The sequence below is a fragment of the Balaenoptera ricei genome, chromosome X, assembly GCF_028023285.1.
Source record: "Balaenoptera ricei isolate mBalRic1 chromosome X, mBalRic1.hap2, whole genome shotgun sequence".
Taxonomy (NCBI): domain Eukaryota; kingdom Metazoa; phylum Chordata; class Mammalia; order Artiodactyla; family Balaenopteridae; genus Balaenoptera; species Balaenoptera ricei.
The window spans coordinates 104,572,969-104,717,147 of record NC_082660.1 but is presented as its reverse complement, the minus strand read 5'-3'; the positions used below and the strand labels follow the sequence as shown (position 1 = coordinate 104,717,147).

The following is a 144,179-nucleotide window of genomic DNA, read 5'->3' as shown; positions in this document are numbered from 1 at the left end:
TTTTTTTTGGTTGAACCGCACAGCTGCGCGTGCAGGATCTTAATTCCCTGACCAGGGATGGAACCCTCGCCCCCTGCAGTGGAAGTGCGAAGTCTTAAACACTGGACCACCAGGGAAGTCCCTCCGCCTTTTCCTAGTCAGGTGATTAAAAGCAAGCTATTTAACCTCTCTAGCTTCAAGCATTCTGTAAAAAGATAATACTATTACCTACCTATGAGATTTTTATGAGGATTGTAGCATAGTATGGCATAACATATATGAAGTTTCTCATAAGACAGTAAGTATAAAATATTATTATTAAAGGTCTATCTAGAGCTTCCTTGAGGCTCAATTCTATTTTCAAAGAAGCACTGTTTGAGAGTTCAGTAACTCCTCTCTGTTTCTTAACAGAGTCTAAGACTAGAAATATCTGAAGAGCAAAGATATAATTTATAGGATGTGCTTTTCAACTCCTTGAATATCTAACTCTCATTGCTGGCAATCTATGTGTAAGAAATTTGTACATATTCAGGGATGTGATAGACAGGAGTAAGCACTAGTAAGAGTAAATGTACCTATTGGTTAAGAGTATTAGTTACTCATCGTTACTGTTTCAACAAATATTTATTCAGCACCTACTATATGCCAATGGGTTTAAAGCCCTGGGAGATCAACATTGTAAGAAACAGGCTAAAAAGTTGGTCAACAATGGGGATTGTAAATGAGTTCCTTTTTCCATGGAATTTTATGCTGCGAAGTGCGAATGATAAATGAACCTTATAAGAGGTGAAGTTTTAAGGATAATAAGAAAAGCAAGGGTTGCAGAACCAGAAAAACCTGTTTGAAATCTGCCTCCATTCACTACCTAGGCGACTTTGGGCAAGTTAGTTAATCCTTCTAAGTTAGTTAATCCTTCTAAGTTAGTTAGGTGATTTTTTTAAGCATCAATTTCCTTATATGTCAATTAGAAGTGATAATAAACTACTTTGGAAGGTTATTGTGAGCATGTAATGAGACAACATATGCAAAGTTAGTAGTACAAGGACATGATACGCATCTATCTTATCCTTTCCTTATGAGCATAGAAGAGGCATCCACACTTTTGTCCTTTTGGCACCAGGCATGCTTTCCTATCATCTTTAACTATTCTGAATTGGCAACATCTTTTATTTTGCTAAACTCATTGTAATTGTGTTTTTAGGACTCTAAATTCAGTTCGGTTCAAGAGGTACTTATTGATCATCTACTGTCTCCCAGAAAATATGCTAAATTCCGGAAATACAAACATGAATAACTAATTTCTTCCTTCAGGTTTCTCACAGTCTAGTGGGAGAAACAGGCAAAAAACTCAATTCCATGCAATATGGTAACTGCCATGAGACATATAAAAACAGTGCTCTGATAGGACACAGGAGGGGCATCTAAGCAAGACTGGAGAAAAGGAGGTTCAGCAATGACTTCCTGAAGCAGGTGACACAAAGAATAACCAAGAATTTTCTACAAAATATGGAGATTCAGGAAGCCAGAATTCCTTTAATCTTAAGCAAATGGCTGGTCACTTAAGTGTCTGGGATAGCACCCCAACAATTTTTTGTAATGATGCCATTTGTGTAGTAACTCCTCCAACATACTTAATCAAGAGAAGGTCTTATTAAACTCGTTATGGAGAACAGGCATCTCCATCATAGCCTCAGACAGTGATTTATGTTTATAGTTTTAGAAAGACACCATGATATAGTTTGGTAGTTCTTATTCTTTGCTGTATGGTAGAATACCCTGGTGGGGTGAGCTTAAAAAATACAGATTTCTTAAAACTACAATGAGGTACTGCCTCACACCAGTCAGAATGACCATGATTAAAAAGTCTACAAATAAATGCTGGAGAGGGTGTGGAGAAAAGGGAACCCTCCTACACTGTTGGTGGGAATGTAAGTTGGTGCAGCCACTGTGCAAAACAATATGGAGGTTCCTCAGAAAACTACAAATAGAATTACTATATGATTCAGCAATCCCAGTCCTTAACATATATCCAAAAAAGACGAAAGCTCTAATTCGAAAAGATACATGCACCTCAGTGTTAATAGCAGCACTATTCACAATAGCCAAGACATGGAAACAACCTAAATGTCCATTGACAGATGAATGGATAAAGAAGATGTGGTACATATACACAATGGAATACTACTCAGCCATTAAAAAGAAGGAAATAATGCCATTCGCAGCAACATGGATGCAACTAGAGATTATCATACTAAGTAAAGTAAGTCAGAAAGAGAAAGACAAATACCATATGATATCACTTATATGTGGAATCTAATTTTAAAAGTGATACAAATGAACTTATTTACAGAACAGAAACAGACTGACAGACATAGAGAACAGACTTGTTGTTACCAGCAGGGTGGGGGATTGAGAAGGATGGACTGGGAGTTTGGGGTTAGCAGATGCAAACTGATATGTGTAGAATGGATAAACAACAAGGTCCTACTGTATAGCACAGGGAACTATATCCAATATCCTGAGATAAACCATAATGGAAAAGAATATAAAAAAGAATGTCTATATATATATATATATATATATGTGTGTGTGTGTGTGTGTGTGTGTGTGTGTGTGTGTATGTATGTATAATGGAGTCACTTTGCTGTACAGCAGAAATTAACACAGCATTGTAAATAAACTATACTTCACCTAAAAAAATACAGATTTCTTGTTCTCACTCCAGACAACTTGAATCAGTGTCTTTGGGAATGAAGCCCAGACATCTGTATTTTTAAGAGCTCCTCAAGCAATTCAAATGCACAGTGAGTGTTAAAAATAAGTGATATAGTAGAATAAACAGTTTTCACAGGACATGTGTTCTCTTCATGGCTCAATAATGAACTTACCTTGTGATTTGAGTGAGTCATGTCATCTTTCTTGTCCTTAATTTCCTTGTCTGCGAGATGAGATGATCTCCGAGGTCTAACATCCTCATAACATGGCTCTTTTACTTTATTTCTGGACAATATTTCTTCTGTTCATCTACCAAAGTACAAACTTTGGTATTTTGATTGCTGTACTATTTACTTTATTCAAGCACATGGTGATTCTCAAATTGATTTATACTGTGGAAGAAAATTAACATTCTCAAGGAAAAGATTTGGTCAGAGGAAAATTTTCAAAGACTTATGTAATGAAATCAAATATAATAACACTTGAGAGAACATTTTTTCATATACATAGAGAATCTAGACTGTGATGTATTAGAAGGGAGTTACTCTCCACAGGGCAGCACAATGATAGATGGGAGAAGAGTTAGACGTTAGAGCAGCCAGACTTACTACCTATTTAGAACATAGCCTAAAGGAAAACTGAACTTCTCAGGTGCTACACATGTTTTATGTTTATATTGCAGGAAAGGTGAACTGACTGACCCTGAGAGGACTTGCTGGTTAGAATCAATTTCAGGTTTTCTTCTCACAAAAATATACCTAAAATACAAGCATACAGAACGCATCACATATAGGTCAATGTACTTATAATTTTGTAAAATAAATTAGAATTATTGTAAGACGAGACACTCCATGGCCTATAAGGTGCTGCCAGTGTTAGGAATATCATCACCTGTGTTAAAAGTTTTGAAAAAAACCAAATGCCCTGAAAGAGCTGGATTATCTCTAATGTATGCTCCAGGAAAGAACACGGTTGGTGAATCAGAATGCTAGTCAGTTGTTCCAGTGCTTGAGGTCAAGAGTCAATGTTGTTTGTAGCACTACATCCAATGATGGTGGGAGGAAATCATTGATGGGAAATACCGCATGATTGGAAAGAAAGCAAAAACGTTCATCCTCCTAATGTGATTTGGTCTCCTCATTCAAGGTTATTCAAACTGGAAATAGTAGAAAAAACATAATAATAAAGGACCTGAAATCCAAGGTAAGTGAGGAGATAGGGAGTACCTGACTTCTTGAAGGGAACTCAAATTTCCAGGTCCAGATAAATTGGTCCAGCCTGGGAGAATGGCTCATGGACTATGAAAAACAGGTTTAGACACTTAAGGTCATGGAGAAGTTTAAAGAACTGAGAAATAGCGAATACATTTTGTCATTTTCTCCTGCCAAGGAAAAAGTATTCAAAGCTATATACACTTTGGACAAGGTTACACAGTAGAATAAGAATGGACTTTGGAATGACATGTACATGGCTTCAAATCTCAGCTATACCACTGAGGCTTAGAGGAAATCACATTCCTTTCTGAGTCTCGGTTTTCTCAATTGTAAGTAAAATAAAATAAAATCTCAGTCTTGCAGTTTTGTTGTAAAGATAGAAAATATACGAAAATGCCCAGCAGAACGCTTGGTACATCATAAGCATTCAACAAATGGCAGCTCCTCTATTATTAAAATAGTCTGGGGGAGACTTTCAAGATGTTGGAGGAGTAAGACGTGGAGATCACCTTCCTCCCCACAAATACATCAAAAATACATCTACATGTGGAATGAATCCTACAGAACACCTACTGAACGCTGGCAGAAGACCACAGACTTCCCAAAAGGCAAGACAATCCCAAAGTACCTGGGTAGGCAAAAGAAAAAAGAAAAAACAGAGACAAAAGGATAGGGACGGGACCCGCACCTCGGGTAGGGAGCTGTGAAGGAGGAAAAGTTTCCACACACTAGGAAGCCCCCTCACTGGCAGAGACCAGGGTGGCAGAGGGGAAGCTTTGGAGCCGCGGAGGAGAGCGCAGCAACAGGGCTGCATAGGGCAAAGCGGAGAGATTCCCGCACAGAGGATCGGTGCCGACCAGCACTCACCAACCTGAGAGGCTTGTCTGCTCACCCGCCGGGGCGGGCGGGGCTGGGAGCTGAGGCTTCAGCTTCGGAAGTCAGATCCCTGGGAGAGGACTGGGGTTGGCTGCGTGAACACAGCCTGAAGGGAGCTAGTGCACCACAGCTGGCCGGGAGAGAGTCCGGAACTGCCTCAGAGGCAAGAGACTTTTTCTAGCCTCTTTGTTTCTTGGTGTGCGAGGAGAGGGGATTAAGAGCACTGCTTAAAGGAGCTCCAGAGATGGGCGCGAGCCACGGCTATCAGTGCGGACCCCTTCGTGGGCGGAGACTGCAGGTGGTGAGGGGTGAAGCTTCGGAACCACAGAGGAGAGCGCAGCAACAGGGGTGCAGAGGGCAAAGTGGACAGATCACCGCACAGCAGATCGGTGCCGACCAACACTCACCAGACTGAGACGCTTGTCTGCTCACCCGCTGGGGTGGGCGGGGGCTGGGAGCTGAGGCTCGGGCTTCAGAGGTCAGACCCCAGGGAGAAGACTGGGTTTGGCTGCATAAAGACAGCCTGAAGGGGGCTGGTGCGCCACAGTTAGCCGGGAGGGAGTCCGGGAAAAAGTCCAGACCTGCCAGAGAGGCAAAAGACCATTGTCTTGAGTGTGCAAAGAGAGGGACTTCCTGCTCTGTGTGCCCACAGACGACAGAGCACCACCTCAGGGAGCTCCAGAGACGGGCATGAGCCGCAGCTATCATCTCGGACCCCAGAGACAGGCATGGACCACTACAGCGCCGCTGCTGCCACCAAGGATCCTGTGTGCAAGTGCAGGTCACTACCCACAACCTCCCAGGAGCCTGTGCAGCCTGCCACTGCCAGGGTCCCCTGATCCAGGGACAACTTCCCTGGGAGAACACACTGCACACCTCAGGCTGCTGCAACGTCACGTGGCCTCTGCCACCACAGGCACACCCCGCATTCCAATTGTGACTAGCGTACCCCTCCCTCTCCCCAGCTTGAGTGAGCAAGAGAGTCCTAATCAACTGCTGCTTTAACCCCCTCCTGTCTGGGCAGGGAACAGATGCCTGAGGGTGGCCTACATGCAGAGGTGGGGCCAAAATGAAAGCTGAACCCCAGGAGCTGTGTGAACAAAGAAAAGAAAGTGAAATTTCTCCATGCAGCCTCAGTAGCAGCGGACTAAATCCCCGCAATTGGCTTGGCAAACCCTGCATGTGTGGAATACCTGAATAGACAATGAGTGTTCCCAAAATTGAGGTGGTGGACTTTGGGGACAACTGTGGACTTGGGGTTTGCTTTCTGTGTTTGGTTTGTTTTGGGTTTTATGTTTATCTTAGTTTAGTTTTTAATGGTTGTTTTTATTTGTGGATTTCTTTATTGGTTTGGTTGCTCTCTTTTTTTTCCTCTCTCTTTTTGTGAGTGTGTGTGTGTATATGTTTCTTTGTGTGATTTTCTGTTTAGTTTTGCTTTTACCATTTGTCTTGGGGTTCTGTCTGTTCTTTTTTTTTTTTCTTCCTTTTCTTCTTAGCCATGTGGATGGCAGGCTCTAGGTGCTCTGGCCGGTGTCAGGCCTGAGCCTCCAAGGTGGGAGAGCCAAGTCCAGGACGTTGGACCAACAGAGACCTCAAAGCCCCATGTAATATTAATTGGTGAGAGCTCTCCCAGAGATCTCCATCTCAACACTAAGACCCAGCTCCACCCAATGGCCAGCAAGCTCCAGTGCTGCAGGCCCCATGCCAAACAACTAGGAAGACAGGAACACAACCTCACCCATTAGCAGAGAGGCTGCCTAAAGTCATACTACGTTCACAGACACCCCAAAACACACCACAGGATGCAGCCCTGCCCACCAGAAGGAAAAGATCCAGCACCCCCAACCAGAACACAGGCACCAATCCCCCCTCCAACAGTAAGCCTACACAAGCCACTGAACCAACCTTACCCACCACTGGGGACAGACACCAAAAACAATGGGAACTACGAACCTGCAGCCTATGAAAAGGAGATACTAAACACAGTAAGTTTAAAAAAATGAGAAGACAGAAATATGCAGATGAAGGAGCAAGGTAAAAACCCACCAGACCAAACAAATGAAGAGGAAATAGGCAGTCTACCTGAAAAAGAATTCAGAGTAATGATAGTAAAGATGATCCAAAATCTTGGAAATAGAATGGAGAAAATACAAGAAACATTTAACAAGGACCTGGAAGAACTAAAGAGCAAATAAACAATGATGAACAACAAAATAAATGAAATTAAAAATACTCTAGAAGGAATCAATAGCAGAAGAACTGAGGCAGAAGAACGGATAAGTGACCTGGAAGATAGAATAGTGGAAATAACTGCCACAGAGCAGAATAAAGAAAAAAGAATGAAAAGACTTGAGGACAGCCTCAGAGATCTCTGGGACAACATTAAACACACCAACATTCGAATTATAGGGGTCCCAGAAGAAGAAGAGAAAAAGAAAGGGTCTGAGAAAATATCTGAAGAGATTATAGTCAAAAATTTCGCTAACATGGGAACAGAAATAGTCAATCAAGTCCAGGAAACACAGAGAGTCCCATATAGGATAAACCCAAGGAGAAACAAGAGACATATTAATCAAACTATCAAAAATTGAATATAAAGAAAAAACATTAAAAGCAGCAAGGGAAAGCAACAAATAACATGCAAGGGAATCCCCACAAGGTTAATAGCTGATCTTTCAGTGGAAACTCTGCAAGCCAGAAGGGAGTGGCAGGACATATTTTAAGTGATAAAAGGGAAAAACCTACAACTAAGATTACTCTACCCAGCAAGGATCTCATTCAGATTCAATGGAAAAATTAAAACCTCTACATGAAAGCAAAAGTTAAGAGAATTCAGTACTACCAAAGCTTTATAACAAATGCTAAAGGAACTTCTCTAGGCAGGAAACACAAGAGAAGGAAAAGACCTACAAAAACAAACCCAAAACAATTAAGAAAATGGTAATAGGAACATACATATCCATAATTACCTTAAATGTAAATGGATTAAATGCTCCCACCAAAAGACACAGACTGGCTGAATGTATACAAAAACAAGACCCATATATATGCTGTCTACAAGAGACCCACTTCAGACCTAAGGACACATACAGACTGAAAGGGAGGGGATGGAAAAAGATATTCCATGCAAATGGAAATCAAAAGAAAGCTGGAGTAGCAATACTCATATCAGACAAAATAGACTTCAAAATAAAGACTATTCCAAGAAACAAAGAAGGACACTACATAATGATCAAGGGATCAATCCAAGAAGAAGATATAACAATTATAAATATTTATGCACCGAACATAGGAGCACCTGAAAATATAAGGCAAAAGCTAAAAGCCATAAAACGGGAAATTGACAGTAACACAATAATAGTAGGGAACTTTAACACCTCACGTTCACCAGTGGACAGATCATCCAAAATGAAAATAAATAAGGAAACACAAGCTTTAAATGACACATTAGACCAGATGGCCTTAATTGATATTTATAGGACATTCCATCCAAAAACAACAAAATACACTTTCTTTTCAAGTGCACGTGGAACATTCTCCAGGATAGATCATATCTTGGGTCACAAATCAAGCCTTGGTAAATTTAAGAAAATTGAAATTGTATCAAGTATCTTTTCCGACCACAACGCTATGAAACTAGATATCAATTACAGGAAAAAAACTGTAAAAAATACAAACACATGGAGGCTAAAATATATGCTACTAAATAACCAAGAGGTCACTGAAGAAATCAAAGAGTAAATCAAAAATTACCTAGAAACAAATGACACTGAAAACACGATGACCCAAAACCTATGGGATGCAGCAAAAGCAGTTCTAAGAGGGTAGTTTATAGTAATACACTCCTACCTCAAGAAACAAGAAACATCTCAAATAAACAACCTAACCTTACACCTAAAGCAATTAGAGAAAGAAGAACAAAAACCCCCTAAAGTTAGCAGAAGGAAAGAAATCATAAAGATCAGATCAGAAATAAATGAAAAAGAAATGAAGCAAACAATAGCAAAGATCAATAAAACTAAAAGCTGGTTCTTTGAGAAGATAAACAAAATTGATAAACCATTAGCCAGAGTCATCAAGAAAAGAAGGGAGAACACTCAAATCAACAGAATTAGAAAAGAAAAAGGAGAAGTAACAACTGACACTGCAGAAATACAAAGGACCATGAGAGACTACTACAAGCAATTATATGTCAATAAAATGGACAACCTTGAAGAATGGACAAATTTTTAGAAAAGCACAACCTTCCAAGGCTGAACCAAGAAGAAACAGAAAATATGAACAGACCATTCACAAGCACTGAAATTGAAACTGTGATTAAAAATATTCCAACAAACAAAAGCCAAGGACCACATGGATTCACATGCGAATTCTATCAAACATTTAGAGAAGAGTTAACACCTATCCTTCTCAAACTCTTCCAAAATATGACAGAGGGAGGAACACTCCCAAACTCATTCTATGAGGCCACCATCACCCGAATACCAAAACCAGACAAAGATGTCACAAAGAAAGAAAACTACAGGCCAATATCACTGATGAACATAGATGCAAAAATACTAGCAAACAGAATCCAACAGCACATTAAAAGGATCATCCACCATGATCAAGTGGGGTTTACCCCAGGAATGCAAGGATTCTTCAATATATGCAAATCAATCAAGGTGATACACAGTATTAACAAATTGAAGGATAAAAACCATATGATCATCTCAATAGATGCAGAAAAAGCTTTTGACAAAATTCAACATTCATTTATGATAAAAACTCTCCAGAAAGTGGGCATAGAGGGACCCTACCCCAACATAATAAAGGCAATATATGACGAACCCACAGCCAACATCATTCTCAATGGTGAAAAACTGAAAGCATTTCTGCTAAGATCAGGAACAAGACAAGGGTGCCCACTCTCACCACTATTATTCAACATAGTTTTGGAAGTTTTACCCACAGCAATCAGAGAAGAAAAAGAAATAAAAGGAATCCAAATTGGAAAAGAAGAAGTAAAGCTGTCACTGTTTGCAGATGACATGATACTATACATAGAGAATCCTAAAGGTGCTACCAGAAAACTACTAGAGCTAATCAATGAATTTGGTAAAGTAGCAGGATACAAAATTAATGCACAGAAATCTCTTGCATTCCTATACACTAATGATGAAAAATCTGAAAGAGAAATTAAGAAAACACTCCCATTTACCATTGCAACAAAAAGAATAAAATATCTAGGAATAAACCTACCTAAGGAGACAAAAGACCTGTATGCAGAAAATTATAAGACACTGATGAAAGAAATTAAAGATGATACAAATAGATGGAGAGATATACCATCTTCTTGGATTGGAAGAATCAACATTGTGAAAATGACTCTACTACCCAAAGCAATCTACAGATTCAATGCAATCCCTATCAAACTACCACTGGCATTTTTCACAGAACTAGAACAAAAAATTTCACAATTTGTATGGAAACACAAAAGACCCCGAATAGCCAAAGCAATCTTGAGAAAGAAAAACAGAGTTGGAGGAATCAGGCTCCCTAACTTCAGACTTTAGTACAAAGCTACAGTAATCAAGACAGTATGGTATTGGCACAAAAACAGAAATATAGATCAATGGAACAGGTTAGAAAGCCCAGAGATAAACCCATGCACATATGGTCACCTTATATTTGACACAGGAGCCAAGAATATACAATGGAGAAAAGACAGCCTCTTCAATAAGTGGTGCTGGGAAAACTGGACAGCTACATGGAAAAGAATGAAATTAGAACACTCCCTAACACCATACACAAAAATAAACTCTAAATGGATTAAAGACCTAAATGTAAGGCCAGACACTATCAAACTCTTAGAGGAAAACATAGGCAGAACACTTTATGACATAAATCACAGCAAGATTCTTTATGACCCACCTCCTAGAGAAATGGAGATTAAAAAAAATAAACAAATGGGATCTAATGAAATTTAAAAGCTTTTGCACATTAAGGGAAACCATAAACAAGACGAAAAGACAACCCTCAGAATGGGAGAAAGTATTTGCCAAAGAAGCAACTGACAAAGGATTAATCTCCAAAATATACAAGCAGCTCATGCAGCTCAATATCAAAAAAACAAACAACCCAATCCAAAAATGGGCAGAAGACCTAAATAGGCATTTTTCCAAAGAAGATATACAGATTGTCAGTAAACACATGAAAGAATGCTTATCACTAATCATTAGAGAAGTGCATATCAAAACCGCAGTGAGGTATCACCTCACACCAGTCAGAATGGCCATATCAAAAACTCTACGAACAATAAATGCTGGAGAAGGTGTGGAAAAAAGGGGAACCCTCTTGCACTGTTGGTGCAAATGTAAATTGATACAGCCACTATGGAGAGCAGTATGGAGGTTCCTCAATAAACTAAAAATAGAACTACCATATGACCCAGCAATCCCACTACTGGGCATATACCCTGAGAAAACCATAATTCAAAAAGAGTCATGTACCACAATGTTCATTGCAGCTCTATTTACAACAGCCAGGACATGGAAGCAACCTAAGTGTCCATCATCGGATGAATGGATAAAGAAGATGTGGCACATATATACAATGGAATATTACTCAGCCATAAAAAGAAATGAAATGGAGGTATTTGTAATGAGGTGGATGGAGTTAGAGTCTGTCATACAGAGTGAAGTAAGTCAGAAAGAGAAAAACAAATACCGTATGCTAACACATATATACGGAATCTAAGGAAAAAAAAAAAAAAAAAAGGCCATGAAGAACCTAGTGGCAAGACGGGAATAAAGACACAGACCTACTAGAGAATGGACTTGAGGATATGGGGAGGGGGTGGGGTGAGATGTGACAGGGTGAGAGAGTGTCATGGACATATATACACTACCAAATGTAAAATAGATAGCTAGTGGGAAGCAGCTGCATAGCACAGGGAGATCAGCTCGGTGCTTTGTGACCACCTAGAGGGGTGGGATGGGGAGGGTGGGAGGGAGGGAGATGCAAGAGGGAAGAGATATGGGAACATATTGTATATGTATAGCTGATTCACTTTGTTATAAAGCAGAAGCTAACACACCATTGTAAGGCAATTATACTTCAATAAAGATGTTTAAAAAAAAAAAAAAAAAAGGTTCTGATGAACCTAGGGGCAAGACAGGAATAAAGATGCAGATGTAGAAAATGGACTTGAGGACATGGGGGGTGCGGGGGGAAGGGTAATCTGGCATGAAGTGAGAGAGTGGCATGGACATATATACACTACCAAATGTAAAATAGATAGCTAGTGGGAAGAGATCAGCTCGGTGCTTTGTGACCACCTAGAGGGGTGGGATAGGGAGGGTGGGGGGGAGGCTCAAGAGGGAGGGGATATGGGGATATATGTATACATATAGCTGATTCACTTTGTTGTAAAGCAGAACTAACACACCATTGTAAAGCAATTCTACTCCAATAAAGATGTAAAAATAAATAAATAAATAAATAAAATAGTCTGTGCCTCAGGCTTGATTACTTTTGTACTCATTCTTGAGTTTCTCCGAGCCCTGAAGAAAAACTTATTGGGAAGATACATTGTAAAATCAGCAATGTGGATACACCTTGTGATTCAGGCGAGTAATTGCTTCTGAAGTTCCTTGGTAATGTGGAGTCAGGCTAGCTTTTACCCTCCTTAGGGACAGCCATTTTGAAAGAGGTTTTTTTTTTTTAAAGTAGTGCCAAACTATTTAATGTTGTGGATTCTCTCTGTAGCTAGAAAAACACCCAGAGTGCTTTGTTTAAAAGAGAACAAGAGTTAGTTTTGTTTCATCTTGTTTCATTTTCTAGATGACCTCACGACCTCTTTTGCCATCCTTTTTTGGTGTTGGGCAAGAAGCATTACACATGTGTGTCCTCTATCCCATGGGATGGTGCCCAACAGTGATGATATATGTGTGTATTTTGGAAGGTGATTTGGGAGGAAATGTAAAATAAAGATGTAAAATATTGCTTGCAATAAGCTCCTTTTGAAGTTATAAGGCCTAAGGTCTTAATGACATAGTACAAGATGAAGCATGTTCATAGCATAAAAATAGATGTGATTGGAAACATACTATGTTTTTTTTTCTCTAAAGTTTAGCTCTAGAATTTGGGGCTCAGTGCTGGAAATTTCCTTGCTTCTGAAATGTAGTTACTTTTTATTGTACAAAATAGGCACTCAAAATAAATGAGCACTTGATGCATACATGAATAAATGAAGAATATATTTTATAATCTGGAGCAAAAATATGCAGTGTACACAGTTGTCTGGTAGATCACTGCTGCCTCAATTTGAAGCACTATTTAGTGACCAAAGCTAGCAAACTGTCAACATACCTTGAAATAAGCATATTGGCAATGTAGGTAAGTTGGCCCTGAATTAAGGTAAGCAAAACAAACTATTTGAAACATTTCTTAGAATACTCTCAAATTCAAGCCATGAGGACCTGACATTCATGTCTTGAAAAAGACAAACTAGTCCTGCTTGCCAATAACTGGTTTTGTAGAAATTCACTTAGTATCTCTGAGCCTCAGATTCCTTATCTATAAAATTGGAAAGGTCTACTATATCATCCTTAAATTCCCTTCTAGCACTCTTTACAATTCTACATTCTACATATAAAATTAAAAATATATAATTTATGTTTTTATACATTTATATATATATATATATATATATAACACTCCCAAAGCAATAAAGATGTCAGCTGACTTTTCTAAAAAATATATGTATATATACCCACCAAAGTTAAAGGTTCTGGTGGCTCTGAACGGCTACAAGCAACGCTGCTTCTATAAAAGCATTCTCTTTGCTGAATCAATATTGATATAAGTTGGAAAATGGTTTGGGGCCCCTTTTGTGTGGTCTCTCACAGCAGTACTGGGATCACAATAACAATGGTATCTTAAGAAAACACTGGACATATGCATTAGTTATATAATGTTTGTCTTAAAGAAAAATACCGAGTAAAGAATCATATACTTCTTAAACATGAAAGTAGATTAAGGAAATATGTTTCAAATTCTCCATTTTACAAAGGAGGAAGCTGAGGTCGAGAACACTTTAGTATTATATATGAGATCATATGGGAAAATACTTCTTATCTATGGAAATTTTGAAAGAAAAAATTATGCATGTAATGGGTATAGCTTTCATTCAAGGAAACATGTCAGAAGTTATCATATGGGGATTATAAATCCTTTAGAGGTCTGTACATTTTAATTTAACATGCAAAGGGCATTAACCATACTTACGTTCCAAAATCTTTCCTTTTTTGATGTTCTAATATATTTATTATATACAATTATCCCATGGTACATGAATTGATAATTGTTACAAAAATTCAAGCTCACAGCTTACCAAAGTCATATTTCTCCCTATGATGAGATCAGAGTGGTAGGCTACGGGGTAAAAATTTCAAATTCTTGACTCTATCTAAAAATATGTAATCAGAAACATAATGGTTTAATTAGTCTCTTGGATGCTCTGAAAATGTGTAAGTATAGTATTACCTATAAAGTAATTGTGAAGACATGATTTATATGTTTATTTTTTTATTTTTTATTTTTATGTTTATTTTTATTTATACCTTTATCTTTCACTATCCACCATTTCATATTTTTCCACATTAACAAGCCAACAATAAAAACTGATATTTTGAAAATGTTTTCCTATCTTATTTACATTATTTATTTTTAATTAAAATTTCTCTTTTTATTGACACATGCATTCATCTTACCTGTTAGCCGATAACAGAACTATGCCCATTGAGATGGTTCATAAGAGAGGGCTTTTCCCCTGAAATATAGCTATGAAATATTCAGCCCTCTCTTATTTTTCTTTTAGAATCATATCAAAAATAGTCTTTTGGGAGAAGCAAATTAGCTCAGGTACAGAGAATGAGCATCGCATTAAAATGTTCCTGGGTAATAAGCATACTGAAATGCCTCAAGTGTAAGTAGATGGTGCAGATGGGTAATTTGAATATGCATACATTCCTGCCTTTATGTTGCTCTGCCCTACTTAAACTACCATTCATTTGAATTAATGCCGTAGCATATCTATCCTTCTCTACATTGCATGCAGGGTTCAGACTGAAAAGTATTCTTCTGTGCTGTATTATGGATGAAAGATTTGATTAGGATTTTTTTTTCAGTGCCAGTCTCAATAACATGCAGCTGAAGCATCCTCACTCACCATTACACCTAGGGAGTGTGGGTGTTCTCACTTAGATAATCTTACTAACACTGCCACAGTATCTCTTTTTAGCCCATAAAACATCTGGCCTGCTTGTGGATTACCATGGTTCCAAACTCACAAATAAACCTGATACATTCTCTGCATGCTAGATCATGTCAGATTTCAGTAAATTATCATCTTGTGACATGTAGTCGTTTCAGGTTACCCAACAGCAATTAAATCCCAAACTAGTGTGCAAAGGAAATTAGCTTAGCTCTTACAACATGCTGAATTCCTCAAAGTAGTACAAATAGACACAAGGTGATGACATGAGTGTACAATAAACTTAATATGAGTTTAAATCAATTTGCTTATGTAGCTCATTCCATGCCTTTTCTTAATAAGAAATAGAAAAAAAATGAGGGAGCACATAACTTATTTAACAAATTATGGGGTACTTTTTATTGGTCTTTTTCCTTCTCATAACACAAAGAGAAAATCATCCAGGCTCTCTTAATATTTGTTCTTCCTTGCAATCTCTAGAATTCCTACTGTGAACCAAAATGATGAAATAATTAGCATGCACATTTTTGTTGTACACAGTCTCACATTTTATTAAATTAGTATAAGTGTGGTATTTGGATTGCAGTATTTGTCTCTCTGGAAAATTTATTTCTTTTCTTCCTGTTTCCTTCCTTTCTTTATACTTTTCCTAATGCCAATATACATTTATATTTAGACCTCAGGTTGTAATCCAAGGTTGAACAGATGTTAGTTAAGATTTTTATTATTTTAATTCTTATGAGGAACTGTGGGGCAAGAAGTAGAGGGGAAGGTTTAGAAAGAATTGAAAAATGGAAGGCAAGAAGACTCAATTGCTGACAAGTGCTTATTGAACACCACGTCTTGCATCAGTTTGATACTGATCCATAAATGTAATTATGGCTGTTAGTATGGCATGCAGTAGAGAAGGGCCAAGGAAATCGGGCTAACAAAAGAAGCAAGGTCTATGGTTATAGAAGAAAGAAACTACTTAAACTTAGGAACAGATAAGGATAATTTTTCAGAGCTTTACATTCAAAACAATTTGACCATGTTCATCAAATACATTAATACAAAAGTTTTATATACTCTTGGAAGACATCTAAGGTCCGGAGTTTGTCTTTCCAAAATACAAGCAAATGGATTGCAGGTCAAAAGATCATCTATACTTAATAAGTTGTTTGAAACTTGAGATTCATTTCCCCATAAAAATACAGTTATAGGGACTTCCCTGGTGTCGCAGTGGTTGAGAGTCCGCCTGCCAATGCAGGGGACACGGGTTCGATCCCTGGTCCAGGAGGATTCCACATGCCGCAGAGCAACTAAGCCCATGCGCTACAACGACTGAGCCCGTGTGCTGCAACTACTGAAGCCCGCGTGCCTACAGCCCGTGCTCCGCAACAAGAGAAGCCACCGCAATGAGAGGCCCATGCACCACAATGAAGAGTAGCCCCCGCTCACCACAACTAGAGAAAGCCCGCGCACGGCAACGAAGACCCAACGCAGCCAAAAATAAATAAATAAAATATAAATAAATTTATTTAAAGAATACAGTTATAAGTAGTTAAGTTCTCACATCCAGTGTTGAAGGTTGGGTTCACTGGGAAACGGACTTTGAGACATAAATGTGCTGCTAGACGTTTATTGAGGAAAAGGATGAGCATCTGTGGGGGAGGAGTGAGGAAAGCAGGACTGGGCAGAGGGAGAAGTTGAATCGTGTGCAGTCATGACAAAGGCCTCAGCTCATCCCACGGGGAGCTCTGGAGCTGGAATGGCTTTCAGAATTATCTCAAATTGAGACAAGGGGGCAGGGCCTTTATACTTTCATACTGACCAGTCATGAGGTGCAAAATAACCTTGGGGAAAGGGGGTGATGTGCGTGAAATAATCTTTGTTCAAAGCCAGATCCCAAGGAGGGACTCAATTGGAAGCCATCAGCTAGCCAACACTGCCGGAAGCTGGGAAAATGAGTGTTTCAGTCCTGAAATGGAGAAGGAGGCAATCTGGGTGGCTGACCAGAACATCCACTATACTAACCCACGACAGCCTGTTTCATCCTTAACACACTTGAGCTATCAGCCCAATGATGCCACCCTTGATACAGGTGGGCTGTGTAATAAGAGAAGGAGCTAGCACTAAGCAAAATGTCATAGGAGACAAAAGCTGTCACTGTCATCCTTCCACTTCCTTCTATATAACCCTTCTTCATTACCACCTAGTGACTCATTCCTCAGGCAGTAGGTTCTTCATGTTGTCCTAAACTTCTACCTTTCCCCCATGCCCCCCACCACATGTACACTGCAGCATTCCATTCCTTTTTTTTCTCACACGGAGCTGTTTATTTTAGAACTCGGTAACTAAACATAGTAAATAAATGCAGAAAGAACTGACATTTCACTTAAAAACCCAGCACCATAAAAATTGGTAAAATTTAATGATTTAGTTATCTATAATTTGTAAATCAAAAGTCACATATTAACAGTATACTCATGTAAAACATGCAGCACTCCACTCTTACTGGCCCTTACTGTGCTCCAGCTCGAAAGGGACCAACGTGTTTCACAAAGTTGTCAATTCTCTCACGTAGCACAACTGAGTTCTAAGTGGATGCAACTGTATTGATGATGTCTACCAGAAGGTAAGAAAGTCTGACAGTCTGTTCCTCTCACAAGCATTTTCACTTTTTTTTTTTAAATTGAAGTATAGTTGATTTACAATATTATGTCAATTTCAGGTGTACCGCAAAGTGATTCAGCATTTTCACTTTTAAAGAGAAGCTGTGGAAAAGCTGAATGAATTCCCAACTGGTGGAATTTCAGGTAGTATAACGAAGTGAAATGAAGATAATGAATTTAGGAGCAGGACTTTATCTGCCCTTGAGCTATCTCTCCTAAACTGATTCACAGTAGAGAAGTACACTTAGAGATCTTCTAAGAAGACTTCACTCAAATCGCCACAGAAATATCTGATCTTTCTATCAAATTTTTACGAAAAGAGAATCCTTTAGTTGATAGACTTGTGGTTAAGAATCACTATAGATATTGATAGTATTTTATCCTTCATCAGAATCATCTTGATTTTTACACAAAGCTCTATGTTTTCGGTTACGAAAATATATTCCAGCAAGTTCAGTATTAGACTCCACTACCTTAGTGTTAGTAATTCATCTACAATGAGAAGTTAGATGACAATTCTCTTGTAGACTTAACTTAAAATGTTGAGGAAATTAATTTCTAAAAGCCTAACCTTTCTGCTTGCTTCTTCAATTTTCCAACACGTAAAAATATGAGATTAATTTCCAGTGTTCCATATGCGCCATTTTGTTAATAAACTTTAGTGAGAATGTGATTTAATTTCTTATAAAAGAGAATTATAAAATCAACCAAAAATAACATGCCAGTGACTTTTGATTAAAATTCATCCACAGGGTCCTTTTTACCGGCATCTTTTTGTACCATCACGCATCTTTTTGGCTTAAAAATAATTGCACAACTTTACATATTTCAGGATATGGCAAGAGTAGCAAACTCTCATAGTAAAATTCATTAATTGTTTCATGTAATACATTTATTAAGTGCTTATCTGGTCTTTGGGGACCTGCCAATACTAGAACAAACTTATTTTAGATGCAATTACATAAAGCAACAAGCTGGGTGGCTGGGCTTACTAGATAAAGATAACAGCACTTTAGAAAAAAAGAAAACAAATATTTAATAAAAACTGAGGCAATTCTCTAGGTAAACTATATACAGGCTTTTCTGGTATAGAAATAGCTAATTTCAAAGGTCTTCTATGAGTATGGTCAATAGAGTCACTTTTTCTCTAGCCATAAATGCCTAGAGTCAAAATCATAAATCTGTTTCTCTGTCACCTTCCTTTATTCTGATTTGTAAATATTTACTGAGTGCTTTGTATGCAGGATAATTTTATTTACTAGTCACTATAGGCAAGGTGCCCAGGCCCTATCAGATTTTCAAGGAACCCAAAAATCTGTTTGCGACATTAAAAATAAAAACTCTTGGCACCCAATTAAGAAGGAAAAACCGTAAAACAAGATCATTAAATGCTTAATTAAATGTCCACAAAAAGGAGCGTTAAGTCAACTTCATTGTTAAATTTAGTATTCATAAAATTTTAATTGCATTTGAAAAAACTTTATGGGTTAGATCCTCTCATTTAAAATGGAAGAATTTCCAAGTATGCGTATGATGGCACAGAAATCACTGTCAATCACAAATAAATGAATTATTTGCAGACTAATAATTTCAAAGCAAAATTACTTAAAAATTCTTTTAAAATGTAGGGTGTTTGGGCCCCACAAAGGTATTAAAATGATTATACATACATGTGCAAGCTGCCGTTCTATACTTTACATAGATTATCTAAATCGATCATAACCACTTCAATTTAATTCAATTCAAGGAAACTTTTCGAACACCTACTAGGATTGCTGAACAAGCTGTCAAAGTGTATGCATTATCTAAATTGATCTTCGTAATTTCTTTTCTATTCAACAGTAATTTATTCATTATCTACACTGTGTCTGGCACTGTGCTAGTTACTCTGGATACAGAAATAAGATGGTTATGTACCCTGCTCTCAAGGAGCTCAAAGGCCAAGAGGAAATTCAGACAAGTAAGTAAAAATATATGTGAGAATGTGATACGTGCTACTATATAAATAAGCATGGTTGGTCTATGACATTATCTAGGAAGGAAACTTCTTTCAGGTTTGGAGGAATAGAATAGGCACCATGGAGGAAGACACTTCTAAAATCAAAACCAGCAGGATAAATTGAAGGTAGTCAAGGAAATGGGGTGGAAAGGGGCTCGAAAGTTCCAGGAAGAAAGACAAAGAGCATGTGCCACTCACAAGGTAAGAGAAAAGGGCACATGGAAAAAAATCAATGAATAAGGTGTGCTTCTATGTCCTCTAAATAAGTACAAGGAGTGCTGACCATGTGACCAAAAGCAGACAGAAATCTCTGAGAACCCATCAAAAGACTTTTGCATCAAAAATTGCTTTTGATCAAGCAGAACAAAGCCTGTTAAAAGTTGTCAAAATCTGCATTAGACAAACCGATTTCTATATCAAGAAACTAACATCTCCACCCATATCTCCAAATTTATGCCTTCTCAAAATGTCAGCTGTTGTGTAAACATGACCTTTGAAAGAAGCAATTTGACTAACAATTTCAAATCATTCAGTGAAACCGTGATACAGCTGCATCATCAGAATGAAAGTGAATGGCCCATGCAGAGCCACTAATATAAGCCATTAGCCATATTGTGCCTTCAGGAGAATTATATGACCTTCCAAAGGCAATCCAAGTATTTAAATGTTCTAGGGACGCATCATGTAAAGTGTAACTGACAAACAGCTTGTCTAAGGCAACTGGGTCCCACAAACTTTAAAAAACTATATTTAGGTGGAGAGATCTATAAGAACCAAGTTATCTGTACTATAGCTTCAGGTTTTAAAATAGCAATTTGAAAAAAATACGATTAATAAAAGACTGCTGGGAGACAATTCTCCATGGATCTATTGCATTTCTGTATGTTTTACAAACAGAGGAACTGATTGCCTTTGTTCTGAACTATCCTTTCAGAGATGTTTGTGTACCAAATATCTTTGGAAGTTAGAGATAGTGGCTCCCTCCAGAGCCAAAGGCAGGTTGGTTTACTGTCCAGTATCACAAGAGATAATGTCTTCCTCTAGAGCAAGTTGAGACAGGTTTCCTTGCAGCCAATTATAGATGATTAGGGCTTCTTAAGCATGGGTTTCCTCAGGTGTGATGTAAATCCACGGTGTGGGCCACCCTGTTATTCCTGTGGTTATTGGGGGGAGGTCAAGGGGAGCTGAGATGAACATGATACTTATGCTGCTTTCTGTGCCATGATAAATAAAGTCCTTTGTCTCTGATCCAGGAGTCTCTTGTTTCTGTCAGCATTAATGGATTATGGCAGGCTAACTTGTTAGCTTGCAAGTAGGGTAAAATCTCAGACTCATCACCATTCTTAAAAATAACCTTTTCATCTTCCACGTGTTTGATAACAAATCCATATCATAAGATTTATAAACATACTGATTTATTTAAATATTTTGCTCAGTTTAAATAAGTTAAATCTTTGCCTGAGCTGAGTTTTATGACATCACAATTCGCAAATGATCCTTATCTATAAGATTAGATATTCATTATTATGAGACAAATTTATTCCTTCCTAGAGATAATTCATAATTAATAGAAATATTGTGAATTAGTGGTTTACCAAGTCGTAATATGGGAAATTGTAATATGGGAAAGGATTCTTGCTTTCTCCTGCCCTAGAAGGATTCTTATGGTCAGATATCAGAATGATACATAAAATACTTCTTGAAACTTAATTTCTACTCTTAAATGAGGTGATACCAAGACTGTAATTAACTTCTGAAATCTTATGGGATTTTTTTCTCCTGTGACAGCTGATGGGCTTCTGCAAAAAAACAAATTATCCCAGGCTCTTTGCAATTTGATTCCAAGTTTCCAGTCACTAGAGTGTGTCAACTTATTTTCAAAGTTGACTTTAATACCTTAAGTCTATGCTTTATGACCTGAAGTATTCTGTTGCATTCTGAAGCATATATGCATTCTAGAGTGAGTCCCAGTAATGGTATCAGACTCTAGTTTATGCCACAGGATGGCTGCACACTTAAACTGCTGCACTATAAGCATCATTATATCAAGACTGATGACCAGCCACAGATGAGCAGCCAATATCCTATGGTAAAATAAAGTCGTAACACAGGATGCAAAATATATGTCTTTAAGCCAACTGGCCCTGAAGATAAGTACCCCCATAACTTTGATTCTGACCTTCTTTCAAAGATTTGAGCTTAAATCTAATTTTGAAAATGACACAAAGTGGACTAAGCACACATAAATATTAAAAATACCTAAAGCCAATGAGATGTTCATTATTTCATATCTAAAAAGGTACTGATGTGAAGCACTTCAATCCAATCACTTTATGACAATACCAGAAATGTTCACCTTCCAATATTTTACTCACTAAATATGCCTACCTTCCCTTTTCATATAGCAAATGGCTTTGTTTTAATTAGTTACCTTGATAAAATCTATACAGACTAAAGCTGAAATCGTTTTTAAATAACTTTTCAATTGAGAACACAATCATGGTATTTTGAATTGAGGTGAAATTTCTCATCTCACCACCTTGATTTAAAAAAAAAACAAACAAACATTGTGGGATCCTTTGGAAAATAATTACTAAGTTTTTTGAGACAAGTAGCTTGAATTTAAAATCGGCCCAAGGGTGTGACAAACTTTGAAGTCAGGTAAACTCATCAGATTTCTTTTCTAAGCAAATGATCCAGTGTTCACATAGCATACAAAATATACAACTTTGAGACAAATAAGCTTTTACAAATAAGTATATTACAATAGTATGAATCAAAAATTTAAAAAATCAAAGTGGCTGAAGTTCATGAAGTGATACATTTTATTTGCAATATAAAATGTATTTTAAATTCATTCAACAATACTTTTTGGGCACCTGCTGTGTGCTAGAAACTATACAAAGCACTGGAGATACAGAGATGAGTAAGATACCCTCCTGTCCCCAAGGAGCTTGTAGAGTTGAGGACAGCGATAGAGTTATAATAAAACATGCTATGAAAGTGTGGAGTAGGGGCGCACAACTCAGCCTGGGGTAATCAAATGAATGGTTTCCATAGCTGAGTCTTTAAGGATGAGTAGTAGTTGTCCAGAATGCACTAGGATGCATAAAAGTGTATCTGTGCAAGGAAGAAGTTGAACCTATTTCCACTTGATGGTCTAGCTTACCTAAGTAGAGCAGGGGTGAGCTTATGTGTGGAGTAGGAGGTGGCGTGTTGTCTGGTGGGGTCCTCAGAAGAATGGTGTTAACTGGGGACTCCAAAGAGCTATTAATCCTCACTAAATGAAATAGTATCTCAGTCTGAAGACCACAATTTTAAAAAATATTTTCTTTTTGTTATAACCCTTTTAGCACTGTTTGCCTTTTTATTTTATTTATTTATTTATTTATATTTATTTTATTGAAGTATAGTTGGTTTACAATGCTGTGTTAGTTTCAGGTGTACAGCAAAGTGATTCAGTTATACATACATATATATACATATACATATTCTTTTTCATATTATTTTCCCTTATAGATTATTATAAAATATTGAGTATAGTTCCCTGTGCTATACAGTAAGTCCTTGTTGGTGATCTATCTTACATACAGTAGTGTGTATATGTTAATCCCAAACTCCTAACTTATCCTCCCTTTCCCCTTTGGTAACCATAAGTTTGTTTTCTATGTCTGTGTGTCTACTTCTGTTTTGTAAATAAATTCATTTGTATCATTTTTTTTTAGATTCCACATATAAGTGATATCATATGATATTTGCCTTTCTCTGTCTAGATGGCTTAGTTCACTTAGTATGATAATCTCTAGATGAAGACCACAATTATTTTTACACAGTGTATTTGCCAATACTTTGCCAAGACTTCTGTTATCTGGTTCTGTCTTTAAAATACAACCCATTTAAAATAAAGCTGACCCAGCTCATAGAGTTGTAGGAAATAATGCTGCAAAGAAAAGGCCTATTACAATGTTACATAATTATAATGCCTATAATGTTTCCAAGTTTTTGCTACCATCTAAACTGATGTGTGACCTTGCACAGATCATTTAACCTCTCTGCTACAGATGTCATCGGTAATTTGGGAGTAACATCACAAATGTTACAAAAATGTGAGGCTAAATAAAGTACTCTGAGAGACTCCAATGAAGGGATTATATATGCATAGAGTGCATTGTGATTATGAGAACTAATAAAAAAATTGTTTCTTGGCACTTTGCACACTAATTAGAAGTACAACCTGTTCTGGAGCATTAGAGGAGTTGAAACTAAGTTGAGGATTCTGTTTCTCAGTCCATTGTGGCTTATGGAGTGATCATATAATTTTGGGGGGCCCAAATCAGGACATTGTTGTTTGCGAAAGAACACACTAACCAGATGGGATGCTCGGACAACAGGCATAAATGAGGACAGTCCTAGGCAAATCAGGATGTAGAGTCACCCTGCTTATATACACATTTATTCCTTCATTTTTTGGATATATATAGCATCTTCTACAAAGCTCAAAGTCCTCTCTGGGAAATTCCAAGTGTGATGGTTGCCATTTGTGCAAGGCTCCTGACAGTATCAAAGCAAGTGTAAGATAGCTATGGGCATTTTAACCAGGTCACAAAGAGTGGAGGAATTTTACTGCACTCCACACCGTCAACCCAAACTTTAAAATGGAGCTCTCCTAACTATTTCCACAGTCTCTAATCATGTATTTGTCTCACCTTCATTCTCAGAAATGTCCTTTGACCTAAAGATGCATTCACCACATTAGCATAAGGTATTTGCTGTGCCTTCTGTATGTAAAAATGTGGCCTGTTTGAGCTCTGGCTTATTCTTTCACATCTCTGAGCCTCAGTTACCCCATATGAGAATTCAGATGTTCTCTAAGCTTCTTATGGCTCGGATAATGCTGGATTTTATGGCTTCTTTGTGTGTAAGAATAAGGAAAAGGTATATTCTGTCTTAGCTTGCAAATTCCTATAGGTTGATGTGATCCAGCAATCCCACTCCTGGGCATATATCCAGACAAAACTGTAATTCAAAAAGATGCATGCACCCCAATGTTCATAGCAGCACTATTCACAGTAGCCAAGACATGGAAACAACCTAAATGTCCATCGACAGATGAATGGATAAAGAAGATGTGGTATATATACACGATGGAGTATTACTCAGCCATAAAAGAATGAAATAATGCCATTTGCAGCAACATGGATGCAACTAGTGAAGTAAGTCAGAAAGAGAAAGACAAATATCATATGATATCACTTATATGTGGAATCTAAAAAATGCCACAAATGAACCTATCTATGAAACAGAAATAGACTCACGGACGTAGAGAACAGACTGGTAGTTGCCAAGGGGGAGGGGGTTGGGGGAGGGATGGCGTGGGAGGTTGGGGTTAGCAGATATAAGCTATTATATATGGAATGGATAGACAACAAGGTCCTACTGCATAGCACAGAGAACTATATTCAATATCCTATACTTTAATAAAAAATGAAAATAAAATTCCTATAGGTTGAAGACATTGTTTTTATCACTGCTTTCCCTTTTCCCCCAACATGTCCGAACACACACACACACCATTCATCATACTGAGAAGCAGCATCAAGGAGAAAAGGCACGGCAGAAGGAAGTGATATTGGGGTGGTGAAGATGCTGTATAAAATGGAAGGAGGGATGAGAAGATGCTTGGGAGGGAAGGCAAGGGAGGCAGAGCCAAGTACAGCACAGTGGGCAGCCTGCATTGTCATGCACATTCGTGATTGCTAGTCAATGGTCACGGGCTGTGAAGGCAAGGAAAAAGAAATGCCTTTTAAAAGTCATTTCCATTTTACATTTTCAATATGTAGAAAAAGTTTAATAATGTGCAATCAGTCAATAATGTGCAAGATCATTAAACTCCTTCACTAGAAGGAAAGAAGTCATTCTCACAGACCTTCTTAGTGGCAAGTCTCAAAAGAAAATGTAGTAGAAGTTGATTACGAGGTGCAGAAATCTCTGAACTCAAGTTCAGAAGACAGCTCTCACCAGTATTCTCCCAGGCTAACAAACAGGCTGGGGCAATTTGAGTCATGAACGTGTTCAAATCAGAATGATCTTATTTATGCTCCAAAAGCACAGCTTTCAAGTGATGCTAACTCAGAAGGCATAGAAAATTATATGTAATAATACAATTTGATCAAAGAGATTGTTTCATTACTTGTTTCCAGGCTAATCATTCACTGTTGTTTGAATGGAGGTGATAAATGCAGACAAATGTGCCTTGAACCGAAGACCCAAAGGTAGAGGACTGTTTTGGTTTTGAAGTATGCTCATTAAGGAGCAGCAAAATGGACGCAGGGCAGGAAAAATATATAAAATCTTAAGTCATCTGCCCTGTATAACTAGCAGGATAATAGGCAAAAAAAAGCTTTGAACTAAGTATCAGGATACCTGTACATTATACTTGGTTCCTTAATTTGGTCAAGAAATATTTATTGAACACCTAATATGTGCCAGACACTGCATCTTGTATTAGGGAAATAAAAAGTAATAGAGTTTGAGTAAAGCATAGAATGCATTGACAGGGGTGGGGAAGGGAATACAAATCTGGCAAGATAAGTAGGCTGGGATGCATCCTTGACCTTGGTTCCAAGTAATAATGTTCCTTATTTTTGCTTGCACTCGTTTGAGTTGGCTTCTGCCGCTTTTAATCTGAAGCTCCTTGCCTAAATTAAAGAATTAAAACTTTTCTGCCTGGCCTACAATGGAACAGCAACAATATGAATTAAAGTGAGAGATAACATACATACAAAGTTATCTCAAAGGTAGAACCAAAGGAGTTGGTGTCAGATTTTTCATCTCAGCAATTCCTTTCACAATATATCTGTTTATATGGTCTTATGTTTAACAGTGGTTTTCGACTGTTTCCCTTTTTGGCTTGTTGAAGGGAACAATTAAGTTTGTGGACTATTTTCTACATATAAATCCTTATCCTATGATGAGGTGTCCAGTGAAAGCCTAAACATGCTTGTTTAGTATTTTTGTTCCCACAAAGCTGGAAATTCTATTTTATGGCCATATCAGACATCCTAGAGAAGACAAGGAGCAGAAACTCCTCCCTTCTTGGCCAAGAGGACCCATAAAATCACAAAGGCAAAAGAAGATGAAGGAGGAGACGGAGGAGGAAGGGGAGGAGGGGGAAGGGGAGGAGGAGGAGGATGAGAAGAAGAAGAAGAAGAAGAAGAAGAAGAAGAAGAAGAAGAAGAAGAAGAAGAAGAAGAAGAAGAAGAAGAAGAAGAAACAGCTTCACTCATACCTATTGCCTATATCCGTGCTTAACTTTATTTATCAACCTCATCATTAAAACTGAGTTCTGACCCAGTGGCTATGTTGGCTATGTAATAAGTACTGCCCCAAATGAGGTGTCTGCCTATGTGTGAAACATAACCTGTTTATCCCTTTGGAAACAGAAGAATGATTTTCTCAAGTATAAATACTAGTGGAAGTATTTCCTCCAACTTTTTTCATTCATTTTAGATGCTGCTTTGTGACAAGTGGGCTTTCAATGAGGCTATTTATATATTGTGTCACGATGCTGATTTTCTGTCTGTATATGTTATCACCCTTCTATGTAAAACAACAAAATTAAAGAAAGAATTTTTTTTAATTCCCAAAATAAAAAATTGAGTGACAAAATAGTGAAGTTTACTATATCCCAAAGCCAAAATTCGCTTTGGACTTCCTGCCCTTCAAATCCTTTTCATGCCCATGGACTTGCACTGAATATAGAAGCCATTAATCAGACCTCAGCTCCTGGGTACCAGGGACAATTCAGTTTTGCCCCCAAGCCAGACACAATACAACGTGACCTATATTGGCTGATTGGTCTATTTGCCACTCCATGTGCTGGAAATAACGGGGTCAGCCTGACTGGTGACACAGGGGGTGACCCATTGAAACTGGCAAAAGGGGCAAAAGCAGTCACTTTCTCCTTTCCCAGAAGCCTTCAAGTGAGCACAAAGGATAAAACTGAAAGAATTCAGGGTAGCAAAAGAAAACAGAAGAGACCAGACCATGTCTGCGGGAGGTTGCCTCATTCATGTCAGTCTCTCAGGTGTTAGAAGCAAGTGTCCGAAATAATACTTCACTTCATCGTTCTATCTCCCCCTCAGTGGGAGATTATCCTATTTACCTCGTCCCCAGCCTTCATTTCCACAGCCATGTCCTGTCAGGCTGGCGTCATTCCCTGCCTATATGATTCTAGCAGCCTTCTGTTGGGTCTCCCTGTCTAGCACCTCACCTTCTGCCCCAGCCAATCTTGTTTGCTATTCCCATATTTATAACCTTACCAAATGTCATTTTCTTTTGATTTATCCCAGAAAGCTCAGAAGGCTAAATGAATATTATCCCCAATACCTGCCACCCCAGTCTTAACCAGTGGTGGAAGAACAGTCTCAGAGCTGTGTGTCTCAATTGGCCTTTTAAGTTTAATAGTAAAAGACTGGTTAATGATAACAATGCATCGTAAAACCTTCAGAAGGAAAGGAGAATGTTTTGTGGACCATTTGTTTTGTGTGTGGCAATTTTAAGTTATTAGTTTTTAAAATCAGTACTTTTTAATGGAAAAGACTTGACCAAAAATCCATCACAGAATTTGAGACCTACGACAGTTTCTTCTCATCCTAAATAACCTACAACAGTTTCTTCTCATCTGTTGACTTAAATTGAAATTCTTCCCTTTGTTTTCTTGTTTTTTTAATGCCCCTGTCCCAACCCCACCAACTTATCTCATATTTTATAATTTCACAATTAGTCTTTACAGTCAAACAGTTGCCCTGCTTGTAGTGGAAATAGCACAGGTGTGTACAATAAGCCCATAGAAGAGGCATTTCCATTATTTTTTAAATTGCTGTCTTTAAAATAGAGGTTGAGTGGAGGGAAAGTGTAAGGAGAAGGAACATAGAAGGAGGCAAAGGACCAAAGACAAAGCACCTGACCCATCTTAATCCAGGTTCCAAGCTTCCTACTGCTACCAGGAGATTGTCTCCCATCCCTCACAGTGCTGTTGTGGTCATTAAGCAAAGATGACAGTGTTTGTTAAATGCCAACTATATGCTAGGCCCTTTCAGGTGTGTCATTTTGTTGAAGACTAAGAGCCCTCGAGGCAGGTACTGGAGCCCTTATCTTACAGATGAGGAAACTAAGACTCAGAAACGGAATAAAGAGCAAGTGAGTCAGGACTAACTTCAAACCCAATTCCCTTCCATTTATTGTGCTGTCTTTCATTAAATGAGGTAACATGGAAGTGGTCTATATTGATTAGATCCCCTCCTCAATCCAGCCTTCAGGCAAACTGGGTTAAGAAGGGAAGGTCATGAATGTAGTTGTCTTCCTTTCAGTAGTGCATTTAGGGGTTCTTCCATGGATCCCAAATCAAGAAACAAATGAACTAACAAATTTTTATTAGCAGCAACTTGGACCACACACATATACCTCTGAGTAAAATCAAAATACAATGATTATTTTTAAAATCTAAAATGAATGAATTTCCATTAAATGTCATTATTTTAAATCTAAAATGCATCAATAGAAAATAAAATTTAAAAGGGCTTCTGAAGGTTATTTGATCTTTAATGGCCTTTAAAATATTCCTGCCATTTCTTACATGGTGAGTGAGAATGGCTGCTCTCTTCCACAGCAATTCCTACTTCCCTGCAATATTACTCATGTGGCATCAAGAGCAGATTGAACTTATTGGTTCCTCACTCTAGATTTTCTTCTGTTGATGCAGCTTAAGAAAGTATTACCTTCTCCAGCAGCCACATCAAACTATTGATGCATATTGAATTTAAAAATTAGCTAAAAGCACTTAAAGTGATTTTTGTGTATAGGTGTAAAGTCACACTTCCTGTAATGTCAGGAACTGACATTCCTCACACATTACTTCCTGTAATGTGTGAGGAATGTGTCCTCACACAGTTAGGTGAGGTTTGGGAATCCTAGTGCAGTATCTTATGGTTATCTCTGCTAAAAATGTATCTTATTGGATTCAGACTGTCAAGAGACTAGTCAAGGGTGATGCCCAGTTTTCTGATTTTGGTTACTGAGCAATGCAGTTCCTAGAGATAGGAAACTCAGGAAGGAGACCCGATGTAGGGGAAAGAATAGAGTTTATTTTGGAGGTGTTGAGCTTGAGCTCCCTGTGCAAACGCAAAAGAAGAGGTCTGGGACTCAGATATAGCTCTGGGAATCATTAGCTAATTGGTAGGAATTTAAATAGTGAAATCATCCAGAGGATCAAATGCTTAGGAATACTAGTATTTAGGGTATAGTTTATATAGGTTTAGGGAAAGGAGATTGTAAAGGTTGTAAGGAGCAGTCAGAGATAGAAAAAAGTTTGTAGACTTATGGAGCAACAGTTTTTCAAGAAGAAATCACACTTATATGGTCAATTAATCTACAACAAAGGAGGCAAGAATATACAATGGGGAAAAGACAACCTCTTCAATAAATGGTGTTGGGAAAACTGGACAGCTACATGCAAAAGAATCAAACTGGACTACTATCACCATATACAAAAATAAACTCAAAATGGATTAAGGAGTTAAATGTAAGGCCTGAAACCATAGAACTCCTAGAAGGAAACATAGACATTGTACTCTTCCACATTGGTCTTAGCAGTATTTTTTGGATATCTCCTCAGGCAAGGGAAACAAAAGCAAAAATTAAAAAGTGGGACTACATTAAACTAAAAAACTTTTGTACAGCAAAGGAAGCTATCAAAAAAATGATACTACTGAACATATTTACAAACGATATATCTGATAAGGAGTCGGTATCCAAAATACACAAAAACTCACACAACTCAACATCAAAAAAACAGCCTGATTTTTAAATGGGCAGAGGACCTGAATAGACATTTTTCCAAAGATGACATACACATGGCCAACAGACACACAGAAAGATGCTCAACATCACCAATCACCAGGGAAATGCAGGTCAAAAACCACAATGAGATATCACCTTACACCTGTCAGAATGGCTATCATCAAAAAGACAACAACAAAATAGTGTTGGTGAGGGTGTGGAGAAAAGGGTGGGAAAGTAAATTGGTGTAGCCACTACGGAAAACAGTATGGAGGTTTCTCAAAAATTTAAAAATAGAACTGCCATATGATGATCCAGCAATTTCACTTCTGGGTATTTACCTGGAGAAAACAAAGACACTAATTCAAAAAGATATATGCACTCCAATGTTCATTGCAGCATTATTTACAATAGCCAAGATGTGGACACAACCTAAGTGTCCATTAATTGATGAATGGATAGAGAAGATGTGGTATATATATATACAATGGAATATTACTCATCCATAAAAAATGAAATCTTGTCATTTGTGACAACATGGATGGATCTAGAGAGTATTATGCTAAATGAAATAAGTCGGACAGAGAAAGACAAATACCACATGATCTCACTTATATGTGGACTATAAAAAACAAAACAAACAAAACAAAATGAAAACAGACTCAAATACAGAAAACAAACAGGTGATTGACAGAAGGGAGGGGGCGGGTGGGTGGGTGAAATAGGGTAATGGGATTAAAAGGTACAAACCTCCAGTTATATAATAAATAAGGCACGGGGATGTAATCTACAGCATAAGGAATAGGGTCAATAATATTGTAATAATTTTGTATCTGGACAGATGGTTACTAGACTCATCGTGGTGATCATTTCATAATGTGTGCAAATATCAAATTATGTAGTACACCCAAAACTAACATATTATATATCAATATTTCAATTGATATTTCAATTTTTAAAAAATTTTAAATAAAAAGTAAAAAGTTAATAAGCCAATTCACCTAAAAGTCATATAATCATCAAACAAAAAGGTTTAATTAATCAAATAAAGAATATCAATTAAAAAAAGAAGTAATGAAAGAATAATCAATTGTGTTAAATACAACTAAAGGATAGTTGGGGGGAGAAGTGAAATTCTGTGGTCTGGGTAGTCTATGTGTATACAATTTCCCTGATCTCTTTTATCAAGGAAAGGAATGGTCTGTTATGATTTTTCTTGGTGACCTCCTAGTGGATTTGATGGATCACTGCTTTCTCTAATAAGAGCTTGCAGACTTTCATAACTCCTTCTCAATTCATGCACAAATTTGAACACATATCCATCGGTCTGTAAAGGACCCATTTTCTTTTTCTTATTGACTACTGGACTGACATTTCTCCGTTCTAATCTTTTGGTATATTTCCCCATTCTCAATAAGCAACAGACATGTTGAACAGTCTCATCTATAAAATCTCTTAGAGCCCTGGTGTGTGATGCCCCTTGATCAGGAGTCGTATATTTATTTAGAAGAAAGAAGTGGTCTTTAAATTTTTTCCCCACATACCTTGGGCTAATGTTCCCCCTTCCCAATATTCATTCTGCCATTTTTATAAAAATATTATTCCCTTCCAGTAAAGGACATAAGCAAAATAGTTTGACTTTAAAAAACACAAATGTCATCATAGTAATTTAGTCAATTTGTCAGTAGAATAATGCCATTGTGTTTCAGAATTCTAAAGGTAAGATGCATTCAAGTTCATTCCTAATAGCCTGCAAAGAACTGTTGCTACCCCTGATCTATTAGCTATAACAGGGATGCATATTTAATTCCCTTCAAATTACATTGAAACTTTACTGCATTGTATCTTCAGACAGTAGTTTTTTTTTAAATCTTTATTGGAGTACAATTGCTTTACAATGGTGTGTTAGTTTCTGCTTTATAACAAAGTGAATCAGCTATACATATACATATATCCCTATATCTCTTCCCTCTTGTGTCTCCCTCCCACCCTCCCTATCCCACCCCTCTAGGTGGTCACAAAGCACTGAGCTGATCTCCCTGTGCTATGTGGCTGCTTCCCACTAGCTATCTATTTTACATTTGGTAGTATATATAAGTCCATGCCACTCTCTCACTTCGTCCCAGCTTACCCTTCCCCCACCCCATGTCCTGAAGTCCATTCTCTATGTCTGCATCTTTATTCCCATCTTGCCCCTAGGTTCTTCAGAACCATTCTTTTTTTTCAGATTCCATATATATGTGTTAGCATACGGTATTTGTTTTTCTCTTTCTGACTTACTTCACTCTGTATGACAGACTCTAGGTCCATCCACCTCACTACAATAACTCAATTTCGTTTCTCTTTATGGCTGAGGAATATTCCATTGTATATATGTGCCACATCTTCTTTATCCATTCGTCTGTCGATGGACACTTAGGTTGCTTCCATGTCCTGGCTATTGAAATAGAGCTGCAATGAACATTTTGGTACATGACTCTTTTTGAATTATGGTTTTCTCTGGGTATATGCCCAGTAGTGGGATTGCTGGGTCGTATGGTAGTTCTGTTTTTAGTTTTTTAAGGAACCTCCATACTGTTCTCCATAGTGGCTGTATCAATTTACATTCCCACCAACAGTGCAAGAGGGTTCCCCTTTCTCCACACCCTCTCCAGCATTTATTGTTTGTAGATTTTTTGATGATGGCCATTCTTTTTTTTTTTTTTTTAACATCTTTATTGGAGTATAATTGCTTTACAATGGTGTGTTAGTTTCTGCTTTATAACAAAGTGAATCAGTTATACATATACATATGTTCCCATATCTCTTCCCTCTTGCATCTCCCTCTCTCCCACCCTCCCTATCCCACCCCTTTAGGTGGTCACAAAGCACAGAGCTGATCTCCCTGTGCTATGTGGTTGCTTCCCACTAGCTATCTATTTTACGTTTGGTAGTGTATATATGTCCATATCACTCTCTCACTTTGTCACATCTTGCCCTTCCCCCTCCCCATATCCTCAAGTCCATTCTCTAGTAGGTCTGTGTCTTTATTCCCGTCTTGCCACTAGGTTCTTCATGATCTTTTTTTTTTTTCCTTAGATTCCATATATATATGTGTTAGCATACTGTATTTGTTTTTCTCTTTCTGACTTACTTCACTCTGTATGACAGACTCTAACTCCATCCACCTCACTACAAATACCTCCATTTCATTTCTTTTTATGGCTGAGTAATATTCCATTGTATGTATGTGCCACATCTTCTTTATCCATTCATCCGATGATGGACACTTAGGTTGCTTCCATGTCCTGGCTATTGTAAATAGAGCTGCAATGAACATTTTGGTACATGACTCTTTTTGAATTATGGTTTTCTCAGGGTATATGCCCTGTAGTGGGATTGCTGGGTCATATGGTAGTTCTATTTTTAGTTTTTTAAGGAACCTCCATACTGTTCTCCATAGTGGCTGTATCAATTTACATTCCCACCAACAGTGCAAGAGTGTTTCCTTTTCTCCACACCCTCTCCAGCATTTATTGTTTCTAGATTTTTTGATGATGGCCCTTCTGACCGGTGTGAGATGATATCTCATTGTAGTTTTGATTTGCATTTCTCTAATGATTAATGATGTTGAGCATTCTTTCATGTGTTTGTTGGCAATCTGTCTATCTTCTTTGGAGAAATGTCTATTTAGGTCTTCTACCCATTTTTGGATTGGGTTGTTGGTTTTTTTGATATTGAGTTGCATGAGCTGCTTGTAAATTTTGGAGATTAATCCTTTGTCAGTTGCTTCATTTGCAAATATTTTCTCCCATTCTGAGGGTTGTCTTTTCGTCTTGTTTATGGTTTCCTTTGCTATGCAAAAGCTTTTAAGTTTCATTAGGTCCCATTTGTTTGTTTTTGTTTTTATTTCCATTTCTCTAGGAGGCAGACAGCAGATTTTTATGATCTGCTTAATGAAATTAAATCTTCCAGCATTCTCATAAATTATAAGATGGGTGACATTGCTTCTGTGGTTTAGCCAGAACTAGAACTATGAAGCATTTTAACTATAAATATGAATAGTACTTAAGTTAGAAATGCCTTAATCTTAGAATAGGAAATACAAGAGCAGATTACACCTTTACTTATAAGCCTAAAGAAACAACAATTTTATTTTAAGGCAAATTTGCGGATTAATACAGAACTCATGGATGCGAGTAAGAAAAGAAGCCAGTAGCTTTCTTGCCAGTTCCTTCTGGCTTTTAGCAGGAGATTCTAGTTGCCAGTTCTGATAACTCACTCCCTACTTCATACCCCTCTGCACGTACCAGAAAAACTGTCTCTTCTCATGCCAAAATTTTCTCCCATTTCAGGGGTTAAAGGCACATTTCTGGTTTCTCCTATTTTTAATTTTGGTTTGATAAAATCCTCAAGATCCTTCCCCTTGCTTAACCAATGTCTACTCATCACTTCCTCTCTCCCCTTTCCTCCTCCCTTACATACGGTTGTCTGGGAAAATCAGCACAAAGAGCTCCAGCTGGATGATTCATCCTTCAGCCACACAACTCTTTTCAGAGGCATAGATCTTTGGAAAGCTGATGGGAGCATCCTTCTCAACAGCAATTCAAGAGTTAATCCTCAACCACACAACCCTGTTAAATAACTCAGAAGTACAGTTTAAAAAAAAAATGTAGGGAAAATGTAGAACATAGTATCTATAGATCACTTTATAGAAAACTCCAGAGATCCCTCTGCTTTCCAAGCAGATGGAGATCCCACTCTATCAAAGGTTTTGTCTGTTGGCTCTTTTAATGAGGCTGGTGCTGCTGGCTCTTGCAGAGTAAAAAGGAGAAAGGTAAGGATTTTGCTGATTCCCAGCTTTCTGGTATTTCTGCTGCTCTGGGTCTTTTTTAGGGGCTCATATTTTGTTTAGTTTTATTTAGTTAGTCCCAAATGTAATCAAATTGATATTCTCTGAAGTTTAATGTATCACTTCAGAGGACTAATTCTTTGAAAGTCATTCTCAGGATCTTGAATGATAAAATGCCTAACTCTCATGATGGCACCAAATCCCAGAAAACATCCAAACGAGTTGAAAAAAAGTTATACATTATTACAGATTCTATGAAAGACAAAGAAAACACGGTTTTAAGTTATGCTTAGTAGGGAATGTAAATAATGTTTTAAAATTAATCACAGAAGGTCGTTTAAAGCCTTCAGACTTTTAAAGGTCAAATAAGAACTAAACGTTGCATAAGTAATAAAGGATTCATGATTTTAATTCTAACTTTTAATATTTTCAAGAAAGAAGGTCCCAGGCCAACCATTATATAAAAACATTCACCATGACTAATATTTTTGGTCATCAAAGATCGAAACTATTTTATATAAAAATGTTTTTAAAGCATTTCCGGTTTTGACCCTGGATCATTCTGTATAATAAAACTGAATTGCATTTGTATAGCATTTTTAAAAGTCCTTCTTTTTTCATTTTGCATTTACATATATACTTGTGAATAGGTACAGATGAGGAAATGAAAGCAGAAAGGTTATGTGACTTTTCTTAAAATCACACAGCAAATTCATAATACGGTAAGTTATAAATTCTGCCTGATTATTCACAGCTTTTTCTCTCCCACTACCTGTTAAAAAGAGGAATATGCCTCTTAGTCTCAAGGTCTTTGGTAAACACTACTACCAACCATTTCTCCAAAAAGATTGTGCTGATTTGAACCATTGCTTAGTGATATGTATGGTGTCTCTGTACAGTGGTCCCTGGTCAAAAAAGAAAATTACGCTTTTTTTCACATTTTGATGTCCACTTGTATTGTCATCAATTGTGTCCTTTGCCCTTTTGTTTTGGATTGGTGTACTTGTCTATTACTTATGGAATTGTAGGAGCTTACTTACTCTGTACTCATAATGTGATTTTTGTGTCATTCATGTTTGGGAATATTTTCTCTTGTTTATTTGCTTTTCAATTTGTTTATGCAGTGTTTGACTTACAGAAGTTGTGAGATTTTATTTAAACAGATCTATCAGTCTTACCCCTTATGAACTGAAGCTGTAATGTAATGCTTAGAAAGCCCATCCCATGATAATTTCAATGTCTACCAGTATTCTCTTCTAGAATTTAAAAGAAACATTTAATTCCTGTGGAATTCATGTGGTACGATTTTCCAGATGTCTCCACTGAGTTTATTGAAACATACAAACTGTCTCACTAGCTTAAAATGCCACCCTATGTCTCAGATTTACCTCTGGCCACACTAGCATTTTCTCTAATCTTTGAACATGCCAAACTCATTCCCACGTAAAGACCTTACTATTACCTGGAGAGTGAGCATGGCTCACTCCTTTACTTAGGTCAGATCGCCATTTAAACGTTACCCACTTATAAAGCCTTTCCTTGAACACTCCTTCTAAAATAAAATACCATGCTCTCCTTAGTCTGCTTTATTTTTCTTCAAAGCACTTAATTTAATTCTGCCTGAAATTTATATGTATTTATATACTTGTTTATTGTCTTGCTTATCATCATATATTTCATGTGGGCAGAGATTTTGTCTCCTTATTCAACCTCTATATCCCCAGTACCTAAAGAGTGATGGGTGAACATGAAGAGATTAATAAGTACTTGCTAAATAAAGAAATTAATACTAAATGTTCATACTGGTTTCTATCTTTATTAAATGGCTAATATGTTCCTCTGATTTATCCACCTATTTCAATACCAATTCCAAAATATGTGCCTTTATAATGTATTTTAAAATCTACAAGGATATCCTTCCTTATTTTTTCTTTTTAAAAATTTGTCCATGTCTAATCTCCTGCATATATTCTTCCAAATGAACATTTTTTCCGTTTCCAAGAAAGATGATATTTTAATTGAACTTCCATTAAATCATGAATTAATGTGGGGAAATTTGACAGCTAGTATTTCTAACGAGGAATAATTTTACATCTCTCTATTTAGTTGATTCTTTCTTTATGTCCCTCAGTAAAGTGTTATAGTGTTCTTCATGTAAGTTCTGTATATTTCTTCTTGTGCTTATTTCTAAGGATTATATAGTCTTGTTGTTATTGTAAAGGGAATCTTTCATTCTCATTATTTCCTATCTGGTTATAAAGTTAGTATAAAAATTTTAATATTTATCGGTTATATTTGTTATATAATTCAAATTTTATAACCTTAGATTAATATTCAATATACCTAACCTAGCAATGACTAGAATTTATGAAAAATATACCATACTAATGTAGTTCTGTCAGGTTATCCTTTTGTTTCTAACAAATTTTACTGTTTGTTTTTAGATGTTTTGTTTTGTTAATTGGTTACAGAAGGTTAGTTATTGGTATAATTAGAAAGTCAGTATTATTGTATTTTTGGTTTGTAACACCTCTTTTGGCTTGTTATATGATTTAAGATACAAATGCATAAAACAGTAATTATAAATCCATGTTAATGGTCAAATGATGTAACAGGATGTAATTTATGATTATAACAAGATAAAGGGGGAAGCAGAGGTGTTTAGATGCAGTTAATGAGTGATATTGAAGCTAAATTCATATCAATTCAAAATAGATTGTTGTAAATTTAGGATGTTAACTGTAATCCACTTGGAACCACTAAGAAAATAACTAAATATACAGAAAAGGAAATGAAGAGGGAATTAAAATGGCACACTAGAGAAGATCAAACATGAAAGAAGGCATTATTGGAGGAATTGAGAACAAAAACTATATAAGACATATAGAAAACAAATAGCAAAATGACAGAAGTGGGTACTTTATTACCAGTAAACACTTTAAATATAAATTGAATAAATTCACCAATTAAAGACAGAGATTGGCAAATTGGATACCCCAAAAATGATCTTTTCATTAGTTTTATTTTTCAGTTCTAGAATTTCCTTTTGGTTCCTATTTATAATTTCTCTCTTTATTGATATTATTTATTGTTCTCCTGGTGTCCCTTAGCTCTGTGTCCAAGGTTTCTTTTAATTTTTGAGCATACTTAAGACAGTTAGCTTAGTCTTTGTCTAATAAGTCCAATGTTTGGCTTTCCTTGGGGAAGTTTTGATTAATTTCTTTTTTTCTTGTGAATGTGCTATACTTTCTTGTTCCTTTGAATGCCACATAATTTTCTTATTGGAAACTGTGCACTTTGAATATTACAATGTGGTAATCCTGGATATCAGATTCTCCTCCCTCCCTCTTTATTATTGTTATTGTTTTAGTTGTTTGTTTAGTGCATTTCCAGAACTAATTCTATAAAGCATGTATTATTTTTTGAGTATGACCTCTGAAGTCTCTGCTTTGTTATCTTAATGATCAATTAATGATTAGACAGAGATTTCCTTAAATGCCTAGAACTAGTAAGTCTCCATGCTCTTGCTTAGGAGCTCTTTGTGTGTACTGAGGCATACCTTCAACACTCAGGCAGTTGACAACTCTGCCTTAGCCTTCACTTCCTCAAGATTAGCAGACGTGAGAACTTAGGGCCTTCCCTGAGCATGTGCTGCCCTGAGAATGCACACAGTCCTACACATGTGTGTGGCCTTCTAGATTTCCAGGAATTAGTCAAATATTTTTAAAGCCTCCTATGTTCATTTTTTCCTTTTTGTTTCTTGGTCAGCTTGTTGTTTGCTTCAACTATTATCACACTCTGAGACAGCTGTGATTTTAAACCATTGCTACTTCTTGTTTTAGACAAATACTCCCAGGACAAAGGCTATTGTCACTGGGATATCTATGTAACCAATCAAATAAAGGTAAACCTTTCATATGGCGTTTTCTAGGGAACTCTCAGGTCAAATAATGACAATTTTCTAAAAATGAGGACTTGAAAAAGCTTAAACTCCATTTTGACCACTCCATCAACTACTAGGTTGCTGATTTTTACCATGATTGTGGGCCATTTATTTCCAAAACTATCATGGAGCTAGGGAGAGGAGGATGGTAATAATGCACGTTAAAACACTACAAAGCTCACTATTCTTATTGAGACCCAGTCATTTTCTTTGATTAAGCACTGTTGTGATTGTTGCAAGCCTTTGGCTAATTTCCAGAGTTCCAAAAAAGTTTATTTTGACAATTTTGCCAGGATTCTTGTTATTATTTATGGAGGAGTAGATACTGAGCAGTTTCTTTTTTAAATTTATTTTTTATTGAAGTATAGTTGAATTACAATGTTGTGTAAATTACTGCTGTATAGCAAAGTGACTCAGTTATATATATATATACATTCTTTTTCATATTCTTTTCCATTATGGTTTATCACAGGACATCGAATATAATTCCCTGTGCTATACAGTAGGACCTTGTTGTTTATCCATTCTATATATACCAGTTTGCATCCTGAGCAGTCTTTTGTCCACCTTTCCCACTGATGTCACTCCTATCAATTTCCTTTTAAAAACAGCTGTGGCTGTATCTTACAAATTTTCATGTTGACATTTCTTTCTCATTCAGCTCAAAATATTTTTAATTTACAATTAGTTTTTTACCCTTTGATTATTTATAATTGTATTTCTTAATTCTAAATATATGAGTATTTCCTAGTTATCTATTTGAATTTTAATATATCCAGTCCAGTAGCACTATGATCAGATAATATGATCTTCATAATTTCCAAATTCCATTGTTTCTGCTGAGAATTCAGCCATCATCTAATATTATTCCTCTGAAGGCAATCTACCTTTATTTTCCCTTGGATGCATTTAAGGCTTGCTGTTTCTCCATCATTTTCATCAGTTTTATAACACCTAGATGTAGTTTCATTAGTATCTATCTTGCTTTGTGTTCATAGGGCTTCTTGAACATAAAAAAAAAATGGGCTAAATCTCAAAACGATGCTGGGAAAAAGATTACAGACACAAGAGTGTATAGTACATGATTCTATTTACATGAAAAGAGAAAATACATATCCACTCTATAGTTAAAGATCAGTGGTTATCTGGGGTCAAGGATGGGAATGAACTGGAAAGGGGAACAAGGGTATATTTTGGGATGTTCTCTGTCTTAAATGTGATGGAAGTCACATAAAATATTTGTTTTAAACCACTAAGTTTTAGGGTGGCTTATTACTTAGTAATAGATATACAGCAATTTGTATGTAGAAACATGGTGATGTTGTAATAAAACACTAAAAGGTGTGATATTGTCTATGGGATCAGGAAGCATGCAGAGGCTAGAAAAATAGTGAGGAATCTGTTGGCAAAGACTTGAGGAATGTTAAACAGCTAGTGAAGAATGTAAAGGCAGTGAAGAACTGCTATATGAATCTGGTAAAAAGAGAATTCATGTTGTGGAGTAGCAGAACGATCAGCAAAACAGCACTCGAGTAAACTTGGAAAATAGGAAGTATACATAAATGAACTTATAGCTCTGGCTAAGGACAAGTCTCTGTAGAATGTTGAATATGACAGTTGGCTTCTCCTAGCTATGCATGACAAAGTGCAGGAAATGAAAGATGAATTCATTGATTACTTCCAACAGTTTTTTGGTAGAGTCTATAGGGTTTTCTACATATAATGTCATGTCATCTGCAAATAGAGACGATTTCACGTCTTCCTTTCTGATTTGGATGCCTTTTATCTCTCTTTCTTGCCTAATTGCTCTGGTTAGGACTTCCCGTACTATGTTGAATGAAAGTGGCAAGAGTGAGCATCCTTGTCTTGCTCCTGATTTTAGAGGAAAGGCTTTCAGTTTTTCACCATTGAGTATGATATTAGCTGTGGGCTTGTTCTATACGGCTTTTCTTATGTTGAGGTATGTTCTTTCTATACCCACTTTGTTGAGAGTTTTTATCATGAATGGACGTTGAATTTTGTCAGATGCTTTTTCTGTATCTATCATGATGATCATATGATTTTTATCCTTCATTTTGTTAATGTGGTGTATCATATTAATTGATTTGCAGATGTTGAGCCATTCTTGCATCCCTGGAATAAATCCTACTTAATGGTGGCATATGATCGTTTTAATGTACTATCAAATTCAGTTTGCTAATATTTTGTTGAAGATTTTTGCATTTGTGTTCATCAGGGATATTGGCCTGTAATCTTCTTTTCTTGTAGCATCTTTATCTGGCTTTGGTATAAAAGTAATGCTGGCCTTATAAAATGAGTTTGGAAGTGTTCCCTCCTTTTCTATTTTGTGGAAGAATTTAGAAGGATTGGTGTTAATTCTTCTTTAAATGTTTGGTAGAATTCACCAGTGTAGCCATCTGGTCCTGTACTTTTGTTTGTTGGGAGGTTTTTGATTAGTGATTCAATCTCTTTACTAGTAATTGGTCTGCTCTGATTTTCTATTTCTTCATGATTTAGTCTCCATATAGGTCATATGTTTCTAGGAATTTATCCATTTCTTCTAGGTTGTTCAACTTTTTGGCATATAATGGTTCATAATATTCTCTTATGATCCTCTGTATCTGTGTGGTACCAGTTGTAATGTCTTTCCTCTTTTATTTATAATTTTATTTGAGTCCTCTCTCTTTTTTTCTTGGTAAGATTAGCTAAAGATTTTTCTATTTTGTTTACCTTTGGATGTCCCTTTTTTGAATGGGAGTACCCATTGTAGTAACCCTATCTTTGTCTTACCTTTGGGTATATCTGAGGAAGGTAGATAACATGTCTCTTATTTGACAGGTCTCAGAATCAAGAAGATCTGCACCTCCAGAGATGTACTTGATGAACTATATCTAATGAGTCTAATCTATATCTAGATCAGATTTAGATAATGAAATTAGGACTTTGAGCCTGAGCTAAATGTCATAATGGGATTTGAATTTGGGGAGAAAGGATAAACTATTTTATACAAGGGAGGGATATAAATAATTGTGCCTAGAAGAAAACCGTGGTAGATTGGAAAACATGGCCACAATACATTATAGCTCCTGCTATCAAGAGTTGGCATATTTTTCCCCACTCCTTGAATTTGATCTTCCCTATTATTTTGCCCAACAGAATATGATATAAGGGACGTCGTGTGCAATCCAGAGTCTAAGCCTAAAAAGAGAAGCCTTGAAAATTCTGCCTTCAATCACTTAAAATGCTGTCCTGAAATTGACATGCTGTTGAAAAAGACCAGGATTAAAGTCTCTGTGAAGAGAAAGGTCCAGCTATCCCAGATGTTCCAAATGAGTCAAGCCCCCTGACAACTTGTCAGCTGAATGCAGCCACATGAGTGAGCCCAGGCAAGAACAGCAGAATAGCCCAGTCACTTCACATTCATAAAAATAATAAATAAAACCTTGCTGTTTTAAGCCACTAAATTTGGGGGCGGGGGTTAGTTTTTACATAGTGTATTCGTTTTCTACTATTTAAAAATTACTCTAAAATTTAGAAACTTAAAACAGCAAACATTTGTTACATTACACAGTTTCTGAGAGGCTGGAGTCTTGGAGCAGCTTAGCTGAGTGTTTCTGGTTCAAGGTCTCTCATGAGGTTGGAGTCAAGCTTTTGGCCAGAGCTGGGATTGGAAAATCTGTTTCCAAATTCACTCACATGGTTGTTGGCAGGCCCCTGCTCCTTCTGGCTGTTAGCTAGAGGTTTCAGTTCCTCATTATGTGGGCCTCTCCATAGGCCAGCTCATAGCATGGCAGCTTGTTTTTCCCAGAGTGAGTGACTCTAGAGGGAGAGAGTACACAAGACGGAAGCCACAGTGTTTTTTTAACCTAATCTCAGAAGTGACATATCATCAGTTCTGCTGTATGCTATTGGTCACATAGGCTGACTTTGGTACCATGTGGGAAGGTACTATCTAAGAATATCAGAAAGTGGGGATCGTGTGGCGTCATCTCGCAGGCTGACTACCACACACAGCAGTAGAGAACTGAAACATTATCACAGAACTATTGTTGGTTTGTTCGCTGAGAATTACATTATGGTTCTCGTATAAAAAGTTCATACTTTTAGAAATGCATACTGAAGATAGGGGTATATTATGATTTGGGTCATAAGATGTATTTAAAATACTTAAGCAACAGCAATAATAACAAAAATGGATAGATAAAGCAAGTGAGGCAATACCAAAGATTGTTGAATATTGGTGATGGGCATAGGGAGTACATCATCTTATTCATGTAGGCTTGAAATTTTTCTTCTAAAATTTTATTTCTTTTATTATTTTGTAATAACTCTATTTTTAAACTAATTTTTATTGAAGTATAGTTTATTTACAATGTTGTGTTAGTTTCTGCTGTACAGCAAAGTAAATCAGTTATACATATACATATATCCACTCTTTTTTAGATTCTTTTCCTATATAGGCCATTACAGAGTACTGAGTAGAGTTCCCTGTGCTATACAGTAGGTCCCCATTAGTCATCTATTTTATATATAGTAGTGTGTATATGTCATTCCAATTTCTCAATTTATCCCTCCCCCTGCTTCCCCCTTGGTAACCATAAGTTTGTTTTCTACATCTGTGACTCTATTTCTGTTTTGTAAATAAGTTTATTTGTCCCATTATTTTAGATTCCACATATAAACTCCTAAAATTTCAAAATCAACGTTTACAATGTGCCAGAAATGGAATCCTTTCTAACTTTTTAAACTTGGGGAAATTTTTAGATATCAACTTAAAAATGTGTGGGAGTACCTACTTTTTTCAAATTTCTTTTAAGGGTTATGCAAGCAAAATATAAACAAAGACTGCCAACGTAAGAGGACATTGAGGGTGACTTTTCTTTTTGCCTTTGAATAAGTATCTGCAGCCCAAGGCTGAGAAAGAAAGGACAGTTAAACTCTCCACATTTTCAGGAGGCCCTCCAAGGCCCAGTCCGTAACTGGGGCCAGATATCTCCCTTGGTTACTATAAAGAACCTGCAGAATTGTCTCTGTGAGCCTAAAATATCTCTGCAGGCCACTGTCAAAATCTATAAGAGCAAAAGACTAATGAGAGGTAAGGTAAGTCAGCATTTAGTAAGCACCTTAATGGCAAGTTACAGCAGCTTTTCTCTCTCCTTTCCCTGAAGGTATAGGAGGATAAGTATCTCACTCCTTGGCATGATGCTGGTTATGGCCTGCCTGTGGCACTGTTGTAGGAGTGTAGTGGAGGGTGGTGAGGGAGCTTATGGGAGAGCATGGCATGCACCTCCTGGAGTGTGTGTGGTATATGTAGACATAGCTATTGTTGCCTGTCTCTCTACTAGAAATGTCTGGAGGCAAGGAGTTTGCTAGTACAGCCAGAGCAAGGAGGGGATGTCGTGTGGTGTCCTTGGTAAGAAGGGGAGAATCCTCACACAGAACACTACCCAATACTCAATAGCACTGGAGTGTACAGAAAAGGACCTCAGCGGTTCCCTTGAATCCACACGAAGGAATATATGGCACAGGAGGGGCAGCTGCTGTGGGGCTACCTAGGCAGCCAAAAAATGAGGAAACATCTCAATCAGAGAAGGGCTTGGGGTGTGACTCTATAACATATCATCAGCCAAGTAGGAGGCTCACTGAGATTACACTGTACTCTGTACACTGCCCCAATCTCCACAAAACCAAAAGAAAAAACAACAAAAACGTCTGTGGTAAGCATTACCATTATTTATCAATATTCAAAGCCTTTTTATCTCTGGACACATGGAGCAATTGCCCATTGAAGCTGCGTGGTGCGGCCATGAGGTGTGAACTGCATTGACCAATGAAATGTGGACAGAAGTAGCATGCATCACTTCTATATTGAAGGATTCAATTGCCAGTGTTTGGTGCTACAGCCTACTTTTGCCCACTGCAGTGATTGTGGAAGCATTTATTGATGAGATGTTATGTTGATTGAAGCATCCTGGAATACTGAGCCGACATATGGAGGCATATGAACTGAAGAGTCACCTAGACTCCAGAAGACTTTGTAAGATTAATGAAAAAGGGTTTTTCTTTGCAAGGCACTGAGATTTTAGAGTTGTTTATTACTGTAACAGAGCCTCAAAAATCCTGTTACTCCATCAATGACGACATATTAGCAAAAGTCACCAGCAGCTGACAGGAGACTAGTTATGTAAGATGATCCCTGCAATCTCTCTTATTCTTCCTTCTATCTCCCAATCCTATAGGAGTTTTTTTGTTTGTTTTTTTGTTTGGCTGTGTCGTGTCTTAGTTGTGGCACGTGGGATCTTTCATTGTGGCGCGCAAGCTCTTCCTTGAGGCGCGCAGGCTTAGTTGCCCCCGCGGCATGTGGGATCTTAGTTCCCCCACCAGGGATCGAATATGTGTCCCCTGCATTGGAAGGTAGATTCTTAACCCTGGACCACCAGGGAAGTCCCTCCTATAAGAGTTTTGCTTGAAGAGGAAGAGGTCGGGTTTCCTGTCAGTGGTGGAGAGATGTCTCCTGATATCACTCTGAGGAAAGCACTGAATCCAATATGAGATTCGATATTGGAGTATTTAAATTAGATAACTTATTAAAATAACTGAAATTGGCCAGTGACCAGAAAGCTATGGCATCTGGTCAAGATAGTTTTAAGGTATCTGTCACCTATTATGGAAGGGATATCAGAAGGAGCATAGTTGGGTGCAATGATGAGAGAGAACAAAAGTTCCATAATTGTAACCCGCCAAGATCAGACTGATCACGAACAGTAAACCAGTTACATCTCCTACAAAATTCGAGAATACACTATATACAGAGAGAATGAATAATAGTAGGTACCTTTCTGCTTCTACCATCTGAAGAATATGTACGATTTTTTTCCATTTCTTTTCCAAAAACAATATCCTTAGGATTCATAGCTTTCCCTTTCCTAATTTCACAAGTATTAAAACAATATATCCTCCAATGAAAACCTTTTCAGTTGAAACTCCACAGTGCCCACCACAGTGTTTTTTACATCATGTCTAAGTAAATGTCTATGACATCTTTTACTAGAGGACAGGGGAATCTCAGGATGCAGACTATCTATGGAATGAATAGTCAAATTACAGGTACAAATCTCATCATTTATGCTCAATTGACTTAGTGTAAATACTTACTCAACATTTCCTGCTTTTAATACTTGGTTCTTGTTCGAGATTTCCCTTTTAGCCTCATATGTGGGTTTACACTGTCCTCTCTTGATCATGTACTCCTATTTCTATCTGGCAGCCTAAGCTATTTATCTCATCTCCTAGGATACTTGAGGAAATGTTGTCCTTCCTGAGTATTTGCCTCTCACCACCCCGCCTCCACCCACCCCCAACCCCATCATTTCAGAAAAACTCCTCAACTCAGGGGCATGCACAGCCTCAGTATGGAATATCCTTGAACTTGCCTCTTTCCTTTAAGATGCATCTCAGCTCCCTGAACTGTCCCTTCTCTATACAAATGCGTATCTCTTGCCCCTCTTATCAATCCTTTCAACTAGGAATTCGACTCCCTCCCCCAGTGCGTACACACACACACACATGCTCTGGTCCTATCCGAGCTGAGATTACTCTCAAAATGACATGTGATTTCAAGGCAAGGTTTTATGGATCCTAACAGATAATAAAAATCTCTCATTATAGCTAATTAAAAAATTGTGTGGAACTTTTCAATTTGCTTAGTCATTTCACAGTGCAGTAGTTCTATTTATTCACAGGGACTAAAACATATTCTTGAATCTAGTGTACTCCTTGAAAAGACTCCAGCTGTAATATAAAGTAAATCTAAACTAAGTATTCACTGCCAATACCCTGCCATTTTCTTTTAACACTAAATCTCCTTCTTTCTTTTTATTTTTTATTTTTTGGCCACGCCTCACAGACCAGGAATCGAACCTGGGGTGAGAGCACCAAGTCCTAACTGCTGGACCACCGGGGAATTCCCTAAAGCTCCTTATTTCTAGTTTATAAAATAATTCTAAATAGTTTGTAAATATTAATTGTGGTCTTGCAGTTTGAGTCAACTTACTTTCAGAGTTACTTGTATAGCTTTTATAAAAAGTCATTGAGTTTAAAAATGGTAAATGTAAATTATATTTTATCTTATTTTTTCATTTGTTTTCCTTCCTTTTTAGAATTCTCTTCCTCCTCTGTTTTGGTGACCCAGGCATTTCTTCTCTACATCTTTGCTGCAATTCAAGGAGCTGCCGCCAGGTGTATGACAGCACCAACGAACGCTATTAGATGAAATTGGCTCAAGAGGTTCTATTGTCATGTGTGAGAGAGGGAAATTAATACACATGACCTAGATTATGTTTTAAAATATATTTGATACAGTAACACAAAAGTATTAATGTACCAATCATATCTAATTATCTCGCAATTGCTGAAGAAAATCAGCTGATAAGTGCTTCATAGGGTTGGAAACCCAGGAAACCAACCTCCAAGAGATAAATAAGTAAAGACAATAAGGCAAAAATATATGATTTTACAAACATGCTATAGTAGACAAGTTCACTTATATGTTAAATAATGCTCCAGAGGGAACTGCCTTATCTTTTTTTGTTCGTTCATGCTTACATATTGGTATTACCTATAATCAATGTTTTCTTAAATAAATAAATAATTTTCCATTCAAAAGTGCATAATGTAATCCATAAATGCACTAAAATGAACACATGGATTGTTACATGTGGCAATATGCCAAAAGCAACAGGGCACCACTGCCTTCCCCTCTGCATAATGAAATGTCTGCACTTCCCTAAAATAAGTCATGTACCACATGTAGTATTCGACCATCTGACATGCAGATCTAGTGAGAGTGCCTGTGTCAACCTATAAAACTAAATTTTGGTAAACTTTCATTTTTTGTTTTTTCTTAAATATACAATTTATTACTAACTTCCAGCACCCAAGTGAATCTTCTTGTACACTTGCTAGCATGAGTGTACCCACTTTTAAGACCATGGATTTAGAGCATGGATTTGCTCTGGCAGATCTGGGTTCCAAATCTCTATTCCACCACTTACTAGCTGTGTAACCTCGGGAAGACACGATCTCACTAAGTCTCATTTTTCTCATCTGTAAAATGAAGATGTTAAAATGTTTATCACATAGAGTTATGAGAATTAAATGAGATAATGTGCGTAAAATAATTGCCACCAAACCCAGCACATAATTAATACATGATATATTTTATCCATTATTAGCAAGATTACTTCTGTAGGTTTGGAATCTCCAGAAATGTGTCATTGAGAAGGGATGGGAAATATCTACTACACGTTAGCTAGAATTGTCCTCAGAGGACAGCCATTTGGGATGGGACTCTCCCAGACTGGCCATGCTTAGGGAACCGATGAGTTCACAGTGAATAAATCTATTGGTCCTTGGAGAGAATACTTTCATTACTGCTTACTTTCTGAGATATCATCTACTTCTCTGGCTTGTCTATTGCCTTGTTGATACTTCTCAGAGAGGTAAATTTATACTTACTTGCTTGTTATTCTTCATCTATACTTTTTATTTGATACAGAAATTTTAAAGATTTGGCGAGGGTTAGGACAGTAAGTAAATGAATTTCAATCGTGTTTTTCTAGAAATTGTAATGGCTCGCTCATCTTTTTTTTTTTTTTTTTTAATAAACTTTCAAGTTTTGTTGCTCAGTAACACATACCGTGAATGAAATCTGTGTTAGCCTTGCAATTTAGTTTTTAGGTGCTAATGTTTATGTTGCCTATTCATGACTTTCCCCAGCGCATCCCAGCAAAAATCACCCCATGGAGGAAAAACAACTCTGTTTCACACAAGATCTATAGTAAGTTATTCTACCATCTTACAGTTTATTATTGTCAAATGCTGTGTGTACTGTTTTTGTACTGCTGATGATTCATTGGGCTGTAGACAAGAGTGAACTGAAAACTAGTGTTTGAAAACTAGTGAATTTGATCACAAGAAGGGATACAGTCAATTTCTCCACTTTAAAACACCTATAGGGCTTCCCTGGTGGCGCAGTGGTTGAGAGTCTGCCTGCCAATGCAGGGCACACGGGTTCGAGCCCTGGTCTGGGAAGATCCCACATGCCGCGGAGCAACTGGACCCGTGAGCCACAATTGCTGAGCCTGCGCGTCTGGAGCCTGTGCTCTGCAACACGAGAGGCCGCGATAGTGAGAGGCCCGCGCACCGCGATGAAGAGTGGCCCCCGCTTGCCACAACTAGAGAAAGCCCTCGCACAGAGACGAAGACCCAACACAGCCAAAAATAAATAAATAAATAAACAAAGTAAACAATGCGTTTAAAAAAAATACATTAAAAAAAAAGACTAAAGTTTAAAAAATAATAATAATAATAAAAAAAAATAAAACACCTATAGCTCACAAATCAGGATTGCTATTCCTGTCCCTGCTTCATCTCTGCTAAAGTCCCTGATACTGAGTTATCACCAGCGCTGCCTCAGGAGTCACTATGTCACTGTAAAAAGGTTTTTTGTTGTTGTTGTTGTTAATACAAAAGTAATAAAAGAGGAAGAAGCTAAAAATCAGAAACATCTTAGAGAAAATGTCCCCTGAGAGAGAGAACCATTCAGGAATAACTAACCTGTTTGGTGGCTTCCGGCTTGGAAAAAAATTCTGCCTACACTGCTTGAATAGTTTCACCTCATGTTATTAACACAAAGGAAGTCTGTTAATTAGTGCTATTTTTGGATTAACACAAATTCTCTTTGAGCAATTTAAGCATCGATGCCAACAAAAAAGGGATTATTGATCATCCACGCATTAAAAGGGACTTAAAGCAGATTGTTTTCTTCTTAACACTAGGATATAAAATGAATTATCTGAAAGGAAAGTATGGCAGTTTTATTAGAGGCAAATAGATAATGTTGGATCCTGCAGCATTTTAAGAAGCAGGTCAGGCCTGTTTGGAATCCCACAGTAGTGGGCAGGGGGCTATGTAGGACAGCCTGAGGGCATTGAGTTTTATGTGGCTCTGAAGACACTGGTATGTGCCCCAAATCAAAGACCAAACTTGCTTGTTTTAAAATTTTACCTCGAACTGATCGATCATTCACCCTGGAAAGAGGGTAAAAAAATTTCTTATTTTTCCTCCCGTATCTCATTCCTTTATTTCATGACCCAAAACCAGGACCTCACACTTAGTTTTGCGTTACAGTCCGGGCTTGGAAGTTGACCTGTGTATTTATTCTGGAAATTGTCTTTAAAGAAAAATGTATTACAAATTCTAAGCAACCAACATACAATGAAATATTGGAGCCCACCCGTTTTCTTTAGTTGAGGACTACCTCAATTCCTATATCATGATTCTTTCTGGGAAGATATAAGTACATTCCTTGCTGGTATTCTAAAAGCAGAATATTTAAGACTATTTTGTCCATTAAGAAAAGTGTATTAAAGCCATGTTAAAGTCAAAATTATTCTCTCCTCTGCCTACTGAAACTTTCCAAGAAGTGTATGCAGAATGGTTGAATATTCTTTTTAAATGTTTGGTCCATTTGTCTCAAATTGTTAGTCGTCTTGTTCTCCCTTCTAATGAGTTGTAACCTGAGAGGCTGGGAGATTGAATCTGACCCCATTCTGGGGACAAGCTAAGGAAGCCTGCTGAGAGCTTTCAATTCTGTGTATCATTTCGATGTTTGAGGTAAAATATCAAAATAAATTGGCTCCCAAAAGAAAGATACCAAATGCATACTAAAAAACTCTTGCCGTCTGCCATTCCCATCAAACTCCAAGCAATGCTGCAATAAAAGTGACTGACTTGTATTCCCTCATATCATCTTGCTTATTCTCTCTCTCTCCTCAGACCACCTGGTGGGTTTCTGCAGACAATACCCTGCCCAGTTACTGTGAATGGAGCATTGCTTGTTGGGGAAGAAAATCAATTATCAGTTTCTTTTTCTCTTTCAGTTGGAGGCGGGATTGCTCTGTTCCATTCAAGAAACCTTCCAGTGGACTATGTTGTAGCTCCCATTATATAAAGCTTTTTATAAGACTTAAGCTCTAACGCCTCAGCTTTCCTCATTCAATGCTGTCTTCATTCCATTTGTTCCTCTTGTACACTGCTGTGCAATATTTCTTCAACATTTTAGGTGCTTTCCTTATTTCTTTTTGTCTAGAAACACTAAATCATGTGTTAACATTTTATCACAAACTTCTCTTCTCTCCTTTGAAGCAATAACTACAAAAGATTCCTCCTCACCCCTCCCACACATACCAAGTTTTGTCAGGGTTTTTATGTGCATGGGTGGTAAGGGAGGTCTTAATGACCAAAGTGCACTATCCCAACGGAGTCTTATATCATGTTCTGAATGGTATTCTCTTTGTTCACGACAAGAATGAGTGTGTAACCAACTTGGTTTATTAAATTCCTGCTGTCAGTCTATGCCTATGGACTGACCAGAGAGAATGGTTTCTCTGATGGCTGCCTTTGATCTAAGGGCTGGATTTCAAGAGATAGGTCCACCCTGAACATTGCAGCAGAGGGAAGAAACTGAATGACTGGGAAACTTGGAGATGGTCCTGATATTTTTTCAGCAGAAAGCTTGCTATTTTACAGCTAAATGCTTTTATCCCAGCCTGAACTGCTGCTCTCTAACTTGACTTTAAAAAGAAAGGAATCTATGCTTAATGGGTATGAATTTTTCTTTTAAGATGATGAAGTTCTAGAACTAGATAGTAGTGTTGGTTGTACAACATTGTGAATGTACTAAACACCATTGAATTTTACACTTTGAAATGGTGAATTTCATGTTGTATATTTCACAACAATTAAAAAAAGAAAGGAATCTGGAAAAAAGAACAGGACAAAAATTACAAAGAAGACCAAGTCATCCTTGGTGACCCACAATTGCCCTTTTCCAACTCATCTGCCAACTTCCAGTCTACTTTTCCCTAATTGTATGATGACTCTTGCTATGCTCTGTCTACCCAGAGCTACATTTTTCTGCCTCTTTTAGGTCTGGTCTTGCTGAGTCAGCGCTGCATGTCACTCAGATGACACCTACATTGTCTCCTCAACCTTGTCAATAATCACGTAAGTTCCCATTCTGCTTACAGTTGGATGAAAATGTTCCTGCTGAAATTGTTCTGTGTTTCCCAGAAAGATATCAGTATGGAACACCGTAATGGAAATCAGCAGAATTAGGACACAGCATGCTGTAAAGAAGCATGGGGTTTAGGTGACTGTATAAAGATATATATATATATGTCTTTATATTTATAGAAAGTATGTCTCATATATATGTCATATATATATATGATATATATATATATAGACAAGTACTGTGGATTCTAATAAACAAAACGAACAAAACAAAATGAAAACAGACTCACAGATACAGAGAACAAAAGGGTGGTTGTCAGAAGGGAGAGGGCTGGTGGGGTAAAATAGGTGAAGGGGATGAAGAAGTACAAACCTCCAGTTATAAAATAGATAAGCCACAGGGAGGTAATATACAGCATAAGGAATACGGTCAATAATATTGTAATAACTTTGTAGAGGGACAGATGGTTACTAGACTTATTGTGGTCATCATTTCATAATGTATGTAAATGTCAAGTCACTATATAGTACACCTGAAACTCACGTAATATTGTGCATCAACTATATTTCAGTTTTAAAAATCGCACAAATGTTAATTTTGTTAGCTTTTTGACCTTTTTCATATAACTAATTATTTCTGGCTAAGTGATTTCTGGATAAGGGAGAATACTGTAATTATAATATAAATAGAGGTAGCTTATTTTTGCCATTCTACCTGGTCTGTTGCCTTAATTTGCCAAATAATCATAATTATAAAATATTACTGGCTCTACAATGCAGTGCCTGGTTTATTTAATTCTAGTTTTGCTATTTAATTGAAAATAAAGCATTGTGGGGAAAAAAACATGGGGTTTGAAATCAAATAGATCAACACTCCACAACTTACTATATGGCACAGGAAAAGTGCATTATCCTGAGCCTCAATATTTTGTCTATAAAAATGGGATAGCGCCTATCATGTAGTGGAGTTGTGACATTTAAATAGAAATATGTTTAAAGTGTTGTCACATGCAAGACACATTCGATAAATATTATCCCTAATTGTCTAGTTCTGGCACTAACTAAATGTAGAATCTTCATCAAGTCTTTTAATCCTTTTAGCTTCCATTTCTTCTGAGTAAAATGAGGAAGAAGATCAATGGAGCATTATTATTCAAAAGTAAGACAGAAGATTGGGCAGATCTTGAACAAAAAAAGAACTTTATCTCTGTAAATTTCCTCTGGGTTATTTTTATTTTAGATCATGCAGGATGCAGTAGTGTACAGACCCAAATCCTTATGGTTTAATGAAGAGTGGGTTCATTATGTAATTTTGTTTTATTTTATAAAAAGGCAACCTGGAATTTCCAAAATTCACATAGAATCATATGCTATGACCTTGAATTATAAAAGCAAATCTATTGTGCACATACTTTTCTTACAATAACTAAACAGATAGATGGAGCTTCTAAAATGTTTGGAATTTTTCTTGTTCAAGTAAGCATACATAAACTCATCTAAAGAGTCTTTCATCAAAACTAGTTTACTCAACTTTTTGTCCCAGTAACGTGAGAGAAAATGCATAATTTTACCATTATGTATTATGAAATACTTGGAATAAAAATATGTACGGTTACCATTTAATCCTTCATATGTAAATATTTTTGTACCAGTAATATATACTACTGAACTTAATGAGTTACTGAAAAGTTCATTTTTTTTGTCTATTCAACCACTCATGTAGAAAAATTGAATCAACTAAAAATGTACTGAGTTCCTATGATTTTCCAGGTATTGTGTTTCCCTGCCCTCGTGGACTTGGTGGTCTAATAGGGCACGTAGATATTAATCAAAGTGCCATGCAAATTAATATGAAATTACACTTTAAGACATGCTACAAGGAAAGGTACAGGGTGCTATGAAACTGTATAATAGGGAGATTAACCTAAAGTCATGGGTGTCAAGAAATGCTTTTTATTAGGTTATCTCTTCATAATGACACATAAGTGACACATTAAGCATCACTTAATTTTTATATTCTGAGTTGGATAATGGTATTCCTGTTCATTCAGTCACCTAAACTTGAATTTCACAATCATCATTGATCTAACCTTCTTCCTGGGCTTCTCTTACCCCCATTCAGTCCCTATATCCTATCCTTCTTCAGAGCAATATCTCACACATCTTGGCTTTTCTTTACATTTCCATTGTTGCTGCCCAGTTATTGGCTATTGTCTTGCAGCTGGACTATTACCTCAGTGTTCAATCTTTGATCCTGCCTGTACCCTTTCCACTCTCCAATCCTTTCTAATCATTGAGGCCAGAGTAATGTTTCTTAAATTACCTCAGTGCCTACCTTTGCAATCTGTCCCTAACTCCGTGATTTCAACACAGTGGGCCTCGGATCACCTGGGAGACCTTTTCCAATAGAAAACTTTCTGGGATCCCCATCCCAGACCTCTTGAATCAAAAACTCTTAGGGTGGGGCCGAGGAATTTGATATTACCAAAAGCTCTCCAGAAGATTTTGATGTGTAGAGTTGTTTGAAAACCATCTTCTCAACACAGCTTCCCAGTCCTATCTCCCTCTGCTGCCCTACACATAAACAAGACTATAGCAATTCCTTAAATACCATCTTCCTTTCCTGTTTATTTGTATATACTGTACTGTTCTCTCTGCTTAGAATGCATTCGCCTCACACGTCTGCCAGTCCTTGTTTTTGAAGGTTTTATTCCAAGGCCACTTCCTCCACTGGGCTTTGGGACTTCTCCTAAGATGGAATTGACTTCCCACTCTCTTGAGAGCTCCAGAAACATTTTGTCTATAGCACTTATGCATTGTATTAGAATGTCTTGTCTCCCCTACTAGACCATAATCGCATAAAGTCTTTTTCTAAGACAATCTGTAACCACCATAATGCTTAGCTTAGTTCTTTGGGTAAAGCAAGTGATACAGGGTATATTTGCTGAAAAAATGAAACAAGTTTTACTATTCTGCAAAGAGTAAGATTACCTGTGAATATACTGCTATCAGAACATCTCCTCCTTAACTACAAAAGCTATTAAAATATACATTGCCAACCAATGTTTTCCATAAAAGTAAATATAGCTATAGGTATTAGACATATGGATATATGAACTCATATGGTTTCAATATACACTATTTTCATTAATAAAAAAATCCCAAGTCCTTTTTGTCATTCACTCAATTTTACCTCACAGTCTGACTTCTAATTCATCCATTTTTCAAATAGCAAACGAGATGATATGCCTTCTCCAGAAGCAATGCTGCTGATGCCATGCTGTGAATCACTGAGAAAACAGCATTGGAGAAGAAACTTCTTGGCACTTCCTTCCAGAGGTCACAGCCAAAGTTTGGTTATTTTTAACTTGTGTTCTCATCCAACGAATTAATTCACGTTGTGGACTAAAATTCAAAAAAGAAAAAATAAATGGCCCTGCTATACAATTAGTGGAATGATTATTAAAACTTCAGAAAGATTTTGATTTATACAAAGACATAGGTCTCATTGACTGGATGAAATCAAGTACCTTTTCATAAGTGGGCTCAAAGCCAATGGGTTTTCAGGAATAAGGCTTTAGAGTAGAATATGTGTTAGATTTATGTACCAGAAATTATCAGGCATTTTATGCTTTGTAGGATGAACGTGAACTAACATGTAAATTTGCTCATGGTTCCAAGGCCTCTAGGATGTTTTACTAGCCTAGAAGAAATTGTTCTTTTGAACTGATAAAGATTTAAATAAAAATGAAAATTGTCCCCGTAGCACTTGGAGCACTCTCTCTGTCATTCTCACTGTTTTTTCTTTTTCTTTCTTCAGTTTACCAATTCTCTTTGTCCTGAAGGATACATCCCTTTAGGGGTTGGGAAATAGGTTGCATGTCCCTTCTGGAACCCTCTTTCTGTCTTCTCTCGTTGGTATTTGTCTTCCTGCTATCATCTGAATGTTCACTCCCTCTACTATGGTAATCGTCTTCTTTCCTGCCCAGACTTGAACCACTTTCTCATCTCGAAAGGAATTCCATTTCTCCAGAAGTCATTCAGATAAGTGCTTCTCAAACTTTAATGTGCATATGACTCACTGGTATATTGTTATAATGCTAATTCTTATACAGTAGGGCTGGGTTGGGGCCTACATTTCTAACGAGCTCCTTGGTGAAGCCCACACCTGCTACTTTGGGGACAGCACTCTGAATACCAAGGTTTTAGGGGACAGAAAAAATTTTTCATCAACTTTTACTACCTAATAATGGCCTCAGAATTTTACCTTGTTCAGAAAAATGTACATTTTTAAATAAACCTTCAATAGCTCGTATGAATATATAATATGGAAATTTTAAATACTACACCTATATCCATGGAAGAAATATTTAGGGATAATTATCATTGAATCCCTCAAATCATGTGACAAATTAGACAGATACTTTGCTTATAAAAAGAGCCAGGCCTACCACTTTCACCACTATTATTCAACATAGTTTTGGAAGTTTTAGCCACAGCAATCAGAGAAGAAAAAGAAATAAAAGGAATCCAAATTGTAAAAGAAGAAGTAAAACGGTCACTGTTTGCAAATGACATGATGCTATACATAGAGAATCCTAAAGAGGCTACCAGAAAACTACTAGATTTAATCAGTGAATTTGGTAAAGTAGCAGGATACAAAATTAATGCACAGAAATCTCTTGCATTCCTATACACTAATGATGAAAAATCTGAAAGTGAAATTAAGAAAACACTCCCGTTTACCACTGCAACAAAAAGAATGAAATATCTAGGAATAAACCTACCTAAGGAGACAAAAGACCTGTATGCAGAAAAGTATAAGACACTGATGAAAGAAATTAAAGATGATACAAACAGATGGAGAGATATACCATGTTCTTGGATTGGAAGAATCAACATTGTGAAAATGACCCTACTACCCAAAGCAATCTACAGGTTCAATGCAATCCCTATCAAACTACCAATGGCATTTTTCACAGAACTAGAACAAAAAAATTTCACAGTTTGTATGGAAACACAAAAGACCCCGAATAGCCAAAGTAATCTTGAGAAAGACAAACAGAGCTGGAGGAATCAGGCTCCCAGACTTCAGACTATACTACAAAGCTACAGTAATCAAGACAGTATGGTACTGGCACAAAAACAGAAAAATAGATCAGTGGAACAGGATAGAAAGCCCAGAGATAAACCCACACATATATGGTCACCTTATCTTTGATAAAGGAGGCAAGAATATACAATGGAGAAAAGACAACCTCTTCAATAAGTGGTGCTAGGAAAACTGGACAGCTACATGTAAAAGAATGAAATTAGAACACTTCCTAACACCATACACAAAAATAAATCCAAGTGGATTAAAGACCTAAATGTAAGGCCAGACACTATAAAACTCTTAGAGGAAAACATAGGCAGAACACTCTATGACATAAATCACAGCAAGATCCTTTTTGACCCACCTCCTAGAGAAATGGAAATAAAAACAAAAATAAACACATGGGACCTAATGAAACTTAAAAGCTTTTGCACAGCAAAGGAAACCATAAACAAGACGAAAAGACAACCCTCAGAATGGGAGAAAATATTTGCAAACAAAGCAACTGACAAAGGATTAATCTCCAAAATATACAAGCAGCTCATGCAACTCAATATCAAAAAAACAAACAACCTAATCCAAAAATGGGCAGAAGACCAAAACAGACATTTCTCCAAAGAAGATAAACAGGTTGCCAACAAACACATGAAAGAATGCTCAACATCACTAATCATTAGAGAAATGCAAATCCAAACTACAATGAGGTATCACCTCACACCAGTCAGAATGGCTATCATCAAAAAATCTACTAACAATAAATGCTGGAGAGGGTGTGGAGAAAAGGGAACCCTCTTGTACTGTTGGTGGGAATGTGAATTGATACAGCCCCTATGGAGAACAGTATGGAGGTTCCTTTAAAAACTAAAAACAGAACTACCATATGACCCAGCAATCCCACCACTGGGCATGTACCCTGAGAAAACCATAATTCAAAAAGAGTCATGTACCACAATGTTCATTGCAGCTCTATTTACAATAGCCAGGACATGGAAACAACCTAAGTGTCCATCGACAGATGAATGGATAAAGAAGATGTGGCACATATATACAATGTTATATTACTCAGCCATAAAAAGAAACGAAACTGAGTTATTTGTAGTGAGGTGGATGGACCTAGAGACTGTCATACAGAGTGAAGTAAGTCAGAAAGGGAAAAACAAATACCGTATGCTAACACATATATATGGAATCTGCAAAAAAAAAAAAAAAAAAAAAAAATGGTTCTGAGGAACCTAGGGACAGGACAGGAATAAAGACGCAGACATAGAGAATGGACTTTAGGACACAGGGAGGGGGAAGGGTAAGCTGGGACGACATGAGAGAGTGGCATGGACACATATACACTATCAAATGTAAAATAGATAGCTAGTGGGAAGCAGCCGCATAGCACAGGGAGATCAGCTCGGTGCTTTGTGTCCACCTAGAGGGGTGGGAGGGAGATGCAAGAGGGAGGAGATATGGGGATATATGTATATGTATAGTTGATTCACTATGTTATACAGCAGAAACTAACACACCATTGTAAAGCAATTATACTCCAATAAAGATGTTAAAAAAAAAACTGGCCAGACCTAATTAGAGGACTCTGTAAGCAGATGTTAAAATTCTCCCACTTTATGGATGTGGAAATTGAGTTCTAGTGATATGAAATAACTGGCCTCAGGTTATGAAGATTATAATTGAAACAAAGAGGATTTGAATACTAATTTTCTGACTAGAAAAATCTATTCTCTTTCTACAATGTAACTGTTCCTACCTGAGAACTAGAGAAATATGTAGAGTCACAGATAGGCTGAAAAGTCCTTCAGGGAGCTTAAAATTTTTAAAATTTAACTATCAAGTCAATGCGACTAGATTCTGGGGGAAGGAGAAAGGGCATTTGTTATTTCTAATGTACACACACGTGCACATAATATTACTAAAAGCAAAAACTTAAAATTGTATATTCAAATACATCTCTAAACTTTGGTAAAGTTGATTCAAAAAAGGTAGCAATGAACAGTCAAAACTCATAGGTAAATTTAAGTAATAACCTGCTAAAAGGATAGTTTTGTTACTATCTTTGGAGGCTTATAGATTTTTGTTCAGCATTCAATCCCACCATATTTTCTTATCAATTTGTAGAATTTCATTCACTCTTTATTTCTTAAAACTTGACTACTCTTTTTTTGAGTACAATTTTAATACACTTTCTACTGAATTATTATAATATAATTTAGAGTAAAATTCAAGGAACAATAATAACAGTATGATACCAAGTCCAGTGTACTATAGACTGATATTAAAATAGAGTCCAGAATAAAAGTCCCCATTACCAGCTTTAGGACTAAAAGAGACCAGGAAATAAATATGATGTAATGGGAAAGAAAAAGTCTAGCTTATTTCAAGGTGCAATTCCTATTTCTCTGTATACAGTTGGCCACAGTCATTTCCTGAAGCTGAATAAATAAAGCAAAACATAAGAACTGGCATCTAAAAACACATATAAAATTAAGTAATAATCATAAGCAGGAATATTTTTTCAATAGAAATGACTTCAATTTAGTTGAAATAGTTTTTCGGGGCTTTCCTGGTAGTGCAGTGGTTAAGAATCTGCCTGCCAATGCACGGGACACAGGTTTGATCCCTGGTCCGGGAAGATCCCACATGCCTCAGAGCAACTAGCCCGTGCACCACAACAACTGAGCCTGTGTGCCACAACTACTGAAGCTCTCGCGCCTAGAGCCTGTGCTCCACAACAAGAGAAGCCACCGCAATGAGAAGCATGCACACCGCAAAGAAGAGTAGCCCCCCACTCACCGCAGCTAGAGAAAGCCCATGAGCAGGAACAAAGACCCAACACAGCCAAAAATAAATAAATAAATAAAGTCATTAAAAAAAAAAGAAATAGTTTTTCTCTTCAGTCAAAAACTGTTGGTAGGAATGTAAATTGATACAGCCACTATGGAGAACAGTATGGAGGTTCCTTAAAAAACTAAAAATAGAATTACCATATGACCCAGCAATCCCACTACTGGGCATGTACCCAGAGAAAACCATAATTCAAAAAGACACATGCACCCCAATGTTCATTGCAGCACTATTTACAATAGCCAGGTCATGGAAGCAGCCTAAATGCCCATCGACAGAAGAATGGATAAAGAAGGTGTGGTACATATATACAATGGAATATTACTCAGCCATAAAAAGAAATGAAATTGAATTATTTGTAGAGACGTGGATGGACCTAGAGACTGTCATACAGAGTGAAGTAAGTCAGAAAGGGAAAAACAAATATTGTATATTAACGCATATATTTGGAATCTAGAAAAATGGTACAGATGAACTAGTGTGCAAGGCAGAAATAGAGACACAGATGTAGAGAACAAACATATGGACACCAAGGGGGGAAAGTGGGGGGGTGGGGGGGGTGGTGGTGGTGGGATGAATTGGGAGATTGGGATTGACATATATGCACTAATATGTATAAAATAGATAACTAATAAGAACCTGCTGTATAAAACAAAATATTCCCCCAAAAATGGACAAAAAAACAAACAAAAAATACCCATATTTTAAACCACTTTTCACATTCAGTTTATCTTCCAATAGTTACCAGGCTAGATTAATGTGGAGACTAGAGGACAGCAGTTCCTTTCAAATTTATGTGACTTCGGTCAGGGCTTTCACCATATCTTCATTGGATCCACCTTAACCTCTTCTGTCCAGAGCAGGCTTTCATGGAAAAAATAATGAACTGTGCAAAACCTGTAGAATGTATGTGTCTAAAGCATCATCTGACATTTTGTAGAGACTGCTTTCCAGACAATAGAAACAGTGGGCTCTGATCCTCATCTTAGAACCTAACTACTACACTAAGACACCACAGAAAAAAAATGTGACCCGATCCCTACCCATGATGGCAAAGGCCAAATGGGGAACCTAGACATTTATGCTCACAAGGCTGTAATAAGGCTCTCCAACACCCCTGATTAGGAGGCTCAGAGAAAGTCAAATAGAAAACAGGGACTTTCAACACCAATCCCTGCAACGAATCCCATCCCTATGGCGTCAGTGGATACTACATGGGGGTCCTGAGCTTACTTCCCACCCACCATTAATGAGACGCTGTATTCCCTCCCTGCTGAGGTTGTGTCAAAGGAGGTCTGGTGGAGAGTCAGGACTTTTACCATTACGGAGATGCAGTGAAGTCACCCCTACCATGGTGTCAGTGGAGACCATGTGGGGAGCTGGAAGTCCACTCCTAACAGCAGAAATGAGTTCACCCTTCTTCAACACTCAGATGTCAATGGAAGCCAAGTTGGGAATCTTTACTTCTACTCAAACTGACAGTAATGAGGCAGCATCTCTTCTTTCACTGCCAGAGCATTGTCAGAGAAAAGAGAAAATCAGCAAAAAATCCTGAAGGTTTCAGTGCTACCCAGAATCTCATAATATGAAAATGTCCAAATTTCAATAGAAAGTCACTCATCATACTAAGAAGCTGGATGATCCCAAACAGAACAAGAATAGACAGTCAGTAAATGCCAAGTCCAAGAGGATAGACAGAGATGTTGAATTAACTAAAAGGAAAAAATTGGCAACCCCATAAATGTATATCCAGCAAAAATACCCTTCAGTAATAAAGGGAAAATCAAGACATTCTCAGATGAGAGAAAAACTAAGAGAATTTCTTGCCAACAAACATACTGTAAAAGAATGGCTAAAAGGATTCCTCTAAACCAAAGGGAAACGATAAAAGAAAGAACCTTGGAACATCAGGAAGTAAGAAAGAGCATGGCAAGCAAAAATATGGGTGAATACAATATGCTTTTCTTCTTCTCCTGAGTTTTCTAAATTATATTTGATGGTTTAAAAAAAAAAAGTAAAACTGTTTGATGTGGTTTTAAATGTATGTAGAAGAAATATTTAAGACAACTATATTACAAAACAGGGAGGGAAAAGGGACATAAAGGGAGGTACTATTTCAATATTTCACTCAGAATGGTAAAATAAGGACACCAGTAGAAACCGCAATTAAGGGACATTCTACAAAATACCTGAGAGCCTAGAGGAGCGTAAGGAGACATGATAGCTAAATGTATTGTATTTCCTGGATGTGATCCTAGAATAGAAAAAGAACATTAGATTAAAAAAAAAAACTGAGGAAATCTGAATAAAGTATGGAGTTTAGTTTAAAATAATGTACCAATATTAGTTCATTGATTGTGGCAGATTTACCATACTAATGTAAGATGTTAATAATAAGGGTATGGATATATGTGAACTCTTTGTACTAGCTTTGCAATTTTTCTATGAATGTATAGCTATTCTAAAGTTTAAAGTTTCCTTTAAAAAATTACTAGGCCATAAAGAAAACCTATGCTAAATGACTGATTTCATTCTCCAAACACAATACAGTAATAGAACAATAGAAAAGCAACTATAAATATCTAAAATGATTATAGAGATTATAAAAATAAATGAAAACCATGATGAAAGCACGGATTTGTAAAAAAAAAGAACATTTTTTTCTTAATCAATGGTTCAAAGAAGAAATCATAAAGGAAACGGTTATATATTTAGAATTAAATAATCACAAAAATACTACATATAAGAATTTACTATACAACTATAGTAATTAAAACAGCTTGATATTGATGGAGCCTTCAGACTAATGAAACGGAAATGAAGCCAAGTGTATATGCATACATTTGTACATATATGAAAAATTAGCATATAATAGAGATGATGTCAAAATTAGGAGAATACAAGCTTTCCAATAAATGGTGTTGGTTCAATTGAGTATATATGAAGAAAAATAAAATTGGAACCCAACATCACATAATAATAAAAATCAATTCCCAGTGGATGTAAAAACCAAATATGAAAAAAAAAACTATTGGAGAAAACGTAGAGGACTATCTGTATGATTTGTGGGTGTCAGTGGCTTTCTCATACAAGAACCCAAAGCTAAAACTATACAGTAAAATATCAAAATTTTAGTATGCAATAATTTAAATTTTTCCATATGACAAAAGACAAGGTAAAATTAGAAGATACAGCTGGGAGAAGACATTTCCAACATGTATAACCAAAACCAGGTTGGCGGGGGTCAAGAATCCACAAAGAACTCCTATATATTTGTTTTTTTAAAAAACTTGTTAAAAGATGATCAAAGAATATGGACAAGTAATTCACAGAGGAGGAATATGAATAGTCAATAAACATATGAAAGGATCATATAGTACCTCTAGTCTTAATTTTTTGAGGACCCTCCATTCTGTTTCCCATAGTGTCTGCACCAATTTACATTCTTATCAACAGTGCGTGAGGGTTCCCTTCTCTCCAATTCTCGCCAGTATTTGTTATTTGTTGTTTCTTTGATGATAGCCATTCTGACAGATATGAGGTGATATCTCATTGTGGGTTTGATTTGCAATATGCACCCCTATGTTCATTGCAGCATTATATACAATAGCCAAGATATGAAAACAACCATGAATGGAAAAAGAAGAATGAGTATCCACATTTATCATCATCGAGGATTAGTTTCTTTAAAATATTAGTCAAATATCAATATATACACCTCACTTTAACTTTTATTTCTTTGATTGCTAGACTGAGCATTATTATTATTATAATTTTTTGTCAATTGTTTTACTTCTTTTTTTATGTTCTTACCCATTTTCTACTAGAATATTCATCTTTGTTCTGAGATTTCCAGTCTCTTTCCATGTCGACACATTCCCGTTCTAACACCACATTGTTTTAAAAAGTGTTTCTTTAATGCATTTTTATATAAGCAAGTATCTTCTCCTTATTTTTGTTCTTCAAAAATTTCTTGGCTGTCTTATATTTTAAAACTTCCAGATGAATGTTAAAAGCATTTTCTCAAGTTTCAAAAATCCTCTTGAGATTTTGATCTGAATTACAGTAAAATTACATCTGAATTTTTGAAAACTTGGCATGTTTATATTGTTTAGTCTTCCTATCCAGGAACATGTTATTCTTCTACATTTATGTAAATCTTGTATCTCTCCCAGTAAAGTTTTGTAATTTTCTTCAGCCAATTTTTTTTTTCTGGGTATTTTGTGTATTATACTGTCATTGTAAGTGGTCTTGTTTTCCTACTATATTTTCTAACTAGTTATTACCAGTATATAAGAAAGCTCTTTAATCTGTTCATTTACTTTGCATCCAGGCACTTTACTAAACTCATTAGATCTAAGATTTTTTATGTAGAATCTTTTAGATTTTCTATGCAGGTATTTCTTACTGCATTCACTGGAATTTCTATACCATTATTAAATGATTATAGTGATGGAGCACAGTTGTCTTTTTCTTGATGTTGATTATAATGTCTCCAGTGTGTTGTTGTTACAGATGTTGTGGGTTATTGTTTTCATCTCAATATCATAATATTAAGGACCTATTCTTTCATGCCCAGGCTTTTAAAAAATTAATGTTTAGTTTTGTTAATCCAGAAATGGGTATTGAAATTTAGTAAATGCCTCTTTTGGACGTCTATTGAGATAGTCTTATAATATCGTCTTTTTTTTTTTTTTTTTTTTTTTTGACCTATGGAAATGATATACTAACAGATTTCCTAATGTTGTCATCCTAACATTCGGAAATAAATTATATTTGGTGATATCATTTTTTTAATATTGTCCATATTTTATTTGCTTAGTGCTTTATTTTAGATTTTTTTCATTTTAAGAGAATCGGTCTTTAAATTCTCTGTGCTATATTTGGCAAGATTTTATGTCAGGGTTATGTTAGCTTCAGAAAATGCTTTAGGGAGCTTTCCCTCTTTTGCCAAGATCTGACTTTTTAAATTACTGGCTAATTAAATATTACATGAAAATCTGAAAAAAAAACCCATAAATAATCAGTCTGGGAATTTGAATATAGCTTCCCAATAGAATATAAGCTGCAAGGAAGATTTTTGTCTGTTTTGTTCACAACTGTATCCCTACTGTTCTAGAACAGTGCCTGGTATTCAGTAAACGTTTGTTGAATAAATGGAAAGTAATGAATAGTCTCCCGGACCTTTGGTAGAGTTGTTTGGAAGGTTTCTTTTTCCTGATTTATCCCGTGTTTTGCTCTATAAAGTTCTTCTAGGGCGTCACTTACACACACACACACATACCACCCCTCAAAAAAAAACACTGGTTTATTTTAGACAACTCAACTATATGTATTACTAGAAAAATCATGTATTGTACTTAAATTTCCCACTGACATTAAGAACAATTATCATATTTTCCATTATTACAAGTTATAAAAAAGCTGCAAATTATATTTTAATACAATTTTCAGGTTGGCATTTCAAAGTTTCAGTGACAAACATAATGAATTGTTAAAGTCTCAATTTGAGATGGACATTGTACCTCATTCTCTTAGTAAAAAAGCTAAAAGCAATTTTTCTTCCAAGTCCCTTAATACTTTCCAGAACATATTACGGCTCTAAAGGTCACTTAAAATAAGCTCTAAATGTCACTTAAAGTAAAACAATGCCACTGAAAATAAAATATCAGATTTAAGCATCATCATTCAGATTATATAATCTTTTTATTTTGCCTATATTACAGCATCAGAGGTGATATGGGGGTAGAGGAACAAAAAATTTCTCAAGTTAGGGTTGATCATAACATACACAGTCTTTAGCCTTTTTCTTTTCAAATAAAAGAAATATGGTCTAGTAATTTTGACTCAAATATGATTAATTTGAAAGGGCATGTTCTCAGCAAAATTCTATGGCAATTTATATGTAGTGAAGTCTGGATTATGGTGTCACAGATCAATGATCTGTGCTATATTTAACAAATACAACATACCACTTATTTATTTGGCCCTGGATAATATGGTGCAATTCCAAATGAAAGGAAGCTGTAATTGAAAAGTACAGAGCAACCAAAAAAAATGAAATAAACCTACAATGCCCTCTGTTGATGAAATATGTGACTAGAGAATGCATGATCAGAAAGAAAAAATTCAACATATGTTTCTTAGTTCATTTTTGTTTAGTTTCTCTAAAATATGTCCTAATTGAATTTCATAAAATAAACGTTTTATGTTCTTCTGTTTTTACAGCAATCAGCACAAAATTATGTCAGTTAATAGGAAAAAGTATCAACATATAAATGGTTAGTGCAGTAGGCCCAGTCACGTGGCCTTGAATAGGTGTGATCTACTCGGAACTTGTTCTCAAAGAACAACAATTGGAAGGGAAGAACCATTTTTAGACAATTTCAATTAAAGCAAGGTGGAAGATGTAGATGGGTGGAATTCTGAACAAGCCAGATTGCTGTCCTCCCCCCTCATTTTCCCTAATCTTCAAATATCAGCCAAGCCCTTACAAATGATGGAGTTCATGTGCGTCTTATGGGTGCAAGGATGGTTGGTATCCTGAGACAAATTCTAAATCCCCTCCTTTAGAAGATGTCACAGAGATTGATAGACATCCTTCAATAATTCCTCATCCTCTCTTTCTCAGTAGCATAACCATAAATTTTGATTGGGCTTATCAGTACCCAGAATAAATACTGTATTTCTTGGCCTCCTTTGCAGCTAGATTTGGCCATGTATCTACATTCTGGCCAGTAAAATGAAAGTGATAGTATCATGTGCAACTTTGGGGAAATGTCCTTAAAAGAAAGGAGGCACGTCCTTCTCACATCTTCCACCAGCCTGGTAACAGAACAGTTCAGCAACAACTTGGACCATGAGGTGGAAGATGTATGTTGAAGATGACAAAGCAACAGAATGTAACAGACCAGGGTTCCCAATACGTTTATGAATCTCCCGTGCCCACACTGAATTGCTTGTCTTTTAATCAACTCTTTTTGTTTAAGTTATTGTTGCAGTGAAATATTATTCAGCTTTAAAAGGAAGGAAATTCTGACAAGGGCTACAACATGGATGAACCTTGAAGACATTATGCTAAGTGAAATAAACCAGTCACAACGCAACAAATATTGTGTAATACCACTTATATAAGGTACCTAGTATAGTCAAATTCATAGAGACAGAGAGTAGAATGGTGGTTTCCAGGGCATGTGTGGAGGTGAGAATAGGAAGCTAGTGTTTAATGAGTACAGATTTTCAATTGGGAAAGATGAAAAAGTTTTGGAGATGGATGGTGGTGATGGTTGCACAACAATGCGAATGTACCTACTGCCACAGAACTGTACACTTAAAATTGGTTAAAATGTTAAGTTCTATGTTTTATATACTTTATGACAATTTTAAAAATGCCCAGAAAAAGTCAATGTTAGCAACAGTCAATGTGCATGATGAGACTATTTTCCCAAATCTTTGAGGTGCTCCCTTGGATACCAGTAAGATCAAAATTCAAAATTCTATTGTTAGAGACAATGTTACTGGCCTTTACTCAATTTTATTTGATGAAATAAGAAATTAAATGTTAAGATAACCACAATTACATGCCAAAGGAAGCGTTATCACCCAACTATTAAATATTTAAATCCTTCAGTGTTCTATTCTTACTTCTCTTTCAGTTTGTACGCCCTACACTGACATGAGGGAGTTTCTTACACATCTAGAGCTTCAATTGTCATTTATATGCAGATGCCTCCCAAATGTACGTTTTCACTTATTTCCCTGAGATCAATTATTTTATGTTTCAAAGTCACCTCAAACTCAACATGTCCAACACCAAATTCACGATCAGCGTCCCCATACTTGGTTATTTCCCATCCATCCAATTGAGTAGGCCATAAAGCCAGGACCTTCACTCTCCTTTACATCTCATATCCTATTATAAGCTCCTGTGCCATCATGTACTTCTTATCACTTATCTCATTAATACTTTTACATTATTTCTGTGAGTATTTGATTGATTAATGTCTATCTCTCACACTAGAGTGCACATTCCAGGTGAGCAGAGACTTTATTTTTGCCCATAGTCATATTCCCAGAATACAGCACAGTGCCCACCCTTTATGTGGGAGTTTAATAAATACGTGTTAAATAAATCTTTAAGCTCTGAACTCATAATTGGGAAATAAGTTTGATATGAAAAATGTATACATGTAATTCCTCTCCTTCCTGTCTATATGAAGATTTGAGTTATTCCCCAAGCAGGGTTAGTGGATTACACTTTGACACTCATCTTGAGATTACCCTGGCTATTGCTTTTAGTTCTGCGTTTTAGTTCAGTGCCGTTTTGTACATTTACCTGAATTTCTTGAACGCTTCTAACTTGTCTAGTACAATGATTCCTGTATCTATCCCCTCTCATTATCTAATCCAAATATACTGTTCAATTCCTTGGGTGGAGAATAGTAAATACTTGAGGCTCACAAGTGTAGGTAGAGGTCCTGGGGATGGGGATGAGGGTAAGGGAATGGGAGAGTTTATCTCAGGACTCATACTCTGTGGGTTCAAGTCGTGCTTTTGCTACTAGTTTCAAATGAGTTTACTTAACACCTGAATCTGTTTCTGCATTTCCAAAAGTAGACACAGTATTAAAAATACGTATAGCACAAAATGATTGTGAGAACTATGTGGAGGAACGACCCTGGAATTACTTTTTAAACTGTACAGTGACACAAATGTACATTAACTATCCCAGTGTGAATAGGGTTGGAGTGAATCCTAAAATAGCAGCGGGGCTAGGGAGGAGGTATTTGGCCAAGACTCACAATTTGTAGGTAACTACTTTTACAGCCTTTCTACTTCGTTTTTGAACTTGTTTTTGAAATGAATAATGGAGTGGTTGCAGCAAAGATAAATTTATCTTAACAAAAAAAAAAAGGAAGGGGGAGCATTTTTAAAATCTAGTATTTAACCAGTCAATTTAGAGTCTGTACTTCTACCATGTTTCAGCTTCCCGAAAATCCCAAACTCTCCCCTCGTCTCTAACTCTGTAACCAGGTGGGCGGTTAGTAGGCGCTGCCTGGTTTCCTGAAAGCCGGTGTTACGTCATCAGGTTGTGAGTAGCGCCCCGCTGCGTGTGCTCAATTGTGAGGTCACAAGCCCTCTCCAGTATATAAGGCTGGACGCTGCCGCGCGTCCCAGTGGCACCAGGCGCTTAGCATACTGGTCAGCGGCTTCCGTGGTCTGAGCGGCTAGCAGCCCCCTGCTTCCCAACTACCAGCCGAGTGCTTCGCTGCCCGAGAAGAGTGAAGGGGCCATAGAGGAGCCATGAGTCTCCTGTTCCTGCTAGTGAGCTGCGTTCTGTTCGCCTTCTGGAAAATCCTGTTTCAGGTAAAGGGTACAAGAGCAATTGGAATTAGATGAAGCTCGATGAATACATGGACTGGGGAGGGGCCGTGTTTAAGAGAGTAGAAAGATAGTAAAATAAGAGTAAGGGGGAGGTCACCTCATTCCTTTTTCTTTTGAAAGAGCCCCAGATGTTGACTCTTTCCCCGCACGCTTCTCTCATATTGACCAGCGGGTCCACAGCTGAAGTATGTTATAAAAAGCCCCAAGTCACTAAGTGCTATGGTCAGCTTTTCACCCACTTGAAAAGTACAGCAGAAAGCACCCACTCCCCAGCACTACCTCCCATTTTAAGAATCTGTACTTTCTCTCTTCTTTGGCTTCTACTGCCACATGTGTTTCTGTTTGCCTCTTCCTCCCTTGTATTTGCCTTTTCAGCCATCTTTATAAGAGCTTTTGGGGGCATTCACAAGTAATTAAGGTCAAAATGTGGGTTTCCTGGTGATATTTAAAGTTCCAAGTGAAGTGCCTTTAGATAGGAATCAGACAGGATCCCAGTATAGACCTACTGGAATGCCCAAGAAATGTAAGCCAAGGGTATGGCATTTTGGCATTAAAAGGCTACTTTAATTTTTTTTTTCTCAGTCTGTGTTTGGGAAGGGCATATTTCCAAATCAGTGCATTCATTCAACAGATTTTTAATCTTGGGGGAGGACAATCAGTTCATTTTGGTAAACCAAGACTAAGGATGTTATTTGGTGGTATTTGGATATTACTAAACTCAATAAACTACATATGTATAATTTCCTTCCCTTACAGAGAAACACTGGTGAAATGTCATCAAATTCGACTTCTCCTGCACTGGTAAGATCATCCTCTTCTACTCAGTCAACTAAGAGCAATACTGATAAGTGTCTTTCAGTCAACAGTCAATGGGATATTAATCTCCAAAACTCGATAGCCATGCAGAGGAAACTATTTGTAAACCTCAGCATCATGGAATACAATCTGGCTTAATTGGAACGATTCCTAGTTACTAAGGGTTTAAATCGTGCATTAAGTTAACCGGAAATCCGCTAACAAGCCTACAGAATGTAATGACACTGGAGGCAATCATTAAAGGCACTTTGAGTGGATTCATTTGAGTATATGTGTTTATACCAAATTAATTATTATTTAAAAGGGGAGGGGATGCCAAGTCAGATACAAAATTCAGACATTTGTCAGTTTGCTCACTCACATTTAAAGAATTGATTATGTTGCTAATATATATTTCACTGGGAAGGGAATGAAAGCACAATAGAAAAAGAAACAGTTTGAGTTGTTTTCTTTTTAATAAGCTACACTAAAAAGAATATTGAGATACAGTGATTTTAATTTCACTCAAGTGTGAAAAACAGTTTTTTCTAATGGTTTACAATACAATACTGTAAATGTCTCCAAGTTTGCATTAAAGTAAGTGGGATTTGATGGAACTCTTTCCATTATGCAGAATAGTCTTTCTTACCACTGTTGAATCTGTGTAATAATAATACTAAGAGCTACCACTGAGCACCCTAAAATGTGCCAGGCACTCTGTTAAGATCTGTACTTTACACAATTGTAAAGATAGTCACAGAAACTCTTAACTACTCTTTGTAGTCAGCTCTTGAAGTGGATTTCTTTTCCAGTACCACCACTACCACCAATTAGATATTATCAGTATTTCATTAGAAGTGTGCCTAAATCTTCCCTGAACTGCAAGAGTCACCGCAGAAAATTGCATGCATTTTTTTATTTGGTGAAAAATCCACACCTCAAATAACACCAAAATATAAGGGTAGAATGCATGTAATATAATATGGATTAAAGTTAACGTCTAAGCTGTAGTTATCTATTTCAAATAGTATTTTATAAAATCCAGTATAATTGAGGAATTAACAATCTGTTGACATTCACTAACAGCATTTGAGCTACGCTCAGAGAAAACCCTCAAAATATCTAACACAAGTTCATCTTATATATGTACATAATTCACTGAGGTTGTTCAATTACAGGCCTACCTATCTACCTACCTTCATGCCCCCTCCCCCCAAAATAAGTTACCAGTTAAGAAGTTAAGCTTCAATCAAAAGGAAGAGGAAAAGGAATTTAAAATGTATAAGAAATTAAGGCTTAAAATTATTCTTTTATTCCTCATTTGACAAGAACAAAAAGCCAGCAGTAGTATATGAGGTTCTTAAACTTTTCTGAGTCACAGATCATTTTTGATATTCTAGTGAAAACTATGTACTCTCACCCTAGAAAAATGCATACACACATACACGTAGAAAAATATTACATGTAATTTCAGCTTCATACATTCTCTGAAGCCCAGGTTAAGAACCTTAAGAATAAATGAAAAGTTTCTTACATAGTTAGGTAATGTTCACCATCCTAGGCTGTGATAGTAAACCAGTTGTCAGTGATATATAATCAATGTATAAATCTATTAGTGGATGGATCTAGAGACTGTCATACAGAGTGAAGTAAGTCAGAAAGAGAAAAACAAATATCGTATATTAACACATATATGTGGAACCTAGACACAGATGTGGAGGACAAACGTATGGGCACCGAGGGGGGAAAGTGGTGGGGGTGGAGGTGGGATGAATTGGGAGACTGGGATTGACATGTATACACTAATATGTATAAAATGGATAACTAATAAGAACCTGCTGTATAAAAAATAAATAAAATAAAATTCAAAAAAAAAAGTGGATGGAGCACTTAGAACCCCCATGAGTTGTCAAAAAAAAAATCTATTAGTGATATAATATGTTTTCATTAGCTTTTGTAAGCAAACTGGGATATAGGACTTTCTAATTTGGCTGCCCTCATTCTTGACAAGTTTCACACGTTTATCTCCTGTAAGTATGTAAATAAGTTACCACCCATAAGTAGTAACTTATTCAGATAAGACAAAATCATTCTACTTGATCTATTAACTAGAAGTAATCAAAGCTTCTGGATTCCATTTTCTAGATTTATCACTTACTGGCCATAGGATCCTTAGTTTTCTGTCTTACTTCACTATTTGTAAATAAAGAATGTAACCACTAAGTTCACCTAGAAAAAGTGAGCCATGAATACATGAAGTTTTTAGACATATGAACCAAAAGTATTAAGCTACAGTCATCATATTATATACACAGTCTATTTTTTTCATATATATGGCATTTCTAATTAAGTGAGGCTTTCAATTTTAACACTGTCTTTTAAATATATTGATTTATTTTCCCCAGCTTTATGGAAAGGAAGGATTATGTACTAAGAAAACGTAAGCAAGTGATATTTAAAACCTTGTATAATAGAAAATATAACTATTTTCTAAATAACCAGTTCAAAATAAAACCTTCAATATATTAGAAAAATATTATTTTTAATATTTTATTGTGAAATAGAGGCAGCTATGTGTGTGTTAAGATAATCTTAAAAGAAATATAATAATCACATTGCTAAACATTAGTAGATTCACATTTTTATATTACATTCCTGCTTAAATGGGAAAAAAAGCTCATCATACTATTATGAACCTAGTATATACGTTTTTCTACTCAACATACAAATAAATAAAAATTTCTATTCTAAAATAATCACATTACACAACCACATATTTTTAAAAACTAGATCTCATTCTGGTTTTCTACTGCCACTAACAGTAGGTATTTCATGGTCAGTCTCTTTTTCACGATCTACCATGTTTTTATATCTTTCCCCACGATGTCTTTCCAGATATGGCCCCCAGTTAGAAGCTGGTCTGCAGCAGCTTACAATGCGCTGAAAAGCAAAGAAAAAAAAATGAAAATTTTAGAGTGTTAAGTCTCCTTGCTAACCAAAATGAAATAAGAACCATAGAAAAGTAAAAAATGATCATCTAAATTCTTAATATACTGTCTACCAAAAACAATGATACTCAAATGTAACCAATTGTTAATAGAATTGTATTAACTACAAAGCCAAAATAATTGAGTATGTAAATGATTTCAAAAGAAAGTGTTTCGTGAACCCATTCAAGCAACAATATCACTTCATACACTTTCACTGAATTCTCAGACATTTCTATCCTGGCCTTAGGGTGAGGGTTAAGTGAGGATCTAAACCAGTGTATGCCTGGGAAGTTTCAAGAACCAAAGAAAGGGTCAAACCATTGATCTAGATCCACAAAGCACTCACCTAGATCTTGAACCCAATCTGCCTGCTGAGCCTACCTTGTCATTGTCCTATTGAGATGTCATAATCAACTCCCCTAGGCCTCCATGGAAGAGGGATAACTCAGGGTCTAGACTGGGTTCAAGAAATTTACCAGAGTTTTCCCAGTTTTGACATGCTATTACAGTATCTATTATAACCACATGAAGTTTTAAAGGCGAAAATTATAGATATAAAGGAAAAAGGTCATTTGCTTTGTGTCATCTCAGTAGAACTCAGTACGGGTATAGATAACATAACTTTTAAAGTATAAATAATATTAACATGCTTACTTGAAGGATGGTTCCTTCAGCTTGAATTATTTTTATAATAGCCATAATTGGAATCCAAATAATGCAGAAAATAATCATACACCAGCCTATAGCAACTCCCCAGTCAGGGTATGGAATTTGGGCATACTCAGGTCTATGAAATTGTACCAATGACCAGATCAAGATTGCCTGTGAAAGTAAAATATGAAAAGAAAATGGTAAAGATTAAACTTTATTGCACTAATGATTTCATTTGCACTAAGTATTAGCAATTTGATTCCATTCCTTAGAAATAACTTATCAAAAGCAATTAAAATGAAAATACTTTCAAGCCAACTAAGATAATCAGGTAACTAGCTGGAAGATAAAATACTAAATGAACCAATCTAAATAACTTGTATTTGGCTCTGAATAGATTCTTCCAAAATTAGCACTTCCATATACTTATAAAAGATACAAATACTTGTACAACATGTATTTCAATAAAATACTGAAATACAACAACATGTATTTCACTTATAGTAGCATGGTTTTATTCTGTGCTATAAGCTAGCCAGCATATCAATTAATCAATGAGAATGTAAAGTACACTTTAGTGAACATGCTTTGTACCTTGCTTAGCAGTTGTTTCTATTATTTTCCACTACACAGAGCACCCCTTACTCCACACCCAAAACACACACGCATTCACACATTGGTACATAATTACCAAAGCACCCTTCACTTTCTTATTGAGAAAAAAACAAGCTCAATATATGTTTGGGCAAAACAGTGACTCTTCAAGATGAAAACACTTTAAGGCCAAGTTTTTTAAAAAGTGTTTAAAAAAAAACCTACTAGAATGTTGCAGCATTAAAACTAATTATTTAGAAATCTGTAAAGCAAACAAAACAAAATGAGCAAAAACTAAAAAATCATCTAGTAGTTCCTCTAAATTTACCTGTCTTGAATTTTATAGATATTCAAGTTTAATTTTAGAATTAAATAGATTAATTTCTTTCATTTCATTATAGTAATTTAAGTTTACTTCACAATTACCATAATTTTACATATCTACAAGAGAATGGCTGAGGGATAGTGGAATCTAATATATATGACTTTATACAAAATAGATGATAATGTATATCATTTAATATCTAATACTTTTGCATTTTAAAGTAAATCCAGTTGTCAAACCTTGTAATCAGTGAAAATTAGCTGGCTAAAAAGTCTAGTTAGATCTTCTAAGTTGGTAAAGGGCTTATATTATTATGGAGACTTGTGGAGACTTGTCAAATCAGGAAAACAATATTTAGTAGCACTGTGAAAATCATTTTATTTCAACACACCCAGTTCCCAACCGCTCACTACTTGAACCTGACCTTATAATGTTAAAAACACCCTCTAAAACAAATTCTAGATCAAATTATGTAATGACCTTTTCTAGGAAAACCTTTGAAGCATGGGGGCAGTGAGAACCAAAGCATCCTCTATAAGGTTTTGCCACTGCCCCACCCCCACCATTATCTCTAGTCCATAGAATTCTCTGTCCCATTAAGTGTTTATTTTGGCATTCAGCCTTTTACTGTCCTGAGCTTTTATTTAAAGATATCATGTCCATATGTCATGTTTCTCCAAGAAGACATCTTTTGCTTTCCCTCAGCTCCTAGATAGCACCAATTTTTAACATGAACTATTGCCTTTATTGACACACGTGAGTTTCTTTTAGTAATTTCAGATACTAAACACTTCCCATAAAAAAATATGCATTAACAACTGAGTGTTGTTTCTTAGCAATTAGTATATTTAGATTGAATTCCTTGAAGGCAGAGACTGGGTCTTAAGCAGAGAGGTTAAGAACATTGTAGATGGCTCAGCATATTTTTTAGGGAATGAGCAAATGACTGGTTTTTAAAAATTTATCCTATTGATAATTTTTAAGTATCTAGGACCTTTAAGTCTATAGGAACCTGTTTATTTTCTCAAATGGTAACTGTTTAAGCCTATGGCCTCAAAAATAATGCTACAAAGAAAGGCATTGTAATTTAGGCAACTTGGAGGCGCCAGTCATGAAGTAAAAGTTGAAAATCATTACTTTATGACATTAATTTGCCTTACTGTATTCAGTGTGAATAATTCAAGTTTACCTTAGAAGTGTTTAAATGTATATATTATTGATACCAAATTCATGGCATGTTAATACTTACTGTTAAAAGGACAGGCGTAATGACAAACCAGCAAGCTCTCCACCATAGCCAGAATATCCACCTTTTTGCTCCAATCATCATTTCTATATCTTCAATGAATCTGTTGCCTCCTAAAAACAACAAAGAGTACATTCAGCCCTTATTTATACTTTCATTCATTAATCATTGTGGCCCCAAGTTATCTTTCCATGTCTAAACATTTTCCAATACTACAGCAATGAAGCATATATATACCTTTAACTACATTTTATTCATAATAAATTTTTGTCCAGTATATTATACTTAGCTATTACAGTAAACATAATGAGAAGGAATCAAACTAAGTCATTTTAGTAAAATGTGTAGATAATTCTATAGTCACTATTTACCATAAATCCAGATGATTCCTATTAGTTCCAGTATAGCTGCAATCAAAATGCCCCATCCAGCACAGAAGTGGTCAATCAGATGAACCCAGTAAATTCCAGCCTACCAAAAAAAATCAGTTACTTTTAAGTATATTTTTAATTATTTCTATGATTGATGAGGTACTCAAATTGAATCTACTAATTTGATTTTAACATATGCTCCTTGGTTTCACCTCTGCCAAAATGCGAAAAGGAATGTTTTCAAATGTAAACACAAACATGGCTTTAAATATCTCAAACAGGATGTACCTTTTATTCTATACTGAGTCACTGTTAAAAAATAAGCATTTGGTATAGTTGATTATCAAAATGATATGCAGTGTTTGCTCTGTAGTAGCTGCCAAGAAATATAGCCTATGTTTTAAGTCTATAACTTTATTGTAATTGGGGAAATTGTCCACTATTGGGCTTTTTCCCCCTCTGCAAAATATACTTACTATTGAAATTGTGTTATAATGGGGGGAAAATCTGGGCTAAAACTCAGAAAATCTTGATGCAAGTCAGACTTGGACTTGTCACTAAACATCCTCTTAAACCTTGGCTTCTTCATTTAGATTATAAAGTACATTCCAACTAATATTTTGTCTATGAAAAAATGCTGTAGTATACCTGAGTCACACAGATGAGGCCAAGGAGAAACAAAACCAAGCAGCAACACAAAGTTATGGGAGCCCTCATTTTCTTCATCACTTTGGGAAATAAATCTTGAATCGTTGTTGTAATCGTTTCTTCAGAAGGGAAAAAATGACATGTCAACTCATTTGCCAATAATTTTAATCACAGAAATCAACTTCTATTAATCAAATTTACAAATATGTGTTGAGAATATACGCTGGACCCTACTTCTTACTTTTAAAAATCCACGGGGTCCTTTCTCTTGGCAGCGACCACTCATCAGTTCTGATAAAAATCAAATGCAGCTCTATTTGTTGTTTTTAGTCTATTTTATAAGGTTTTTCATTGGTAGCAATTATAAGGTAACAGGTTCCCGAGGGCTGAAGTAGTTTGAAAGAGGGTTATAGGGAAGGAAGAATTCTAGTAGAACTTTTAAATAAGGCGAATATTTGAATAAATGACATGGAGACAGAAAGGCCTTCTAGGTTTAAGAAATAAATGTGTTCGTGAAACAGGGTACTGGCTAAAAGTAGGATATATGAGTAAAAGGATTAAGAAACATATTCGAGATTTTTGGAGGGCTTTGAAAGTCAACTAGAGGAAGCTGAACTTTATCCTGTAAACTATTAAAATGGTTTATGTAAGAGCACGATATGATGAAATTCAGAATTTTTAGGTGTGTACCCTAGGGAAAATCCCTATGTGTACACAGAACCATGTGCAAGAATAGTCATTGCAGCAGTGTGTGTAATTTTTAAAAATTGGAAATAATCCAAATGCCCATCATTATGGCAACAGATTGTGAATTAATTAGCGCTATATGTCTATGTATCAACATGGATTCATAATACATATAAAAAACAACTGTCAGAATGATATGTATGCTATGAAACTTCACATTTATGTGAAATTTTAAAAATTTATATGTTATTTATGGATACATATAAAATGTATACAAACGTGGTCTGAATAACATACATAATCCATGGTGACGGTTGCTTCTAAGAAGGAAGAAATGTGAATTGTATTAGACAGAGAAACACAGGGGACTTCAAATTTATCTATAACAGTTTAGTTTTCTAAAAAATATCTGAAGCAAATATAAAATATTAATCTCTGCTCCTTTTGGGTATCTGATACATGAGTACTTTGTATTTTTCCATATTTAAAACTTAAGTTAAAAAGAACTTTCAGAAAGATGATTCTGAGAGTAAAAGCTAGAGGGGGGCAACAAGGGTAAGAAAAGGATGTTTTTAAGTAGAGGAAACATGAGTAAAATATAAGAGGGATATGTTAACATTGGGAGTATTACTTACCAACGGAAGCAAACTGAGAGTCGAGACCCAAAGTCAAAAGCATGAAGAAAAATAATATGGACCAAAATGGCCCACCTGGGAGTTGAGCTAGAGCTTCTGGATAAGCAATGAATGCCAAATCAAAACCTAAGAAAAATCAATGGCATTTTAATTTAAAATTAGTTGCCAAGAAAATTCACATATTTGAACATTTTCAAAATAAGATACTAGAAAAATCTCATTTTAATTTGGCAACCCAATCCATAATATACATTCTTTAGCAACTGTTTCACTTTCACTTTTAAAAGTGTTTGACTGGGTTGTTCTACGATGTGATAATGTGAACATGTGACGTGAATTAAGCTAGTGAGATAAATTTTGTAAATGGTACATTTCTCACATAAGAAATCTTAACTATATCAATGATTTTGTTCAGCTGATTTTATTTATTTTTTAATTAATGAAGACCAATTGTCTTAAACTCCAGAAACCTAAATTAGGTCACCTTAGCCTAGAAATTCTAAAAAAATTACGCTATCAAGAAAGATATGTTCATGGAATTAACTTTTTAGTTTTTAACTCTCTTTCCAAATGTTTACCCAAAATCACTATATGTAGTGCCATTTAATTTATTTTTTTCACTGTACATTTCACAGCCGTGTAGTGCCATTTTATTTTTTTATTGAAGTATAGTTGATTTACAATATTATGTTAGTTTCAGATATACAGCATAGTGATTCAGTATTTTTTGCAGATTATACTCCATTATAGGTTATTACAAGGTAATGGGTGTAATTTTAGTGCCGTTTTAATTATTATATGGATACCCGCAAAATTGTATGTAATGAAACTATAAATTGAATCTTATTTTCTATTTGGTTTTTTTTTTGGGTTTTTTTTTTTGACTTATTTTAAACATTTTATCAAGAAGGCACATTATTTTTTTTTTAAACAGCAGGTTCTTATTAGTCATCAATTTTATACACATCAGTGTATACATGTCAATCCCAATGTCGCCCAATTCATTCTATTTGATGTATGTTACCTTTAGAGACGCTTTATAAGAAAATTTCAGTCATGTTATATGATACTTAGTTTTAAGTATTTTAAGTTTCTCCAACCTCCCAGAGGACTGACCTAGGAGTCAGGAGAATTAGCTTCTAGCCTAGGCTCTGTCACTTCCTAATGATTCGATTTTCTGCAAGACATAACATTTCTGTGCATCAATCCATTCCTCTGTAAATGAGGAGCTGGATACTAGATGATCTCCAAAGTCCTTTCTAGTCCTAACATTCTATTCTCATTCATCAATCTCTCCATCAAATGATACTAACCATAAATAGAAATTTAATAAGAAAGTCCTACTTAAAAGAGCCCTAGAATTCTGTTCCTGAGGATCTTTAGGCAGATAATTAAGCATCCCTAGTTAATGTCTTTAAAGTTAGGAAGTTCACTAATCAGATTCCTTTAAAGCTGGACACAGCTGTATACTCAAAGTCAGTTGTGTTTCTATCTGTATGACATTTGTGCGTTTTAAAAATTCAGATTTAATAGTGTAATTTTACATGGATTAATTTTTATATATAGTCTCTCATATATTCATATATACATATTAACACACACATGTATATATATGTATGTGTATATAGATATACATACACACAAATGAAGATAATGCATGTAAAGTGCGTAGCATGATGCCTGATACTTGCAATTGTGCAGTAAGTAGTTCATATTAAGGACTAAACAAAATTTGGAAAAAATATTCTTAAACAAGGGTTCTGTAATGTACTGTTGTTTCTCAGATCATCTAAGAATTATTAAATCATTAAAACAACCAAGTTATATAAGATGAAATGAGAAAGAAAACACAATACCCTAAATCTTGAGTGCTCTAATTGCTATAAAATATATCAGTGTTTCTTAAATGAGCTATATTGAGTTCATCAAAGTTAATAATATATAGCATTACATACCTGATTTTACAACTTGAGAGACTTCCTTTCCAGATATATGAGCCATGTGTCCCAATATAGAAAAAATAGCAAATCCAGCGAACACACTAGTGAGGCAATTTGTCAAGCAAATTACAATGGCATCTGAGAAGCAGTTGTTATTGAACTTATTGTAAGATGACAGAGCAACTAAACCACCCCAAGCCACTGACAAGGAATAAAATATCTGTGTGGCAGCATCTTTCCAAACCTACAAGAGAAAATAATATTTAAAAACACACTCTTAATTTTTCATTTGTATAAAATATTTCATATATACAAATGAATAAATATTCATACAAGAACAAAATAAATACCCAAGGACCCACTACTCAGCTTAAGAAGTAAAATGTTACTAGTCTATTAAAGCCTCCCTGTGCCCCTTCCTGATCATATCACCCTTCCAACCTCAGTGGTAACTGCTATCCTGACTTCTGTGTTTATCATTTCTTCAATTTTCTTTATATTTTTACTAACCTAAACAATATGGCATTTAGCTTTACATGTTTCTGAGTTTATAGAAAAGTTTTCTTAAAGCATGTAAACTTATACAACCTGCTTTTTCCATTCAGTAGTGTATGAGATTTTTCCATTATCAATTTGAACCATATGAAATTTCAATTTTGTAAGTCAAAAATGAAAGAATATAGGCAAATTCATATGGTTCAATTAAATGTATGTAGTTCTGAACATTTTTTTCCACTGCTGTATTGCCCCACTAAATATTGCCAAATTATGCTCCAAAGTAGTTCTATCACTTTGCACTCCCACCAGCTGGTATGAGAGTTCCCATTCCCCTACATCCTTGCCAACACTGGTCAGAATTTTTAATACTGTCCAAACTAGTGGCTGTGAAATGAGTTTTGATAACCCTAAGTACTTTATAAGGTTTAGCATGTTTTTATGTGTATATATTCCATAGTCTTTTCCTGTGGAATTCCTGTTCATATTTTTTGCCAGTTTTTTGTTTGGGTTATTCGCCTTATTTGATCTCTAGGAATTCTTCATGTAGTTGGGATTCTAATCCTTTATCTGTTATATATGTTAATTTTTTTCTCCCAGTTTGTGGCTTATTTTTTTCACCTCTTAACATTGTGTCCTTTGATGAACCAAAGATTTTGTTTTAATGTAGCTGAAGGTATTCATCTTTGCTTTTATGTATTGTTCTTGATTTCTCTGACTTAAAAAAAGAATCCTTAGCCCAAGGTCATAAAGCTACTATCCTATATTTTCTTCTAAAAGGCTTAAAGTTTTGCTTATATCCTTAAGTTTTCAGTTCACCTGAAATTGATATTATGCATATTAAATTAGAAATCCCAACACATTGTTTTCTAAATGGAATATCAATTATCCGAAGATCATTGATATTATCAATTATGTCCAAAGATAATTGATATTTTCAATTATATCATTTGGATATCAATTATATCAATTGGATAGTCCATCCCTTTCCCACTGACCTGCATCCCCACCTCTGCCGCATATCAAGTTCCATATGTTCATGAATCTGTTTCCGAGATTACTATTCTGTGCCACAGGTCTGTATGTCTATACCTAGGCTAACACCACATTATTTTTATACCTATAGCATTATAATATTGTTTCATATCTGGTAAGACAAGTCTTCCTCACTTCTTCAGAAACACCTTGCTTTTTTGCCTTTTCTCCTTTGCATAAATTTTAGAATAAATTTTCAAGTTCCACGGAAACTGTGCTGGGAATTTGATTGGAATTCTATTTACTCCACATATCAACTTGGGGACAATAAAAACATATTAATTCTTAACAAGGGTGGTACTAGGCAATTTTTGAAGAATGATGATACATTTAGGCATCCCCTCAATCACCCAGTACCCTCATTCCATGTTTTGATTACAGCCCCACGTGGCTGGCCTCATCTCTCCATCTAATTCGACCCCTTTATCATTCCCCCTTTCACAATTTACCCCTCCTATGTCTTTGCTAAAGGACAATAATAAATCTTAGAAACTAACCTAGGTAAATCCATTTTAATAGTAAAATTCTGTAGATATAACATTACCCCAAAGAAAAATCTAATTGTGAAGACTTCACATAATAGGGCTGGCATGTATGTAGGCAAAAGTGTGTTTTTAGTCCATCTGAAAACAGGACTGGTCAGTGGAAGGCAGGCCGTATAACATGGTGACTAACAGTTCTTGCTCTGGAGTCAAAAAGAATGAAGCCTAAATCCAGTGTGTCTCACTTTCATTGAATTTGATTTATTTAACATCTTCAAGCCTGTTTCATCATCTATAAAATGGAGATGATGATGATAATAATAATAGTAGTAATAATTATGTGTCCTAGGAAGGATGTGAGAATTAAATGAGATAACATATGTAAAGCAATTAGTAGGATACTCAGTGATAGCTATTATTGTTTTTATGGAAAAGAAACATAAATTGATACTCGGTTTCTTTTGTGGAAGTTAAAAACAATAATTTTCTCCTTGAAAGGTATGTAATCTATTTCCAATTTCAATTGAAATAAAGTTGTTAGGAGTGAAATAAATAATTACTAGGTCCTCAGAATACAGCTTGATGTTAGATTATTATTACATTTTATTTCTCACATGATTTTGTTATATATAAGTGAAATATATATATAATATATATACTGGCAGGAAGCCAATAGGACGTAAAATGGATGGATAAATAGATGGATAGATAGACAGCTAGATCATGGTTATTTCACTTATATATAACAAAATCATGTGAGAAAAAAATGCTTTCTTATTTCTCAGGCAGTTGTACTTATTAAGAAATGAACAACATGCTTATGTTGGTCTCTCAGCTGCTTTGACTTGATACATTATGTATGCATATGTGAGTCGGGGGAAGGAGGCTGGAGGTCGTGTGGCAGGTCTGGGTTGTGTAAGAATGCTACTGCATACCATGATGTACCTAGGCTGCAAATAAAAGTGAAATATAGTTCCAAACATAGTTATAACCTCTATATCTACCCATCTCATAGCTATATACAAGATGAATAGTTGAGTGATTAGGAAACCTTAATTCAAGATGCAAAAGCAGGCTATGTAAATTTAATTAAATGTGAATCTTCCTGGGTCTCAACTTCATCACTGTAAAATGACGGAGTTAGTAAAATAGTCACTGGAGACCCCTCTAGCTATAAATTTCTATGGTTCTCTACTGTCCTAGAGATATCAGTAGAGTTCAAATACTTAAAGAAAAGGAAAAAATATATACTTATGATTGCATGTTTAGAATATGGATTGGAGAGGAACAAAAAACATCTAAGAAAAAATTCTCATTGCCAGCAAACCCAAAGAAGGCCTGAGGGTAGTGTTTGTGTTGGGGTGAGGAGGTAGGATGGTTAAACTGTATGTTTCATAAGGAGCTTTAGGCTTAGCTCTGATGTTTTAAAGACAATAGAGACACTGAAACACAGACCAGTATAAAATAGTCATATAAAATTTTCAGGATAGTTTCATGGAGCTATAAAGCCCAGGTGATCTGGGGCTTGTAAAAGCCACTTAAAGGAATATCAAAGGGGCTTTTCAACTGTGCTCCAAGTTATGAGGTTTAAAGAAAATGGAGGGTCCACTTCTTAGGGAAAATGTTGCATCTACAATAATATAGTATTATATAACAGCAATAATTAAAATACTTGTGTGCTCATATTTATATAACTGTTTACCATTTCAAAGAACATTAACATATTTTATCTTGTTTAATAACCTAACAGAGGGAAGATGATGAGTCCCTACTTCCATTTTATTTGTTTCTCATCTGTTACCCAAAACGGTCTAGTTGGAAAGAGATTAACAGACAAGATTAAAAGATATGAGGCCCAAGGTAAATGAAGAAATCAACAGTGGCCTACGGACACATCAAACTATGTTGATCGCCAACACATAAACAATAAAAGTTCATAGTTCTAAAATAATTTACGGTTTTATGGTTAATTATTGAGTGAAAATTATTTGGACACACAGAAGGTAACTGAAGGCCAGAGATTGACCTCTCAATTTTCAAAAAGGTAAAGGATGGATTTCCATGACTAAAAACTGATAAATTTGACTTGCTTACCAGAAATGTTCTACAACAAATAATTAAATATCCGGATTGTGAGTATTTAGAAAGTCACAATTGCTGGAAATTAGCATGAGTTCCACAAAGAATACCATAGCAAACTAAAACTAATATCCATTTTGGCTAACACTACTAATATGGTAGATATTATAATGTTTCTTGATTTTAATGTAATATCGTGGGGTTTTACCTGACCAGAAGCTTAATGTGTTCCAAGAATGTGACATGACTACTAAAAAAGTGGAAGTGTTATTAGCCTGTATCAATAGAAGCATAGTATATAGAGTACACTTACTGACAATGCTGTCTTCAGTCAAAATTGTAAAAGATTTTATGTACCTATGATACACACAGCCATTGTCTGGCGATGGACTAATATTAAAAGGGGTTACCAATTCATATTCATGGCACATATTTATGTGTCTGGTACAAGTAACAGTTTTGTTTATGGAATGCTTCATCCATTTCAAATTTATGTTTTAACTTCATAATATTAACTTTTGATATTAACTTTTGAAGACAATTAAAATTTATATTAGACCATTAAACCATCAGCTATAATCTTTAAATCTACTACGAGTTTCTCTGATAAGTCACATAGCCCTAGTCATCAATTTGTGGGTATTCATGCATGAAATATTCTTTTTCAGATTAATAAGCCCCAAATCCTTTTGGTCAAATAGAATCAGTTTGAATAAAATGACTTTGAAAATCCTATTGCTAAAAATGATTGCCTCACTTCCAATAAGAGAGCATTAGTGTCATGTTAAATAGTTAAATCAGACATCCTAGGGGACGGAAACACTACTAAACTTAAACACATGTTCTTTTGCAAGCTACTATATTATGACACTCAATGGCAATCAGAGATTTTCAATATTGGCTTTTACATTTTACCTCCTCAGATAATTTGAAATCCAAATTGTCTTACCTCAGCTTCCCTAAGTTTTGTAAAATTTGACTGTGCTCCAATATAGTATGAAATGCCTTTTGATGCACCATCCAGAGTTGCCCCTCGGATCAGCAGGATGAGCAAGACAACATAGGGGAAAATAGCTGTAAAATACACCACCTACCAAGAAGAACAACCAAAAGTTCATGTTATTGTTTTAAATCATGGTGTATAATTATATACAAATAAAGTTATTAGCCAGTTGAAATTAGTAAAATAAAGTATCAAAGATTTCATTAGGTTATTAATGTCTGATAATACTAATACCAATGTTGGCATAATTTTCTCTTTCTGTTCTCACCACTCTCAAATGATCCACTTTCAAAACACTCTGATGTATGAAGCAATATTTACCAGGTTTGTGTTGTAAATACACAATACATTAGCAATGGTAACTTGGAATCTAGATCGAGTGCTTTCCTAAATGTATCCTAATAAATGTCTGAGGGGACTGAATAGCACCTCTTGGTAAATTATTGCATTGATGTGGGAAGGGAAATGATTTTAAACCCTGCAATGATACTCAATCCCCAAGGAGAAGGAAAATCTCCTAGTAGGTGTCCAAATCCCATGAAAGTTGATTAAGTGAATACTGGACACTTGCTATTATTATCCTTAAAGCTACCATTAAGAGAGTTTGATAGCACACATATATACATGTGAACTGCTTGTGTCCTAGATAATACATGGTTCCAGATGAGCAGACTGCCTTTGAGGCTGGCTTTTCATTAATGTGGATGATTTCTTTGGTCCATAGATGTCCTATGTTTGATAATATGCCCAAGGAGATGATTTAAACAAGTCATCCAGAGACCAATAAAAATTAATTGCGTGGGTAAATGGCTTTTAATGGATTCTTTCAATATTAACATCAAAAAGGAACCAAACGTTTCAAAAATGTGCAATTGCAACATTATTTTGGAAAGTTTCCACTGACTTTGTGATGTTCACTGTATTTTTGTGATCTAGCAGCATGTCTCATTACAATGTAACATTAATTGACTGTGCTAGATATTGTACCAGAACACAAAGATAGTATCCACAGTTATTCCTGTCCTCTGTCTTTAAGGAAATTTCAGTCTAGTGGTTACAAACACATACACATTTACTTTTCTGAGTACTGTACAACTGCTCACAGAGAACATTTCATATTGTTCTCTGAAATTGCCACAATGCTCTCTGAAAGTTTAAAAAATAAAACAATGAAGTGGGAAATGTTTTTCAGAAGAGGACTCTGCTGAGACAAGGTTCTGAGTCAATTTTGGCAAGCTTTAAGAGAACAATGGTATAGTTTTTTTCCTTCTCTCTCTAACAAGGGGAATCCTGACACTGTTAACCTATATAACATATATAACAAGGATCTAAACTTTCCAAACCAAACATTGCAATATATAATTCCATTCAAGATGCTTCTTTAGTATAGTAGGACAGAAATACTCCCAAGCCTCAGAATGCTGTGTCAGCTAGAAGGACCCAAGTTTAGAGAAATTGCACACATCTAGTACTAATTTTTGCTTGTTTTGTTTTCTTTTTAATAATAGCAGTGTTCTTATGTATTTTCTTAGAGCGAGACTGCCTACTTAGAAAGCTTTTCACACATTTGAATGTTCCCATCATAGAAAAAACATGCATTTGGTACTACCTGGCATTGAACTACAATGAAATGGGAAAACAGCTACATCACTGTCTAATGTGTTTTCTAAATTACCTTCCCAGAAGACTTGATTCCTTTAAATAGTGCTGTTCCAACTATGAGCCAGGCCAGAAGAAGACAAAGTGCTAAATACCACACAATGACTCCAGTCTCATCCAATCCGCTTGACCGTTGGAGCGCCACTTTACTGAAAACACATAAGCCCTTTGATGAACACACGATCACTTGTCTTAATACATTGAATTTTTTAATATCTTTCATCCAGGGAGAAGGTTCATGAGTATTTTATTAATACATCAATGTTGTATGAGCCTTTTATTGATACAATTGTATGGAGGGGCAAAAATAGTTCAGTGAAAAATTAGGCTCTGAACTTTCTGGTCAACTGCAGCCAATCCAAAATTCCAAACCCCAGAATAAAAGATCCACTCATTCCTTTAGCTATGATTTTCCCCTAATATTTCAAAGCTCCTGTATGGAAAGAAATTAACCTTACATCAGATTATTTCATTTTACTCATTACGGTATTTTTTTCTCAAGTTCAAATGATGGAGAAAACATTTAAATTGTATTAAATATTTTCTTATTCATCATACTTGTAGTTACCAAACCTAAATGGTCCCATTATTTATACCTTTTTCAAAGGTATAATTCCATGATTTCCACTAGGGACATATATGGATCTAGGATTTTAATTCTTAGCTTGGTATTTGGAACATTTCAAGGTCCAAATTTTAAGAGGGTCACACAGAGCAACAACATGGAGCTGAGGAAGAGCTCATTACAGCAATAGTCAAAGAAGTTATGTAAGGGTAAAGGGTAGGTATACAGTAAGGAGATTAAAGAGAGATCACTTAAAATTAATAAAAGCAAATATAACCCCAAACATCTATTTTTACCATATAATGACAATTATAAGCAAAATGGATAATGAAGAATCGCAGCCTTAAATAGCAATTTTGCCCCCAATATTACTCATCACCCAACTGTTTATCATTAGAACTTGCTCATTATAGTCTAAAAGTTGCATATTTTTCCTTCAAAGCAATGCCCTAGCTTCTACCTAATAAGCACTGTATAAATCATCACTGACAACATTGTGCCCATTTAATAACTAACTTATAAATGACAATCTGTTAACTATGAGCTAATTTTGCAGGCTACTACTACTCACACAGGCTAGGTAAACATTTGAGTCAAACGAAGTATAATTTGCTCTGACTCCCTCCCGCTTTTTTTTCTACTTATATGAGTTAAGAAAAGAGCTGATCAATATTTTATTGTTATAAAAATTTTTAATAACATCCGTTTAAGATGTAGATAATTTACTGTACTCACTTCCAATATTGTTCACTGGGAAGCTGCCCTGGCTGATAAACTTCACTTCCATTGATGCAGGTAAAATTGTTGGCGTCTACCCAGCTTTTATTCACTTGGAAGATTTCACCTAGCTTTATACTCACATTACAATGTGTCACTAAAAATTAGAAAAAAGAATACATACACAGACACATACTTAGTTTTAGAAGAGTACTTACCTGGAAAAAAAAAGTTTTAATGATGAAATATTTAAAGTACTGTCTAAATTGTTACTTGGTGAAGATGGAGTAGAAATCTTACAAATGGAAAAAGCCATGCACATTCAGCATCTTAAATCCTCTCTACTACTAAGCTGGGGGTGAGCATGAAAATATCTGCCTTTTTAAATTGTGGTTATATTTATAGTAAAAACAGCTATAGAGTAATAATCATTTCAGTTTGGATTTAGTGCTCTAAGGAACTTTTCATATGTGGACTTATTTAACCTATATAGATAAATGACACCTTTAAATTCCTAAGAAGTGTTAAATCTTTATCACTTTATCCTCCAATATACACAGGCAATCCCAGTGGTAATAGTCTACAATATTGATGCTACATTATCCCAAAGATTAGCAACACTCAACCATCAACTGAAACACTACTACTATCATAAATAGTGCTTTTCTCTCTTACCACTTTCCCATTTTCTTCCTTTTCTTGATGCCCACAACTTAGGCCTGCAAGAAGTACTCCAAGTAGTGGTTTAGCCTTGCTGGGTGCCCTCAGTAATTAACATATGGCATTAATCAGTTTTCAGGTTATACATGCTTTATTCTGCTTTTATCAATAACCTATGGCTCACTTAAAATTGAACCTAAATTGGTTAGAAAATGATTTAACCCTTTAATCTTCTTAGAAAATATAAAAGAATGATGCAGAGTTAATAATACTTTTTAAATAAATAAATGAATTTTACCTATAGGCGATCTGCTACAGGTTTTATCTGCCCAATAAGAACAATTTTGCCATGGTAGTTCACGTTGAAAAGAAGCAAACATGTAGTAAAGACTATAGGCAATTATGACATTATAATAGATTGTCACAGAAATGGATATCAGGACCATTGTAATCCCCACACCTGGAAAAGAGAACAATTAAAATAAAAAACAAGTGAAATTTGTTTTCCTAATTCATAAAGCTGCATTTCAATTTCCACAAAATCTATTTTAAAATGAGAAAACTGTTTCAATGTTTTCTCTCTCTTTTTTTTTTTCTTTTTTTGTTGGGGGGAGGCAGTACTACTGTCTGAGTAGCTTTCTTCTCAAAATTATTTTGATGATTGACTTTCTGAGACAGTTTTTTAGTTGATCAGAAAAAGGTACTAAGATCAAAGACCTGTATTAAGCCATCGAATTCACATAAGGGAAAACCATGTTCATTATTCTTTCTTATTAAGTCTGTAAATTCTGGTCAGAGTGGATACTATTAAAAAAAAAAAACTATTCAAAGCTCATATCCTATCGACTCGTTGACCAATACTTCCCTCTTCATCTATAAACCAACATTTTTTTTAACATCTTTATTATAATTGCTTTACAGTAGTGTATTAGTTTCTGCTTTATAACAAAGTGAATCAGTTATACATATACATATGTTCCCATTTCTCTTCCCTCTTGTGTCTCCCTCCCACCCTCCCCATCCCACCCCTCTAGGTGGTCACAAAGCACCGAGCTGGTCTCCCTGTGCTATGCGGCTGCTTCCCACTAGCTAGCTATTTTACGTAAACTGGGACGAAGTGAGAGAGTGGCATGGACATATATAAACCAACATTTTGACAAGTAGAAGATAAATCCTCTGAATGAATGTCCTAAAAGGAGAGTGTACAGCATTTCTACAAGTGCATGTAAAGAAAATTCAATAACTCAGTAACAATCCAAACTTAAACTTCTGAAATTTCTTTAACTCAGTAGTTTCAAAATACAGCAAGCATACTGAATGTAACTCCTATGTTAAGACTAGCTTTTGAGGTAGCTTCCTTAATATTCCAGCACTATATTCTATTCACCTCGCTATAAATATATTTTTGATGTTACACTGAAGCCTTTACAAGTAGTTTTCAGCAGCTAGCACATACCAAAATGATATCTAATCTTCAAACAGAAAGGCTGTTGGATGTTTAATAACAATCAAAGCATTTTAAAAAAAAACGTTCCTAGTGTCCTATTCCATTAGGAGCATCCAAGAAAAAATCGTGACCTGCCCTTCAACTTTTCTGAATGAGGCATTGTAAAAGATATGCAAAAGCAAGAAGACGAAGACCGCATATGAAGCAGGAAAAAAGCCAGAGCCATAAAGTTAACAAGACTGTTTGCCAAGAGAATTCAAAAGGTGAAAACAGGAAAATAATGACACCTTTACAACTCTCTCATATCCTTCTTAACCCCTACCATATCTGCAGCCCAAGATAAAGAGAAATATAAATTAACATTTGATTTCTACATTCGACAGTGTCAAATAGTCAGAAAAGCAACGTATGCCCTTTTGCCTTCAATATGAGGACAGCTGTATGCAGGAATAGACCAAGAAGCACAATAAGGAAAACATTTTAATACCAACCTTGAAACAATGGTAGAATCCTCCAAACTGAAACTGGACCTAAGCTAGCAAATTGTCCCAGTGAGCACTCTAGGAAGAACAAAGGTAAGCCAGCCAGTGCTAGCATAATCGCATAAGGTATCAAGAAGGCACCTAGAAAACACAAAAAAAGAACCAAAGCACTATTATATGCCCAAATCTTGATGGCACTTTGACAACTAGCACAACATTTTGAAAGCATTCTGATATAGTGGAGTCAGAGAGTACTGGGTTTAGGCTCCAAATTTACTACTGTCTGTGAGAAAATAGTTGATTCTCTAAATCTTGGATTCCTCATCCATGAAATGGGGATGCTAGTATTACCTAATGAGGTTGTTGTGATTATTAAAAACAATAGCCCGTAAAAAGCAATCCAGAGAAGTTGAATGATCACAGGCTTTGGAGCCAGATAGCCCTAGCTTTATATCCTGGCTCCATCATATACCAGTTATGTGACCTGGGGCAGCTCACCTAACCTCTTAACCTTGGGTTCCTCATAAATGGGAAGAGCAATGCCAGCTCATCAGTCTGTGGTAAGGGTTAAATCACAGAGCCTATGTGAAAACACTTGGCGAAATGGGCAGGCACATAGTGTATTTTCAAAGTGAAGTTCCCTCCTTTCTCCTTAAAAAATAAACAGTTTTTAAGACTTAGGGTTCAAATGTTAAATGTGGTTCAAACTGGAAGTTACTGCAGCTAAGTTCAGTATTCTCCAAATAGTCATAAGGGTCTTCACTCAACGTTAATAAGAAACATTATTTTTGGTAGAAGAATCTGAACAATTGAGATGCATTCAGAATTAACTTTCAATTTCATAAGGACTAATTCTCCTACATTTAGATTATTCAGGCCCATTTTTGGTTTTTGTTTTAAACCTCTTATTATTTTACTTTTTTTCTGCCCGCTTTTAGGGCATAATACTATTCATTAGAACTATGACCAGATTTTTGGTAGAGGCAGGGACAGAATATTAAGCTTATTGTTCAATATTCTAGAAGTCTTAACAAAGTTTAATAAGAAAATATGGAGATAAGTGAATAAAAATAGGCTTTGGATTATGTACATTTCATTTAGCCATGTTACATTTTTTTCCTCATATATTTTTCCCATTATGATACTATAACATCATACCTGGGAATTACATTTTTCTAACCCTAAAAATATATTCTACTAAAAATGGGAGACAATCGGGCTTCCCTGGTGGCACAGTGGTTAAGAATCCGCCTTCCAGTGCAGGGGACACAGGTTCGAGCCCTGGTCCGGGAAGATCCTACATGCCGTGGAGCAACTAAGCCTGTGTGCTGCAACTACTGAGCCTGCGCTCTAGAGCCCACAAGCCACAACTACCGAGCCTGTGTGCCACAACTACTGAGCCCGCATGCCACAACTACTGAAGCCTGCACGCCTAGAGCCTGTGCTCCGCAACAAAGAGAAGCCACCGCAATGAGAAGCCCACGCACCACGACGAAGAGTAGCCCCTGCTCGCCGCCGCAACTAGAGAAAGCCCGAGCACAGCAACGAAGACCCAACACAGCCAAAAATTAATTAATTAATTAATTTAAGAAAATTAGGAGACAATAAAGTACTTGTTACATACAAGTCACTAGTCACCAGAACATAGGGACAAATATGTTTTTATAGATGTTGCAATGTACATACCATCATTACTATGACTAATAGAAGTTTAATTCCTACCAATGATAAATATGAAGAAAAAGTAATACAAAATATCCCTATTTAAACACAGCAATAAGCAATGCTTTGCTAGCCCGGTGTAACTAGGTTTTTAGACACACGCGAAAAAGGATTTTCCTCAATGCTGTATAAGGCTTTTCACCCATTATATTATTCCATTATTAATAACAACCATAACTGGTAAATTATCAGTCCAATATAGTGGTCACCAATTGTTAGTCCTGCTGACCTAGACCCTAAGGTAGTATGATACTTCTCTTTCATAAACTGTTAAAAAGTTTCTACAGATAAAAATGACTCCAGATTTTAACAAGTCTTTCAAGCCTGACCATAATTTTAAATCTAATCTATTAACATTTGACAAATTTGAATTTCATGTTCCTCTTTTACCCTTGGGTAAAAGAGAAAGAAGCAATTGAGAGAGACTAGATCATCCATTACCCAAATGATGTGATCTTTAAAAACTGAGAGCCAATATGATATATTAATTTTTAGAGGAAGTGGTGAAAGAGGTAATAGCATACAATAAATAATACCATTTTATTTCGGCTAAGTTTAAGAATTCTCTAGTAAATCTAGTTTAATATAGTTCCTGGAAATTTATAGTAAGTACTGGGCCTATGTATGATGTCAACTCACAGGGAATTTCCTATTCTAAACTTGAACATAAGAAGCTGGAAAGGAACCTGAATGCTTCTCTCCACTGCACGGACCTTAGGACATAGACACCAAAAAGATTGTGATTCCTGAGTCATCTTCCAGCTCAAATTTATACCAAACCCATGATTAAACAATGTACGCTCTAGAAAGGGTAATTTATGTCACCAACACTTAAAGTGTTTGATAAACAGAGCCCCTTTCTTAACTCTCTGAAGGCCAGTATGAATGTTTAATATAACCAATTAATAAGAAATATAAGATTGAAATATCACCACACAAAATCCTATTGTACCAAGAAGAATACTTATAGTGGCATCGTTTCACTGGTATCCAATTATGAAATATAAAGGGATGTCACCCCTACACTTCTAACAGAACCTGTATACAAGCAAATAAAATATGGTAAGTGAAAAGTGGTTTCAACATTACTAGAAGATTGTGCAATTCATTTTGTTTCCTTTTGTGTGCCACTTCAGACTTATTATTATTTTTTTATTCTTTAATAACATCAAATATCAAGTCATTGCTTCCCTAACTGGTTCCCAAACTTTTTTTACAGTTGGTTTTTGTTTTTTTTTTTAACTTTGTGTTTATTTATTTATGGCTGTGTTGGGTCTTCGTTTCTGTGCAAGGGCTTTCTCTAGTTGCAGCAAGAGGGGGCCACTCTTCATCGCAGTGCGCAGGCCTCTCATTATCGCGGCCTCTCTTGTTGTGGAGCACAGGCTCCAGACGCGCAGGCTCAGTAATTGTGGCTCACGGGCCTAGTTGCTCCGCGGCATGTGGGATCTTCCCAGACCAGGGCTCGAACCCGTGTCCCCTGCATTGGCAGGCAGACTCTCAACCACTGCGCCACCAGGGAAGCCCCCAGACTTATTTTTTTCTCCTTGTTCTAATGGAGTCTTCCTTAGCAATCTATGAGGTATAAACCGTATTATTTTGCAGAAATTAAACACCTAGCCTTGATCTACATTCTATCGCATTTTCAAAGGACCTTCTACATGGTCAATCCAATTTGAAATACATGTAACTGAATATTGCAGCTTAAAGTACAAAACCTTTAATTCCTTTTTAATCAACTCCTTCCACACTTAAATTTCCAAAATGTAATGCCTTATTCTATTTAAGCAAACAATTTATTTGAGCTTCTTATGAGAATGAGAATTCCCTGCCTTTTGCTTAGATTCAGCTATAAATTAGGCAAAACACAACTTGAGTGTGAACAGATTATCATAGGAAGGTGTAAATTAAGAAGACTAAGTCATAGTTGAAGATGACATGGGATTTCAGATCAGAAGCTCAGAAGTGCTAAATATACAACTTTTATCAAGTTTATATCTGAACATCTTGTGAAGCCAGCTTTCCAATGTGAGCTAGAAACTCATAGTCTAATAATAAAACGCAGTATGCTCATTTCCCATCCTCCCACTAACCCATATTATCATATACCTTTCCTCAGTTGTTAAAATATCCTCAGAGGCCATAAAACACCGCACTTAAAACTGAAGAGGAAATAAATTGAGGTGGGGGGGAAATACCTCCGCCATTGTTGTAGGTCAAATATGGGAATCTCCACACATTCCCCAATCCCACTGCATATCCAACCATAGATAAAAGGTAATCCGATTTTTTGGACCAGTTACCACGGTCCAGATTCTCATCATTTTCACCAATATGGAAATTCTCAGATGAAGCCGTCACTTTCTAGAAAAGGGAAAATATCAACAGCTTTTTTTTTTTTACTATTAAAAATTCCACATACGCATAATTTCACAAATCCACAGAGTGACAGTGAGACAGAGACAGAGAGAGATTGAGAGAATGAACCCTGAAAACCATAGCCAAGGAGGACACTTTCCAAGGCTGGGGAGATTTCTGAGGATGGCTGCTTTTACTTTACAACGTTTATCCCATGAAATGAAAAAAGCTCTGTAGGTGGATATTTTTACTACTTCTTCGGGTTAGATCATCCAAATTGTGGTGGAAAGGGTACATGTGGCACCCAGCATGAAGGGCAAATGAAGGTGGGAAAATAAAATTTCAAATACAAAAGTCTTAAAGATGAATTAGGTAAAATCAACGCTCTTGAAATCGGAGGAGATATTTGAGAAAAAGGATGAAATATACTTTCTACTAAAAATAAAATTCATAGACTCTTTTTCATACTGGCTGGTAGTTTTGATGTTTGGAGTTGTCAGGGAAGTTTAACTTCTCTCCATATCTTGGAGAGTAAAATCAGTGCTTTTCTGAAAGCCACAAAATAATATTCGGAGACAAATTCTCCTGTCCCACCAGGTGGAGCAGTTCTCGCTCCACTTCAGAGGACAGGGGAGAGTTCCTCAGGTCAGATAAGGACAGTACTTTCCTCATTTCCCTCCCGCATATGGACACAGTCTGGAGAGGGACAGAAAACACAAGGTGGTGGGCACACCCAAGGCAGAGGATGAGGTGACCCTAAGTCTTCTAGCCACCAGAGTAAGAACTGTTCTGTGTTTCCTCTACTCTATGGGGACATCTTGGGCACACATGAAGGCAGTTGAACAGAAATGTGGAAAACGGAACAGTTGCAGAGAGCAAAATCTGAGACTTGCCTCCCCTTAAGTTTTCCCTTCCCAAGCCCTCCGCACCTCCCATAGCTCCCAGACTCCTACCTCCTTCCCTCTGCACTTGAAGAAGCTCGGGCACTTCAACTTGTCCATGGTTCACTGGCTCCTTGGGCTGCTCTGCCTGTCTCGCAGTCTGGCGGAGCTTGACTGGTGGCAGGTGCACACCCTCCCGTCGCTACCTGCCGGAGTGAGCCACCATGCCCAGGGGTGGGACCATTTATGGAGGTAAGCTCTCTCCTCCCCCCACCCCGAGCACCCTGTCGTGTCAATTACTGGAAGGGACTAAAGTGAGGCTCCGGTTTTTCCCCAGGTAAGCTGGCATGTAGCAATCCCCTGCCCTGGGCCCCGAGAAAGGGCTGGGCTGTGAGAGAACACAGCAGTCAGAGCCGAGATGACTGACAGCCTTTGACTCAGAGCCGTGCAGGTGCCTTCGCAATCTTACCTCCTTTCTGGGGTTCCCTGATTCCTCGTAACCTCCTCTCTTAGTCTGGTCTCTGTCCTGAGGCCAAGTGCTGATCTCCACCGGGGCTGGAGGTGGGGAGGGCATGGTCTGTGGGGTCCATTCCGTTCCCCAAGATTCTCCTGAACAGACTGTACTGTCCTGGGCGCCGGGATTTCCCAAAGTTTTGCCCCTCACTAGAAAGCACTTGATCCCCTGGGGCAAACACTGCTCCCAGAGGGAAAGCTCCTGAACTGGGCACCTTGAAAAGCAGCCAGCTGAGATAAGATTACTCAGCTGGCTCTGCCTGAAAAGAGCAACTTTGAGCCTATGTCTCAAGCACCTTTCTCAGCCTTCAGGACAACGTTGTCTTTTACAGGGATCGATTTCAAAGAGGCCAAACAAAACAGATTATTGAGCAGGTTTACGGGGAATTTTAACCCTAACCAAAGACTTCACTTTGCAAGAAGGGCGAGGCCTAGAAAGTAAACTATGAGGAAGCATCCCAGCTTGGCCAGGGAGGAAAGTATTATTATAATGCTGTTTACCAATGTAGCACCTTTTCATCAGAAAACTCAAAGGATTTAAACTCGATCAGACACATAAAAGATGATGGCAGTTCTATGAAGCACAGTACAAATCACTGCATGCGGAGGAACCAGCCTAGAGCCAAATCCTGTATCCTACGTTGCAGGTCCTTTGTTCTTCCATTTGCAGTACAAATATGCCCTGGGGAATCTGAGCAGGTAAGGCAGAGGAAAGTCCACGAGTGAAGTGGGAAGGTAGTAAGGAGAAAGTATCAGTAAGTTTCATCTAATTTTGTCTTGAACACAGCACAGGCTGGTGTGTGTGTGTGTCTGTGTGTGTGTGTGTGTGTGTGTGTGTGTGTGTGTGTGTGTGTGTGTCTGTGTGCGCGTGCGCATGTGCACGTGCATGGACCGATTAGCGTTATATGCTACTGGTGTGACCTAAAGGCTAAAACAAAGGAATTACATTAGCCTGTCTTGGCCATAGAAGAGAGGAGAGGAAGGAAGACTTATAAACCTCTTTATGAAAGAATGAGCTAAAAAGAAAATCTAATAGCATTTACCAAACTATCAAAGTCCCATATCAAAGTTCTGTTTGCATGGGGCACTGGATACAGATGGTAACCGTGGGAATAGAGACTAGGAATCTATCTATCCCAGGGGTAGGTGGTAAGCAGAGGAAACAACCAGCAATTTTCCCTGCCTGTTATACAGTAGAGAAGCTTCTAACAACTTGGAAAGTTTAGAGGTGTAAAATTTAAGATAGAAGGTATTTTAGAGAATGTATTGTTTGTTTACTTGCTTGCTTCGGGTATATTATTCCCATTGCCACGCGTGGCTTTCCATGACATGGTTTCTTCCTACCTTTTCAGTATCGTCTCTTGCCATTCTCTGCCTCAAACTCTTGAGCTTGTGTGTCCTTTCCTGTGCATGCACATACATGTTGTTACTCACCTCTGTGCCTTTGCTCATGCTGTTTCTTCGTCTGGAAATTCCTGCCTTCCTCATTTGGCTAACTACTACTCATCCTTTAAGACTCTGCTTAGGCGTTACCTCCTCCAGATCTTTCCACAATGGTCGCACCTCTATTACTACAAACTGGGTTTAGATGCCTCTCCTGTGGATTCCTATGCTACTCAATACTCATCTTACATTGTGTGAAATTATTTGCTTACAGTCCTCTAGACTGCAAATTCTCTGAGGGCAGGGAAACTGTCTTAATCATTCCTGTATTTCCAACGCCTAGCACAAAACCTAACAGACACAGAGAAGGCACTCAGGAAATGTTTATTAGAAAATTTGACTCAGAAAAGGCCATTTAATAACTTTGTGGTCAAAGAAGGGAAAAGACAACTGGTCTAGAATCCATCCCCAAAAGATCATAAAATACCAGGAGCTCATTTTCTCTTCTTTGGGGGTCTGACTTATTAACTGATGAACAAACCGTGTTTGTGAATTCCTTTATTTATGGGACTTGAAAGAAGTGTAGAAATTGAGTGGGAATGTTAGCACAAGTTCGTGTGCCCGAAGTACAGTGAGGCCAAACAAACCTAAACATCGGAGTTTGGAGCAGAGAAAGGTTTATTGCAAGGCCATGCAAGGAGACGGGTGATTCATGCCCTAAAAAGCCCCCGAGCTCCCCGAAGGGTTTCAGCAAAGCAGTTTTAAAAGCCAGGTGAGGGAGGGGGGGTCACGGGGTATGTGATCAGCTGATGCACAATTCTCTGATTGGCTGTTGGCGAGGTAACGGGACTGTGTCACAAGGGTTAACATTATCAGTCCTTAGGCCTGGGCCCATGTGCTCATGGTCATCAAATAGTTGACATCTTCCATTTGGTGGGGGGTTTTCACACCTGTAAAACAACTCGGGAAATGTGCATTAAATACTGTTATCTAGGTACTTCAGAGAGGAGCTAAAGCAGAGGACATGGGGGAAAGACCTGTCCCAGGAAGGCCCTGTAGGGTCCTGCTCGGTTACAGGCACGAGAGAGAGGAAACTACATAAACTCAGTCACAGGGTAGGAATGAGCATAGTATGGGAGAACATGAAACGAATCTGTTTGTTGGGGTTAGAAATAAAGTTGGAGAGAGAAAGCATGACCATTCACGTGCCTTTAAATCCAGGCCTAAACCATGGTCTGGTAAGCTATAGTAAAGTGATTGCAAACTTGGGAATCACACATAGCACACTCTATTTTTGTTGTGCAAAAACACCTCAAAATTATGACGAATGACCTTCAAGCATCAAGTTGTGCAATGCTGGACTTTAAACTATGGGCCGTCTCCTCCAGGACACACACACCTCAGACATGAATCTGCTTAGCCTAAAAAAAAAAATCATTGACAGAATTTTAAAGATTTATTTAGTAGTAAGTCATTAGCAACTAAAAATCAGCTCCTAACTATGACTTTGTCCAGGAAAAGAAACATTAAAATAAAAACTGACCTAATAGTTATAGCCCACATTCTTTCCCCTTCTTACTGAGATTAAATTTATGTCACTATCCATGGAAGTCCCTTCGATCTTATTTTTAGTCACTAAGTATAAAAGGGTATCATTATCTAAGGCTTTCTTCTAGCTGTTTGGATGTGAAAATTGTGCACAAATCAGAAGGCAGTTGAACAATCTCACAAACCCAATGCCTTACTGAGTAACCACACTGTTTTCTAGACTTCATCTGGAAGAACCCTATTAAACTTCACCAGCTGAAAGTATAAGAGAAGGAACCCTACTAGTCTACCTACAGGAAAAAGAAATATATTTCTGGAAAAATTCTCTTATAGTAAATGTGTGTTTATGAATTATCCCTTTAAAGTTTATAGTTTCAGACAACCACTTTATTCAAAAATATCTGACTATACCCATAGTCAAAATATTAATAATTTCTGAAAAAGTTTCATTCAATCCTAGGAAGTAAAACATACTTAGGAAAGACAATCACATAGATTTCCTTGCTGCCAGCCAAAGAGGTAATGATTCTCTAGCTATGTCAACTAGTGAAAGGACAGAGAAAATGCTTACTAGTTTCCTACAGAATACTAAAGGATAACATGCCAGAGACCCTTGAAAGGAAACAAAGGCGCCTGATGCATAATTTCATACTGGTGCTTTCTAAACAGGAAAAGTGAATCTGTTAACTTTCATGATTTTTTTTTTTAACATTCGCCATAGCATATCATACAGCTTTTCTTAAGTATTATGTGTACAAATCATAGGTGTACAACTTGATGAGTTTTCACAAATATAACACTCCCATGCACCAAGTTCAAGAAACAACAGTGCCAGAAGCCCAGAAGACCCCTCCTTACCTTCCTCCCGTTTAACTGCTATCTTGAATTCTAACGCGGTAAATTAGTTTTGCCAGTTTTTGAACTTTTCATAAGTGGAATATTATGGCATATACACCCTATGCTTGACTTCGTTTGGCTCAACATTACATTTTGGAGACCCAACTGTACCGTAACATAGATCTGTAATTCATCTATTGTCATTCTGTATAGTATTCCAATGTGTGAATATACCACAATTTATTTATCTGTTTTACTGATGACATTTGGTCTGTTTCTGGATTGAGGCTGTTTTGAAGAGTGCAGCTATGAACTTTCCTGCAACATTGTCTTCTGTACGTGTTTCTATTAGATATAGAGCTAGAGTGAATTTTCTGGATCACAAGGTATACCCTGTTCAGCTTCAGTAGATGTTGCCAAACAGTTTTCCAAAGTGATTTTCCAATTTACATTCCTACTAGCACTACCCATAGATTTTTTTTTAACATCTTTATTGAAGTATAATTGCTTTACAATGGTGTGTTAGTTTCTGCTTTATAACAAAGTGAATCAGCTATACATATACACATGTCCCCATATCTCCTCCCTCTTGCGTCTCCCTCCCACTCCCCATATCCCAACCCTCCAGGTGGTCACAAAGCACCGAGCTGATCTCCCTGTGCTATGTGGCTGCTTCCCACTAGCTATCGATTTTACATTTTACCCATAGATTTTTAAAGGTCACATGGAATAGAATGGGCTGTGGAAGAAGCAGAAGGAAGATGGAAGGAAGAGGGTGCTTGGTGGGAAAAGAGAAGAAATAATTATTTACCGAGTGGGGTACTGTGTTAAGTGATCTATATTTATGATCTCATTTAATTCTCATAGAACCCCTTTGAGGTAGAAACGAGTGTAACCCCCATTTTACAAATGAAGAAACAGAGGTTTAAAGAAGTTACACAACTAGTAAATGACAGGTCTGATATTTGAACCCAGACTTTGTGACTCTAAATACTGTGCTCTCGGACCACTTTACTATGAGAACATGAGGACAAGATGTTAGAAAATGCTTTATCTGTGGCATTCCTGCTGCATAGGGCTTGGTATTCCATCAGCATTAATGGCGATATGGAATAATCAGGCACAATTTGACCCTCCATATCCAGTAGAACAGTACACATAGGTGAAAAGTTTCACATAGGTGAAACTCTGCTTAATTTCATCTTCAGTGAGATTGAATAAGCTTATCTGTATTCCCTCCTTGAAGGAGAAGTCACGACTTAGACAACATCTGTGCTTCCTTCCCAGCAGAGTCTCACATTGTCAGTTTTCAAGGGTCATCACTGAGAGATTCGGATTCAACTGACTCACGGTGAGGATGACCAGTAATGGGTGTTCAGGGTGAGGGCTGGATTTCAGTAGTGAGAACTTCAAAACAAAGAGAGACACACCTTGCTCTCTAAGGGGTAACAAACACATAGGATTTAGAGCCTACGGAACACTTAGGTGCTTCACTAACCATCCCATACAATGCATATTTTTCTTCAAAATATCATTTACCAAAGCACTTTTTAATATAAGAGATGTCTGAATCACACTAGGCAATGGAGCTAACGTGGGTTTTTTAAAAAATAAATCGAGAATGTTCTCTCCCAGGACAGAGAGGGTCTTCCTTCAGTACACCAATATTTATTTTTTCTATCACCCTGAAACTTTGATTATGTACCCACAAGAGGTACTCTTTAAATTGTTAGTAACAATGAATAAACATTTTAATTTGACTTAGTTATCTGATACTATTGTAATGATGCATTAAAGGAGAGAAATATTTAGTTTTCACCCTTGATACACTGGTACTTCTCCTTTTAAAATCATTGCTATAGAGCATGCATACTGCTAGTTTGCATTTACAATAATAAACTGTATCAGAACTATGTACTATAGCACTTAAATATCAAGTCCTTTAGAAATCCAGGTGCCTAATCTTTTGCTTTCCCACCTAAGGAAATCACTCATTTCATATGAACCACAGAATAACTAATCTTAACTTCTTAAATAAAAGCAAGCATTAAAAAAAAATCGTTTCAGTATGAAACTTAACTGAAATCCACCTTCTAGGGTCCTTTAAGAAGATAAAATCAACTAAAGAACAGTTATGATAACACTATCTATGTTGATGTGCAGGAATTCTCAATCTTTTATTCTAATTAATAAAGGTCAAATTGGGAGTTGACATTACAACATATTCTAAAGAACTGGAAAAAGAAGGGCTATGAACAAAACCGATCATGTGTATACAGTATAGGATTTATTTCTTCTTGCTTGGCTGAAGTCCTTTAATTTAAAAGTGATGTGCAGTAGAATGTCTAATATGTGAATAATATAATGCAATTCTTTCTTCCTTCACCAGGCACAGCGATGTTCTAGCTTCTTTTGCTAAAACTGACATCTGAGGCCTCCTTCATCTTGCACTTTCTTTTATTGCTGAATTTCATGGCAACTGATTTGTTTGTGTTTTATTACTGTCAAACAGTACTGTTACTAACAACAATAATGTTATCGCCTCTAACAACAATAACAATAACCAGAACAACAGTAATAATATCAGCTACTCTTTGAATAGCTGCCATACGCCACACACTTTATGCTATTTTCAATCCTCACAACAACTCTACCAAATAGGTACTATTCTTATCTTTATTTTTACAGATTAATAAACAGGCACAGAGAGGTGAAATAACTTGTCCAAGGTCATAGGGCTGGAAAATGCAGGGGCTGATATTCAAACCCAGTTCTGTTAACAAAACCCAAATAACAAAACCAGTAATCATACTGCAAGGCTTCTCATTCCCACCTCAGCATTTTTTTTTTTTTGTAGTTTTTTTTTTTTTTAACGTCTTTATTGGAGTATAATTGCTTTACAATGCTGTGTTAGTTTCTGCTTTATAACCAAGTGAATCAGTTATACATATACATATGTTCCCATATCTCTTCCCTCTTGCGTCTCCCTCCCTCCCACCCTCCCTATCCCACCCCTCTAGGTGGTCACAAAGCACCGAGCTGATCTCCCTGTGCTATGCGGCTGCTTCCCACTAGCTATCTATTTTACATTTGGTAGTGTATATATGTCCATGCCACTCTCTCATGTCGTCCCAGCTTACCCTTCCCCCTCCCCATATCCACCTCAGCCTTTCTTGATTATTCTATAATTTCTTTTCCTCCTCTCAGCATTCCTCCCTTTTGTTGTTTATTTTTATTTTTCCTTCCTTTACACTATATCATGCCTAACCCAGTCCTTCTTACAAACTGTTTTCCCTTTCTTGGCAGTCTCCCCTCCTTCTATCCCTCCCCTCTCAGTCAGTCTCTCTTTAAAACACAACAAAGGGTAATTAGTATTCATCACCAGCCTGAACAGATAATACCTTAAACCTGCCAGATATCTCATTTCTCCAAGCTCGGGATCTCTTTTGGGAGAGGAGGGGTGATTCAGCGTATAAGCCAATTGGGATCAGTTCCATGAACTTCCTACAACGAGAGATCAGTTTATGAAACCAGTACCAAGACCTCTGCCAATACACATGGGAGGGAGGGCTTGTAAATGAAATGGAGTTCAGCTCCGTAATTGGTACTCTTATAGTTATTAACAACTGTGGGGTACAGCAATCAGTCACTGGTGGTCAGAATTTCAGGCTGCCCATGACCCTGTGTTATTGGGACGCTGTTGTTTTCAGGCTTAGGAGTGGTGATACGCCTGTCTTGTAATTACATGACACCAGTTAATGCCTCAGTGTGGGTTACAGACTGACTCATTTGTTTAGATCTTTTGTGTCTAGAAATGAAAGAGCTATATGATTAAGACTTACTGGGAAATATTATTGAAAATGCAGGAAAAATTTAAAAACCACCTCTTATGTAATGCCTTTTCATTGAATCATTTTACCAATTTGAGTTGCTTATTCCAATGAGGTATGCTAAGTGAAATAGGTGCAATGTGTATTAGTCCTATTTTTCTAAATTGTTAAGAGAAAATCACTCACATTGCTGTCTCATAACTTCTTGATGCAAAAAAAAAAAAAAATCTATGGAGCTAGAAAAAATGGCAACATTCTATGATATAAGTATTAAATCTTATTATCTATTCTAACTAGGATGTCCTTTAGGAAATAGAAAAAATACTTACATTGATACCCAGTATATTGAACAGTGGTGGGTACACATGTAACTTTTTTCTGATTATTGCCTTTAACCACAGTGTGTTGAATCTGTGTGTCCTGACCCTTAAAAACACCTCAAGAATAAAACTGTCACTATTTGCAGATGACATGATATTTTCTCTAATCATCAGGGAAAGGCAAATTAAAACCACAATGAGATATCACCTCGCACCTGTTAGAATGTCTATTATCAAAAAGACAAGAAATAACAATTGCTGGCAAAGATGTGGAGAAAAGGGACCCCTTGTACACTATTGATGCAACCACCATGCAGAACAGTATGGAGGCTCCTCAAGAAATTAAAAATAGAACTACCATATGATCCAACAATTCTTCTTCTGGGTATTGATCTGAAGAAAATAAAAACATTAACTCGAGAAGATATATGCACCCCTATATTCATTGCAGCACTATTTACAATAGCCAAGATATGAAAACAACCTAAGTGTCCATCGATGGATGAATGAATAAAGAATATATTATATGTGTATATATATATATGGAATATTATTCAGCCATATAAAAGAATGAAATCTTGCCATTTGCAGTAACATGGATGGACCTTAAAGGCATTATGCTAAGTGAAATAAGTCAAGCAGAGAAAGACAAATACCACATAATATCACTTATATGGGGAATCTAAAACAAAAACAAACAAACAAAATAAGCTCATGGATACAGAGAACAAATTGGTGGTTGCCAGAGTCAGAGGTTGAGGATGGTGGGCAAAATGGGTGGTCAAAAGTTATAAATGTCCAGCTACAAAATGAGTAAGTTATGGGGATGTAATGTACAACATGGTGACTATAGTTAATAATACTGTATTGCACATTTGAAAGTGGTTAAGAGAGTAGATCTTAAAAGTATTCACCACAAGAAAAAGTTGGTAACTATGCCAGGTGACAGATGCTAGGTAGACTTATTGTGGTGATCATTTTGCAATATATACAAATATTGGATCATTATGTTGCACACCTGAAACTAACATAATGTTATATGTCAATTATATCTCAAAAAATAAATTAAAAAAAGAGGAAAACTGTAACACTTCGCACATATAACTTTTTACATATAACTTCTCGTATGATCCGCCCAATAACACTATGAAATAGGTGGCAAATGTATCATTGACCCCATTTTACAAAACAATCGAAAACACAAAAGAGCATAGGATTCTCCCAAGATACTGTGTTTTCAAAGGACACCTATGTGAGTGGCAGAGCCAGGAATGAACTCTGGTTCCCTGCTTCCCAGACCTGTGCTCTTTGCTGGAGCCCCACTCTAACCCTCACTTTAGGGGCTCTGCCTTATCCTTGCAACTAAACTGACCTTTGGGACCTAAGCAATGAAATCTTCTTGGACAGGGTTGGTCCAAGACAGAGAAGCCTTATTCAGTGTCTCTTCCTACTATATTAAAGCAACATTCTGGTAAAGAAAGGGCCACTTGGCGCATATACTACACTAGGTGCTTTGGGGAAGCTGTGGGTAAGGAGCTTGCAGTCTTTCTCAGGAGGGTGTTAGAGAGTTGAACAAGAAAATGAATAATCAAGTGCTAAATTGTGAGTACAGACTTAAGTGCTTGGATGATTGGACTAGCTGGAGAGAGTGTCACAGGAGACTTAGGATAAGCCTTGACTGAAAGGCTTAGGGTTTATGGGACAAGATAACTAATCAGGCAGGAATGAGGATAAAGCAGCATAATACAGGTCTGACTAAAGCAAACAATTTTGTGTGACTCAATGCAGTGGGATTACCAGACTGCAAGGTTCATGAAGAGGGGACCTCGTCTTGTTCACCACTGTATCCCTGGTGCCTTGAAGAAGGCTTGGAGCATAGCAGGCTCAAGAAATATGTTTTGCTTGCTGAGCCTGAGAATAGAGATGCCTGAATCTGGATTCCACCTTGCAGGTAAGAGGGAGCCTTTGGAGTTATCAATAATAGAATCACTGGAGCATTTCACAAAGTGCCTCTAGAAATATTTCAAATTTTATTTTGTATCCAGGCTTCATCCTACATCCTCATTCTATCTAAGGATATCTCAAAGTAGATAAGGGCAAAACAGCAGTCCCAGTGCATGAAATGAGGCTAAGGAATGACCAAAGTAGTATTCATTTTTATTTCTTTGGCTGTCGTCAGAATCAAATTTATTATAATATTTGTGTAATTTCTTGTGGCTTGAAAATCTAGATTTAAATTTATTTGCACAGTTGATAAGACTATAAATTGGTATAAATTTTCAGAGGGCAGTTTGGCAACATGTATCAAAAATTTGAAAAATGTTCATACCCTTTGACCTGGTACTTCTTAATGCTAGGAATGTAGTCTAAGGAAACAAAGATATGAACAAAAATTTAGCGTAATCGAGAAAAACTAGTAACGCACCAAATAACTAAATATTTTGTGACTGTTTCAGTTAATTTTATATAATTCAACCAAGAAAATTTCTGTTGTAGAATAATTACATACAAAAATGCAAACATGTACTCAAATAGACTGGAAAAAGTCCGGAAGAAATTATGCTAAAATATTAGGGAGGGGGTTCTCCAGGTGATGAGATAATAATTTATATTGCCAATTATCACATATATTTTTTATAATCAGAGAAAAACTATACTTTCTGAATTTATTTTTTTAATCTACCTTCTCATCCTTTCTGCAGAGGCAAAAGAAAAGTAAATGAAAGGGGACAGAGAAATGGAAGTGACAATAAATTCAATGTAATTGAGGAACATATCAGTAGGTATTATGAACTATGCCTAGGTACCCTAAGCCCATTGTTGGAGTAATTCTGCAAATTACTCCCTTATCTTAAGATTCTTGCCCCAGTATGACTGTTCATGCAAATAACAACAGAAAAAAAGTAAAAAAAAGAGTTCAATTCAGCTGGTTGTCTGCTTTCTGATGTCCCAGGGAGGGGAGAGTGGTATATGTAGCTCTAAACGTGGGAATCTCTTTGAAATCTAGTCTAAACCTCTATTCTTCTGCTTCCTGCCCTTAAAGTTGGTGTAAAATTTAAAACAAAAAATGAAGGAAATAGAATCTAGCAACTTTGACAGTGTTTACTTCCTCCCAACTTTGCAGTAACTGGGAGTATTAAGAAATATGACTACTAACCTCAAACAGGCAGTTCCCTGCTGGCTTTCTGCTGACATCATCCGAGGTAATGCCTGGGTAGCAGAGGGGAGGGTGGTTCTTTTCTGAACTCCATGCCCCTATGGCCCACGGGCTTTCCTCTTTCCTTCTCCCTTGCCTCCCTCCTCTGCCCCATGCCCACTTCTCACACATGCTCAGTCAGCCAGTTGGAGTGAAAAAACTACTGACAGAGCATGGCAATTTCAAGGTATAAACTATCCACAGGTTAGGTAAATTGCAGGTACACAGGCTTATTATTTAAATTAGCTCGGCACAGCTTACATGTTAATCAGGCCCTTAAAGAGGCTGTTGGTCTAGATTTTTCTCCAAAGCTGGACAGCTCATTCATTTGGCCCTCTACTTTCCTGACAGACCAGCGGTCCCACCCCTCAGGGCTGAGGTAGAACTGCACCTTTTTTAAGTACTCCAAAATTATATAGCATATAATATTTATTTTACCTATTGAGTATAAAAGCAATATTTTTGTTGTAAAAAATCACAAAATAAGAAAAGTATAAAAAAACAAAAATCATCCATAATACCTCCACCCAGATACAACCACTGTTGTTCAGACATATACTTTGTATCTATGTAAATATTTATAGGGACTTCCCTGGTGGTCCAGCAGTTAAGACTCTGCAGCTCCCAATGCAGGGGGCCCAGGTTCGTCCCCTGGTCAGGGAACTAGATCCTGCATGCCGCAACTAAAGATCCTGCATGCGGCCACAACTAAGACCCGGTACAGCCAAATAAATAAATAAATAAATATTTTAAAAAATGTATTTATAAGTATATATGTATATTTATATAAACAAAATAAATCAGTTTCATGTTGTAAAAAAAAGTTTTACACCCCTTTTTTTTTTGCACCTAGTGTTATATTTTGAGCATCTTCTTAGGTCAACATTTTAAAAAATGGCTTCATAACATCCCTTTCACATGGGTATGACAATTTATTTGACCTATTCTTGGCGATTTATAATTTTTTAAGTTTTCATTGCTATAAATAATGTCTAGATAATCATCTTTGCCTATAAACTATTAAGGATTATTTCCTCAGGATAGTGTGATTTGAAATCAGAAATGACTGCTTTAAGGTTTAAGACATATTTCTAAATTACCATCCAAAATTGTACCAATTCACATTACCTCCGGAAGTCTATCAGAGAACCTTGGCAATTCTTGGCACATGACAATTATGGGCCAATACTTTCAGTATGGTTTGGGAACCCTGACCCAGTCCCAGGTATGCAAGGGTCTTACCTATTTATTTGCATCCCACATTTACTGCAATTTCCTACCTATAATCAGAAAGACTCTCTATGGACCTTTATGGAAAATCACTTTTTTTTTTTTTTTTTAAGTTTTAGGAGGCTGTATTTTATTTTTTGTCTTTAAATTTATTTATTTATTTATTATTTTTGGCTGTGTTGGGTCTTTGTTGCGGCAAGCGGGGGCCACTCTTCGTTGCAGTGAGTGGGCTTCTCGTTGCGGTGGCTTCTCTTGTTGCGGAGCACGGGCTCTAGGCTCGCGTGCTTCAGCAGTTGTGGCACACGGGCTCTAGAGCACAGGCTCAGTAGTTGTGGTGCATGGGCTTAGTTGCTCCTCAGCATGTGGGATACTCTCCAGACCAGGGCTCAAACCCATGTCTCCTGCATTGGCAGGCGGATTCTTAACCACTGCACCACCAGGAAAGTCCCTGGAAAAATCACTTTTTAATATGACCTTGAAGTCAAATTAGTGGTGGTTTTGTTATCTATCTCTTAGTTACATTTCTCTGTGAATTCCACTTACATCCTAAATCTCATCAGAATGTAATAAAAATTACAGGACAAATGTCCATGTGAAAATCTTACTGGCAGCTAATGTGATTTCAGATGACCAAACAAGCCACTAAATAAATATAAAGTGTAATTCCCTAATGTTTTGTGTATTGATTTTAATTAACTTCAGTCAATTCCTGCGAAAGTTATAGGAGAGAAGCCTAACATTTCATGAGGGGTATCATGTGCCAGGGAGTGTCGTGCTTCTCACCTTGCATGAATAATCTTATTTAATCTTCACAAAGCTCTTAGGTGAAGTTCTCACTGTGCTGTTTTTCCGGTAAGGAAACTGAGGCTTAGAGAGTCTAAGTAACTGTTCCAACCACTAGAAAATGGCAGAACCACATATGAGGCCCAGGTCTATCTGACACCACAGCTGGAACTCTTTCCACTTCCCCATGTGACATTCTGAAAGGTAAGTTGAAACAGAGATATCACCTCCTATGATCAATAATTTTCACCTTTTTGCTGCTTTTTACATTACTTTTACTATGTTTGATTCTATTTCCATCCAAAACCCTTCTACCGTAAACTAGTACTACCCCAGGAATATTCTGAAAATGAATCAATAAGTGATTGCAGAGCCCATTAGAAGGCTAAATACAGCCACCCAATAACACAACACACCTATATAAAGTATATGACATTGAAGCTGCTGTAAGAATGACTTTGGCTCCAATTTTAATGTTGTCTATTAGTTTATCTGTAGATGTGCACTTTCTTATTTCACAATATTGGGAGAGAACATTTGTCCTCAGATACCTTCATTGTAAGTCTTGCAGACATCTACAAATGCCACACAGAATTTAATCTGTATGTCAAGGTACAAGTTACTAAATATGAGGTCAGAACTAATCTAATGTATGAATCAACTTCTTTCAGAGCATGTCTCTCCCTCCTCTTCCCTTAAAAGGAACGGCTTGCATTTCAAGTGTTTGTTTCTTGTTTCTTTGAATAAATTATTAACCACTTGTATGAGAATCCTATAAATGTTTGGGAAACAATCTCTGAAACGATTCTTTTGTCCACAGGAGCCATCTTGAGTACGTTAAAGCTGTTGGAATTTACAAGATAGCGCCTAGTTACAGAACTGGTATTGTCCTAGATAAACTCATACTAACAAGCCTTGTAAGGCAATTTATGATTATCCCTCCAAGTCAGAGTTTCTCAACCTCAACACTATTGACATTTGGGGCCAGATGGTTCTCTTTTGTTGGGAGGGATTCCTGTGCTCATAGTATGTTCAGCCGCATCCCTGACCTCTACCCAGTAGATGCCAGAAGCAACACTCCCCCCCACTCCAAGTTGTGATCATCAAAAATGTCTCCAGACACTTTCAAAAGTGTCTGAGGGTGGAAGGTAGTAGACAAAATCTCTCCCAGTTGAGAACCGCTGCTCTCAGTACAATGTCCTTAACTTCTTTGTAGTGAGGTGCTACTTCTGATTTCCACTCAGAGCTTGAGATTAAGGTAAAGAAAAAAGAAATGGCTATAGAGAGGAAAATGCTTGAGTTGGGGAGATGTGGTCAAGAGGGTAGGGTATATCTACAAGGACATAAAATATTAACCTCTTCCCTACTGGATTGTTTTAAAAAAGAATCAAGAAAGTTATATTTGCACTAATAGATAACACATGTATTTGGGAAGTATATTGGATTGGTTAAGAATTTAGTCTGTACAACAGTATGAATCTTTATGGGAATCCCAGCTCTGCCACTTCCTATCTGAATGACCTTGGACAAGTTTCTTAAGCATCCTATGTCTCAGTTTCCTCATTTGTAAAATGGGGACAATAATATAGCACTTTTTTCACTGGATCGTTGTGATGATTCAATAATAGAATGTAAATAAAGTGCCTATTAGGGCAAAACAAGGAAAGCACCCCAAAAAGGTAACTCCTTTTAGGTAAGCAACATAAAAAGACTCTTGGAAAGTTGTTTGGGGACTTCCCTGGTGGTACAGTGGCTAAGACTCTGCACTTCCACTGCAGGGGGCATGGGTTTGATCCCTGCTTGGGGAACTAAGATCCCACATGCCACGGCCAAAAAAAGAAAAAAAAAAAAGGAAAGTTGTTTGACTAGTTCTTTTTCCACCTTGATGTTTTGATTTGGGAAATACAAAAAAAGAAAGGTACTATACCTATTTTTGTGAGCTAACCCATAGAAACTTTCCTGAACAATTTCTCGAATAATCTTCCTGCTTAAATGGAATTTTAGCTTTCTTATTTTTAACAAGGAAATGATTTCCTGAATTTTTAATCCATGTATGATTATTAAAGAATAGGCTAGAACAACAGCAGAATCACCGAAGCTGCCCAAAGGCCCTGCGCTTCTTATGCACACATGCACCCAGAACTAGAGAGTCCCAGCCACTCTGGAGTCACTTCAAGGATTATTCAAAGTTTGTGAAGTAAGAGAGAGTGCAGCAGAGGCTGGCTGGATTTTGGCCAGTAAAACCATGTTAGACCTGTTTGGTTCATGTGTGATTGAACTGGCTTGTGACAGAACATTTAACTATGAGGCCAAAACTTTGACCTTTTCTGGATGACTAAGAAAAACTTACCAACTGAATTGAAAACATCGAAGACCAAGCTCATGTACCTCTCCCTTAAATCACAACAAATTTAATATCTCAGGTCCAACTACAAAGTAGGCAGCTATGCCTTTGAAGAGAAAATGAAGAAGGAAATTGATTTCAATGCACATAGAGATTTAGCAGTCAGAAGTTCTGTTATAAATATCTCCTATATCTTTCAACCCCTCCCTTAGATAACAAGTCTAAGATCCCTTAAGAGCCATGAAAATAATGTGAAAAATGTTCTGTTCTTGTCAGCCTCCCTAAATCTCCTTTAAGCTTCAGCATCAATATTAACTCAGCCAACTACGTCAGTGCTTCAAGAAAGGGAAGTGTTTACCAGCAGAGAGAGATCTACACTGAGACTTTGACGACGGCCTCTTGCACAGACCTTGAAACCTAAAAGCTTCTGCTGACTGATGCCATGATTGTAACTAAGGAGAACCTGAGATATTTCTCTAGCATTTGCTACTCTCTTGTCAGCCTGATTCAAATCTGTTCAACTTCAAGACATAGTATAGACATAGTATAGAAACTCAGGGTCTGGACCATACTTTCCCAATGTCCCTGTGTTTCTTTCTACATTACTCCTACCCCCGATAAGTAAAAGTGCAAAGCAGAAAATCAAAATCATCAATAATCCCATCCACCAAAATGTAACATTTTGGTACATAAATAATTTGAAACTTTTTCTATGGAGATAACATATTTTTTAAAAAAGCAAACAAAGGATCACTTGATAAATTCTTTTAACGAGTGTTTTTCCTTATCTATTATATATACATATTATTTTGAAGAGCAACATACTTACAGACAAATGTACAAATTGTAAGTATACAGTTGCCTGATTTTTCACAAAGTGAACATGCCCCATGTAATCATCACCAGGTAAAGAAACAAAATATTACTGGTTTCCCAGTGCTTTGTGCCTCCTCCCAGCCACAGTACCCATGCCAAAGGTAAAACACTATCCTGACCTCTTTCACCGTTCACTTTTATGTTTCTGAACTCTTTATGAATGGAATTATAGACTATGCACTTGTTTTTGTATCTAGCTTCCTTCATGTTTTATTATAAGATTCATCCAAGTGGTTGCATGTGGCAATAATCACTCACCCTTATTATTGTACAGAAGTCCCTTGTGTGAGTGTACAACGTTATTTATTCATTCCATACTTGATGAACATTTGGAATGTTTCCAAATCTTGGCTATTATGAATAGTGCTACTTCAGAGTATTCTTGTACATATCTTTGGTGCATTTTATGTTCACATTTCTCTAAACATAATTAAAAGTGCAATTGCTGGGTCATAGGCTATGTTAGCCGTTTTCCAAAGTTGTGTAAGTTTACACTCCCACCAGCAGTTCATGGGCATCCTAGTTGCTTTACATCCTTACCAAAACTTGTTATTATCTGTCTTTTCCATTTTAGCTGTGCAAATGGATGCATTTGCACAGGATGCACAAACTTGAGACACAGGTTTGCGTCTCAACCTGTTTTCAATTTGCAATTCTCTGATGATTGATGATGCTGAGTAGCTTTTCATAAATTCATTGGATATCCTTTTTTGTGAAGTCTGGTCAAGCATTTTACCCTTTTGTCTATTGGGTTGTCTGCCATTGTTGATATGTAGAATTCTTTAGATATTCTGGTTACACCAATTTTGTTGGTTATATGTATTATAAACATCTCCCAGTCTGTAGCTTGTTTTTTCATTCTCTTAATGATGCTTTCGATTAACACAAGTTCTTAATTTAGTGTCCAGTTTTACAGCATCATCTTTTGTTAATAGTCTTTTTGTGTCCTGTTTAAGAAATCTTTGCCCAAAGTCAGTAAGATATTGTCCTGTTTTTGCTAGAAACTTTATTGTTTTATCTTTCTCATTTAGATTGGCAGTCCATCTGGAATTGATTTGTATGTGGCGATATATGGAGGTGAGATTTCCTTTTTTTCTATATCTAACCAAATAGGCTATGAATCTAGCACCATTTATTGAGAAGGTCATCTTTCCCTGATGCACTGCAGTACCACTTTTGTCATACATGGAGTAACCATATATGTGCAAATGGGTTTCTGAACTCTCTATTCTGCTCCATTGCTCTATTTATGTAATTTTGTGCCAACATCATGCTTTCTTAACGCTTGTAACTTTATAATGTCTTATTATCTGGCAGTCCATGTCCTCCATCTTTATTCTCTTTGTCTTGATTATTCCTGGTCCTTTCCATTTCCATAAAAACTTTAGAATAAGCATTTCAATTCCCACAAAACACCTGCTGCAGTTTTAATTGAGCCTGCTACAGAATTTATAGATTAATTTGGAAAAACGGATATCTTTACAATAGTGAGTCTTCGAAACTATGTGCCTGGTATATACCTCCATTTATTTAGGTCTTTTTAATATCTTTCAGTGAATCTTTGTAGTTTACTGTGCATTGATCTGACATAGATTTCATTTGATTTCTCCTAGATATTTGCTCTTTTTATGGTATTTTAAATGCTATATTTTAAATGTTCATTTTCTATGATTGTTTCTGGCATATAAATACAGTTGTATATTTGATCTTGTAGCAATGACCTTAATAATTCACTTATTAATTGCAATAGCTTGTTAATAGAGTCTTTTGGATTTTCTACATACACAATTTCATCTGTGAATAATGACAACTTTATTTCTTTCTTTCCAATACTTACACCATTTTTCCCCTATCTTGTTGCATTGGCTAAGACCTCTGGTACAATGATAAGTGTGCATCCGTGTCTCATCCCCAACCTTGGTGTGTACTAGGGGGAGAGCCTTTCAACACTTTATTGTTAAACATGTTTCCTGTAGGCTTTTGATATATACTCCTTATCAGACTAAACAATTTCTCCTCTCTTCCTAGTTTTCTATGTTTTATTTTTTAATCTTGAATGGATTTTATCAAACATCTAGTGAGATAAAATATGAATTTCTCCTTGATTCTGTTACAGCAAATTACATCCATTGATTTGAAAATGTTAAACCACTCTTGCATTTCTGAAATAAAAACCTATTTGGGATATATTATCTTTTTAAATATAACGCTGCATTTTATTGGATAATACGTTAGGATTTTCCATTATACAAAATTTTATGGGGCTTCCCTGGTGGCGCAGTGGTTAAGAATCCACCTGCCAATGCAGGGGACACGGGTTCGAGCCCTGGTCCAGGAAGATCCCACATGCCACGGAGCAGCTAAGCCCATGCACCACAACTACTGAGCCTGCGCTCTAGAGCCCGCGAGCCACAACTACTAAGCCCACGTGCCACAACTACTGAAGCCTGCACACCTAGAGCCCGTGTTCCGCAACAAGAGAAGCCACTGCAATGAGAAGCCGGTGCACTACAACGAAGAGTAGCCCCCGCTCGCCGCAACGAGTGCACAGCAACTAAGACCCAGTGCAGCCAAAAATAAATAAATAAATAAATTTTTTTAAAAAAAGAATATACCTTGCTAAAAAACAAAATTTGGGGGGGTTGTGAGTATATGACCATGTCAATAAATATGGGTCTATTTTATCAATTTTAATGACTGAATTTGTTCTCATATTGATGTACCATAATGCAAGTTGTTTTCAATTTTTGCCATCATAAACAGCATTGTGCTGAACACCCTTGTCCGTACATATGTTACTTGTACCTGTTTTCCAGAGGACTAAGTAGCACTGCCTTCTTGGTGTCATTTGAACTCAGCAGTAGCTTTGTAAGTATCAATCATCAAGAGTCAGAACCCAGATTTCCTGGTTGCTTTCTACAGGTTTCCTGGGTAGCAAAAGCTCCCTAATGGAATCTTGAGCTTGCTGCTATTGGCCCTGCTAAAGATTGATATCTATCCAAAGGACAAAAGACCTGGGAAGTGAAAAATCGAAACATCTTAGTGTTAAAATGGAAGACAACCTGGGAAAATACTTTATGACACAATTGAATACGGTCTCAGGAAAACTCAAATAAGTAATGGCAAGAGCAAGGCAAATGACATCAGAAACACTGGATTCACATACCAATTACCATCTATGTAATCTTAGGCAAATTAGTGCTTGCTGTAACCAGGAGTTTTTTCACCAATAAAATAGAAATATATTAATATTCGAGGATTGTTAAGAGGATAAAATGAGAAGCTCATACTACAGCATTTTTTTACAGAGTAGGCATTCAGTAAATGTCAGTTCCTTTAGTTTCTCTTTAGTTAAGAGGCTGATTTAAAAAATAAAAGAAATACTCTAGAAAAGATTTGCTAGTTTTTCTTTGAAAAAGCTCAGAAAAAAATGTCTTTTCCTACACCAGGATCTTCCCTTAAACTTTAATACGTGTAAACAAATAGAACACTTCCTATTCCTTTTTTTAAAATAAATTTATTTATTTTATTTATTTATTTTTGGCTGCGTTGGGTCTTCGTTGCTGCACGCAGGCTTTCTCTAGTTGTGGTGAGTCAGGGCTACTCTTCATTGCAGCATGCGGGCTTCTCATTGCAGTGGCTTCTCTTATTGTGGAGCATGGACTCTAGGTGAGGGGTTTCAGTAGTTGTGGCATGTGGGCTCAGTAGTTGTTGCTTGGGGGCTCTAGAGTGCAGGCTCAGTAGCTGTGGCACGCAAGCTTAGTTGTTCCGTGGCATGTGGGATCTTCCCCGACCAGGGATCGAACCCATGTCCGCTGCAGTAGCAGGCGGATTCTTAACCACTGCGCCACCAGGGAAGTCCCAACACTTCCTAGTCTTGAAAACTGCCTGGTGAAAAAAAAAAAAAGGATCTATATTATTAACAACATCATTTATTTTGTATGGTCATCAAGATGTCCATGTAAATATCTTTTCTATGTGACTTAATGTCTTGTAAGGCTAAAAAGCCAGGGTGAAGTCCTAGTTCAGAGATGACTAATTAGGATCAGATTAGGTACTTCTTAGTTATGAAATAATTGAGTCATGCTCTCAGTCTACACCTTTTGATCTGAGGGTGGTGACATAAAATTAGCAGAAAGCACTTGGGGTATGATGCATTGGTTAACTATTTAAATTTACTGACACTTATGCCAGAGATAACTGATCCTTAATGGCCACCATAAGTCTGAAAGGCAATGTCCAGACTCTTTGCACTTCCACTTTTGTTCCTACTTTTATCCTCTGGAGCTCCTACAAGAGTTACCGTAAACCTTATTTATGTGACAGTCTTTCAACTATTTAAAGTCAGTGCTTGGGTGGGGGAGATAAATTAGGAGTATTGGATTAGCAGATACAAACTACTATATGTAAAATAGATAGGCAACAAGGGCTTACTATATAGCACAGGAAACTATATTCAGTATCTTGCAATAACTTATAATGGAAAAGAATCCAAAAAAGAATATATATCTGAATCACTTTGCTGTATACCTGAAACTAACACAATATAGTAAATCAACTATACTTCAATTTAAAAAAACCCTGAGGAAACCTGAATAAAGTATTTAGTTAATAATAATGTAAAAAAAAATAAAGTCAGTGCTCATTTCTCAGTGCACTTTTCAATAAGGATTATTATATAAATTCAGTTTACAGAAGAACAATAAACTTATAAAAGCACAAGTAGAATCCATTTTCAAGGAATAATTCATGATATCTGGTCCTACAGGATGGGTCATTCCCATATTTGTCAAACAACCCAAATCAATACTCCTGTAAAATAAGTAGTCAGTTTTTAAAACTCATGATAAAGATGAACGCTTGCTAATATCTTTTTGTATAGTACCAACACTTGAATATCTGTACAATTTTTAAATTTCTTAATAAATGCTGACTTGTCAAAATGTTGGACTGACGATTTCGGGAAAGGAAAGGAGAGGTTATAAGTGTCCTTCTCCCTTTTTAAGTTATTTTTGCTACAGAGTAAAGAACAGTCCAGGCTGTAGGAAAACTGCTGAAGTACCACTGATGCTGGGAATTACTCTTCTCCAAGCCAAAAGTGTTAGAGCTCAAAGAGACCTTTAAAATCACTAGTACAACCCCCTTATTTTACAGATCAGAAAGCCTAGCCACGGAGAAAGGAAATGGATTTAAGGTCATTCAACCAGTCAGAAGTGGGACTGACTTCCCAATCTGAATTTAGTGCTGTTTCCACCATTCTTCGCTACTTTCTGTTGAAGGCAGAAGAGCTGTTGTGAGATCCATAAGAATCTGAAGGTTTTATATCTCAGTAAAGAAACACAATAGCCAGACTTGGCTTGTATGGTCTGGCTTTTGGTGACAAGTATACGATGGACATGCTTCCTGAGAAACCTAACCAAGGAGATCATCCTATCTACTATATTCAGCAGCAAAGTAGCTTGGACTTCAAGATTCCTGGGTTAAGAACTATAGGGAAGGACAGAGTTTGTGAAGTTCCAGATCACCATTTAAGGCTGACTACAGTGTTAACTCACGCATGCTTCCTTTGCAAGGCTGCCTGGGGTATGAAAAACCACTTTCCCAGAGAACTGATTTACAAACGTATCGGTTATTCTCCTTCTGCACCATCTTCCCAGCTCCAACTCCCTTCTCTGCCCCATGGGATTGCACCAGCTCCTGCCTGGGGCTCCTCAACCCCCTCTGCAGATCCCAGCTCTCCCTGGACTGAGGGTGAGAGCTTCCCATTGTTGTTAGTCACTGGGTCCCTCATCATCGCTTCTTGGTTCCCTTAACCCTGCCTACACCTCTGTAAATAGACCTTTCATTAAATTTTATTCTGAATCCAAGTTGAGTATATGTCCCATTTCCTGCTGGAATCCTAGCTGATAAACAAAACTCTGTACATCTTTCCCGTATAATACCTCAAACTGTAATGAGGTTTTGGGTTGCATCCCTTAGGAAGATAAAAACAGGTACACTGTGACCCATACAGAGAGTTGGCCTCTCAAGATTCCTTCTTTAGAAATCACTAGCTATCCTTATTTGCATATCCTTACCTCCAGTGTACTGCTGTTGGCAGAAAATAAACATCAAATATCAGCTTTATATAAATAGATTTTAAAAATCTGTAAACAACTGAGAGCACCAGTTCTGCACATTGCAACAACAGGTTTCCATTTTAATAAGGCTTGACTACAATGCAACCATTTAAATGTCTCATCAAAACTCATTAAAGTAGAATGCATCTGTGTAGCTACTTCCATCAAGAACCATTTTTAGGCAGTAGCTGGCAAAATAGTTTTTAATGAAAACTGTCCACAGTATTCCCAAAAGATGCTCCTGCATCTCTAGGAACTTTGGTGTATCTCCCGCATGCTTTAGTGTCATGGAGAGATAGAGACAGGCCTGAGTATGAACCCAAAGTTAACCAAGACCAAGGAGTGAATAATTTGCTTCTTCTGGACATTAGGGACTTAATATAGCTATTTTGCCACAAGAGCTAAAGCAACAACTACACACACATACAGACACACACATCCACCAAGGTCCATTAGGGATCCTCTACACCCCCCTCTCTACTTTGAAGTTGTTTTTAGTGACATGTCTCAGCAAAAGCCCTTGTCACACAATCGTGGAATTTCTTTTTTTTTTTTTTTTTTTTTTTTTTTTTTTTTTTTTTTTTTTTAGTTGTTTTGTTTGTTTTTTTATACTGCAGGTTCTTATTAGGCATCAGTTTTATACACATCAGTGTATACATGTCAATCCCAATCGCCCAATTCAGCACACCACCATCCCCACCCCACCGCAGTTTTCCCCCCTTGGTGTCCATATGTCCATTCTCTACATCTGTGTCTCAACTTCTGCCCTGCAAACTGGCTCATCTGTACCATTTTTCTAGGTTCCGCATACATGCATTAATATACGATATTTGTTTTTCTCTTTCTGACTTACTTCACTCTGTATGACAGTCTCTAGATCCATCCACGTCTCAACAAATGACTCAATTTCGTTCCTTTTTATGGCTGAGTAATATTCCATTGTATATATGTACCACATCTTCTTTATCCATTCGTCTGTTGATGGGCATTTAGGTTGCTTCCATGACCTGGCTATTGTAAATAGTGCTGCAATGAACATTCGGGTGCATGTGTCTTTTTGAATTACGGTTTTCCCTGGGTATATGCCCAGTAGTGGGATTGCTGGGTCATATGGTAATTCTATTTTTAGTTTTTTAAGGAACCTCCATATTGTTCTCCATAGTGGCTGTATCAATTTACATTCCCACCAACAGGGCAAGAGGGTTCCCTTTTCACCACACCCTCTCCAGCATTTGTTGTTTGTAGATTTTCTGATGATGCCCATTCTAACAGGAGTGAGGTGATACCTCATTGTAGTTTTGATTTGCATTTCTCTAATAATTAGTGATGTTGAGCATCTTTTCATGTGCTTCGTGGCCATCTGTATGTCTTCTTTGGAGAAATGTCTATTTAGGTCTTCTGCCCATTTTTGGATTGGGGTGTTTGTTTCTTTGATATTGAGCTGAATGAGCTGTTTATATATTTTGGAGATTAATCCTTTGTCCGTTGATTCATTTGCAAATATTTTCTCCCATTCTGAGGGTTGTCTTTTCGTCTTGTTTATGGTTTCCTTTGCTGTGCAAAAGCTTTGAAGTTTCATTAGGTCCCACTTGTTTATTTTTGTTTTTATTTCCATTACTCTAGGAGGTGGATCAAAAAAGATCTTGCTGTGATTTATGTCAAAGAGTGTTCTTCCTATGTTTTCCTCTAAGAGTTTTATAGTGTCCAGTCTTATATTTAGGTCTCTAATCCATTTTGAGTTTATTTTTGTGTATGGTGTTAGGGAGTATTCTAATTTCATTCTTTTACATGTAGCTGTCCAGTTTTCCCAGCACCACTTATTGAAGAGACTGTCTTTTCTCCATTGTATATCTTTGCCTCCTTTGTCATAGATTAGTTGACCATAGGTGCGTGGGTTAATGTCTGGGCTTTCTATCTTGTTCCATTGATCTATGTTTCTGTTTTTGTGCCAGTACCATATTGTCTTGATTACTGTAGCTTTGTAGTATAGTCTGAAGTCAGGGAGTCTGATTCCTCCAGCTCCATTTTTTTGCCTCAAGACTGCTTTGCCTATTCGGGGTCTTTTGTGTCTCCATACAAATTTTAAGATGATTTGTTCTAGCTCAGTAAAAAATGCCATTGGTAATTTGATAGGGATTGCATTGAATCTGTAGATTGCTTTGGGTAGTATACTCATTTTCACAATGTTGATTCTTCCAATCCAAGAACATGGTATATCTCTCCATCTGTTGGTATCATCTTTAATTTCTTTCATCAGTGTCTTATAGTTTTCTGCATACAGGTCTTTTGTCTCCCTAGGTAGGTTTATTCCTAGGTATTTTATTCTTTTTGTTGCAATGGTAAATGGGAGTGTTTCCATAATTTCTCTTTCAGATTTTTCATCATTAGTGTATAGGAATGCAAGAGATTTCTGTGCATTAATTTTGTATCCTGCAACTTTACCATATTCATTAATTAGCTCTAGCAGTTTTCTGGTGGCAGTTTTAGGATTCTCTATGTATAGTATCATGTCATCCGCAAACAGTGACAGTTTTACTTCTTCTTTTCCAATTTGTATTCCTTTTATTTCTTTTTCTTCTCTGATTGCCGTGGCTAGGACTTCCAAAACTATGTTGAATAATAGTGGTGAGAGTGGACATCCTTGTCTCGTTCCTGATCTTAGAGGAAATGCTTTCAGTTTTTCACCATTGAGAATGATGTTTGCTGTGGGTTTGTCATATATGGCCTTTATTATGTTGAGGTAGCTTCCCTCTATGCCCACTTTCTGGAGAGTTTTTATCATAAATGGGTGTTGAATTTTGTCAAAAGCTTTTTCTGCATCTATTGAGATGATCATATGGTTTTTATTCTTCAATTTGTTAATATGGTGTATCACATTGATTGATTTGCGTATATTGAAGAATCCTTGCATCCCTGGGATAAATCCCACTTGATCGTGGTGTATGATCCTTTTAATGTGTTGCTGGATTCTGTTTGCTAGTATTTTGTTGAGGATTTTTGCATCTATATTCATCAGTGATATTGGTCTGTAATTTTCTTTTTTTGTAGTGTCTTTGTCTGGTTTTGGTATCAGGGTGATGGTGGCCTCATAGAATGAGTTTGGGAGTGTTCCTTCCTCTGCAATTTTTTGGAAGAGTTTGAGAAGGATGGGTGTTAGCTCTTCTCTAAATGTTTGATAGAATTCACCTGTGAAGCCGTCTGGTCCTGGACTTTTGTTTGTTGGAAGATTTTTAATCACAGTTTCAATTTCATTACTTGTGATTGGTCTGTTCATATTTTCTATTTCTTCCTGGTTCAGTCTTGGAAGGTTATACCTTTCTAAGAATTTGTCCATTTCTTCCAGGTTGTCCATTTTATTGGCATAAAGTTGCTTGTAGTAGTCTCTTAGGATGCTTTGTATTTCTGCAGTGTCTGTTGTAACTTCTCCTTTTTCATTTCTGATTTTATTGATTTGAGTCCTCTCCCTCTTTTTCTTGATGAGCCTGGCTAATGGCTTATCAATTTTGTTTATCTTCTCAAAGAACCAACTTTTAGTTTTATTTATCTTTGCTATTGTTTTCTTTGTTTCTATTTCATTTATTTCTGCTCTGATCTTTATGATTTCTTTCCTTCTGCTAACTTTGGGTTTTGTTTGTTCTTCTTTCTCTAGTTTCTTTAAGTGTAAGGTTAGATTGTTTACTTGAGCTTTTTCTTGTTTCTTTAGGTAGGCTTGTATAGCTATAAACTTCCCTCTTAGAACTGCTTTTGCTGCATCCCATAGGTTTTGGGTCGTCGTGTTTTCATTGTCATTTGTCTCTAGGTATTTTTTGATTTCCTCTTTGATTTCTTCAGTGATCTCTTGGTTATTTAGTAACGTATTGTTTAGCCTCCATGTGTTTGTCCTTTTTACGTTTTTTTCCCTGTAATTCATTTCTAATCTCATAGCGTTGTGGTCAGAAAAGATGCTTGATATGATTTCAATTTTCTTAAATTTACTGAGGCTTGATTTGTGACCCAAGATGTGATCTATCTTGGAGAATGTTCCGTGCGCACTTGAGAAGAACGTGTAATCTGCTGTTTTTGGATGGAATGTCCGATATATATCAATTAAATCTATCTGGTCTATTGTGTCATTTAAAGCTTCTGTTTCCTTATTTATTTTCATTTTGGATGATCTGTCCATTGGTGTAAGTGAGGTGTTAAAGTCCCCCACTATTATTGTGTTACTGTCGATTTCCTCTTTTATAGCTGTTAGCAGTTGCCTTATGTATTGAGGTGCTCCTATGTTGGGTGCATATATATTTATAATTGTTATATCTTCTTCTTGGATTGATCCCTGGATCATTATGTAGTGTCCTTCCTTGTCTCTTGTAACATTCTTTATTTTAAAGTCTATTTTATCTGATATGAGTATAGCTACTCCAGCTTTCTTTTGATTTCCATTTGCATGGAATATCTTTTTCCATCCCCTCACTTTCAGTCTGTATGTGTCCCTAGGTCTAAAGTGGGTCTCTTGTAGACAGCATATATATGGGTCTTGTTTTTGTATCCATTCAGCCAGTCTATGTCTTTTGGTTGGGGCATTTAATCCATTCACGTTTAAGGTAATAATCGATATGTATGTTCCTATGACCATTTTCTTAATTGTTTTGGGTTTGTTTTTGTAGGTCCTTTTCTTCTCTTGTGTTTCCCACTTAGAGAAGTTCCTTTAGCATTTGTTGTAGAGCTGGTTTGGTGGTGCTGAATTCTCTTAGCTTTTGCTTGTCTGTAAAGCTTTTGATTTCTCCATCAAATCTAAATGAGATCCTTGCTGGGTAGAGTAATCTTGGTTGTAGGTTCTTCCCTTTCATCACTTTAAGTATATCATGCCACTCCCTTCTGGCTTGCAGAGTTTCTGCTGAGAAATCAGCTGTTAACCTTATGGGAGTTCCCTTGTATGTTATTTGTCGTTTTTCCCTTACTGCTTTCAATAATTTTTCTTTGTCTTTAATTTTTGCCACTTTGATTACTATGTGTCTCGGCGTGTTTCTCCTTGGGTTTATCCTGTATGGGACTCTCTGCGCTTCCTGGACTTGGGTGGCTATTTCCTTTCCCATGTTAGGGAAGTTTTCGACTATAATCTCTTCAAATATTTTCTCTGGTCCTTTCTCTCTCTCTTCTCCTTCTGGGACCCCTATAATGCGAATGTTGTTGCGTTTAATGTTGTCCCAGAGGTCTCTTAGGCTGTCTTCATTTCTTTTCATTCTTTTTTCTTTAGTCTGTTCCGCGGCAGTGAATTCCATCATTCTGTCTTCCAGGTCACTTATCCGTTCTTCTGCCTCAGTTATTCTGCTATTGATTCCTTCTAGTGTAGTTTTCATTTCAGTTATTGTATTGGTCATCTCTGTTTGTTTGTTCTTTAATTCTTCTAGGTCTTTGTTAATCATTTCTTGCATCTTCTCAATCTTTGCCTCCATTCTTATTCCAAGGTCCTGGATCATCTTCACTATCATTATTCTGAATTCTTTTTCTGGAAGGTTGCCTATCTCCACTTCATTTAGTTGTTTTTCTGGGGTTTTATCTTGTTCCTTCATCTGCGACATAGCCCTCTGCCTTTTCATCTTCTCTATCTTTCTGTAACTGTGGTTTTTGGTCCACAGGCTGCAGGATTATAGTTTTTCTTGCTTCTGTTGTCTGCCCTCTGGTGGTTGAGGCTATCTAAGAGGCTTGATGGGAGGCTCTGGTGGTGGGTAGAGCTGACTGTTGCTGTGGCGGTCAGAGCTCAGTAAAACCTTAATCCACTTGACTGTTGATGGGTGGGGCTGGGTTCCCTCCCTGTTGCTGTGGTGGTCAGAGCTCAGTAAAACCTTAATCCACTTGACTGTTGATGGGTGGGGCTGGGTTCCCTCCCTGTTGGCTGTTTTGCCTGAGGCAATCCAACACTGGAGCCTACCCGTGCTCTTTGGTGGGGTTAATGGCAGACTCTGGGAGGGCTCACGCCAAGGAGAACTTCCCAGAACCTCTGCTGCCAGTGTCCTTATCCCCACGGTGAAACAGAGCCACCACTCGCCTCTGCAGGAGACCCCCCAACACCAGCAGGTAGGTCTGGTTCAGTCTCCCCCAGGCTCACTGCTCCTTCCCCTGGGTCCTGATGCACACATTACTTTGTGTGTGCCCTCCAAGAGTGGGATCTCTGTTTCCCCCAGTCCCGTCAAAGTCCTGCAATCCAATTCCCACTAGCCTTCAAAGTCTGATTCTCTAGGAATTCCTCCTCCCGTTGCCTGACCCCCAGGTTGGGAAGCCTGACGTGGGGCTCAGAACCTTTACTCCAGTGGGTGGACTTCTGTGGTATAAGTGTTCGCCAGTCTGTGAGTCACCCACCCAGCAGTTATGGGGTTTGGTTTTACTCTGATTGCGCCCCTCCTACCATCTCACTGTGGCTTCTCCTCTGTCCTTGGACGTGGGGTATCCTCCTTGGTGAAGTCCAGGGTCTTCCTGTCAATGATTGTCCAGCAGCCAGTTGTGATTCTGGTGCTCTCGCAAGAGGGAGTGACAGCACGTCCTTCTACTCCGCCATCTTGGTTAATCCAAACCACAATCGTGGAATTTCTGATTTGGTTATTATATATTGTGGAGACCAGCCCCCTAATCAATTCATAGATACTACCGCCAAATCACTCCTGACCCCCACAACACCTTGTAATTACTCCAAATCTTCCACATGGGTTTTCTTCCAAACCATTGTAACCGTTTCCTAACCCATAAAGTCCCTTTCCTGAGTTTAAAAAGTAAACAAACAAACAAACAAAAACCCCCTCACTGCGGGGTCAGGCTGAACTAATGCTACAGATACATTTCTGAGTGTATTCAAATCCCAGGGAATTAATACCTTCATTCATTCAACAAATATTTATTCAGTACTTTATATATAAGATGCTGTTCTAGGCATTGAAGACACAGTGCAGTTAATAAGATAGACAACAATCCTTGCCCTCATGGGGCTTATATTCTAGGCAGGGGAAGATTGGCATAAAACAAAATGAATAAGCTATATCAGTCATTAGAATGTGATGAGTGCTGGGGATATAAATAGAGCAGGGGAGAGGCAGAGGGAAAGCCAAGAGGGGATAAAATTTTGAAAGACAGAATGAGCCAGGCAGATATCACAGTGTTCTAAACACAGAGAACAGTAAGTGCAAAGATTCTAAAGCAAAACTATTCCTGGGGAATTCAAAGAACAGCACAGAGGCCAGTGTGGCTGGGCAAAATGAGCAAGGAATGGAGTAGAGGAGATGCAATTACAGAAGTAGTGAAGTTGGAAGATGTATGTAAGGCATTGTAGACCATTATAAAGACTTTGACTTTTACTCTAAGTGAGATGAGGAGCTACTAGAGGGTTGTGAGAAGTGACATGGTCTGCTTTAATGTTTTAAAAAGATCACTCGGGAAACTGTGTGGAGAACAGACTACACTGTACTAGGCGAGTTAAAAGAATATTATAATAATTCAGCCGAGAGATGGTGGACCAGGGAGGTAGCAGTAGAAGCAGTGAGAAGTAGCCAGATTCTGGATGTATTTTAAAGGATGAGTCGACATGATTTCAAATGGAATGGATGTGAAATGTGAATGAAAGAAATGGCTCAAAGCTTAATGACTAGAAAAATGGAGCTGCTATTAATTGAGATGGGAAAAACTGTGGGAGGAGCAAGGGTAGCTGAGGTGGGAATGGAAGATCAGGAATTCAATTTTTGATGTGTTGACTCTGAGATGCCTATTGTACATCCAAGTGGAGGCCTTGAGTAGGCCATTGGATATTTGAGTTTGAAGTTTTCTGGAGAGATCTGGGATAGAGAGAAATTTAGGAGCTGCCAACAGATAAATGAGATTTAAAGCTACGATATGGGATTAGATCACCAAGAAAGTGAGAACAGAGGAGATAAAAGATATGAGGATGGAGACATTGAGAAGTACGGTATCCCTTCAATGTTGAGAGGCAGGATAGGTGGGAAGGACCCAATAAGAAAAATGAAGTAGAAGCAACTTTCATGGGGAAATAATACCAGAAAAGGGTGGTGTTCTGGAAGCCAAGGTAATAGAGTGTTCCAAGGAGGCGGGAGTGATCGACTGATCAATGTTGCTGAAGGTCAAGTGAAATGAAGGTTAAGAAATGACCATTGGGGCTTCCCTGGTGGCGTAGTGGTTGAGAAACTGCCTGCCAATGCAGGGGACACGGGTTCGAGCCCTGGTCTGGGAAGATGCCACATGCCGCGGAGCAGCTGGGCCCGTGAGCCACAACTACTGAGCCTGCGCGTCTGGAGCCTGTGCTCCGCTACAAGAGAGGCCGCGACAGTGAGAGACCCGCGCACCGCGATGAAGAGTGGCCCCCGCTCGCCGCAACTAGAGAAAGCCCTCGCACAGAAACCAAGACCCAACACAGCCATAAATAAATAAATAAATAAAATAAAATAAAATAAAATATGTATGTTATCTCTAAAAAAAAAAGAAATGCTGAACACCCAGTTAAATTAGAACTTCTGATAAACATATAATTTCAGATAAATTTCAGATAAAATTCCAGGTAGACTGTTCTTAGCATAAATACGTTTGTCTCCTGAAAACAAAACAAAACCTAAAAGTTGAGAATTACGTTTTATTTGGTGGACAAAACCGAGGACTTAAGCCCAAAAGACAGCCTCTCAGATCGCTCCGAGGAACTGCTCCAGGGGGGCTGAGGGAGGAGCCAGGATATACAGGAGTTCTGCAACAAAAACCAAGTAGTCAGAACATCAAAAGATTACTGTTCAGACATCTCCACTTAATGAATTTAGCGATTTTCTTTATGGGAAGTTACAGGAGTCTGGACTCATTGAAGTCATTCCTTTGATAGGCACCTTAGCTATCTAGGGCCAGTATTCTGCTTTTCTCCATCCTGACTCCCCTCAGGATGCACCTTTGTGGGTGGCTGCATAACACCCTTTGTTTACTGATATGGCAGGCAGTGTTTTTCATCCATACGTTCAATGCAATATTTGGGATATACTAAAAATTATTCTTTGTTTCTATGAAATTCAAATTTAACTGGGCATCCTGTATTTTAGCTAGCAACCTTAGCTACAGATAAACCCTAACGGGGGTGGGGGGGACGGTGTAAATTAAAATTTTTCTGCACTTCCAAGTCTGTCTAGACTTCTAAAATGCCCCTGGCTTCCTGGGCCACCTCAGAGAACAAGATAACTAGTAAGATAATGGAAGGTCTGGAGCATGGAACTCTGAGGACACAGGCAAAACTGATTAGTAACCTCTTCTCACCAGGGCCCCTTTGAGTAAAAAAGTAAATCAACTAATATTGCTCAAGGCTACTCTTTGGCAAGAAGTTTAAGTGTACTCAGTCAATCAGTCTCAGACAATCTCCAGCCATATCGAAAAGGACAAAGTGGTTTTCCCCATGCAAAGGCATTCACCAAAATAGAGCGTAAGGGTTATAGACTAGGGTAGGAGAACATTTTCATTCTGTGATGGATGACTAAAGGTAATTTAGGTTAATAAAGGCATATGGGCACCAAGTGGCATTTAAATATTACATAGATAGTAACTACTACAAATATCAGTTGATGTAACAAAGTTGCCTTCAGCAGTTACTATGCATTAAGCATTGTGCTAAACTGAGAGGCATGCAGCACTGAATAAGACAAGGTCCATGCCCTCAAGCCCTTTACAAAGAGTTGCAAAGCAGTGAACAATAGAATAATCCTAGTTGTTTCCACTATATCTTTTTGACCTGTCTCCTACCTTTCTCCCCCTTTCTCATTTCAATCCAGCCCACTGGGATGGCCTGCTCCACTTCTGGGTCTTTGTATTTGCTGTTTCTTCTGCCTACAATGTTCATCCATCAGATATCTCTGTGGTTCATTCCCTCACCTTTTTCAAAACTTTGCTCAAACATCACCTTACCAGAGAGGCTATCTATAACCAACTGATAGAAAATAACATCCATCACTCTCTCTCTCTGTCCTCTGCTTTTTCTCCGCAATACTTAACACCCTATGAAATTCTTTTCAGTTGCTTGTTTAATATTACCTGTCTCCTCCAACGAGACTGTAAACAACATGAAGTAGATACTTGGTCTGTTTTGTTTATTATTGTATCACCAGCATGAACAATAGTGCCTAGCACCAAGTAGGAGCTCAAGATTTGTTTAATGAATGATACTCTCAGTTTTTTCTAGGAACTGTACTAGGCAATTTAGACATATGAACTCATTTAATTTAATCTTCACTACAATCCTATGACGTGGGTAGCATTCTTCTCATTTTTTTAGATGAAGAAACAAAAACACAGAGGTTAACTGAGTGTGGTAGGCAGAATAACGCTTCCCTCTGGAAGATGTTCATATCCTAATCTCTGCCATCTGTGATTGTGTTATGTTACATGGCAAAGAGGTATGAAGGGTTGCAGATGGAATTAAGGTTGCTAAGCAGTTTGCCTTAAAATAGGGAGATTACCCTGGATTATCTGGGTGGGTCCAATGTAATCAAGAGGGTCCTTAAAAGTGGAAGAGAGAGGCAAAATAGAAGGTCAAAGTGGTATGATGTGAGAAGGACTCAAGTTGCCATTGTTGGTTTTGCAGATGGAGGAAGGGGGCCACAAACTATGGAATATGGGCAGCCTCTAGAAGCTGGAAAGGCAAAGGAACAGATCCTTCGCCACAGCCTGCAGAAAGGAACAAAGCCCTACCCACACCTTGATCTTAGCCCAGTGACACTGATGTTATACTTCTGTCTCCCAGAACTGAGAAACAGTACCTTTGTATTGTTTTAAGCCACTAAATTAGTGGCAATTTGTTACTGCAGGAATAGAAAACAAATACACTAAGTTACCTAAAATCAACTAGATTGTGATAAAGACATATTTTAAACCCAGCTCCATCTGACTCATATATTAAGCACTGTTTCAGACAGCACAAAATGCCATGAGAGTTCAATGAAAATAGGTCGCTTACAACCAGGGAATGAGGAAAGGTTTCATGATAAAGTTAGAATTTGAACTGGGCCAGAGTGGTGGAAATTGATCAATATGGTGACAGTACTTTCTGAATTAAAAACTGGGTCTGAACATGATAGAGGCATTTGGAATAAGCCTATTACAGAAAATTAGGGCTGCACAGCTGCTAAAATCATAATAAAGATCACTTTATCAAAAAAAAAAATTGAACTGGGCCTTGAAGGATTTGTAGGGCTTCAAATGATGAATATATCAAAACAGCCCAATGTCCTTTCATCAAGAAATGAATAAACAAATTGTGGTATGCTCATACAATGGAATACTACCCAGCAATAAAAGAAGAAGCAATTACTGTACTTACAATAATGCATAAGCCAAACAGACACTTTTTTTGAGGGAAAGAAACCAGACAAAACACGGCGCACACCATGTGGTTGCAATTATATGAAGTCCAACAACAGGCAAAACTAATCTTTATTGTTAGAAATCCAGAATTGGTTTCTGGGGCACAAAAGAACTTTCTGAGGTGATAAAAATGTTCTTATTTTGCGTGGTAGTTATATGGATGTCTAGAATTTTCAAAATGGATAAAACTAAACATTTAAATTTCTTCACTTTATTGTGTGTTAATTATACCTTTAAAAAAAGTTCAGTACAGACACCGAAGGTATCTTTCAAAGAAAAAGCATGACCAACAGCTGAGAAGCCAGATATGTGCGTCAAATTTAGGAAACAAAAATTAGTGCAGTTGGCTTAAAGAAGTTCTCAATCCCAGGTGTGTGTTAGAATCACCTGGGGAGCTTTTACACATACAGATGCCAGTGCCGACCCAGAGATTCCAATTTAATTGGTTTGTGGTGAGCCCCAAGCATCAGTATTTTTATAAGCTCCCCGGACAGTTCTCACATGAAGTCAGATTTGAGAAGCAGAGGCTGAGAGCGTGGATGTTGTAACTAGACAAATTGTGAATGTCCTGGGACACACACTAAGGAGTTTTAGTTTACTTAGATGGGGATACAGACATACTGAAGGTTTTTAAACAGGAGGGAGAAAATAATTAGAGCTGTGCATTAGGAATATTCCTCTCACACCTGTGTCCTCTGCAGAGTAGACTTGGGGGTGGAGAGGTGAATTAGAAGCCTGGTCCAATGATCCAGGCAAGAGATAATATGAGACAGAAACAAATTGGCTGCTTTGGGAATGAAAGAAGGGCAGATAAATTTCTTCAGCCATTCAACCAGTGAAATTATTCATTTATCTAAAGAGATGGATGAATAGATTAGATGGATGAATACATTCATTTATGCAGATAATCAACGTGAATTTACCAAGCATTAATCTGTCAGTCTCTAGAAATAAAGTGGAGAAAGCCATGCCCTGCCCTCCTCAGACTTATATTTTAATGGAAGGCACTAACATTTTAAATGTCAGAGGTATTTTTGTTATATGAGGGAGTGATTGAAAGAGGAAGAGAAAATTTAAGGATGATTATGGACCAAAATAAGGAAGTCAATAGGTGGAAAGACCCTTTTCAGATAAAGAAGGGAAAGGAGAAGAGTTCGTTTTGTCTTGTTTTTACTTGTTTGTGTTTGTGGGGTCTGTGGAATATCTAGATATGAATGACTACTAGATAATGGAAGATTTCAAGCTAGCTAGAGCTTAAGAGAGCAGTCTGGGATAGAGACATGGATATTAGAATTACTCAAGGCAGTGATGGAGGTTAATAACTGTGAAAGTATAAGGAAAGAAAAGGAAAGGAACAAAAACTAAGCCCTCAGGAACGCTTATCTCAAAGATTTCCATAGATAATATCAAATAAAGAGCAATAACTGGGAGAGTGTAGTGATATGGAAGTCAAGGGAGGGGATTAATGATGTAAAATGCTTGGGTGATGCTGATAAACTGGATAAGCCTGTTGAATTTAAAATTAGGAAGTCACTAACAAAGTTGCTTCATTAGAATGGGTGGGGGTAGAATTAAGATTAGAAGGAGTTGAGAGGCATGCAACATTCAAAACCATCCCTCACAGACACCTCAGACTCTTGTTTCTGGAATGCCCCAGATCCTCTTTCATCTGGTTGTGAAACCTTCCAAGGCATGTCTTCAAATCTTCAAAACAGAGGAGGGAGCATTTAATGAAAAGGGCACATTCTCTCAATGGCAAAATATCTGGGTTCAAACCCTGACTGCCACTTATTAGTGCATGACTGTAGAAATTTTACTATTAAAAATAATGCTGTGGGGCTTCCCTGGTGGTGCAGTGGTTGAGAATCTGCCTGCCAATGCAGGGGTCACGGGTTCGAGCCCTGGTCTGGGAAGATCCCACATGCCACGGAGCAACTAGGCCCGTGAGCCAAAACTACTGAGCCTGTGCATCTGGAGCCTGTGCTCCACAACAAGAGAGGCCGCGATAATGAGAGGCCCACGCAGCGCGATGAAGAGTAGTCCCCGCTTGCCGCACCTAGAGAAAGCCCTCGCGTAGAAACAAAGACCCAACACAGCCATAAATAAATAAATAAAAAATTTAAAAAAAAAGACACATACCTTAACAAAAAAAAAAAAAATAATGCTGTGGAGTAATGACGTCAGCAAAATGGTGGCATAGGAAGTTTTGTTACGGAACCAAACTTGGGTCTGCTTGCCAGCACTCAATAAAGCCGATCCACTGACATCGGGTTGTGGTGAAGGAAAGTACAGCATTTATCGCAGGGTGTTAAGCAAAGAGTTCACAATAGCTATTGTTCAAAAAGCCTGAACTCCCCAATGGGTTTCAGGAAAGCATTTTTTAAGGCCAGATGAGGGAGGGGGGTCACAGGGTGTGTGATCAGCTCATGCACAGTTCTCTGATTGGTTGATGGTGAGGTAGCAGGGTGGTGTCACAGGGGTTAACCTCATCAATCCTCAGGCTCCAATAGACCTGGGCGCTATGTGGTCATGCTCATCAAGTAGTCAACTTCTTCCATTTCGTGGGGGTTTTAGCATCTGTAAAACAACTCAGGAAAGGTGCATCAGATACTGTTATCTAGGTAGTTCAGAGAGGAGCTAAGCAGAGGACAGGGGGGAGGGTCCTGTCCCGGGAAGGCCCCATAGGGTCCTGCTCGTTTAATTTTACCCAGGCACCTGCCAGATCCAGAGGCCCCAGACAGTTCCCATGACATCAGACCCCCAGCAGGCTCACATGAATCAAGAAACCTGCCCACCCTGGCATCTGCCTACTCCAGCAGCCCCAAGCACCTCACATGGCTCTATTCACCCTCAGCAGGAGAGCTCCCTGCAGGCTGCAGGAACACAGGCCCCCACTACCCCTCCATCAAGCCCAGGTAGCCCAGTGTAGAGACAGACTCCTTCCCCATGGGAGAAGGAGAGTAAAGTGAGTGCCCAATTTCACTGCAGACCCCGGAACAGGCCACCCCAGCACCAGACCAACTCCCACAGCCTAAGCGGCTCCCTGTGGGCTCCTGCTAACATAAGCCCCTCCTCGCCCTGGCCCTTATAGGCTCCAATGGCCTCAGGAGGCTCCAGCAACCCCAAATGATGTCCTTGGCACAGGCTTCTGGTGGGCTCCTGTGACTCCAGGCCCTGGCTCACCCTGGTGCCTGCCTACTCCAGTGGCCCCAGGTGACTACCACAGCAGGGCTCCCTGCAGGCTCCCAGGAACTCAGCCTCCCATCTTCCTCCCATACTTGTTGGCTCCAGTGGCCACAAGCAGCTCCTATGACACCAGGCCCCTGGCAGTCTCACCCTGGTTCCTGCCTACTCCAGTGGCCCCAAGCACCTCCCATGGCCCCAGGCCGTTTCCACAGAAAGCTCCCTCCAGGCTCGCAGGAATCCAGGCCCCTGTCTCAACCCAGCACCTACCTTCTCCACCGGCTCCAGGCGGCTTACTTGGTAGGGTTCCCTGCAGGCTCCTGGGAACACAGGCCCCTGTCTCACCCTGGCACCTACCAGCTCCCATGGCCCCAGGCAGTTCCTGTGGCCCCAACCTCCCAATAGGCTCCCACAAATTCAGTTCCCCAGTTCACCCTGGAGCTTGACAGCTCTAGAGGCCCCAGGCAGCTCCCATGGCTCAAAGCTGCTTCACTGGCTCCAGGCTCTCAGAGGGCCCCTGCAAGCTCAGGCTCCCAACACATCTGGGTGCCAGTCAGCTCCGACAGTCCCGGGCGGCCCAGCACAGTTGGCCACCACAACTCCAAGCAGCTTCCTCAGCTCTAGGCTCCTAGAAAGCTCCCATGAACCCAGGCCTCTGATCCACTCCCGTGCCTGCTGTCTCCCCTGGCCCCAGGCAGCTCCAGTGGCCCCAGGCTTCTGGCCTATTCCAGTGCAGGCTGCCACATGGGGCATCAGGTTCCAAGTGGGCTCCCATGAATCAACATTCTTGACTCACTCCAACATCAGCCAACTCTCATCACCCCCAGGGGCTCCTGGCAGGCTCCAGTAAACCCAGGCTCCTGGTATGCCCCAGCACCAGCCAGCCCTTGCAGCCCTGGGTGAATCCTGTATTCTTAGGATCCCAATCAATGTCCATGAACCTAGGCTTCAGGAGAGACCCTCTGAACCCAGGGTCCCGGGGGGGCCCAGCACTAGGTTGAGTACTACTTTCCTGAGCTTTCAACCCACCCCAACACCAAGCTGCCCAAGGACTCCAACAGTAAGCATGGATGCCGCCAGACTGCCCACCCAGAATTGCTGAACGAGCTGACTGGTGAAGGGCTTTCCTGCTAAAGCCTATCTGTATAGACTGGAAGATGCGTCCATGTCCTCAGATGCACAGACACCGAGGAAAGGCCACAATGATTATAAATGATCAACCAAACATGACATCATAAAAGGAAACTAATAAAATTTCAATGACTGGCTCCAAAGAAATGGAGATCTATGAACTGTCTGACAAAGAATTCAGAAAAATCCTCTTAAAGAAATTCAGTGAACTACAAAAACAGAGATAAACAGGTAAATAAAATTAGGAAAAAAATGCATAAACAAAATGAGGACTTCAATAAAGAAATAGAAATTATTAAAAATAACCAAGCAGAAATGCTAGAGCTGAAGACTAAAATGACTGAACTAAAGAATTCGATGGAAAGTTTAAACATCAGACTCAGCCAAGAAGAAAAAAAAATTGGTAAACTAGAAGACAGGTCATTTGAAATCATATAGTCAAAGTAGAAAAAAGAAAAAAAAAAAAGAGTTTTAAAAAAGTGAAAGAAGACTGCTTGAATTATGAGATACCATTAAAAGAAACAATCAATGCATTATTGGAGCCCCAGAAGGAGAAGAGAGAGAGCAAGGAGCAGAAAACTTACTTAAAGAAAGAATGGCTGATGGTGCCAATAAAATATTAAAGAACAGCCAAGTGGTATTAAGGACCCAGTTAAGGGCAGCATGAATTTTCATTAAGCCATGTTAGCATGGCCTTTACTTCAACATTCTTGGAATTCTTGATTGAGAACAGAGTAAATGGTGGCTGCCCAGGTTTGGGGGTCAGCAAAGAAGTGTGGGATAAACTCAAGAGGGTCAAAAATTATAGGGATTAGTAAAGCACTGTTGAAATGGTTCCCCATGGGGTCCAACTGAGGAGAGTGGTGAAATAAAGCCAATCAGGATGATTAAAGTGATTGTAGACCATGATGAGAACAACAGGAAATAAGCAAATTGAATGTATTCAGTAGATGAGAAGGAGTGGGTATGGGGAAAAGGTCATAGTGAGTTCTGGTTCCTAAATAGAAAATTCTTCTTCCTGTGTTTTCTATAAAATATGAATTCTGAAATTTCCCAATACCCTATTTTACTTTATGAGAAATAATGGCTTTAGGTAATGTAAAAATGAATGTGGCTCCAGCCACATCAACTTTCTTTCACATTTTCAAATATGCTATACTCCCTGTCACCACAGGACCTTTGCATACACTACCCCCTCTACCTCAGTCAGTGCCACCCTCCCTCACCTAGTTAACTCCTATTCATCTTTCAATTCTTGGTTTAATATGACTTCCTCCAGGAAGACTTCCTTGACCTCTCAGGCAAGGATATGTTTTCATGGTGCTATGTAGCTCTTTTTCCAAGACTTAGTACACTTGTAGTTCTAAACGTATTTGTCTGACTATTTGATTACTATCTGGCAAAAAGTAAACATTCAGTAGACATTTAGTGAGTAAATTAATAAATTAATGTGATCTTTGAAAAAATATGAGCTATAACAAATCAATTTCCCTGAATTGTTTTTAGCAATAAATAAGAGACTTTCTTTTTTTTTTAACTTATAAAGAAGCTAATTTATTTTTAAATGAACATAATAACACAACAACAAAAAAGTCACCTAGTAAAAGTTCTAGAGTCGCATGGGATCCACATTAATGACTCAGAAGCATGACTTATAATCAGTATGTCAATTAATCCACAAATTAAAAATATACCTCTTATAGAAATGGCTGTTCACACAGTTTTGATACAGTTTCACTATACTTTTAATTTACTTAACATAGCTTTCTTCAAAGATACCGCAAAAGTAAACTCAAGCTGAGTTTAACAAGGTGTGACTATTATAAAGAAAGGCCTTTAATTTCTCTCTGGCTTATTTTCTTTATCAGGATGAAACCACATGTAAGGTAAAGTCTATATAGGAATCTACATTGTTTGGAAATTTGTGCTAGCTAAATTAGGAAGATAGTCTTAAAAATAAAGGAGTGGTCTAAATTGGTGACATTCATTTTAACTGACTGCTATAGGATTTACTCATTGCCCCATCTACGATTATTTAACTACATATTCCAAATGTTGAAGATCAAAATGAGGTAGAATAGTAAATATTATCTGGTCCTCTTTTAAACAAGAGATAAAACTAATTTTTAAAATGTTTGCAGCTAGCAGATTGGAAAGTCTAAGGGACACTGCAAATAATAGCACAGTGTATGAACTATGTGGCTAGGTGAGCAAATTATTCCCTGTTAATAAGCAAGGTATTTATACACAGCATTAATAACTTAGTCATAACACGTATAACTGATACACCAAAATCAATTTACCAAATACTATTTAAAATCAGAATATGTTAAGGTATTTTCCAAAAGTCTTAATTTGTCCCAAAAAAGGATTATTCCCTCCAACAAAATCTGTGCAAAATAGAGAATTTAATTAGGTTTCTCCAAAGTGCCTATATAAAATCAAACCAAATGTCTTCACACAGGCACTTATAGAGGAGTATATATGATGCAAAAGTTAATCAAAATAGTTTCAGTAAATTACAATATATAACAAATGATTTAATTGACATTGTTCTTCATTTGCTAGAGTTAAGTAGATGATCTACTGTTAACTATTTGAATTTTGCTATTTAAGATGTATCCTGAAGTGTGTTTGTTTTAACATCCAAAAAGACTGTGCTACAAAATACAAAATTTTGCTTTACATTTTGGACCTATCAAATACTATTATGATTCCTTTATTTCCAATTAATATCCAAGTCCAAAGAGCTCAAGTAAGAAGTAAAGAAAGCTCATTAATTATAGAAAATATTTTTTTTTAATTTTTATTTTGTTTTCGGCTGCGCTGGGTCTTCGTTGCTGCACGCAGGCTTTCTCTAGTTGCAGCGAGCAGGGGCTACTCTTCGTTGCGGAACACAGGCTACTCATTGCAGTGGCTTCTCTCGTTGCAGAGCACAGCCTCTAGGTGCACGGGCTTCAGTAGTTGCAGCACGCAGGCTCAGTAGTTGCAACATGCGGGCCCTAGAGTGCACGGGCTTCAGTAGTTGCAGTGCATGGGCTCAGTAGTTGCGGTGCGCAGGCTCTAGAGCACGTGGGCTTCAGTAGTTGCAGTGCATGGGCTCAGTAGTTGCGGTGCGCAGGCTCTAGAGCACGTGGGCTTCAGTAGTTGTAGCTCGTGGGCTCTAGAGCACAGGCTCAGTAGTTGTGGCATACTGGCTTAGTTGCTCCACAGCATGGGGGATCTTCCCGAACCAGGGATCGAACCCGTGTCCCCAGCATTGGCAGGCAGATTCTTAACCACTGCGCCGCCAGGGAAGTCCAGCTGGTCTCCGAGGTTCTCCAGGCAGTTGTGGAGGATAAACAATTTTATTCTTCTTCTCCCATTTTCAAGATATTTCAAGAGAAGCACTTGTGTGGATATGTGATTGGGGTAAAATGCTGTGAGATGAAAAAAGCCCCAAGGCCAGCTTCCCCCTCAGATTCTGCATCCATAATGCACCTGCAATATCAACACAAGCTGTCAATTCAGACTCCCATCTCACTCCCTCCTTCGAGACTTTCTTATATAACAGAGAATTATACCATTTAAATTATCTCCCTAGAACTCCATTTTGAGAAATGCCTTCAGAGCTTATGATGCAAGTTTTTTTTTTTAATTTAGTTATTCTTTGAGGGTAGAATTGAATTTGGGCAATGGCAAAAGTTATCATTTACCTATTGTGCCTTATGGAAGCCCAAAGTATTAGAAAGGTGGCTAAACAAGCAGGGTAACACCATTTGGGTCCCAAACTAAGCCACATTCTTAAAATGAGACTGATATTCTTGTGTGGCTTATAACCTGCTTCTAAAGACAATTAGCAAAGGAGTTATACACATGATTAAACATTCCCATGATGCCATCCAAGTTCCTGGTGCACTGTCTCTTAAAAGTTATATTTCTTTAATGTTACTTATAATATACTTATCTGCTTCACTTGGGACCTGGGAGCTAAATGAATGGTGAACATTAGAATGTATGGCAGATCTCTTTATTTTGTTGATGTATTTGGAAAACTATAGTTCCTCCTATATTACCATCACCAATTACCCTTGTTCCTGACCCTGTATTCTTCAAGCTACTCTAGATTAGGGGCAATGATAGAATCACAATAATAGTGACAAAGCACGGCTCTGCCTCTGCCAATTCTGTAGAAATGACAACCCCCTACCCCATTAAGACATCTTTCAAATATTTCTCAGAATACACAGGGAGTATTTCCTATGTACCCTGTAGCTACCCTATGGTATTCACGATTCTCCTTCCCCCTAACCTCCTTGCCTGCTCTAACTGTCCTTGACCAGGTATCCTGTTGTCACTAATGCCAAAAAGTCACAGCTATGCCTCTGTTGCTCAGCAAAGGACCACTGACGCTGATGCCTGACAGTGGCACTGCTTCCAGTTCTGGTGTCTACGCATATCTACATCAAGTCTGCCACTGTCCACTTTGGAGGGTGCTGATATCTACAACAGGGGCACTGGTTCCTGCTGCTGCTGAAACCACTGGCATGGTCTTCTGTCTCTGTAGGAGCCCCTGGCACCATGACTGCTGACACAGAGCATTCTCATCTACCTAAGAGATTGGAATGAAAACAGCCCTTTTAGCTTTTACTCAATGTCATTGCAGCCTCTCAGGGTAAGTCTCAGGCAGGAGCCCAAATGGCTGGGCCAGAGGACAATCTGCATTTACAGTGCATCTACTGAGTTCAGAAAGCCGACTCGTCTCGAACCACGGGCCACCGTGCTTTTAACCAAGCAAGTGTGCATCTCACTTCTTTTCAGTTAAAGTGCATTTTAACTTTTGGACATGATGGGTATGTTTACAGCATAGATTGTGGTGACAGGTCCACCAGTGTATACTCATCCCCAAACTCATCAAGTTGTATAGATTAAATATGTACAGCTTTTTGTATGTCAATCATATGTCAATAAAGTGGTTTAAAAAATAAAATAAATTAAAATTTATAACATCCATTCTATCCCACAGTTCCTTTCAAATAAGCCCCCTGGTGGGCACATTCTATCAGGCCTGATGACCTGCTCAGATGTACATGAATTCTCAGGAAAAAAAAAAAATGTTTCTGCTACACATCTAGAGTCACATAGTGGCATCAGAATGTTATTTCAGACACGTGGAAGGAGAAGGGAAGGCATCTGATTAGTGAAATGTTATAAACTATATACCCTGTCAACATAACACTTCACTTTAAAGATAAGGGAGTTAATATATACAGCTTACCTAAGTGCTATTAGGCTCTGGGGCCAAGGAAATAATTGGTAGATTATTTACACGTGGTAAAATCAAGGCAATAAAACAAATGAAATTGCATGTATATAAATCCACTAAAACTCTCCTTCACTTGTTCTCAGCTTTTATCTATTTAATAATACTCATTCATTGTAAAAGAATGTAAGTAATGTACATTAAGTGTGTTATATTTAATAACCCTTGTTATGGCTGGGCTTACATAAAATCTACAGATACTACTACTACTACTAATAGCTAGTATTTATCTAGCCAGCACATACTACTTGTTAAGCACTATGATGTATGTGTAGATTATTTTGCTCCATTATTATAAACCTTTGAGATAGGTTCTATGATCACTCCCATGTTACGTATGAGGAAACTAAGACTTAGAAAAAAACTAGTAAACTTCACAAGGACACAAAGCTGATAAAGAAACCAGGAATCAAACCCAGACAGTCAGACCACAGAGCCTATGCTTGTAACAATTTCCTCTCAAAGTCGATGGGTACTACTGAGGCCTGAGGTACAAGAGCAAAAGGTGATGAGCTCTTACCCTGATGGCCTAGAATGGATGATTTCCAGACTTTCATTGGACTGGCATGGTGGACAATTTTGTTACAGATTGATGCTCCCACTGAAGACAACTAGAAGACATATTTAAAAATTTCTTGGTGGCATTTCAGAGGTGCCAAGACAACTGGAACTTGAGGGAGCAAGACCTCAGAAAAGTTAAGCACAGAGAGTTGAACCAACAAGCAGCTTTTCCCTTCAGGGTATTTGCTTATTCTAGGTGTAGACGACAGACTGACAAGGCAGAGGGCTGTAGTTAACAGGCAGAGATGTCAACAAAGCTTTTGGAAAAAAATGGATTTGGGGCCGTCAAGGTAACCAGGACTTTAAGGACCAACATCCCAGATAGAAGAGAGACAAAGAAAAGTGAGCCTGACATTCTGCTCTTTTCCATCTTGAGGATTTGCTGAATTCATCACCTGTGCAGGGCAGCAGGCTAGGTAAGAAGTAGAAACTGCTGAAAAGTGGAGCCAAGTTTTCAAGTAACTTCTTAGCTCTGCATTCCCACAAAGGGGGAGAGCTCCTAATAAACAGAGCTGTTCTCAGTTGAGATCCACAAGGAGCTGCACTCCTGGCCTCTAGGGGCAAAATAGAGATAGACTGAGACTCAAAAAAATCTCCTGCAACCAAGCTCAGTCCCTGATTGGATGAAGGTGATCTGTCCTTAAATAGCCTGAGCACTAGAGGTTAAGGTGAACCTGCTCTAGAGGAAGATAACATCCAGAGTCTCTACAATTTTTCATATACAATGCCCAAGCTCTTTTCCATTCAGTGTCCAGCAATTTCTCAAACATAAAGCCTAGCATTCAATCTGGTAGCAGAGAAATCATCCCTTATCAAAAGACATAAATTCAGGAAAGGTTGAAGAAAAATGGAAAGATTCCTATCTTGGTAAATGTAAATTAATATTGACTATACAAAAAGTTAATAATGAAGTCTTGCATGGTCAAAAATATATGTATGTAAAGTTAAGAAGCGTCACAACAACACCAAAGACTGAAAGGGATCAATGAGCTTAAGCTAGTATCAAGTCATGACATTATCAAGGAAGGGGTAAAAGTACTAATTTCTATTAACTGTATGAAGTCAACAATTTGTATTGCAATCTCTAGGTAGTGGTTCTCAAATTTTTGGTCTCAAATTTTTGGTCTCAGGGCTCCTTTACACTCCTAAAATTTATTAAAAACCCCAATGAGCTTTTGTTTTGTGAGTTATATTTGTTGACACTTACCATATTAAAAATTAAAACTGATGTTCAGGTCTTTCATATTCTTGCACTCTTTTGTCTACTTATTTTATTGTTTATTGAGTAAATTATCTCCCATTATGAAAGTAGTTCTCTGTATTTTTTTTAGTTCCTCCAGATTTGTATTCTATTTATTCTGAAGCAATGAGTATAAATTGGGACAACTCTTGGAAAACTGATTGGCAGTATGTACTATACTTGAGCATAATGTATACCTTATGATCCATCAATACCACTCTTAGGTATTTACCCAACAAAAATGCATATATGTGCAATGAAACACTTGTAGAAATATGTTTATAGTTGCTCATTTAAATAGTCCAAAATTAGAAACAACCCAAATATCTAGCAACAATAGAATGGATAAATAATTTGTGGTGTATTCATACGATGGAAAAGTATTCAGCAATGAAAAGTCATAAACTCCTGTTACACAAAAAAATAATGTGTATGAATCTCACAAACATAATGTTGCATTAAAGAAGCTGGACACAAAAAGAATATGTATTCTATGGTTCTATTTATGTAAAGTTCAAAAGCTTGCAAATGCAATCTAAACTGATGGAAGTGCAAATAATGGTTAAATTTGGAGGTGGATAATCACTGGGAGAGGGTATGAGGGAGGCTCTGGGGCTCTGGTGATGTTTTATGACTTAAATTTGGTGATGATTACCTAGGTGTGTTTACACTGTGAAAGTTTCTTAAGCTGTACACATATAATTTGTGTACTTTTTTGTATGTTTGTTATGCTTTGATACAAAATTTTAGGGGAAAAAAATAAAAATCTTTATCTCCAGCCCAGACTCCTCTCCTCAGCTCTAGACATCTCCACTAGGATGTTTCTTGGGTAATTCTTAACACATTCAAACCTGTACCCATCGTTTTCCCTTCCTTCTTTCAAATCTGTTCCTCCTACGATATTGCTAACCCAAGTGAATGGCACCCCTACCAGCCCATTTACCTAAGACAGAAACGTGGGACTCAGCTGACTCTCCTCTCTCATAATACCCTATGCAGTGTCATTCAATTTCTCAACAAAGTCTTTTCACGTCTTACCTCCTGAATCTATCTGGAGTCTGCTCCTCTTTTCCATTCCCATTTAGTTCCTTGCCCTACATTCAAGTCTCAGCATTTCTCATTTAGACTTTCGAAAGCCTCCTAAACTGATCTCTGAGCCCCAAGCATGTGGTCTCACTAATTCACTCTCCACTCTTAGCATGAGTGACCTTTCTAGGACACAAATCTGATCATGACATTTTCTTACTTAAAATCCTTCAACAACTCTCCATTGCTTTCAGCACAGTGACAAAGCACCTTACCATTGCCTAAAAAGCACAACCTATTCCCAGCCTAATGCTCCAACCTCATCTTGCGTGACTGTTCATGACCCCTTCCCACCAACCCCAGAACTCTCAAGCCACTTTCTCATAAGAACCTTGTCCTTTAGCTGTAGTGAACTACAATGTGTTTCCAAAATTCACTCTTCTTTCTTCTTTTGTCTTCTGTGCCTTTCAACTTATTCTTTAGTTGGACTGAAACACCACCCCTCTCCAAAATCTCAACATCATTCTCCCTTCTTCCAACTTTCAGCTAACTCTTAGTTTATCAAAAACTCTGCTCTTCCTAAAAGCCTTTCTTTCTCCCTAGTCTGGATTAGGTGCCCATCTACTGGACTCCGTAGTCCCTGTAGCATTTACCGTACTGTTATCATTACCATATGTTCACATGCCTGTCTCTTTCACCAGACTGAGCTTATGGAGATCATACACAAATTTTGTCTTGAAGATCACTTGACTTCCAGCATCTAGGTCAGTGCCTGGCACATAAAAGTTTCTCAATAAATGTTTGTTGTGTCCCTGCTACTCCCAGGCATCTATCATGTGTCCCTCTTTCCCAAGTGCCATGTTTTTTACTTTTAACTTTTTGGCGTGCCAAGGTGGGAGACATTGTGCTATGCCTTGTATAAACATTGTTGTATTTAATCTTCTCAGTTACTCGATGATGTAAGTTCTACCATTGGGTCCATTTTATAGATTAGTGAGCTGATGCTCAGAAAAGTTATGAAGCATTCTTGACCCACCCCCAGAAAAAAACTCCACTTGAATCTGATTAAGATTCTAGCTATAACTCTCAACTTACAGAAAATAGAGAGAGCAGAGGGACATGTTAAAGTACACCATGAGGATGAAATCAGCAAAACCCAGAATCTGGGAAACTCCGAAGAATAAACAAATCAGCTCCTTCAATAGATAAGTTTCA

The 144,179-nt window shown here is 37.3% G+C and overlaps 2 protein-coding genes and 1 long non-coding RNA gene across 3 annotated transcripts; 2 read left to right on the top strand and 1 right to left on the bottom strand.

Annotated features, from left to right (window-relative positions):
* Positions 1-67,107: 67,107 nt before the first annotated feature.
* On the top strand, positions 67,108-70,668 carry CT83 (cancer/testis antigen 83). Its single transcript, XM_059910460.1, has 2 exons — positions 67,108-67,203; positions 70,471-70,668. The coding sequence occupies exons 1-2, from the start codon at positions 67,108-67,110 to the stop codon at positions 70,666-70,668; spliced, it is 294 nt and encodes a 97-aa protein (XP_059766443.1).
* A 2,501-nt stretch (positions 70,669-73,169) lies between these two features.
* Positions 73,170-96,377, bottom strand: SLC6A14 (solute carrier family 6 member 14). Its single transcript, XM_059910153.1, has 14 exons — positions 96,251-96,377; positions 95,138-95,303; positions 91,230-91,361; positions 89,590-89,751; positions 88,650-88,788; positions 87,366-87,498; positions 85,637-85,777; positions 80,612-80,840; positions 78,657-78,782; positions 77,335-77,453; positions 76,687-76,786; positions 76,319-76,428; positions 74,154-74,321; positions 73,170-73,449 (listed from the first exon to the last, which is right to left on the bottom strand). Exons 1-14 carry the CDS (start codon positions 96,296-96,298, stop codon positions 73,303-73,305), a joined length of 1,920 nt encoding a protein of 639 aa, XP_059766136.1. The 5' UTR covers positions 96,299-96,377; the 3' UTR covers positions 73,170-73,302.
* A 13,505-nt stretch (positions 96,378-109,882) lies between these two features.
* LOC132357745 (uncharacterized) lies at positions 109,883-118,867 on the top strand. Its single transcript, XR_009500294.1, has 3 exons — positions 109,883-110,022; positions 114,070-114,115; positions 118,193-118,867. It is a non-coding gene; the product is annotated as an uncharacterized LOC132357745 (long non-coding RNA).
* The last annotated feature ends 25,312 nt before the right edge of the window (positions 118,868-144,179 follow it).

Bases quoted from the DNA above. Each gene is read 5' to 3' on its own strand.
- CT83 (XM_059910460.1), top strand. From the start codon at position 67,108: ATGTCCTTAAAAGAAAGGAGGCACGTCCTTCTCACATCTTCCACCAGC. The intron at 67,204-70,470 runs GTATGTTGAAGA...CTTCCCTTACAG, and splicing joins TGGACCATGAGGTGGAAGAT to AGAAACACTGGTGAAATGTC.
- SLC6A14 (XM_059910153.1), bottom strand. From the start codon at position 96,298: ATGGACAAGTTGAAGTGCCCGAGCTTCTTCAAGTGCAGAGGGAAGGAG. The intron at 78,783-80,611 runs GTATGTAATGCT...GATTTTTCTTAG, and splicing joins CTCTCAAGTTGTAAAATCAG to GTTTTGATTTGGCATTCATT. The intron at 76,787-77,334 runs GTATACTACAGC...TTTTTTTGGTAG, and splicing joins GCCTCATCTGTGTGACTCAG to GCTGGAATTTACTGGGTTCA.